The 136,125-nt window shown below is 42.8% G+C and overlaps 5 protein-coding genes across 12 annotated transcripts; 2 read left to right on the top strand and 3 right to left on the bottom strand.

Annotated features, from left to right (window-relative positions):
* Positions 1–4,229: 4,229 nt before the first annotated feature.
* On the top strand, positions 4,230–6,499 carry SNTN (sentan, cilia apical structure protein). The gene is made up of 4 exons (XM_015874844.3): positions 4,230–4,352; positions 4,685–4,719; positions 5,230–5,369; positions 6,229–6,499. Exons 1-4 carry the CDS (start codon positions 4,252–4,254, stop codon positions 6,385–6,387), a joined length of 435 nt encoding a protein of 144 aa, XP_015730330.2. The 5' UTR covers positions 4,230–4,251; the 3' UTR covers positions 6,388–6,499.
* Positions 6,500–28,724: 22,225 nt separating this feature from the next.
* THOC7 (THO complex subunit 7) lies at positions 28,725–36,610 on the bottom strand. Of its 2 annotated transcripts, XM_015875228.2 has the most exons (9): positions 36,573–36,610; positions 36,155–36,272; positions 35,115–35,242; positions 34,710–34,796; positions 33,385–33,442; positions 30,152–30,218; positions 29,961–30,030; positions 28,991–29,098; positions 28,725–28,881 (listed from the first exon to the last, which is right to left on the bottom strand). In XM_015875228.2, the coding sequence occupies exons 1-8, from the start codon at positions 36,589–36,591 to the stop codon at positions 29,031–29,033; spliced, it is 615 nt and encodes a 204-aa protein (XP_015730714.1). In that variant the 5' UTR covers positions 36,592–36,610; the 3' UTR covers positions 28,725–28,881; positions 28,991–29,030. The 2 variants fall into 2 exon arrangements, with proteins under 2 accessions (XP_015730714.1, XP_085372425.1); XM_085516299.1 differs by having other exon boundaries at positions 28,725–29,098.
* A 61-nt stretch (positions 36,611–36,671) lies between these two features.
* On the top strand, positions 36,672–114,879 carry ATXN7 (ataxin 7). 7 transcript variants are annotated; one of them, XM_085516294.1, is made up of 14 exons: positions 36,672–36,812; positions 52,282–52,374; positions 59,937–60,197; positions 60,519–60,587; positions 79,900–80,004; positions 103,597–103,861; positions 104,310–104,572; positions 105,338–105,420; positions 106,365–106,630; positions 106,872–106,904; positions 107,036–107,234; positions 107,722–107,843; positions 108,514–109,468; positions 110,721–114,879. In XM_085516294.1, the coding sequence occupies exons 3-14, from the start codon at positions 59,948–59,950 to the stop codon at positions 110,736–110,738; spliced, it is 2,628 nt and encodes an 875-aa protein (XP_085372420.1). In that variant the 5' UTR covers positions 36,672–36,812; positions 52,282–52,374; positions 59,937–59,947; the 3' UTR covers positions 110,739–114,879. The 7 variants fall into 7 exon arrangements, with proteins under 7 accessions (XP_085372420.1, XP_085372419.1, XP_085372422.1 ...); XM_085516293.1 differs by lacking the exons at positions 36,672–36,812; positions 52,282–52,374 and adding an exon at positions 59,552–59,778; XM_085516296.1 differs by lacking the exons at positions 36,672–36,812; positions 52,282–52,374; positions 79,900–80,004 and having other exon boundaries at positions 59,948–60,197.
* Positions 59,000–59,837, bottom strand: LOC146758351 (uncharacterized). The gene is made up of 2 exons (XM_085516300.1): positions 59,705–59,837; positions 59,000–59,590 (listed from the first exon to the last, which is right to left on the bottom strand). Exons 1-2 carry the CDS (start codon positions 59,733–59,735, stop codon positions 59,175–59,177), a joined length of 447 nt encoding a protein of 148 aa, XP_085372426.1. The 5' UTR covers positions 59,736–59,837; the 3' UTR covers positions 59,000–59,174.
* Positions 114,880–117,458: 2,579 nt separating the features above from the next.
* On the bottom strand, positions 117,459–122,714 carry PSMD6 (proteasome 26S subunit, non-ATPase 6). The gene is made up of 8 exons (XM_015875227.2): positions 122,521–122,714; positions 121,472–121,677; positions 120,423–120,568; positions 119,586–119,805; positions 119,375–119,483; positions 118,828–118,996; positions 117,906–117,983; positions 117,459–117,763 (listed from the first exon to the last, which is right to left on the bottom strand). Exons 1-8 carry the CDS (start codon positions 122,663–122,665, stop codon positions 117,667–117,669), a joined length of 1,170 nt encoding a protein of 389 aa, XP_015730713.1. The 5' UTR covers positions 122,666–122,714; the 3' UTR covers positions 117,459–117,666.
* Between the last annotated feature and the right edge of the window lie 13,411 nt (positions 122,715–136,125).

Genomic DNA, 136,125 nt, shown 5'->3' with positions numbered 1-136,125 from the left:
AGACAGGCTTGAACAGCTAAATGGGAGCAAAATCTAATTTTCTGGGTCAGTGAAAATTCTTATTTGGGCTTTCTGTTCTTTTGCTCCTTCATTTGTACATTTGGAAAAAGCTAAATGTGGGCAGGCCAGAAGAGAATGAAATCTGTGCTTGTGGGGAAGGATAGCTGTGTCATGACAACTCTTTGTGTCTGATTCTACTGTCCTCTCCTTCACTCACTCTCGTGTTGTGTTGTTGGTTTTTTTTTTTTCTTTAAATCTGCTTTGTATTAGTTGATCAGGAATGTCCTAAACTGTGTCCTCCAGGCTTCTCTCTGAGAAGTAGAGAGGCTTTTTTGGGTGATCCAACTTCATCAGATTTGCCATATGTGAGCAGGGTCGCATTTGCCAACTTCTCTATGCAGTGCTTAGGGTCAGAAACTTGAGTTTTGCTTAGGTTCATTCCCCATTTCAAACAAGCTGAAATGCTTGTAACCACATGAGCACAGAACTGTGGCTTTCCAGATCTCAAGGGTTACCCCTGAGAAAGGGCTCTTCCTGATACAAGACCAGGGTTGGAAGTAAGACATGACTTCTTATTTATGTAACACTTAATCTAAGCAAAGGTTGTCTCATAAAAGGCAGAGCTGGTGGAAAAGTTGAATAGTGACAGAGGCTCATGTTCTCATGGAAGACTTGTCCCTTTCCCTACTGGGTTGACCACAGGTAGTCTATGTCCCTGCTGCCACACAGAACAGATGAGCTGGTTGTTGTCCCATACATCCTCCAGGGATGTCTTTGCTGTGAATGAGCAGGGATGAAAAAGCTTTTCATCTACATCTTCTCAGATTAATGCACTACGGCTGCAGCAAAAGTGAAAACAAAAATGGTACGTGTGCTTGCCTGTGTTACATAAGAATATATTTCTGAGTGCTTCCCCTCTCTTTGTCTGGGTTCAAGGCTTATCACATCCTTTGGCAAGCGTTGAGGAACTGGAATTTATTTGAACTGAGAAGAGTGGCTGTGTAGCAGAATGTTGAGCAGCGAGAGAAAAGACTTTATCTGATGCTTCCTTTTTTTAAGGCAAACAGCTAAGTAAACTCTAGCATCCTCTGCTGCTGGCAGACTGAGTGCTTTCCTTCATCATTAGTGAGTATCTCTGCCAGTTAGTTAAATAACTAGGTCAGCCCGGGAAAAAAAACCATGGTCTTCTGTGCTGTCCCTCCTGCTTTCCCATGTGTTTCTCTTTTTAAACCATTTCTCAGCTACCTACCTAGACAGGAGCAAATTTGTACTTTCCTGATTGATAAAATCTCCTTCATTGCAGCCACTGAGCTGCCAATACCAGAGCCTCTGTGATGGCTGAGACTTGGGGAAAGTTCCTGCTCCTGTTGCATGGATTCATACTGCAATTGCCTGATGGGGTTAATTATTTCTAACCTGTAGGTGATCTCAATGCAGTCATGTCACATGCATTTAGTCTTCTGTCTACTAGCTTGGAGGCAGACTTGAATCTAAACCTCTGTACATGTGAATGGACAGTTTACGCTCTCCCTAACTTAGCCATTCTTTTTCAGGATTATTTTCTATTCTCCCCTGCTATTAACACCAAGAGCTTTTCCTCCTGGAATTTTCTAAGAGCAGCAATAATTTGCATTTCAGCATTAATAGGTGGTGCTGAGTGCCCCGTCATCCATCAATGCCATACATCTCTAGGTTAAACGTTATGATTTCGTGAGCGTTTTGGTATAAAGTTTTAATGTTTGAGGAAGTGGAGCATCCCTTTGGTTTCATTTAGCAACCAGTTTCTTTCCTCACATTTCTATTGTTGTGGCTTTCTTTAATAAAATTTTAGGGTTTGTTCTTTATTATTTTTTTTTAATGAGTATCATTACCTTTTTAAAGCCTAATCTTCCCATAATGAAACATGTCTCAGAGGGGAAATTATTTGGCAATAATATTTGCAGGCTTCGCTCTGAAAATGAATGCAGTGCCCAAACTGCAGGGATTGTCCCTTCTGTGTTAGATCTTAAAGGCAAGAGGGAGCAAGGTGCCTGTACCCAAGGAGCTCTGCAACCCTCTGCTTCTGGGCAGCTCTATTCTGACCAACATTACATGCCATATCTGAAGAGTGCCTGGATGTGCAATGACTAAGGATGTTTCCTTGCAGACAGCCTGTTTCTAGTATCTTTGCTTAAATGGTATTTCACCAGCAGTGGGATTATTTAATATTTTATTTATTCCTGACCCCAGAGCTCAAACTCAGGCTCAGTTGAGAGCTACACACTTGTTGAGGAGATGGGCTGAGGTGCTCATGCCTCCTCTTCAGCTGCTCTGAGGGTCAGGTTTGGCAGTGGCTCAAGGTTTAGTTTTCATGATGCTTAGCAGCAGGTGAGTTCAATGCCGGCAATCAGAAAGCCTCAGCAGGAGGCTGGTGTTGGCTTCACCCTCCTTCTATACAGCTCCTTTTTTTATTTGTGCCCCTGTTTCTAAGTAAAACATCCACTCTGAAATGTCCCCATGCAAGTCAGCGAGGAGCTACTGAGGGTTTACTGAAGGAGTGACAGCTAAGTGGATGATGGTGTGGGTGCACCTATGGCTTTAGGCACTCCCCTGTGCCCCCATCTCTTGCCTGACTCAGCACAGGCAAGTCCACACCTGCCTCTGTCTGCTGCCCCACTGAGTCATAATGTGTCATCTTGAATGGCAGAAAGCACATGGAAGGAAGGGGAAAACTCTGGCAAAGCACCAAGAAGGAAGTGAGGGCAATAATGCCTGTGAAAGCTGAACTGAACCGCACACGGCGCTCCCATAGAGGTAGGTATCAGGTTGCCTGTTTTACGCAGACAATATTGTTAACATGTGAAATGTGCTAAAAGTTGTCTGATGGGATCACCTGGATATCTCACACGTTGAGTGTATCGAGATAGATGCAGAACAGATGGCCCCGCTCCCTGCACACCTTGCTGACCATCAACACGTACAGCCCAAATCTCACTGTCTTCAAAGCTGATCATGTGCAAGGGCAAAGGTTAGCCTTGTGCTACCCAGTATCTGTAGTGCACTAACACACTTTGTACACTAACTAATATATCCTGGAGAGAGAGAGTGTAGCCCAGGCTTGCCTGAACTTGTTAATGCCCCAGCAAAGCGAATCACCTGTTGTAGAGCTCAGACTCTCGAAGTTGGTTAAATTACAGAGGAAAAAAAAAACAACTGAGCTGAAATCTGATTGACAGTGGAAAGAGCCCAAAACCCAGGAACTGGCTCTGCCTAGAGCTGATAAACATGCAACAGGGTCTGCTCCTCGCTCTCATTTCTACCTTGGATGCTGCTAAGCCCAAGCGTTTCTGTTCTATGGATTAACCAGGATTGTAAGGCTTTTCATGCCTTCTTGTAGGGTTCAACAGATGTAAAGGGGAATTATCACTTCAACATGATATCAGGGCTTTTTATTTTTTTTTAAAGCTGATGGCAGATTACTAAGGCTGTATTCTTGTTTAATTTTAGTGTGTTAATTGATGGGATAATGAGCATTGATTATATGTGTTTTGGCTGCATCATTGCAATTACAGGCTCTGTTTTATTCATGAGCCAGTCCTAAAGAATGCGCTAGAGATCTAAGACAGCTTAAACCTCTCAGAAAAAGGCCCCGAATTGTTTGAGTAATGACACTCTTAGATGGAAAATTAAAGGTTCTCTTTTCCCATGCTTTTTAAGATAATTAAAATCCACGAACAGTAAGGTGGTGAACATCCTTATTCATTAGCCTTTGGTAATTTAGCTTCTACTAAATGAGGAAAACATTTTAATTCTCTAGGCCATCTGTTGCAGTCTCCTTTATGTGTCCTGTTACATAAGGACTCATCCTGGGAAGTTTTGATATCACCCTGTATCCTTTCCCTAGAAGGATGTGCTGGATGAGATGGATGGTCCCTGCCTTTCACCAGCCACAGTGGGATAAAAGCAGCTGCTCAGTGCTTTAGGTCATTCCCTGCCCAGACACCTCTAGGAAAGGATCTGCAAGGAAGTAGGCAGTGTGTTTTCTAATAGCAAAATTTGTGCCAATAAATAAAATAAAACCGACCCCTTAGCCCCACCTTGCACTGGCTGCTTTAATCCTGAGGGTTTACTAGTCCTGTGATCACCAGGTAGTGCTTCCATTATTGATGGGGCACGGCTGTGGGCAGGCTGCTTGTACAGAGCCGAGCTTGCAACCACCTGTTTGCTGTTGCTGGAGTTGCTTAGAGATCACAAACGCTGATCACAAGCGCAATGTGCGGCTGCAGAGCCAGCGTCCCCAGCACCAAGCACTACTCTGTCAACCCTGCACCCACCACGAAGAGCCCTCCGGCTACAGCAGGCATGTCCAAGCGGTGAGTGATGGCTTTGCTTTTTGCATCTATGGTGATTTCTGCTAGGAAGTCATTATCTGGGTGTGTATTCCTGCAAGTAGCTTTCTGGGACTTAACAGAGGTTACCATGCCTCTCTCTGGTAATTCAATGAGCATCTGAACAGCCCCAGCTCTGTCAGCCTGTCCTTGCAGGGAAGGGGGTCCATCCATAAGCATCCCAAGGATGTTGGTCTCCCTTGGGAAATCTTGGGATTCTGGGGGATTAAATACAGTAAAAATGAGCTAGGTCATTTACAGAGAAAGTATATGTATGCATCAGGTGACAACTGTTCCTCTCTTCTCTCTCCCTTCAGCATACCTATTTCCAAGCAGCTGGCATCAATAAAAGGTAAGGGCCTCCACCCCCAGCATTTATACATTCTGACAGTAGCTGTGAGCAGGGAGCGTATGGTCTTCCAGTTGTGGTTTAGGAGCAAGGGGATGAACGCAGCCAAATATTTTAGCCAAAATTCCAAATACATCACAAAGCTTGTGTACAGCTCTGCTGCTGATGCTAACCAGTTGGGCTATGTTTTCCTACCAGAGGTCCTTGGGAGCCAAAGCCTGCCCAGGTCCCTTTGGAGTAACCAGACAGGCCTCACCCTAACTCCTATCCCTACCCGGCATATCTCAGCTGTGATAAAACCTGCACTCATGTGTGGGACAGGAGGTATGGAGCTGGCCCACTCCATATAAAATCTAGGCTAGGTCCTCTGTGGGTATAGACACTTTCAGGCTCATTAACTTTAATGAAATGACACTGATTCCTACCTACTCAGGATGCTTCTAACAGATTCCTTTCAATTATATCACAAACTCTGCTTTTTCTGATAGGCTGTTAACTTCTTTTTCCCCCTAGCTCTAGAAAAAGGCTCAGACCTTGAAAAAGCTTTTGCTACTGCTGCACTGGTGTATAACAACTCCGCTGACCCTGAGGGCAAACTCAGCAAAGCTGAAACCAAGAACCTGCTGCAAACCCAGTTCTCAAGATTCATACAGGTGAGTGAGTTTGAGCACCCTCGTCTCTGTTCCACTGCTGTGTGTGCATCCATCCATGGGGTAATCCCAGGTGAGATGTCACTAGGCTTGGTGAGAGCATTTTTAGTTGACTAGATGTTGTCTCAATATAAAGCAAGAAAACGGGGCTCACTGAGGAGTGACAACAATAAACCACTGTTGTTACACCTGCTTGAGCTCTTGCTAATAAACTACTGTGATTGCAAAAGCAATAAGGAAACAAGCCCTTGGATGATGACAAGTCTCTGTGCATGTATGGGATAAGAAACCAATTGCAATTGATTAAGTGGCTGGTAGTTTGCCAGAGCACTGACTGGATACCAGGAGGGTCATCCCCATGCTGCAGAATTACATATCCTACCAGTGAGCAGCAGGGCATGGAAAGCTCCTCCCATCCATCTCTAAAAAACAAAAAGAGCAGGAACTTTATAAAGTGGTAAAAATACACTTGTAAAACTAGTGCCTTTTTTGGTTTGGGTTGAGGGTTTGTGTGTGTGTTGGTTGTTTGTTTTTAACCAGTTAAGTGAGAGAGATGGTTAGGACTAAAAATATTCCTGATGATAACTTTCCTTCTAAGAATAACAAGATCATATCATTGGGTGTCTCCTAAAGGCTGTGTTCTGGATTCAGATGGTTGTTCAATATTTCTGGTGGAGTTTCTTGGGATATCTTCAGGCAAAAGTAGTGTGAGAGTGGACTTGAAAGTCTGAATAGGAAGATACAAAGGCATCTTACTTTGTTGTGGGGTTTTTGTTTTGCTGGTTGGTTTTTATAACAGGTGATGCAGTAAAAAAGGAGCTTTGTGCTTAATGTTGTTTTCCTCATTGATGATTCTCCACAGGGCCAGGAAGACAAACCGAAGTACCAGGAAATCATTTCTGCCCTGGATGAAGAACCAGAGAAAAAAATTGATTTTGAAGATTTCATGGTCTCACTGGTCAGCCTCGCTCTGCTGTCTGACCTGCTGCAGGAGATCAGAAACGTGAAATCCACAAAATGATGGGTGCTTTGTAAGGAAAGCAGGGGTGAAACGCACTCAGAGCTAACGCTGAGTGTTGCATCCCTTCTGCTGTTGCCTTTGAAATGGAATAAAGCGTTGCCCAAACCCGCTACCTGTAGGTGATGTGCTGGTTGGGGCTTGTGCTGCTCCGGGAGCTGCAGCCCTGAGTGCCAATAGGGCTTCTGGTTGGCAGCCGAGAAAAATCTGCTGCAGCTTTTGGTAAACATTGGCTTGAGTTCATTCTCTTGGCAACCCTCTGCTAAGCCTGAATGGAGCTTTGTTTATTGATGCATTTGGTTTTATTTCCTCCTCCAGGATGACCAGTTCAATGGGTGACCCCTATGGAAGTAATTTCAAGTCTGGTGTTTGCAGTGGTTTGCTTGTGTGACCAAGGGATGAGATAGGTCCATGTAACCCCATGTATCCACTGAGTCCATGGTTTCATGAAAATGTGAGGGAAAAAAGCAGATAAGGGCTGGTTAAGTGAAAGGATGATGGGCAAAGAGCACCTAGTGAAACATTGGTTTGTTAACAGAGCCAGCAACCCCTTTGATTTCCTTTTCTTCCTAGTTGGAAAAGAGGACAACAACAACTATTTAGCTTTGGTACATAATTCTTTAAACAGGAAGGGGTCAAATAGTTTGGTGCTAAAAGAGGAGAAATTAGTGACAGCTGAGTAACAGGTTTTAACTCCTTGACATGAAAAAGGGTCGTAATGTTCTCAGAGCTAAGAGGATGACTTGTAATAGATTTTGGTGTGAAGAAAGACAAGCTGCAGCAGGGAGCTGGCAGCCAGATGTTCTGAGAGGATGGGTCTGCTTCGTTGTGCAGTGTGGGATGGAGCTGAGAGGAGTGTTGAATGGGTTTCAGAAGGGAGCTCAGCAGGCAAGGGGGTGCTCCATGGGGCTGATCCCAGGGCTGGATGTCATCTGGAGGTGGAATATGCACAGGTTAAAGTGAGGATTTAATTTGGTAGCTCCACCTTCAGCAGTATTGTTGTTTCATGCTGGTAACATGCCCTCAGCCTCTTCCTCCAGCCCCTTGTTTTCAGCCCAAGCAGATTATCTGTGGAACTGTACAACATAAGCAGGTAGAAGGATGGATTGAAAGTGAGTTCCTAGAAGGCTTTTCTTATTACAGAAGTACAGAAAACATAACACAGCCCTGAAAAGCTTGTTTGAGAGCTACTGATGGCTTTGAAATGATGAATTTCTTAATACCCCTCAGTTACAACAAAAGGCAAAAGGAACAATACTGTGAAGCCAATTAAGAAAGTGTTCTTTGAAGTTGCTAGGGCCCTAACACAGTTTCTGTTATTGCTGAAATGTTTCTTAATCTTGCATGACTTGAGTTAATGACTTAAGAGCCTTTTATCAGATCAGTTCACTCTGTCATCTCATCACGTGCAAACCCTTCATATTCTAATGCAGCTGGTGTGATGCACGAGTGTTCAGGGTGCCTGGCTTCTATCAAAAGCCTTTGTGCAAAGCACAGCAGAAAACCAGAGTCGGAAACATAACTCAATATTGAAATGGTCAGAAGGGAATCAGAGGTGCAGAGAAACAGTGTGCGTGTAGCAGAGCTGGAGTTGGGTGCCAGAGCTTCACAGGAGGGTCTTGGTTGTTTCTGAACAGCATCAATGGGGTGTGCAAGGCTCGATCTACATTTGTCTTTGACAGCCCTGCCTGATGCTGTAAAGTGGGGGGATGCAGGAAGATATTAGATTGGGTATTAGAAGAAAGTTCTTTTTCAGAGAGTGGTGAGGCAGTGGCACAGGCTGCCCAGGGAAACAGTGGAGTCATCATTAACCCTGGAGGTATTCAAGACCATGGAGATGTGACACTAAGGGATGTGGTTGGAGAGCATGGTGGGGGTGGGTGATGGTTGAACCAGATGATCTTAGTGGTCTCTTCCAACCTTAATGATTCTAAGAGCCCCAGCATCTCCTTATAGACTGTGGCAGGCAGAAGTTCGCAGTTCGGCTGTGGAAGATGCTCTTTTATTAGCTCAGGCTATTTGTGGCTGCCCCGAGAACTCTCGGCTGACAGCTTTGAAGCTGATCTGGCACAGACAGCATGTCTGGCTGCATCCTTGGGGAGCTGGCTAAAAGCTTGCTTAAAAGGCTACCGTTGTGCTTTATTTTGTTCCTAGCTTGCTCCTATTGGAAGCGATGGGAGTTCATCATTGATTTCTCATAGCAGAGCCCACGCAAGTGCTAAGGAGTCGGCAGGCAGCTAAATTGATGAGATCTACAGTCTCCTCTGCAAGTGTGAACATCCCGTAGCTGATTTTCAATTGCTGATCCCCCCCCTTGAAGTGAAGGCAGCTTGAAGAGTAGCTAGTCAACACCTGACCTTTGTGGGCTTGGGCTTGGGAAGCTCTGCAGGCTTTGGATCTCAGTTTTAAGTTCTATTCTAAAAGCTCTGAATCATACTTGCAGGTCTGTGTGCTTCCAAATGACTGTCAGATGAGAAATAGGGGTCAGGGAGAGCTGGACTGAAAGCTTCGTCCTCAGATCTTTGGCTCAGGAGGGTAGAGTCATTCTCATACTCAAATTAGCATACCCAGGTCAATAGGTTTTTACTTCGTTTGACCTTAAATCTGCAGCCCACTAGACCTGGAAGGTTGGGACAGTCTGACTCAAGCCCAGTCTCTGCCAGGAACCCAAGGCCATGTGCACTGAGCTTGCAAACTTGCACAAAACTTTTAGTAAAGAGAAATGTGTTCCACAGCTGGCTCACTGCTCTTGTACCCCTCAGCAAGACCTGGCTGGGACTCTGGGGCTGAATCCTTACAGTCTGAGGGATATGTTGCTCCGTGCCTCCTCACCTCATGGTTTTTGTTAATTTCTTTGTGTTGAATAGAACTTCATAGTCCACCACAACAGGTAACTCCCCTCCAGCCCTGGGAGCTCGCTTCAGAGCAGATGACAAGCTCTGTCCCAGAATTATGTTCTCTCCAAAGTGCTGCAGTTTGTGAGCCACAAAGGAGTACTCTGACACGCTGATGGAAGAAAGAAAATCTCTTTGTTTTGAGCTCAGTCAGGGAAGCTAGATAAAGAAGTGGTGTTTTTTATGGCACTCTGAAGCGACAGCTTTTAATTCCTGTACTGACATTTACTGCAGACAGTAGTTTACATGGTTTCTGGTGGAGCTACATCTTCCCTCCTTGCTCGTCTGCTGCTCCCTCACCCCACAAGTGTTTATAGCTCTGAGACCTCCTCTAGCAAAGGCAAACAGTGCACTGCATTCAGCAGCAGATACATCAGGCTGTCTTTCTAATCCCCAACTGCACAAATCAACCATTAGACTTAGATAGATTCAGAGCCACAGGACTTATCTTTTATTCATTGTTATTGTAGGAGTGAGTTTATGTTATGCACATCCACAACAAGAGTCTGTCTCAATCTCTGACATGTAATAAGGAAGTGAAAATGTGATCCCCAAAATGAAAATAAAGCAATTAATGGGAGCAGCCCTAGGCCAGTGCTGGGTGTCTGCAGCAGAATCTCCCTGGAGGTGTCCAAGGAAAGGGCAGACATGGCACTGAGGGAAATGGTTTTGTGGGGATGGGTTGATGGCTGGGCTTTGTGATCATTTTGGTCTTTTCTAACCTCACTGATTCTGTGCTCATTGTGCACAATTGGTGCAGTGCCTCTTTCCTTGTTCCTCCCATTCAAAGGTATTTAAAAAGCCAACTTGGGCAGTGGCAATCACTTCTGAGCCAAAACACAAGCTGGGTTGAGCGCAACTTCTTCCTCCTTCCTCTTTCTCCATGATCTACTCTCCTCAGCTGCTGTTTTCTAGATTCATTTATTTTGTCTGGAGATGCACAAGGCACATTACGCGCTGCTGAAATCAATGAGGGGCCAGGATCCTCGGGCAGACTTGTTTCACGCCCTCCAGTGAAACCAGCAGCCTAAATGGATGTAGAAGCTCATCAGTGGGTGAAATCAAGCCCTGTTTGACCTGAGGTGATCAATAAATGACATGCAGGATCCCAGAAGCTTTTCTATCCTCACAACCTCCCAGCAGCAAGCAGCAGCTGCTCAGCTTCAGGGCACTTTGTGTCACCAGAGCAGAAGACAGCAAGTCACAGTGAGCGATCTTTGCACAAGCCTTTCCTTACTGCTCATGATTTCTGTAGGGCTCAGTAAGGGGTCAGTCAATGCTACCAAGCAGCGAGCTCGCTGGGAAGGCAGCTAAAGCCAACATAACTTTTGGCTTGGTTATTTCATGAATGTTTGCTCTCTGCTTCAGTCTGAAGAATGAAGCAGAGTACTGGAAATGAACCAAGTATTCCTACAGTGGAGACATGCAGGAAGATCTACAGCCCAGTAGCTGAGACCTTTCCTTCTCCAAAAGGAGTCCCAGAGCCCTCCATCTATTCCTCTGATTCTTTTTTCCAGGAATACATGCTGGTCTGCTTTGACTTCTGAGCTGTCAGAGGAAGTCTGTGTACAAATGCCAACTCATTTCCCACATCTTTTACTGGATGTTTCTTGACTTAATTCCATATATGTGTCCAGCTTCCACCTGATGCTCTTCTGGGGTTTGTTTGGAAGCAGCACGTTCTGATAGTCACTCAGGTTAAGCCTCATGTGGTGGGTTGCTCCTGATAAGGTGCAAATACTGCTGTGCTTGGCAGGTATGACTCTACGCCAAAGGAAGACCACTAACAGGTGGTCTCCTTTCTCAAGACACTGCAGATATTGCCACAGTTTGTTCGGGTTCATGACCCCACTCAGAGGGTTTTATAGGATTTTGCCTAATTAATTTAAGAAAACAAATTGCAGAATTACCTTCTTATTCAACTGCTCTCACTACAGAAATAAGGCTGATTACCTCCCTGACAAACTTTAATTAGGCAGCTACAATAAGCTGTAATAAAGACCACAAATTAAAAACAGATTGTATTAGAGGTGGCTTTGTCAAATCCTGTATTAACACTGGACAACATAGACAGTAGTTAAAAGATACAGAGAAGCCCTTCTTTTCTTCTCTGGTAAAAATCTCTCATTCTTAGAGGATGTTTCTGGATTTTGTTGGAAAACCTCATGTTAATACCCAACCCAACAAGAACGTTTAAATATCAGTTGTTTGTTTCTATCAGCAGCTCATAGCCTGTGTTTTTGGGAGACTCAGTCTTCACAACCTTCTTTATCTCTTCTCTGAATTCATGCTTGTACCATGCATGACCCAAAGTTACTGCAGAGTCTCTGAGAAACAGAAAAGCTTTATTACCTGCACATTCACTCTCCAATTTGTCATTCCTCTTCTAGTGTTTCAGTACTTGAATTCAACTCAGCTAAAAACAGAGCACGATTTGAGAGTAATTTTGTATGAGAATTTTAAGCAGAGGCCCATGCAAATTAGGCATTAATTAATGAGCACCTGAAGTCTTCAGCTGAATGTACCCTGAGGAGGAGCAATGCTGGCAGTGCTTAAGTGTATGCAACAGAATGGGTAGGTAAGCATATCAAATGAAAGACCAGCAATTAATTCTTCTCAAATATTTATTGTAGCCCTTGAAAGCATTGGGAAACTGTAGGGTTTTCTTTATCCTTGCCAGAGCAATGCAAGAGCTGCTCTTGTAGCAGAGCTAGGTTAGAGGGAAACTGTGTGTACAGCAGCTGGCATCATCCTTAGATGCTCTAACGAGGAGCTCTCAGCTGCAGAGTGTCTTGAATCAGCTTGAAAATGCTGATGGAAAGAACATGCTCTTCTTCCTCAGAGTCTCGGGAGAGTGGTGAGGTGTGCTGAGCAGGCTGCAGGGTTGGTGTCTGCTCCTTTACAGGTATGTGTATATACATGTATATGTACAGAAGATCATCTGCTATCCTGACCTGTCTTCCTTATAAATTCCTGCCATCAAATGACTTTTTAGATGATGACTATAGGGAGCAGCCTGGCTTTCTTCCTCCTCTGAAAGCTGGGGATTATTCCTACCCTTGATTTTTTTAATCCTTCTTGTTATTAATGCATTAAAGGATACTTACTCTTATCCTGTGACATTCTAGCAGCTTTAAGTGCCTTGGAGAGGGGCTTTGTCAAAAGCCTTTTGGAATTAAAATGTTGTTGAGTGGAGTTGTTCGTGATGTTCTTCTCGACAAAGCTTTCCTCTGGTTTGTTGGGTGTCAAAGGCCAAAAAGTATTCGTGCCCTTGCTCCCATCCCAGATTTCTCTCCTGAAGTTCAGTACTGTGTCAGTCTGTTCTCATCTCTGTAGTGCTGATCTCAATGAGAAAGGGGTTATCTGTTCTGGGCAGTTGTGGATTGCATTTTGGAACAATACTTGTTGTGAGCTGAGGGCAACTTACTGGTGGTATGAGTGTAAAGAACTCAAAACCACATTGTTACATTTTCTTTGTAACTTAATCTCTTCCCTTCTCCTCACTGTAGCCAGAATCCCAAACATCTCAAATATTTCATGAGAGTTGTGATTTTGTTGTTGTTATTATCCTGCCACGGTTCACTGCTTTGTTGTTCAGAAACTCCTACACTTTAACACAGCCCATTAATTTTTAGGGAGCCCTGATAATAGCAGAGACCTGCTGCTTTGCCATTTCTACTGTAATATGCCACTGTGTTGTAACTGCATCTTCCCAAAGGTAATTACCACAGAAGTCACCTTCCCTCAAGAGACCCTTTCACAGGTGTGTGTGGTGGGAGTCAAGCCCTGGTCCCATGTGATGTGTGCTCAAGGGAGCTCTGACATACTGATCTGAAATCACGTCTCTCAATTACTCATTAGTTAATGGCTCCTTGGGGAGGGATGGGCTGGGACTGGGGACCATGTCTAGAAATATAGGGCCCAAGATCCAGTTGGTTTCTGTGAGCTGCACTAACAGCATGCTGGCCATAGTGCTGCACCCAGTGCCTTGCTTGCAGGTGCTTGCTGCATTAATGGTGCTGCTAACAGCCACCAGTTGGAGCTAATGCTTTAACACCAAGTGTACCATTCCACCTGAAGCCCTCTCTGCTGAGGGCAGGAGCCCAGCTCCTGGCTGGCTGTGGCTGTGGTGCTGGGGAGCCCACCTGCTTAGTTCTTTCCCATCAGTGCCCATTTGTACCTGCTACCCTGTTGGTAAAGTATCCAACGTGAAGCTGCATGTGATCCTTAATTTCTTTTTCCAAGTTTTCTCTGGTTTCCCACAGGGTTCTTAATTTGATGAGTTAACATAAGACATGCTAATAGAGCAGCATCAGGAGGCAAAGATCTGTCTGCTGATACAACAGACTTCAGCTGCACTGCTGAGAGTAGCACATGCTGATTTCCTTAAAACAGCTATATTGAGAACAGCAGTGCTTGTGTTGGCCTACAAGTAAGATGTTTGTGGCTTCTCATTTCTCTTCACCCTCTGTGATGGGACTGGGTGTGTGATAGGAGCAGGCTGGGAGTCTGCACCCAGTGCTCAGGATAGATTTGTGTCCTATCCATAGTTATAGCTAAGTCCTGGCTGGTTGCATGGGGTGTTAAGATGTGCCTGTAGCTCAGCGCAATACAGCACTGCAGTGTATGTTATTAAAAGTGTAGCAAAAAAAAAAAAGGCTGAGACCACTTTTGACTCCACCATGAAATCCAAGTCAAAGGTGATGGATACAGACCAGTTTTGCTCTAACTAAAGTAAATCTAATTCCTTCTCTTTTTTCTGGTTGACTCTTACTAGTGTGTTATCAGCTCTTGAGTGGCTCTCGCATCCCACACATTACTTACAGAAATAGAGGTTTGTTTCTGGGATAGAGGAAACATTGATTACATTTCTAGGAGCAGCTCTCTGTGGTCTCCGCATGGTGATGTGTTGGTACTTTCACAGCACACGATAACGATGGCGGTTCGCATGTCGAGAAGCAATTTTATAGCTTTCCTGCTTGAAGTTGCCCACAGCACATCCTCAGGTTGCATAGATCAAAGCACTTTGGGATGCAGTACCTAGAGAGAGTGGCTCCAGACAGCCAGGTCAAGATTGCTCTGTTGCTATTTTGAAAGATAAATGACCTGACTGCAAATGGCTGCCTGCTCATCCAAGCAGCATTTAGTCATTTGGCATACAGAAGAATATTTAAACCATTAAGGTGTGTGGTTGTGCAGTGCATAAATAGGTTAGAAATTAGGGATTCTGTAGGGCTGCTTGCCCCTTGTGTGCAGCACTCCAAGTGATTACTGCTCTCTTCTTCGCCTAATCACAGATCCTCAGCTCGGAGCAGGTTTCTAATTTAAACACTTGAGTACAACGTATCTCGCTAAATTAAATAACCTTTACCCAGACAGATCACTGCAGGAATCTCAAACTTGGCCGATTTTGCACCTGCTCTGTGTATGAGTTCTTTGTTTCCCCCCAATTCCTGAAAAGAGAGCAGGACAGTCATTGCTGTTGTTCACAATTGCACTGTTTCTACTCTTTTAGTTCTTAACACAGACTTTTGGCTTGTGCTTGAAACTGTGCAGACATCTTCTTGGGCTGCCTTGAGTATGCTTGTGTCATAACACTCATCCAGAAGGTGGACTTTGTAAGTGGGGGTTATCGCTTAAAAAGCTTATCCCGAAAGGATTGTGAATCGGATTTTAATATATATGAAAATATTCAAATATATGGCTTAATATATGAATGAAATCGTGTCTCAATAGACATTTGTGGTGTGAAGTTAGTGCAGATGGGACCTTCTGTGGAAGAGGTCAGCTGCGTGGTTTTCTCGTGGAAGGTTTCTCTGCCTTTTCTAAATCAAGCCGTGCTGCCTGTGCTCCTCGGTGCAAAGAACTCAAAGGCTTTGGACAGCAGCAGCACGAGCGTTAATGGCTTTTCACACAGGACTGGGATGATGACAGCAGCACCATCCATCAGGAACCTGGTGGCAGCCCTCTACGGGAGCTGGCACAGCCAGGTGATAAGCTGCAAATTAGATCTCAATAAGCAGTCATTTACATGACACTTTTGTATTTATTTTTGTCTATGAGTGGTCAACAGCTCATTGCTTCTGGATGGGCGCCCTCCAGACAGGGGACAGTTTGCAGACAGTTCACTGGAATCATTCCTGCCTTCTGGCTTTGATCTAAACCATCCCACTGATGAAAGAGATAAATATTTTATGGACAAGAGAATGGTAGATGCCATATTTCTTGTGTAAACTTTAAATAAGGAGGTACACATTAAAGCTCAGACAGTTTGTGAGCATCTCTCAGAAATGCCAATCTTTCCACGGCATCTGAATAATACTTCAATTATTAATAAAGCTAATAATTCCCTAACACAAATGTGAGTCTATGGTTTGCCAAAGGAGCAGGTGTTAAGTTGCTTCCTGCTGTACAGAGAGGTTGTGGAGTCTCCTTCTATGGAGATACTTGAGACCCCTTTGGACACTTACCTGCGCACTCTAGCATAGGGTACCTGCTTTAGCAGGGGGTTGGACTTGATGATCTCTTGAGGTCCCCTCCAACCTCTGTGATTTGGACTCCAGCAATGGCTTCTCAGCAAAACTTTTGCTTTTCCACTGTGATCTTTCCAAGGGCTCTCAGCATCCTGCACCATGGAGGAATGGGTGTTTGTTCCCTCCTAAAGGATCTGTAAAAGATGTAGGAGTGCCCTGAGCAGCCACCTGGAGGCTGCTACACTGGGCTGTGATTTGCCCTTGCTGTTTCTAAGCCATTGCAATGCACCTGTTGGCATGGAAAGAGCTATGCATTTTTTAACCATGACGGCTTAGGTGAAATTAGCGCTGTTGATGGGCTCATTATCTGGTCCTTTTAATAAACTCTGCTTTCTAAATGTCATGGAGGACATGTCTGTGTTAGACATGGTAAAAGCTGATCCAGAAGAAATGGCTTATAGCTTGTCTGTAATTGTAGCGTGCTCAGGAGGATGCAAACCTGTTGCCAGGTGCTGTGTGAGCAGTGCTGCAGAGCAGCTCAGTCCCTGCCAAAACAGCTCAGCTGAAAACTGCTGAGCTTTGTCCCCTGGTAGCACTGCCAAAAACAGAACCTCGTACAGAGAGGTCCTGCAAAGTGGCTGCTTGTTGCTCTCCAATGTCATTGTGATCTCACAGGCCTTGAAATAAAACAAGCAGCCAGCACTTTTTTATGTTCCTTCTTGTGCATTCTGTAGACCACAGGTGTCTATGCAATCAATTTACCTGCAGTCCTGACATGGCTCAAAGACTGAAACTCCCCAGATTGTCACTGACCACCACCCAGGCAGACGCTGCTACCCATTGGGGTGATGGATTTACTTGGTACAGCCCGGGGCATTCCAACAGCTCACGTCTCATTTTGCTGTAGGAAATCTGGTATGTCAGCCAATTTTCTATTAGTTTAAACTCAATGGCCAAAGATGTCATAATGGGATTTGGATCCCAAATTTGCTATCAATTGATCGAGTGAGGGGAAAGTTCTCCTACAGGTGAATGTGACAACCCCCAGTGCAGTTGTCTGCATGGCTCCAGCTGCCAGGACTGGATCATTTGGAATGGCTGCGGCCATGGGAGGGAGCAGCCATCCCCATTAGGATTGACAAAGGAGTGGGAGCTGTGGCTCCAGGCTGGGGGTGTTCCTAGTGCAGGAGGAGATGGAGGCACCTGAGATGCAGGAAACCCACTGGCAATGACAGTAAATTGAGGCATCTCCCATTGGTTGTGTTGACTTCTGAAAACTCTGCATTCAAGTTCCCCTGTGTTCTCCACAGTGCAGCACCCTCAGCAGCTCTGCTTGCTGGAAGAAAAATGCTGCGGCCTCGGTGTTTCAGCTGGAAAACATGACAGCTTTGTGTGTGTCTGGGGAAGCATCGTAATCTGTTTGATTCATTTGTTGTGTTTTAAAGGATGGGTGCAGTTCCACATCTCCTAATAGATGAAATACTGCTCGCCGTGCATCCTTGTGCTTGATTCTGAATAGGTATTGTTCACTCAAGAAAGCGGGATGATAAAAAGGCAGTGATTATGCTTGAGAGAGAGAGCTATTAGAAGAGCATGGTGAGGCTGTATCAGAGAAGTTGTAGCAGGATGTGGGAGGCTGATGGCAAACAAGTCGCTGATTGTTCATGGGAACTTCTTTATCCAAGATTAATGACAGGAGGTTATGGCATCCTGCTCCGTACCCTTTTTTGGCGCTGGGACATTTGCCAAAGTTTAGACTCCAGCTCTGAGTGTTGACAGGCAGAGAGATCGCTTCAAAATGTGTTATGGACATAATTAGTTACTGTTATCACAGTTTTCTTAATTAGAATATCATAAAAAGGGGAAGTGTGATGATTTACACGGGGAAGATCGGAAGAGCAGTGATTCTAAAGGCCAGGGGCTGAATGTCAGATGGAAGCATAAAGGTTATCTGCCTTCTGATGAGCGATGGCGCTCACCTGGGATGTGCAGAGGGATGCCTGCAGGTGCTCTCACTGATGACTGAATTATTTTTTCCTACATTCTCAGCCAAATTGCACGAGCCTTTGTTCGGCAATTGCCCATCCATCTCCTGCAGAATGGCTCACCCCTGCCAGGATCCTCGCAGTGCTGATAACTTGCAAATGTTAAAAGGAAGCTTATTTTTCACAAAGGCAGGAGCTTCTTTCATAAGCTGTGTGGTTGTTTTTTTTTTTTTCTTCCTGCTGTTTCTAGACAAGGGCATCTCAGACAACCAAGTTATTTATTTTAATAATTATGGGGAGAAGCTACAAACTTGTTTAAAACAAGAAGGGGATCAGCTAAAGGAAGCTCAGTTGTTTTACTGGTGCCTCACCTCTCTGCATTGCATTCCAAATGTCGTGGAATCATAGAGTGGTTGGAAGGGACCTTAAAGATCATCCAGTTCTAGCCCTCTGCTGAGGGGCACGTCCAGCCTGGCCTTGGACACCTGAAGGGATGAGGCACCCGCAGCTCTCTGGGTGGCTGTGCCACTGCCTCAGATACTTCAGATGTCTCCCTCTTTAGAAATGCCTTTGGGCAGGGTGTTAGAGAACCTTATTAGGGCTCCTTTTTCTCATGAATTGTTGTACCTGGGGACACTTCGAGGTCCTTTCTGACCTGTGCTGTTCTATGATTATATAAGTAGTGATGAAATTGTAACCAATGAACCTGAAGGCAGCATCCCATAGATGTGCAACGTTCCTGGTAAAGCTATGGCTTGGTTCACTCCATGTGCTCCCAGTACCCCACAAGCCCAGGGAGATCACAGCAGCACTGGGGCTGCTCAGGGAGCACCATGCACTCACCCTGAGCCTTGCACTGAGCCGTGGCGCCAGGAATCACAGGGATTGCCCAGAGAGGTGGTGGATGCCCTGGTCCTGGGAATACTCAAGGTCAGGCTGGATGGGCTCTGAGCACCTGATGGAGCTGTAGGTGTCCCTGTTCATTGCAGGGAGTTGGATCAGTTGGCTTTTATAGGTCCCTGCCATCTCAAATGATTCTATGACAGTTACCCCCTGCCTCCCTCTCTTCCCTTGGCAAATGATTTCTGGTGAAATTGAATTTAAACTATTTAAACTCAGTGTGACTTTTTTCCCTGTAGAACTGATTCGTAGTTTTTTTGCAGGCAATATCAACGTGCTTTCCTAATGGCTTTACTTGTGCCCACAGCTGTATGAACTTCTTTCTCTTATACGCCCTATCCATAGGCACACACACACTTGTTGCCCAGTTATGTTTTCGGGAGTCATGAAGTGTCTGTGTCCATCAGGGATTGCTATTGCTACAAACACGAAGGATTGGGATTTTGGCTCTGAACTCGTCCCAGGGGAACGATACCCAGCAGCCACATCCCTTCAGCCCTATTCGTGAGCAATGGGGGCAGCCTCAAACACGGCTGTTCCTTCACTGGGAGGGAAAGAAAAGCAATATGGGATAGAAACCCACCAAACCTGCCGTGTTTGCATGAAGGGTCTGTAATTTTCGATTTAACACTCCGTTAGATCTAATGGAAAGCTGGTATTTTTCTGGAGGTGTGAAATTAACCTTTCAATAAAACTAAAAGCAATCTCGAGCGTTTTCAAGCTGGAGTTTAAAATAGAGCAATTATGAAACTCGCTGAAAGGCTGCCAAGTTTTCTTGTTGAAAACTGCTGCAAATGAATTATGTTTCCCTTGTGATTTACAGCAGCGTGAGGGACTTTGGTTTGTATTTAAATCTGTTTCTGTTGAAGACTATTTGTAGCTTCCAGAAATCTAATTTTTTTTGGACAAAGTTGTCAAACTCCATCAGAGAAAATTGCTTGCAGTGTCTAATACTACAGATCGCTAAGAAACTGCATTGTTTTCCCTAATGTCACTCAGAGCAATTTTATGTCTGTATGAAAGCAGATTGTCTTTCTTTTGCTCAGCAGAGCAGCTCGACTGCAGGCAGCAAGGAGAGGAGGGCTCTCCCTTCCTAAATCTTAGCAACAGGAGGTTTTAGAGCCAGCACCTCTGTGCCATGTACTGTTATTCCTGTTTGGGTAAAAAAAGAGAAGCAAAGCATAGGCAGGCTGTGTGCTCATGTGTTATACGTATATACTTGTATACTTCTGGCCTCCCCATAGAGAACAATGGGACTGATGTCGGACAGTGGATAAACACCGAGGCAGCATCCATTCTGGGAAATGGGATATGTTGGATGGGACATGTGGCAGTGTCACTGCTGCAGTGTCCAGAGTGCCCTGCCGTTAATGCTGGGTGGGCAATGAGATGCACGTGGATGGAGTCATAAATTAAAGCCCCTTCACAGCTTTATTGCCCTCCTTCAGACACCCTCCAGGGCCTCAATGTCTTGCAGTGAGGGGCCTTAAGGCATCATAGTTGTGCTTCAGCCTTGGTCCTGCTCAAAGGGTGGGCTGCTCTTTGGCAGAACAGAGCACCCCGGGGGTCTGTCCTGGTGATGGCACATCAGCTCATCATCTACCGTATTGTTTGCTATCACCTCTCTGCCTATGTATCTGATTAAAAAGACACCATTAACATGTCAAAGTAACTGATATTCCAGCAATCTCTGTAATTATCCTCTGTAAATGTCTGTCAGCTGTACGGGTTCATACATTGCCATCCATCCTAATGGGAAATGTGCTCCTGCAGATGGGCTTGGTGCTACCAGCATTAGCAAGGTGAGGATGATTTACTTCCCTGGAAATCTATTTTGATACATAGAATAGCTGGTAGGTAATTGATTTCTTGGTAAAATTCAGCTGAGTGTGTCATGATTCTTGAAAAACACGGCAAAGTGGCTCCTAAAAGTGATGAATCGTGTTTCTGCTCTCTCTTGTGTCAGCCTCACGTTGATGTAGCAGTGGGGTCTGGAGGGCAGGCTCAGATTCAACAGCACTGAGGTCAGCTTTGGTTTAAAGAATGCTGGATCTGGCTCTGCTGTCCCCAGGTCATCAGAACAGCATCCTGGAAAAGTGAAGGAGCTGTAACAGATGCTGAGTGTTTTGCTGCAGGTATTCTTGGAGAGTGAGCTGTATCTGGGCTTATATATATTGGGTTATAAACGCCAGCAGGAGCTCATCGTGAAGTGATGTCATGATGGTGTGACCTCACTGAGGGTAGCAGCAGCTGTGGTTGGGGCAGGTCCCACTTTGTGATGTGTCCCGGTGCCAGAGGAGGTTTAGTATATGAAAGCTCCCTTGTAGTTCTTCTGTCTCTGATTCTTCCCTTGCAGCCTCATCAGAACGATTGAATTAGCTCAGATCAGCTGCTAATGTTTTGTGCAGCTGCTTTGGCTGAGTAGTCAGATACAGTAAGATGCATAAGGGGAATATTTGTGCAGGGTTTCTGAAAGGATTCAGTGCTTGTGCGGCTGTTAACTTTGGGAGCTGATCAAAAAGGCAGAAAATTGCATTTCTTATTTCAGGGTATTACATGGTTATATGCAGTTAACAGCAAAAGAGGCCTCATTTTCATGGAAATCCCCAAATTTTTAGTGTTTTAGAAAGCGAGATTTTTCTTCAGCACATCTCCTCTGCCCAATGCCCCTCAGAACTTCTGTTTGAAAGGAAAACTTCACATTGCTCAGTGCTGCACAGCTGAGACATTTCAACCAGCTCCGTTACAGTCCAACAAGTCAGCAGAACTCTCTGCCTTGAAGAACAAAAGCTGCTTTGGTGGTGGGTTACCTGCTGGTGCCAAACCTTTCTGGTTTGGAATTGCATGGCAGTCAGTCGTGGCTACTTGGGTTGTGCTGCAGGTTGTGCTACTTGGGATTGTGATTTCCTATCCTCATCACCCTGTCCAGGTTATGAGTTGGTTATGAGAGGTGGGTTAGTGCAGAAGTTCCAGACACTGCAGCCAGAACAGAGGCAAAAGCATAACGTGCATAGAGCCTCTGAGGAGCTTGGGAATGTCACAAACTTTATGGAACTAGAAAAAAAGAAAGAAAGCCTGTTAACAATATATTAAAATAGAATAGATTTCTACACTTAACAAGGCCAGATAGTATGAATATGTAAGCGCAGAGAAACGGCTAATGAACAGGATTCATCCTTACTAAGGCATTCTATAACCTTTTTGAGAGCTACAAGTGGTGGGGAGGTCGTTGCTGAAGTGACTGGAATTAATGAGCTGTTTCAGGAATTTTATCAAGTTTTCTCTATAAGTCTTTTACTTGCTCCCGAGGAGATGGATACATTCAGAGAGAGGCAGAGAAAAGATTTCCTTTGTATCTGCTTAAAGGTTGAGTGATCGTGAAGAGCTCCCTAAGCTCGTGGGGTTTATAGCCTTCATGCTGAATTTTTATGGCAGCTTTGAACAGCATCAGTCCCATTAGTAAAGAAATACATTTAACGTCTTCAATCTACTGGTTTACCTCCTGTGGCTCCAATCCAACAGGATCCCCCTGTACAGGAGCGCATCTAAAATGTTGCAGTGGCACCAATAGCTGGGACTGGGTGTGGGCTCTGATGTTGGCTTTTAATACAAACCCTTATCTTCAGCTAGCACAGAACTGTTATTACGTAACTTCTTCCCAGGGCAAAGGTGGTTGAACCAGCTTATATTATGCCGATTAGCAATCGTAACAGTTTTCAAGGAAAAGATTGAAGGTCTTAGGTTCTGTGACAGTGACTGGATGGCACAGGAGGCTGCCACATTTCTCTACCTATCCTTAAGGTGGAGTAGAAGAAAAACCCTTTTCTTCCTTCCTATAGGTGATAGCTGAAGCTCACAATCAAAATGCCACTGCCTCATTAAGGTTGGAAAAGACCTCTAAGATCAGCTAGTCCAAACATAATGCACTACTTTTCATTACTGAAGGGTAAATATTATTCCAGAGTAGCTGTACTACCAAAGACAAGTTATTCATACATCTGTGTCATCTTATGACATGTCCTCTTGTACTGGGGCTCATGAGAAGTGCCTGGGTGTGCACTCACCCCATTCCTTGCTGCTGAGCTCTTGGTTGGAGCATGAACTGGCAGAGGGATGTTGCCCTTCTTTATTAGGGTTTCCTTCCAGAAATTGGAAGGCTTTGAGGAATCAGGATGTGTTTGAATGTGCGTGTATGCATGCATCTATTCATAATTTCCTGTGGCATCAGTTATCCTCTTTTTATTAGAAAGTTTCTCACATGTATCTATCTATATGCACACGTATAAATTTCATTTAGGAGTTGCTCTCATGCCCTGGGAAGAGCGCAGAATAAGAGAAAACATGGGGCAGAAATGTGCTTCCCTGACATTAATGTGTTGTGCCTGTGTATAAAACACTAAATATAAGACCGTACAAGCAGAGAACAGCAATTGTTCTCCTGCTTCTGCTTTTCTTTCCTACTCAGGAGCTCAGGGATGTGGGGACATGAGCTCTGCTCCAAGTGTCAGGCAGGGACGTTAGCAGGGAGAGTGCCATGTGCCAGGAAGATGAATTCTTCAGGTTTAGTCTTGATTAGGAAACTAAGTTGCTATTTCTATTCTTAGAATATGACACTGAAAGCCTGAGCAATGAGCTGGATGTAGGCAAATAAGAATCATGTGTCACCTGGAGAGCTGGATGTGCAGAGCAAGTGAATGGGATCGGAGTTTGCTATCAGTCTTCTAATGTGTGCAGCAACAAGGTTTGGTGGAGGGGCTTTCATCTAATCAGAAAAAAAAATGGAATAAGGTGTTTTCAATAGTTGATTTTATGGTTTTAAAAGCAAAATGCAGCCTGTTCAAGGAGGAGGAGTGAGAACTTGATGAGACTAGTTTAATATAAGGAGAGGTAGCCAAAACACATTGAGCTAGGGATAAAATAAATAAATAAAATAAAGATCTTGCTGAAATTTCCCCAGAGCATTAGGTAGGCAAGAAACATACCTTATTTTTTGTACTTCTTGCTAATTCTCCCTGAAACTTTAATTGCTGGTCTACGAGCATGGAACTGCCAATCTCATTTTAACGTGCCTGCTGTACAGCTGAACTGTCAGCTGCTGAAGTTACTGGTTTATAATTATAACGCTGTCTGTCCCTTAATCACAGGCACTGCCACAGCATTGTTCACCACTGTAACTGTTTACCTTCCCAACGACTCTTTGGGATCCTCAAACACAATGTTATTGGGTGGGATGCAGTTACTGTGTCACCTCTCTGCCAACAGCAGAAGTGCCTGGTGCTGGTGCGATGCTCTGACCAAGGAGTTGAACAGGAGGAGGGCTGGGTGCTCATTGCCCCTTGCAGCTGATGGCTAATTGCAGGCACAGCCACCAGCAGGCAGTGATTTAAGGATAATACAACCAGGAACTGTTCTTGTCTCATTTGCTGACGTATCCACGCAATCAGCTCATTTTGGTCGGTTGCTATTATTTCTTGGGAGAAATTGCTACTTCTTGCTCCCCTGAGAGATGAGTAATTGCAAAGCAAAGTTTGACAGTGGGTAATGATGGGACAATGTGAAATAGCGAGGTAGGCCAACCCTGCAACGCTTCCCTGAGTGTCAAGGCAAACAATAACAAGCACTTACTCCTCCATGTGGCTCCATTTCTGTATCACTGGTGGAAGCGTAGGGAAGTGCATGGAGCTGCAGCTTAGCAGTGCCTGGGCTGCTTCAGTAGAGGAGCAGCAGTTTGTGTGGGACTTTGAGCTCTGGCCAGAAAAAATGAGAGCCAAAAATGTGTGCATTTAATCCACTGGAGTTTCCAGAGGTGCTTTTGTACAGTGTGCCTGAGTGCCCACAGGTGATCCAGTCAGAGGGATGTGTGTGCACACCAGTGCATGTCAGTGCACATAGAGAGGTTAGAGGTCAAGTGGTGGAGAATGGGAATAAGGCAGAGACAACCAGCTCACAGTCAGTTACCTTTGTCTTTCTGTTTTTTCCTTTTTTTTCCCCCCTTTTTTCTTTCATTCTTTCAGCTCTTCCAAGCAAACAATCCTGCTGGCTGTGGCTTCTCAGGCTCTGTCCCTCCCTGCAGGCAGTGCTGTGGCTCAGCCACCTTTCAGAGCTCTGCACTGAGGATGTGCTGTAGTTTGGCTGTTTCTCCCCATGGAACAACATCCTGCAGCTTCTTTTTGTGCTCAGCCAGGCTCGGTTTGTAGCTCCCTGCATGCAGGTTAGAAGGTTTTTGAAGTCCTTTGCTTGAGACTCGCATTAGCAGCAGAAAGTAAATATTCCCACTGCTTTTCAGCAGTTCTCCTCCTTGGGAGCTGTTAGCAGTGTAAACCATCAGTTAGTTGGCAGCAGGCTGTGGGGGGAATCAGCACGCTTGAAAAACTCGTGGCATCAGATTAAAGAGCACCCAGGGGCCAAATGGGCACTGGCAGGGCCCCAATTCCACTGCTCCTGCAGAGGAGTGCTGCTGTCAGAAGGACCTTTTCCTTTCCTTGGGATTTTGCCCTCAAACCGTGCTCTGATTGGTGATGTTTTCATTCTTTCTGTCTTGCTTGTATTTTTTTTTCCTGAGTGGTTTTGCAGCTTCTCTGTGTAGTTTCCAGTACAGCCCCTCACTCAGCTCATGGGATCTGTATTGCTGCATCCTTAAGATTTGCCCCACACTATCCCTAAGCATTTGCTGTGTGCCAGCTGTTCTACAGCATGGAGAAAATCAGTGTCATGTGGCAAGCCTGAAAAAGAAGTGAGCTGTTTTGTTTTATTGCTCACCGCATCATTTGGTGTAGAATGGCACAGACAGGTCTGCATTAACCCATGTACTTGTAGATCTGCAGTCTGTGTTTAGCACTGTGAGGCTTGGGGGATGTCTCTGCATCCTGGCACTGAGAGACGATGCTCTGGAACACAAATCCCCTTTCAGTATCCATTTCTGTTCAGTAAACGTGCTGGTTGTTCACTGTGCTGGAGCAAGGAGATTACATACCTTTCCTTCTGTGTCTTGTGATCCTTTGTTGTTGCTCAGGGTGCTCAGTGACATTGGGTTGGCCAGTGAGGAGGAGGAAGGCAGAGAATTGAGCACGGTGTAAATACAAGTAAAGTCTCTGCCCATTCAAAGAGGGCTTTGCTCTCTTACAAAATCCTCCAGCTTCAGCGCTGTTTGGGAGCTCTGTTAGTTACAGAACAGTGCTTGAGGGAAAACACTGCGCTTGGCACAGGAGCTAAAGTACATGGAAACTGGGGCAGAAAGTTCAGCGCGAAGAGGAATTTCACTGAGGTTCCTATGAGGAGTGAAATGATGCATTATCTGAAAGGTGGCTGCAAAGCACTTCCTTGCTACCTCATAAACCCAACAAACCTGAGTGTTTACCAAAGCTTATGTCAGCTGTTGCCTTTCTTTTTTGGAGTACTCACACAGGACAGATAACACTTTCAACAACCTTTGTTGGGTTTCTCAGTAAGGTACTGCAAATCCTGTGCGTGGCAGTGTGAAATGATCCTCAAACAGCTCTTGCCATGGCCTCAGGCTGCTGGGGCAGGGTGTGCTCAGGCAGGAACACAGCAGCGTAGCCACAGGGCTGGGCTGCACTGCATGGTGGTGACTATGTTGAAAAATGGTGGTTTTGTAGCTAAGAATTCGCTCTATCAAACAGAGTTGTTGCACTTATTGTATCTGCTGTAGTAAATTGATGTAAATATAGGCTGCTCCAAAAGTAATGCCTTCTAACCTTGTTTGCAGGCTGCTCACTTTGTGCCAAGGGGTGCTGACTTTGGTGCAGGACCTTCTGACGCTTCGCAGTGTTTTATATACCTTAGTGTTTTAAGAGAGGCTTTAAAAATTGGGGTAGCTTAGGTGAGAGACTCTGAAAATCCCCCGTGCTGGGTAAGCATAGAAAACCCAGCGCGACTTTGCAGCCTAAAGGAAATATATATACACCCATCAGCTGCAAGGGGCAATGAGCACCATATATATATATTTAATTAACAATCCCCACTCTTTGCTCGCGGTTCGGGTCGAACCACCCGCGCTGCTCCCGTTCGCATCCAGCGCTGCCGTCTGCTGCCCTCTGCCGCTGCCGCAGGGCCCCGCAGCCCCCGGCCGGGTGTGTTCTATGGATGCGTTCAATGGTTCACACACCAGCACAGCACTGTTATGATGCATATATTCTATAGAATAAAAAGCATGCGGGTTCTTTGAGCAAAACTGATGCTCCTTGTCCCTCTTTCCCTTTTTCTTTCCCTTTTCTCCTTCACAAAGGAGCTTCATGTCAGCTTGTCACTTCAGCATCTCCCCTTCTGCCTGTAATTTTTCTGTATCCGTGTGGCAATGAAATTTAGCTGTTGCATTTAGAGGTGCAGCCATTTCTCAGCTGCTACGGGAAGAAGGTAAATCATAAAAGCAGGAAGGGTTTCTTATTTAAATGCCACGGTTGTCTCCACGTGTACTTTGGGAGTCAATGCAGGTACGAAATGTCATAAGAGGAGAACTTTCTAGGAAAGGATGAGCAGTGGCTTGAAGTGAGAGGTTTAAGTACCGAAAAAACAGGAGCTAAGATTTCTGAAGTCCCACGGAAGCTAAACTTGCAATGAATTGGTGTCATACGTGTCCTGGCTGCTCTCACAGGCAGTATGGTGACACCACCCTCTTACTTTGTCATTTATGGTCTTCATCATTCATAGATTTGTGACGGTGACTCCTCCCTGATGTAGCAATAATTTAGTATTGTTGCTTTGCAAAATACTTCACTGTTCACTGTTGTTAGGAGGGGGAAGGGAAACATAGAACAGTAGATACTTCTTGACAGTGTTATTTTTCATCTAAAATCCTTTTTGTTTGCTCCCTTCACCCTCAGTCTGCAATATTTTAAGTGCACAAGAAGAGCAAGTCTATGCAGGCTTTAACAGGCAAACCTGAGCTTCCCCTGTGTTCTGAGTTGACCAGCTGTGAACTGGAAGACTTTTGACAGCTTATTAGTCTACAGCTGCACTGTGCTACTGAAGTTGTATGACTTATCATTCAGCTGGCTTGCCTTCAGCAAACTTGGAATGCAAACAAAACAAGCTCAGATGCCTGTTCAGCTCAGTGCACGCAAATTCACTGTCACTGAGAATGGGAATTACGTGGCATTTAGACTACAGAAGCCCAAAGCTGCAACCCCAGAAATACCACTTAGCTGCCACCTTGTTTGAGGAGGAGGCTCCATTCTGTACTGTACTGTTATTTTAGTCCAACAGGGTATCACAGAATGGCTCAGATTGGAAGGGACTTCTGCCCAGAGCCCATCCAACCTGGCCTTAAACATCTCCAGAGATGGGGCATCCACAACTTCTCTGGACAACCTACTTATGTTGTAGTCTGACGTCTCCCTTTACCTAAACCACCAGCAGGGTTGTTTTAACAGGTACCGATATGTCCCACTACTGCTCCATGATCCTTGCCTGCTGCCTTACAAAAGCTTAGAGCACATTCAATTCTCTTGTCAGCAAGGTTGAAACTTGTATTTCTCACCTCCCATCAAACTGCAGGACAGCCCAAGGTAGATGCACTTTACACTCCCTATTAATAACCAAAGTATCTCGGATTCTTTAACATTAGCATTACAGTTGTTGTCCTACAGCTTACATTTGTTATGAGGAAGGAAGGGCTCCACAACCTACTTCCTAATACTCAGTTGACAAATAAAATCCAGAAGCAGGAAACAAAATAAGTTGTATCAGGACTAGAATCCTAGTTCTACAAGTACTTCAATTGCAGTCTGAATGCGTCACTTCAAAATGCAGTTTTGAAATGGGTGCACAGAACAGTGTGTTGTGAGGCTCAGATCACTGCAGTGTTTTGGATCAGCTTAAGAAATAAAACAAAGATGGTATAGTATGAGTTTTTGTTGGTTTACACTCCTTGAGAAATGCTGATAGAAAATACTTCTACAGAATTGGACTAGTGCATTCTAGTCTACTTTGAAAACTGAAGACCTGGGGTCTGTTTCAGGTCCTATCTGGACTAAGGCATTGAAACTGGGACTTGTACAAAGGTACATTGACACCAGTGTAATATCAAGTAAGAAGAGGCTTTACTATTTGGCTACCAAATAATAGAAAACTGTTTGTAAACGCTCTTTATTGACAGTGATTTGCAAACATCTTAGTTCACAGTTACTGTACAGAAGATTCACCTTTTATAAGCCAAAACGTACTTCTTGTCAAAGTTTATGGATTAACACAAAGGGTCCATCTGTACAGTTCTGGAACTGTTTGTGCCTGGAACAAAAGCAAAACAGGTACTTGTGTATTAAAATTCACAGAAGCAATAGAAAGTTTTCAGCTCCTGCTCTTTTTCTATTGGCTTGAAAACGAAGTGAAGACATACGTGTATTCTTCAAGTGTATCATCAGTAGTCTTCACAATATTTACTGTTTGGTCTCTGCTTCCATTTGAGTTTCTTGAGATTCTTCAGCTTCTGAAAGTTTTTCATCATCTAAAATAACATATTACTGTTATTTAAATGTGCTTAGATTATATTTACAAGCTACAGTGCAAAGCTGTGCCAGCTGAAGTATTGTATGTTGATTGCCTTAAATGTGTAGTTGAGTATCACTTCATACAAAAAAACAAGTTTAAGGCTGACTCTTCAACAGTTATTACAGGAAATATGGGGTAAATCTCACAGGATCAATTCAAACTTATAGTGCCAGACTGCTTCAAATTATATTGCCCCATCTTTGTTTATTGATGGTTTATTTCAGCTAAGGTTGTTCCTTCCAGTAAACTCTTACTTCCTTCATACAATTCCAGAAACTGAAAGGTGAACCTTATGGTCATACAAAAATGTATTTCAGAGACTAATACTTCAGCGACTGTTATTAACGCTTAATAACAATAACCTTCTGCTAAAGTGCATCTAGGATTAACAGTTCATTCTGCTTAAGAAGATCTAGAGGGCCTTAGAGAATGAAAGTCTGCTCTTATAGCCACATGTGTATGTTAATCAGGTCATGCTCCCAGACTATACCAATTATTCTGTCTCCAAAAGACATAGCAAGCATCCAGTAAACAATATTTAAAATAAAATTATCTGTATTAGAGCATGAAAAGTAAACACTGATTTTTAAATATGGTTGGTATGATAAAAGAATGTTTTGACTGCGTTCTTGAATTTAGTTCTTGTGTTTGACAGCTTTAGTCCCCATTCTATTATGGGCTCCCTACCTCACATTGTTTAGTCATTTAGCTTTTCTGTATTCAAATTTGCACGTAGCTAACCCACTGCTGGAAGCCATCTCATCCTCTGATCTGCTGAAACCCAACCCACGTATGTATTGCATAAGAATACCACTTACTTTCCAGTGTTTGCTGAAGCTCATGGATGGTGCTCAGGAGAACATGAAACTGCTTTCTTCTCAGCTCCAACTGGAATGTTCAAGAATATATTCAGAAAATTCAGAGCATATACAGCCAAACAGCTCATAGCAGATTCTTTTAATTATGTTCCTATTAAATAATTATGTAGTAAACTCTATGAAAAACCTACCTTATCTTCAACATTTTCTTTAATGTGAGAAAGGTGTTGAAGTTCTTTTCCCAGAGCTTCCAGCTGCCTGGAAAGGAATTGTCACAGTATTTTATTTCTAATGTTCTCTGAATGTACTGAAAAATAGCTTTAAATGAAGTAATAAGGGTAATAGTACTGCAAAGGTAAACAAAGCATAATAAAAGGAACGACATACCTGTAAGGCTACTTCACCTACACAGGCAATAAACACAACAATTGTCAGATAATTCACACAGTCAAGTACTTTATCTCTGACAGTAGCCTGACCACACAAAGTAGTGGCTATCATGAACTTTACAGTGGGTTTACACAGAGTAATCCATGCTTCTAATGATACATGCTTCAGCTTATTCCTTAGAAAGCAAGATTTTTTGTATTCTTGCAATCCATATAAATACTCAAATTTTCTTCTCCCATCCCGGTTATTATTCTAATTAGTTAAGAGATAAAGGAAGTATGCAACACATGTAATCTTGGTCATTATTTCTGACTTTATTGCATATGTAATCTGTCAATCCCTCTTCAGGACCCTTCTGCATGCATTTGATAGTTTTCTATTCTCATCTGGTCCACTACAATCCTTTCTGAGATACAGAATAGCATAGAATAATAGGTACCACGTTGCAGACTAGCTTACAAATGAGGATGAAGCAAGCGTCCAGTTTGGCCCTTCTCATTTTCCTGTAATGTCTCTTGTAATTTATGATCCATGTGATGAGAACAACCTCTTTTTTTTTTACAGGTCAGGTGGATTGAGGCTGATATTAGCAGGCAAAGCTACATACAGGTCAGCAAGGGAACAAAGTTGTTTTTTTCTGAAGCACTGAGAGCTATTGCAACTAGTCTGGGCAGGGAATCACAAAAGGGCTTCCAGTCATGATGGCTGGGAAAAAGCCCTGGTTTAATACAACCTGAGGGTGTTGTCTATTTCTGAGGTAGCACACTGGTATCTGGAGGGGAATGCCTTAAATATGGCTGGGTGTGGCATAGTAAACCTTCCTATTATGGAAACAGGCTGACAGCTTATAGGCTTGTGCAATGATTTCTCTAGTATCTGGCTTCCAGTTTCTGAAAGGCTTCTGTTTCACCAAACATTGTTTACGCATTGCTGTCAGCTATAAGCAAGCAGCAAGAAGACAAGCAATTTTCTAGTAACATCCAAGCTATACCCGATGTTTTACTTCTTTTACTTTCAGCTCTGGAAAATCTTTGCCTAATCTTCTCATTTTTCTGTCTCCTTTTCTAAGACTGGTGTCATTGCTTCGTGCTGTAACAGCTCTTCTGATAAGGCAGTTAATTACACTGGCACTGCCATTTAGAGGCTCAGCTCCAGTCACTTCCTGAATTGGCTACTATTCATTACTCATGACTAAGTCAATAACAACTTCTCCTCCTTTGTGCTGCAGGACTCGTTGTTCCAAGAAATAGTCCCTTAAAAGCATAAAAAAAAAAGTATTTTTCTGAACTTTGTCCTATTGTGCTGTATGACTCGCTAAAGCTATAAATGTAACTCTTGCAATTCGCCATGACGTTTCTCTTGACAAGAAGTTTTCTCTTGAGTTTTTAGTGATTAGGAGTTGTTAGTGAGTCTCCCTGCATCCTGACTTACTTAAGGGGTGGTTTCTCCTGATTCACAGTATGTGATTTTCTATATTTTTCTCTCAAACTAGAGATAGAAACTATGTAAAGTGTTTTAATTACAAGGCTTCCTTTGTTTAGTGTTCACGTAGAGAAGTCAGTTAAAGCTGGAATACCTATAAAAATGTTTTCAATGTCTGATTTCTCTATGTCTGATTTGTAAAATCAGTAAAATAAGAGACTCTGCCATAAGTTCAAGTCCATGTCTTGGACTACAGATATAAAGGACTTAAGGACACAAGGGGGTATGTTGTAGACACTCCTACAGTGCATGAGCAAAGGGGTATTTCTAACAATATACTCCTCTAAGGAGATAAGAAATTCTGTTTAAGAAAAGCCAAACTGCTAAATTCATTAGCTGAGCTTATTGCCATTTATAGCTCTGCTCAAGAAACTTACATTTGGATGTGTTGTGCAAAATTAAAGCAACCTCCCCTCCCAAATCTTAACAATCTGGCACCTTAAAAAAAACAACAAAAAACCCCTATCCATTAGTTGTTTCCATTCTTAATCAACTGACATATCTGAGAAGCTTCACTTTCAATAATAATTTTTTATGAACCCTTGATAAGTGGCATGTGTTGATTAGTGAATTAAGAAATAGCTACAAGAGAATGAACTGTGATAACCAAGACTGAGGTAATGAAATCCAAGAAAAATAAATGAGAAAGAATGAAATAGTGTCAGAAGTTTATAGCTAGACAAATTGCTAATATTAGGGTAAATAACATGATCAAAAATCTTTCTTCTGCTATAAAACAACATGGGACGTGAAATAATAGCTTCCCTCTACAATTTCATTGAACGCTGACAGCAGGATAGGAACAAGCTACATTTAAATGAGAAAGTAATCCGATGTCATGCCTTTAATCAGGTAAAGAAGAACAAACTTGTAGATGCCATGAATCCTGGAATGTTTCTGTGGCTTAATAGTATTCAAAAGATGATCTCCTTGTGATTGCTCAAAATGACTCAAAAGCACAGGTAGTGATCCAAACCCAGCTGTGACATGTAATACAGGAGGTTATATGCAGGACGAGTTGGACAACAGGTAGGTCTTACCTACGTGTCAGGGCAAGTTATATTGTGGTACACAAGGTAGTAATTTATAACCAGGCATGCAGGAACAACTACTAGAAGGAAAACACGGAACAACTCTACAAGCTTTCTCTTGCTTTCTCTAATTCTTATTCTATCTTACTTGCCTGTGTGATACACATTCTGCATGATTACTTGCTGCTGCACTTGACAGCACTGCCGCGCTATCTCTCTTTCCTGATCAACTTGTCACTGATAAACTGTCGTGCATTTACATCTGAGTTCATCCATTCACCTTAACAATGGAAAAACTTCAAATACAAAATTATTAGTAATGCTTCTGAACCCATACAGATAGAGATCAAAGGAAGAAAGCTGATAAGGGCACAATTCTAAAATGAAACACAAGTTTTTCTTGCATCAAAAGAAACTATGAAACAGGGAGGAAAAGGTCAAATAGTGAAACCAAGAAAATGTCAAATCTGCTGACTTTTAATTTGCTGGTTTATCATAATCTAATGCAGTCTTATACTTACTTCAGTGTTTCGTGTCTGTCTGGATGGTGCTGTATGACTTTGGCCAATGCATCGTATTCTGAAAGAAATTTAAGTATTACTAGTATAAGTTCTGAAGGTAGCGATATAAGAATACAAAATCTCCCATCAGCTCTTTCTACTTCTTAAAAAAGTGTTTTAATGTTTTCCAATCTCTACATAATATCTTGCATATAACAAAGGAACAGTCAAGCAAAAATGTATAATAATATAATAGAACATATCCAAGTAGATGACTAGTGTTGCTTTTATATATAATCTAATATATATATATAATGTATATATAGAAAAATCTGTGGATAGGATACTACACAGACATTTCAGATTTTTAGAGAAAAATAAAATGCTGCAAGAGAAACGGCTTTCTTCCACTTTGTTTTGTACACAAAGAACAACATGATGGTTATATAGACAGTTAAGGTGGACAGTTCTTGAAGGTACTATTTTATGTACACTAACCACCACATTCAGACGGAAAACGTGGGCAGAACATCTTCAAAAGCAAACACTTCAGATCCGTGCTTGTGAAGATTTAAGTACTCTACTTTCCTACTGCTTAAGGCTTTTTTCGGTCTCTAATAATAGAGTCTAACATTACACACAAAGCATACGTGGATGTGTTTTTAAAGGTTTTAAAACCTTTCACCTGTTACAGCTGGTCTTTCTTTCTTTCTTTCTTTCTTTCTTTTCAACTATTTTTACATTTCAATTTTTAGGAAGCAAAATTTTACCTTCCCAATTGCTAAATTTTGATAAGACTTACAGGGCAATGTTTTAAATTTCAACCAAAAATATCAGTATGTCTTTTAAGGATAAGGAACAGATGTCTCTAATACCTGGTTTAGAGGCATTTTGCAAGGCCATGTAAAGTGAGTATGCAACTGGCACAACTGTTCTTGTATTAGGTACTACTTTTCCTTCTAAAGAGCTGAAGGAATATACTTATATAACTTTCAGTGTTGGGTGTAAGCCTATTTAACTCTTTTGTCTTGCTGCTAATAATGTGCTTTAGTTCTTAAGCCAACTGAATTGTCAAAGGATTCTTGGGAGGGTTTCTTTGGCTTGAGAACACCTCTGAGCTACTCTCTAAGTTCTCCTCATGTTACATCACTAAGATTTACTGCCTTAACCTCAACAACCAAACTTTCAGCAGTCTGTATGGAACCTACCAGATAATGCTCTATGTAGCATCGATGGAGAGCATTTTCTTCTGAGTTTTCAAGAAATATGTCATCTATTTTCCAGTACAATGTATTTTAAAAGATAACACATTAATAAAACCACCCAGTGTAGATAATGCTGCTTACCCTGGCGATTCTTTCTAATTCTTTTTGCTTGCAGGATTTGTTTCTTGCATTCAGAAATCTTCTCGTGTGCTGCAGCTATACTATTTTCTTTAACAGAAAGACACAAATCAAACAACAAATGCCATCAATCCATTCAGCTAAATCATCACAAACAGCACTTTGTATTTTATACTGCCTGCTATCTCCACGGGCTTCAAAACCATCTATGCCTTGACAGACTAAAAACATATTTTACTTATACACATTTTACACACTGACAAAACACGAGGGCAAGTATGAGTGGTATTAAAATAGTTTTTCTGTCACCCATCTCATGTTTACATTTTGTTTATCAGAACTGACTTGAGTTTCTTTATGAAAGAGAAATTCAAATAAGCATAGAATATTTTTTTTCTCAACTTTTACCTATATCCTTGTAGATCTTTTCATAATTTTCCATCTCTCTCAGGTTCATGTCATACACCAGAAGAGTTTTTCCCATTGAAAATTCACACTGCGATAAAGTACTCAGCATTCGTTGGTACTGACTGTAACTGAAAGCAAACAAGACATTTATTCCTCAGCAGCATGAAAATACCTGCCTGTTTTTATATCACGAGGAAAATGAAGCCTCAGGTAATGTACGGAACAGTTAAAACAACAGCAATTACTAAAGCAATAAAGGACTTCAAAGATTCAGTGCACAACTGCAGAAAGTACAGTTAAAAATGAATGCTGCACCGATTAATTTTATCATCATAAAGGTATAAAGCAGCATTACAGCATGGGCAGATTGCTCTAGGGATGATACCCTTCCCAACTAGAGCCAGCTCTGTGCCCACCACGATTAATATTTTAACACTCCAGCGCTTCTCTGTGCACAGCATCATCACAGAGTGCCCTCCTGCACTCCAGCATCGGCACAGACCCTACTGCAGAACAACATGTTGTTGCTTAACCTTTAGTTCTTTGGCCTGTTTGTTTTCCTCTTTCTTTTCAGGGCAGTACAGCAGGAGCAGCACAGCCCCCACCTAACAGAACAAATGCAGAGCCACCAAATGGAACACTCAAGTCGTGATCCTGCTGTAATAACGGGACTGCTGAATTGTGAAGCAACGTGCCAATCTCCAGAGCCTTTGCTGTTAGATTTCAGGATGGTTTGCTCTGTAATTTTTGACCCATCTCCAGTGCATGTTTCTTGCCACAGCTCCTGGGCTTTGTCCAGAGAACCACACAGGGCTGAACATAGCAGAGATCATAGAATGGCTATGAATAGGACTGTAATGATCATCTAGTTTCAACCCCCTCCTGTGTGCAAGGTTGCCAACCACCGGAGCCCAGAGCCACATCCAGCCCAAATGGATGCATTTTAACACAGTTTACTTTCTTTGTCTAAACAGATGCTCAGTTTTATGCTCAACTGCAAAGCAATGAGGTTTCAAGACTTAAAAACAGCCAACAAATACCCTTCCTCCTGAGATCCAGAGTTACACCACTTGATGAAACTCTTCACCAGCAGATTGATCCGCCTGTCGTCCCCAGCTCCGTCTCCATCAATGAGAAGCCGTTTGCGGATAACTTCATCTGTGGGAAAAAAAACAACTCGTGTTTAGCGCTCCGTGCTGGAAGCGTGTGGCACGGCAGGAGCTCACCCAGCAGAATGTGGGTGAAATAAAACGCGTTCAATACGCGGGGCCTGGGATCGGCAGGGAGGCTGGGCCCGAGAGGCCCGACGGAGCCCCAGGCCCCGGCACTGAGCGCAGCGGAGCGGCCTGGAAGGCTCCATGCGGGGTGAGGCCGCGGCGCAGGGGTGCGTGGCTTCCCCGGGGTGAGAAACCCGGAGCGGGGACAGCGGGAGGGAGGGCAGGAGGGAGGAGGTCTCACCGTCGGTCACGGCCCCCATGGCGGCGAGCGGCGGAGCCGGCGGGGCGGCGGCAGCAGCGAGTGAGGTCAGCTTCCCACAATGCAGCCGGAGAGAGCGGCGGCCATGGAGGGGGAGGCGGCGGCGGCGGCTGGGGCCTGAGCCGGCTGGCGGCGAACGCGCGGCCCATCGGCGGGGAGGGCCGGCCGGGAGGCCCGCACCCCGCGCGGAACCGGCCCCCTGGCGAGGGGCGGCCCCGCCAGGTGAGAGGCCGACGGGGGAGGGAAGCGGAGGTCCCCGCGCCCGCAGCCAGGCTCCACCTCCCAACCACCGCGCCCACGACCCCGCCGCCCCCCTCCTGGGCCGCCCCGCCATGCCCTCGGCACATGGCCCTCGCCCTTCGACGCCTGGCATCGAGGCGTGGGGCCGGCACTGCGGGCTGAGGGGAGATGGGCTGAGCGCCTCGGGTCACGCTTGGGATGAGTCCCTGGTGTGTGGCTTGACACAAGAGGCTGAGCATTGGGGCAAGGGAAGGATGTGGAATGTTGTTCCTGAGGTGTTTCCTGGGGTGCTGTGCTGTGGGTGGTAACCAGAGCAGGTTGTTCCTATATGGAAAAGTGAACCGGTGATGGGGTGTGCCAGGATAAAAGAGGTATTAAGCTGTTGGATGAGATCAAGTGTTGGGTTTTCACCTTTTGGACCAAAATGTTGACACCTGTGCCGTGCTAAAGTTGATAATGTTACTGTAAGATACATTGGTACAATAATGATATGTGAGATGTATGTCCAGGCCCTGACATCTTGGCATTACCTTCTCCTCTTGGTTGGACACTAAGTACATGCAGACTCATTCTGCTTGATGCTATGTATTAAGAGAAAATGGGTGTAAGGAAGAAAGAACCGTGTCAGCATGTAGTGTCATCTCCATCTTCCTGGTTTTAGAGCCCTGAGTGACAATGAGTTCTTCTTTTGTTCTGGATAGAGGTGTATAACAGGGGTTTATATATTACTAGATTGTTGCAGGCTTGTGAAGTGGCACCTGGTAGGTTCTTTGTGAGGCGCTATTGGGAAGGGCTACAGAGAGTGGTCATTAAAGCTCCATCTGGATTTTCCAGAATGAAGAATTTCCAGTGTAGAAAAACTGGGTAAATATGCAGCTTTCTTGATATTTTTATGTATCTCTGCGTGATTTGTGAGTGATGTAATTTGATGTGAAAAGTGGCGCTTTCCTACCCTACTTAGATCTCCTGTCTTCAGCATCTTGGAGCATCCTGGTCTTATCAACACTTAATACTATTCATGCCATTCTCTTAGCTCTTTCCTTTTCTACTGTGATGAGAAGATGATCAGAACTGTTGGGTGTTGAGGGTGCGAACTGTCAGTTATTTGTTTAATAATGCAAGAATACGTCTGTGTCATTTTCTGCCATTTAATCTAATATTTTCCCACTTATTGTTTATCATTCCAGTGTTGGTCAGATAGCCTTATTTAGCTCTCCACAGTGACAAATTCCTGGAGTAATTAATTTAGAACACAACAGTCCGTATAATTAGTTAATAATTTTTAATGACTTTTACGCCTTTCTTGTCTTCATTGGTGTCACTGATTACAGCATTCTCATAAATGCTCTGTCCTGGGTTTTATGGTAAGAATTTAGCTGTTATTTTTTCATTCTAAGACAGAGCTTTCAGGTATCATCAGTGTTCATCAACTTTCCTGTTTCAAAATGGGAACTGGAACTTGCTAAACGCATCATGAAGAATCTCACTAAGGCTACATATTGATGTTAAATCCTGCTGTCTTTGCTCTTCTGTCTTGCCATGAGGTGTTTTGCCTAAGGAGCCAGTTCCAGCTTGCTGGATTTCTATACTCACTGAGTTTTCACTATGTCTTTGGAGTCTTCTTTCAGTTCGCTCCACTTCCAAGCAGAGTTCCTCATCTTGTAAGTATAAAACAACCTTTGTTATACGTGTATGGGGTGCATGTTGCACTAGGCTGTAGCCAAGGATGTTTTCTGCATTAATTCAGTGTTTGATGTAGGTCTCTGGAACGGGCTTGACTCGCTCTTATTTATCCTTCACCAGCTCTTGCATTCTGTGCAGATTCCATCAGCTACAGTCTTTTATATAAATCCTTCAATTAACAGGCAGAAATACTGCATAGCATTGAACCTTCCTTAAGAAATCAGTATTGCAGATCCATGTGGTAGGAAAAAATGTCTTGCGCAGGGCAAAGCATATTCCTCCATGCCAGGTAATTTGGAATAAGTACCTGTGCAAGCTTTCAACCAAGCTAAACATGATGTAGATTTTCCTCTTTCCTTGGATTCCTTTACATGTGCCACATGTTAATAATAATTTGTTACACACCTGTCCTTGTCTAACCAGTGAAATGATCCTCTGTAATGTTTCCAGGTGTCCCTGGATACAGTGTAAGCTGGGTACATTTAACATTGGGTTGTTACACATGTGTGGAAGTGGCTCAGATTTTCATCATTATCCTCTTTTTGTTCCTAAAAATGGCTTTGAAGTACACTTTATTATTTTCTTAATTGAAGAAATCTGTCAGTGTTGAGGTTTTCTCTCTTGAAAAGAAACTGAAATAATTTCACAGACTTTAAGTTCACTTTATACATCCTCCCCTTTAACTATGTGTGTATATATATATATACATACTTTCCAACTGCAGAAAGAATTAAAGGTGAAGAAGCTTTTCACAGTATTCAAGGGTATAATGAGCTATGATTTTTAGAGCTAAGAAAACGTCTTTAACTATTGATGAGGTGGATTTAAAATATTTTTCCTAAGCCGCCCTAATAATTCATGAGGTGGTTTTAGATTCCAGGTTTTCTTCGTGTTGAATAACTTCTAAATCAGACTGTTGTGTGGCATTAAATCTTACAGAGATCTAAGTATAGTAGGTCAGAAACTACAGGGTATTTTTATCCAGTCCAACCTATATTCTTGTCAGAAAGTCACACCAAATTTATTTAGTGAGACCTATTTTCTGTAAGCCTAAGTTTAGCATTACCGCCCTTTAGTTCTTTGTTGATTGTATTCTGTGATTTTCTGCAAGGCTGATATTGAGCTGACCTGCTGCTGTCACCCTGTTTTCTCTTGTAAATTACTGTTACGTTTTGTCTGCATTCTTCTTTGGCTTCTTTACCCTCAGTATTTACTGCAAATCAGCAGCAGTGTTTCAAGTGATTGCCATCTTATTCTGTACAAACTGCAGATGTTAAAATATTCACTCTTGGCAGATAGGACTGATTTTTTTTTTTTATTTTTTTCAAAAAATAGCTTTTTATTCATATATTTTTGTCTAAACAGTGTGATTGGTAGCCTTGTAAAAAGCTTTCCTAACACGGATCCATGTGTTTGCACAGAGCTAGCACGTTTTCATAGTGTTATATTATAACAAGAGAAGGGAGAGCAAGAATGCTCATTGGGACTGTAGGTTCCTGCTTGGTGAGAACATCAAGGTGTTCTAACATGCGTCTTGTAGAACTCAGTGTCATGAAACTGCAGCAGGCTGTATTAGGTAGTTTGATTTTCTCTTGGTGTAAAAATCATTAACCCCAGAAGTTCTATGCTATCTCTGATTTAAAATGGCTTTGGGGTAATTTTTGGGTGACACTTTGTATTTCATGCGTGTTATAATGAAGCAGCCGTTTATGTTTTTGGAACTGTTTTGAAAGAATTAGTCACTAATCTGGTAGTCTCTTTGTTGGCAGGATGTTTTCAGTATGTTATTACTATGTATTTATGTTTTCCTTCCTCAATGCATCAATTCACTGGTTTGGAAGCATTCGCGCTGTGCCCTGAAGATCACCAGTGGCATTCCAGAGTTTTCAGAGGAAGATATGGACACTGATTGAGATTCTAATAGGGACTAAGAAGAAAAGTTTGTCCTTGCTGGAGCTGAGCCAGGTGCTAAATGTTTGTGTTTAACCATGGCTTTAAGCGCTGGGTGAACAATCAGAGGGCTGCGAATACCTTATTTACTTGTGACATCTAAATAAATAGCTGGTAGTGTTCCTGAGGAGATTTTACAGAAGGTTCAGAGGGAAGCCAGGTGTTTCCTGCTTGTGCTGTCCTTGTAGTGGTGTTGGGAGAACCCCATGGCCCAGTGCTGGCCTCAGGAGAGCCTCACAGAGTCTGAGTCAGCCCTTCAAGCTTTATAACATTACAGAAGGTGGTTGGTTGGTTTTGGGGTTGGTTGCAATGTGTTTCATTTTACAAGCAGCTGTGGAAGAACATCTAGAATTTTTACATGGCTTTCTGAGCTTGGCAAAGTAAGATCCCGTACCATGGGAAGATGTTGGAGGCAACACTTCTGTCTTCAGAAGATGGAGAAAGGAAGTATGGGGTCTATATTGACAAACAGGTTCTGTTTAAAAGCAGTCTTTTATATTGCCATGGATCACTTCATGGCTTAAAAGTATGTTTTCTTTTAATAGAGTAACTCTTGTCAGTGGTAGTGTATAGGAACAGCTATGATTTGTGACACAATGCACTGAGGCACGTGCTCACACCCTGGTTTCTGGGTCTAAGCAGGGAAACAGAGGCGTGGTCACACGCTTTGGTGATGCCTGCTCATTTGTACATTCTTATGTTTTAATGCATCATGTCATGTTTCTGACCATTGTTACCCTACACCAGTGACTCAAGGCAGGGCAGAACCCCCAAAGAGAAGACATGTTTCCCTTGGGAAGAAGACATGCTCTCCTCCCTCTCATTTTCTTTTTCAAATGAGCCACACGTTGCTTCGAATGTATCGCTTCAGTCCTGTGAAAGCAAATGGTTTAAACAACTATTTCAGGAGATGCATGTGGAGAAGATAATCCATCTTTTCCAGCGGAGGCTGAGATCCAGATAAGGAGCTGCATGTTGTGGCCCTTCCTCAGTCTGCTCAGGCAGGTTGTAAAAAGGGAAGATTCGACCTACCTGAGGCCAGAGGGGTTTCCATGAAAAAGGAGAGGGCCAAATGCTTCAGGATTTGCAAGTGTTCCATTAGAATTACACCAGCTGAAGCAGCTGGAAGGAGATGATGAATATGCACATTTTCTACCCAGTAGCTAAGTAGGAATGTGCTTAAATCCTGTCTGTATCCAGGGCTAAGCACCTTTCTCCAGGGAGCGTTTTGGATTCACGCTCTCTTGAAATGAGGATCATAAGCTCTTTCTTTCAAAGGGAGAGTAAAGGTCAGTCTTTGCTTTCAAAACCCAGGAGGTGGTGATGGTTCTTGTTCCCTTTTTGTCATTAGCGGGGCTGTTATCCACTAGAACGCTCACCACGTGTGGGTGCCTTCAACCCAGCTATCCTCCATCCGGAGGAGATTAATGCTCATAATTCCTTCCATCAGAGTGAATTCTGTAATCAGCAGCAGGCTGTTGGCTGGCAATAAGGTGGTGGTTCTCTCAGAAGGACAGAATGAACTCAACTCTGTAGCCCAGCACACAGCTATTAGACAACTCAGAACTAAAGCATTTAAGGAAACAATGCATAAAATCAAAGCAGTCATTTCAGAAGTGCGAGAGAAATAACTGCAAGCATTGCAAAAATCACTTTCAGATTGAAGACCAGATTCCCTTCAAAGATATGTGTGAGTGCCTTTGTGGTAATTGCCAGATTTTATGTGCAGGCAGGAATAGAAGTTGGACTTGAAAAGTGTAGGCGGAAAAAAAAACACCTTGTGGAACCATAATAAAACAATCTGCCTGATAAACTGCTTTGGGGGAGGTGCAAGAAGCAGCTGGGACAATGGAGTTCAGACCTACTGACAAAGGAGAGAGTGGACACAGATGCGTTATGTATTTAGTTAGTGTACGTATATACATATGTGTTGTACATCTATGCAGATTTTAAGTTGAGATATGAAAGTGATTATATGTGTGGCTATGAAAGTAACCATGTATGCAGGTTAAGGTCAATCCATATAAAAATCTTTGCATTCGGGCCAAAATATTATTTCTGAGTAGGATTTACAAATCTCCCAGTCCAATCTGTGTTATAACAATGTTTTGGTGGGGACTCGGTATAAACAAACATTCTGTTTTGGTTTTGATTTTGAGAAGTGTTAGTGCAGAATGCCTGAAATCTGTAAGGGATTCTTTCTGGCCCTCTGTCTTTTGCCTTTATTTTAATGAAAATATAAATATTGAGTATATGTGGGTAAAAGTGCTCAAATAAAGGAGAAAAGGCAGAGAGATTGGATTTTATTGCTTAAATGAATAAAGATGGGCTTCTAAGAGTTGAGGGTAAAACAAAGCCGTGCTAATAATAACTACAACTGTGCACCTGTGATTTTGTGGTCGATTGTAAATGTTTTCACTTCAGTTTCATTCCAGTGTTGCTTTGGCAGTTACGCTTATTGAACGTTTTCTTCATTTCTGAGATCTGTTTGTGGTTTGTGGGGTGTGAGCATAAAGCTAGAATGGGGTTGAACAAGAAAATAGCCTCAAATGAAATCACACACATGTATGTTAGAACATATGGGAATTTTATTACATGATGTAATGAGTTTGAAATTGAAAAGAATACCTAAAGTGCACTTGAGCTGCAGCTACTTGGCCTGGATTGGAACAGGAGAGTATTTACAGTGCAGTTTTCTAGTAAAGCTTTTCTTCCCTCCTGTTACGTCAAAAAACTTGAACAAACAGCAACCACTGGCTGTAACTGTAGATCAAATGTCATCAAACAAATGGAAGGAAATAGCTCAAGAGCTGCTGTTTTCAAATGTTTATGTTAAAGAAATCTGTCCTGATCTTTCAAGCTCTTGAACGTATTTTGAGCTGTACTGGTGAAAGGCACTGAAGTGTTTTCAATGGGATTTCCCACAGCACTAAGGGAGGTGGCTGGTTTGAAAGGGAGCACTTTTAGCCTTAACTCTGGAATGAGTTGGGTTTGCTTGTTTGTTTGTTTTCCAGTTCTAAGATTGCACCTTTCTGTTGGATGAATTATTAAGATGGTGCTCTACATCCCCTGTGTTAGAATTTAAAATGGACTCGGGATGATCACAGTTCAGCACAGGGCAGTGCGGTGTTTGCATTTCAAAATAGACTTTATCTTTAAAAATGTCAACAATAAAATGTACGCACTGTATGTGATGTGTTTGGCTCCAGCTGTGTGGGATGTGGCTTATGTCCCTTGGGAGCAGATATGGGAAGCACAATAGGGATGTGTCTCAGCGAAGCAGGCATGTACCACCAGATCTCAGATGTTGGCGTAGGCTTTTAATGTGGTGATGACACAGGTAGTGAGTTTCCTGAGGACTGGCATATTCTCAATGAATCTTCTTTATTTGTAATTGCTTCTTAATAGAGCCAGTTCCCCATCCTGTCTTTCTAGGACTTGGCACAGAGATGGCAATTCTAAGACAGCCTTTTTGCAACCTGTGTTTTCTTCTCTTTCTGCTTGTATCAATGAGTGCAACTACTCTTCTGTATCTCTTCTCCTGGCGGTTGTTCTTGGTGCTCTTCTGCAGGCATTGCTCCCTCCCAGAGGCTTCCTGCATTAAGGAGCTGTTTGCTGCCTCCCGTGCAGGTGGGATCTTTTATTCAGCTGCAGCACTGTCATTGCTTGGGGAAAAGAGCAGCCTAACACAGGATGGCTGCTGGCAGGTACAGGCATTCTTTTGACTTCTATTAAGTTGCATTTTGTTATTTTCCTTCACATTTGACAAGCAATTTTCAATGTTTCTATTGCTTCACCAACTCTTCTTCATGCACCGGCTGTGATGTCAACAGGAACGTGCACAGTTTTGCTGCAGAGTGATGGGGCCAACCTCCTTTTTAATGTTTGTGCTCAGACCATAATAATGACATTTTATTATCTCGGGAACATTACTTGAGTTTTTAAAGTGGTAGGAATATCACGTGTACTTTTGCTAGGTTTATTTATAAGTAAAAAATGCTACGTACAGAAGGAGTATTGGCTGTGTTCCAGCTGTCTCCTTAACTTTGTTATGCAGGAAGATACATAAATTATCAAGAATCCTGAAAATCAGACTCTTTTACGTCCTTTAATTTGAGATAAAGTAATAATTAAGTACCCACATGCAGGACAGCAGGGCCTGTGCAAAATGAAATCAGGAGAGAGGAAGTGTGGAGATGCCTAAGAAATTGCCTAAAGAGGTGAAAAACGCAGCTGAGAAAATGTAATTCCTTAGCTTAAGTGAGAGGAGGCTGAGAGAGTGAGGAGACAAATTTGTTGGAGTGCATTGCAAAGCGAGGAGCTTATGGCAAATAAGGAAAGAACCGGATCAGATTGCAGCAAGGCAGATTCAGCATGGACAATTTTCTGGTGGAGTAAAGGTGGAATAATCTTTTGCGGGGACAATGGTGCTTCCATTGCCTGAGGGCTTAAAGAACAGGTTCGATTACCTGTATTGTTCCCAACAGATAGTCTAGCTTTGTGCCTTGGGGCTGTGTGATGGGCTGACCAACCTCTGGATGTTCCTGCTGCCCCTCCTTTGGTTAACAGACATCTAACTACAAACTTCACAGGTTCTAATAGGATCAGAGTATAAGACTGATATACACTGGAGCCTCTTTTCCACCGCTGTGGCCTGTTCAGCAGCTTTATTTCAACTGGAGTTTTTTGTATTTGTAAGGAAGGCTATGGCACTTGTTAGGTAAAAGTTTTGGTTATCGGTGGGTTTTGGTTTTTTTGGGAGGGTGTTAATTGCATGTAGGCCTCTAAGATGATGTTATAGTGTCTGTCCTCTTCCTCTTTGAATATTCTTTGCTCTGATGTTACATCCAGGCTAGTTATAGGACTGTTGTTCTTCCTGGAAAAGCTAAGAAATTTTGTGTACTGCTTCATGCATTGTGGCCCGAGTGTGGATCTGAAGGAGCAATTGTTGCAGGTCACTGCATGTATGCATGTAGAAATTGTTGCTTTTGATGAACTACAGTGTGACATTAGTTCATAGGTGCTGTGAGCTTTGTAATGGCATTTAATTTTGTCTGTGCGTATATACCTACTTAGGGAAAATATAGTAATTGGTGGGATGGGCAGGAAGAAAGGGGTGCAGTGTGTGACCTGGACATTATATGTCTGTTGTAATGATAAAGGTGAGAAGAAATCTTATACTTTTATAACACATCATTACTTCTTGACCATAAGAGGAGCAAGGAACTGATTTCTTCACAAGACATTAATAACTATAATTAATAAATGGGTTTCATAGCTGAATAGTTTGCTAGCAGATACACACCTGTGGCTTCTTATCCATCTATGGTTTGCAGAGAAAGTAACTGCTATGGGAAGTAAGTTAAAATGCAAGTTATTTGATTTCCAGGTAAATAATAGCAATGGCAACAAACCCTTCCTTTTATCTAGTTAATAAGCAGGCAGTGGTTGCTTAATTTATGAAAATTGAGTGCCCTGTTAATAGCTATGTGAGTAATGATGGAAAAAATAAGATTTTTTATACAGCATAATAAAGAGCCCTGAGTTAATATAGTTATAAGCATGTGACAAATGGATTGTGTGTAAGAAGTCCTGTTGGCTGAGTGGGCTTGTGTAGACATTTAAGCCATTGGTTTGTTGGTGTCAGTATAAATACAGGTTGACTTGCCAGCTAAGAATGGCATTTTGCACTCACTTCCTTAGCATGAGCACACGATGGGAAACACAGGACTCACTTGCAAAGCAGTGTAATGCTGTTTCATGTATATGTTCCCTTTGTGTACAGCTTCAGTGTTTATAACAAAGTGAAACTGCCTTTTCAATTTAGAAAGAAAATGTGGGAGACGCGGACCAAATGCTTGTTAGTCATTAAGAAGAGAAACCCAAATGATTTTTAAAGTAGCTGTAGCCTTTTAGAATATGAGTTGTTGTTTTTAAATGGTTGGGATCAACGTTTCTCTCCTTGCTCTGACATTTTTCTCTGCTCCATAGCACTGATGTGTGCAAGCCAGTGGCTCTGACTCTAGGTGGCAGTCAGCAGTAGGCAGAAGGGAAGGCTGCTGGGGTGCTTTGACTTGAACCCTGCTCTCTCTGCTCTGGCTGCCTTCTCCAGTTGAAGTTTTTGTGGTGTTGGGTGGCAGTAAGTGTCACTTCAGCTTCTCCCCCTTTCAGATGGAATCAGAGATGCTGTGAAGAAAGAAATAAGCAAAAAAGAAAGGCAAAAAATAAGACAAACTGAGAAAATGGTGCAGTGAGACGTTTGCAAAAGAGAGCTTTGGTGATGCTAAAAATAGAGAAGAGGCTTCTTTACAGATCAGCAAGACTCTTGTCACAGATTAGCAAAAACAAATTTCTGTTTATGATGGGAGGAATCCTCATTTCCTGCTAAATTCGGTTTCAATGGGCTGCAAAAGGTGCAATCAGGGATGGGAGGAGTGGAGGAGTAATACATTGTTGTATCCTGATTTTTAGCAATGAGGATTTCCTGACAGCCTCACAGCTGTGCGTCATTTAAGAAATACTAATTGCTTTAGATGTCATGTCTTCCACCTCTGCCCTGTCCCTCATCCTCCTTTTGCAGCATCTGCCCTTTGCTCTTCATTTCTAACCTCTCTCCTGTCCACTTATAGGCAATTCCTTTCCTTCATTCCTGTCAGCTCTCTGCCTCTTGACTCTCCACTCTTTCTTCATATTAAAAGTAGAGTAGGTTTCAGTTTTTCTCTCTCCTTTCCCTTGTTTGCCTGCCTGCCCAGTCACTGCTGAGTGGTTGGACGTAGCATTGCTTGTGTGCTGCTGCCTGTTGTAACTGCAGAGGAGCAGCAGTCTCTCAGTATTTGCTGCTCTGGGATGATTACATTTCAGGAGATGAATACTGTATGATAAGAAAGCTATTGTTATAATAAATACAGTTCAAAAACATGAATTAATCTATAAATTTTATTGATATATGGTTTTGAATTCAGTGCCAGATTACAGGCTTGTTTACCTCTGCGCAGATCTCAAGAAGCTCCTTGGAAAGCATTGGACTTTACAGAGTTTACAGCTCTGGGTTTACAGAGGTATATTTGAGATCAAATTTTGGCCTTCAGTCTCGGTAATAAGAAAATGATTTAATGTTATGTTGTATATCTGTATGTGTAACAGCATTTGTAAAGGGGCTGTGATGCTGTAAGCGCTTTGCACGTGTTCTGCAAGACAGGTCTTGTGCTACAAATCAGTAACTGATAAGCAGAGGATGTTGATTTTTGCTTAATATAGTCCTAGTGACATCCCTTCATTTTTTAAACACCACGGTTTGACAGTGGAAAAATACAAATTTCTGGAAAGTAAGATACTATGGCTGCAGGAAAAGGGACCCCACAAAAACTAAAGCTTGAATCGGGTGTTTATTTTTACATGTTTGTTGTGAAAAATACCATTGGCACACGATGTCAAGCTTTGCAGTTCACAGTGAAGTCCATTTCCAGAGACAGCTTGACAAATGTGGTCTATCATTTGCATGAGAAAGCTTTCTGAAGAGAGTTAGCAGTGATCTAGTGCAGTTTTCTGTGTGAAGCTCATATGCAACGAAGACGAGATAGAGATAATTCTGGAATTATGTCAAGATTATGTGTTAGTATGACAGGTATCATGGTGCCTAATAGATGGCGCAGCACTGAGATAATGAAGAGTGATGCTTTCTGTTCCCAGCCCTGCACTGGGCCTGGTAGGTAGCTGTGGGCAAATCACTCTTCCTCAATTTCTCTATAGAAATGATGATAATGATGTGTATTACTTTATGTTTCATTTTGAGATCTAAAGGGAATACATAAAAATGAAGTGGTACAAACAGGGTGGGAAATAAAAGGTAGTAAAATAAGCGTTTGTATTACAGGCAGCTTTTCTACTGGCAACTGACAACAAAATTATTGATTCTTCTGCTCTTCTTTCCCTTAGAGGGTATCAGTATGTGTTTGTTCACAGGACTACAGGAAAAAATCTTGCTATTTTTTATGATACTCTCAACACCTCCTGCAGAATTTACTGTAATGTTAATTCTGTTTTTATTCTTACCCATTGTCTCTGTGAGGGACAGTTACAGCTTCAGTTCGTGGAGGATAAGGGCAGAAAAGGTCTGTCTGTCTCCCTTTTCTCTGTCTCCTCCCTTTCTATTTCTCTGTCTCTCTTTGGCCATTGAAAATGTAGGTCATATTGCATCACCATAAAATGGAACAGTCAGAAAGGTGTTTGAAAAATGCTGACATCCTTAGCCTCGGGTGCATGCCAGTGTCCTTTGTTTACATTGAGAATAGTGTGGTACCCATGTAAGAGCCACCATCTCTGTTCAGGTTAGTGGTATGGGACCTAAATTATAAGCCAGATTTTAAGATGCCTTTCATCTGCCTGCAGTAATTTAAAATTAGACAGATAAAATGCAGCCACTCACAATAATGATATACATGAAGAGCTAATTTGTAATCTTTAATCTGCAATAACCGTGACTGTGTAGCTTGAATAACATTACATTTAACAGAGAAGCTTGGTAATAAATTTTGCAAATCATGTTAATCATGTATAGTCTGCATTGTCTTGATTAACTGTGCCTTTTTATCTTGAGAGGTGTCTGGGCTGATATTGCATGTTTGGGCACCCTTTGAAATGAGCCAAGTGGGATTTTATTTCTTTGTGGAAGGTTTGATATTCCTGATGTCCAACATCCTTTTGCTTGTTACCAGCCTTTTGTTGCCTGTTTTTCTGGTGCAATACGAGTGACCGGTGTGAAATATTCCTATCACATAAGAGACAGAACGTATCATTTTCTTCTCTACAGGTGCATACGAATACAGCTTTTAAAGAAATGTATAAATATAATTCCAACAGTCCTTACTTACCTTCGTTTGCAGTAACCTAATGTGCCTTTCAGACTGAACTTTCAAATGGTGGCATAAATCATGCAGCAAAACGTAGGTATTTTCAACTAGAAGACAAGATCCTGCTTAGAGAATATCTGTCATGATTGCTGAAACTGGGTAATTTTTTAGCCTGTCTCTTCTGTGCTTTATGTGGTTGTATTTAAACTGTTGAAGTGTGATATGCGAAGGCTTCTTATGGCTTTTTAAATTGGACTGCCAAAGGAGGCTTCTCAGTTGTGAGAAAAGATGTTGCAAAACAAATGTAAAATTAGCGACGAGATGATTTCCTGAGCAAAATGATGAATGAAGGTCTTTTTCTGTTGCAATTAGACAAAGGAAAATGACATGAATCGGAGTTAAGATACCTCAGGTACACCTTGCTGTGTGTAGTTAGTTGTGTTTTGTATCAGCTCAGTTAGGGTTATTCAAAAGGCTTTGTTGTAATGAGTTACACTTTTCACGTAAATATGTTTCTCCTAAATGGATTGTGTTCATTATTCATCATGACTGTGCCTTTATTACCTATGTCTATGCAGATACAATTTTCACCAGGATATAGCTTTTGCTCTGCCCAGTTGTGGTTTCCTGTATTGCGTGGTATTGAGCAGCACTTGCAACCGAGTTCCTTTGGTATTCAAGCACAAGGAGTGACATAATGCTCATTCTGGTTTGAAAATACAGCCTTTCTGCCATCTTCCTGGACTGCTGCTCTGAGAATCTTTGTCACCTTTCCACCCTGCAGCTCGCTCTCCCTTTTCCAGCACACTGAAGTGCTTTCCTTCTGCAGAGGGAGCTCCTCGTGGCTTATTCTCAATCATCGGATCCCTGCCTTACATTACTCTTTGCTGACAGTTGTGGTTGTAATTGACCTGCTGTAAATTCTCAGTAAGAATCGTTCCTGTTCTTTGCCACCTATTATCCAGAGAAAGACTCCTCTTTAAAGAGTCATTAAACTGTCACTTTATTCTTCTCAAATTTACTCTCTTGACTTCCTTCAAACTCAAATCCAGATGTAATCCCTACAGCAAAATTCACAGGTGGTAACATAGCGTGCTCTGATCTCTTCTACATAGGAAGAAAATGTTTACTGTTTTTTCATTCCCCCTCATCTGCTCCATTGTTTGTCCTTCCCGCTGATTGCCCTATTCCCAGATTTTTAAGCCTTCTGTTTTATGGGTGACTTTTTGGTTTCCATTTTTGCACGAAGCAGCGAAACCTGCCCTTTATCCAACTTGTAACATTTGGATCAGGATAAAAGGAAGGGCGTCCTGCATGCAGAGCTCCTGAATTCCCTGAAGAAATAGGGGTTGAGATTAAGCAGTAGAGTTACTTTCATGGCAGGAAGATCATACGCTTGGAGGGGCTGAGTCTGTGAGGCTGAGCTCTGAGTGATCTTCTGCAAAGGGGAGGGTCTGCATCAGTTCATGTCTTGAACGGGCAATGGGGAAATGAGAAGGTTTTTGATAAAACATTTCCTTTCCCAGTGAGCTGCAACAAGAATTGAAAAGGAAGCTTCATATTGTAGGATTTGATTCGATATTTCTGTGTAACATTTACTTATAATTTCTGAGACTTTCTACTAGTGTAGAAACTTAGTTACCTCGAGTCTGATCTGCAGTAAAGCAGAACAGTAACTGCAGAGGGGAGAGAAAATAGTACCGTACTTGTTCTCAAGTGTTGTCCACCGAGTACAAGAATTTGTATTTATTTATTTATTCTACCGAGCAATTAGAATATCATGAGACTCTGTTGTGCTTCTTAGGCTGAAGTATGTTACTGAGCAGAGTAAAGCTTAGAGAAGGGAAGAAACTGTAAATGTATTTGTAGGTCTTATCAGTCCAGACCACATCAGCTGGTAAGCTGCAATTCAAAAGGAGAAGAAAGGGGCTTGTCCTCAGTGCATAAAAAGAGTTTGAAGGCACAAAGTCAGAATGCAGGCAGCTTCCCAGAAGGCAGGAAGAGCTTCGTTCTGCACCTTCCGTCGGGCTGAGCCCTCCCACCCCGGCACAGCTCGGATGCCCTCTTGGACTGCATTCCTCTTGTCTGGACTTTAATCCTTGGAGGGGAAAAAATAATTCTTGCTGAAGTGTCATCCGTCCACAGCACTAGGTGCCTTATTTATATCCATCTTCATGGCTTCTTAGTAAAATGAAGAGAAAATGCTAGTTTAACTTCAGAACACTAATGCCAATAATTTTATCTTCAGTATAACCCATGCATGAGGATGGGTAAGAATCATTTTAAAGTTTTAACCAATTGGGCTTTAATTTATACTAAAATAAAACCAACTGTGCTGAAGTTGATGTAAACAGTAAGTATGTAAGCAGTAAATAAAAGGATTTTAAAATCTTAAGCTTGAGATCAGGGGGGTTCCTGTTGTGGGAAAGGCTTTGGTCTGTGTATCTTTCTAATTTCTATTAAATCCCTCATCAGCAATACAGTAATAGTCAGTAATGACTCTTACACCAGGGATCATTTTTAGCTATCCACGTTCTGTGACGCGGTGGTAAAAATGTCAATGACTGTGTACCGAGAGCTCCTGTTATTGGACTGGTGTTATATTCTAGAAGAATCCTGTGCAGAAAATACAGCGCTGTCATTTTACCGGCTGGCAAAACAGACACCAGTTTCTGCTTGGAAATCTGGTCAGTGGTTGGCGATGTAAGCGCAGTAACTGGGCTGAAGATTGAGATTTAAACCAATGCATACCTTTCTGGTAATGTCAGGCTGCCGTTTAAAGAGCTGTTCTGTGCAAAGAGGGCATAACAGTTCCGTGCTTACCTTTCAACTTTAAATTCATTGCAGAAACTGTGTTTGTAAAGTTGATTGATAGAATGTGTTGTATTAGGTTTTAAATAGATGTAATTGGAGTTATGAAACTGAGGGAAGGTTTCAGATGTCTTACTGTTGTACTCGTTTTGTTTCAGAATTAATCAGATACAAGTTAGAGAAAGCTTCCAGAATCTGAACAGATGAAGATCAATTGATAAATCAACCCAGCGATTCGCCACAATTTCAAGGTACTGTGTGACATGCTTACCAAAATATTTTCCTTAAGCATAATATTCACATACTTCAGATGTGAGGAGCGTGGAGAACAGGATATTAACAGGGTTGCAAAGCAAGCCTGAAGTGTTACCAGATGCAGCGTGGAGAGTTGTTTTTTGTGTGTTGTTTTTTTTTTTTTTAAATGCAGGTGTTTAATATATATTTCAGTGGGAAATAAAGTGACTTTACAATTGACCTAAAGGGACTTCAAGCTTGGAACAGTCAAACCAGAAAAAGATTGTAAGCTGTACCTCAGTCACTTAGATGAAGTGATTTGGACAAGGAAGGTTTGGGATACGTACCACGTAGCATTCTAAATTTATTTCTTACAGTTTAGAAGATATGAACTTCTTTTTTTCCAAGTAATTAATTTTATCTATTTATGAATGTCTGCCGTGTTTTAGCGTATTGGAAGGCTCTTATGCTCTGGAATATACCATAGCCTACCAGAAAGTAGAATTGTAGACTGAGGCAAGAATTATACAGTTACCCAACACAGTGAGGATCTTCTCCATAGCTGGCATTTGTGGCAGAACATTAGGAAAAAAGTAAGATTTATGATAATAAGTTGAAATTTGGCTGATTTTGCAGATTATAGGAACTTCCAATTCATTGGCACAGTATCCATTTCTTTCTCTGTTCCCCCTGCATGTCAGTATTCACTCTGTGTCATCACATGCATTTCACCATCTTATGTATTTTTTCTTGATATAATGAAAAAAGAAGATTTTGCTCAGAGTTTGCATTTTCCTTATACACAAACTTGGAAAATCCAGTCTGCTTCAGACAAACTAGTATTTGCTCTGCAAATCATCTTTTAATATCTTTTAAAGTAGATTGTAGCAGAAGGGGCCATTGCAGTGAACACAGAGCTGGTCTGCAGAATTTATTTAAGTGGCAGAATTAATCTGGGCTCAAGAAGAGTGCAGAATGTTTGTTGCAATGTCGCTCTTAAACTGCTGTCTTCTCTTGAACAGCTCAGCAAAATTCCTTTTTAACCCTCAATTCTGCATTTGAAAATTTATATTTTGGGAGTTTATGTGAAAGAAAGTGCTGCTTCAGGAAGAGAAATAGTGTAAAAGTTACCTATGGATTCCTTTGGCAAGACTGTACACTTTCAGGCCCACAGATTTGGGCAGGTTCATAGCTCAACAGTTATGGCTTCTACTATGGCACAAGTACAGAGAACTTGAAGCTTGCTGTGCTAGTTGGCAAAACTTAGGCACACCGGTTGTCATGCTTAATGAATCTTCTTTTGTGTGTTATACAGTGGAGGCCAAATAGGGTTTGGTGTAATACTGGTCTTCAAAGTCAGTGCTGTCTGGTATATTTTAGAAAGTTTTTTTCCATTAGATTAATTATAATAGGATTTTGGAATATTCCAGAAATCTGGACTTTTGTACATGAACCTAAAAATAGGACCATCAGAGAATGAACTCAAATTCCTTTTATTCCTGTCATCAAACATTGTGAGAATATGAAAATGTAGCTAACTAAAGAATTTGGTTTACTATGGAGACATGGGATGTATATCCCAGGTGATTATTTACATTAGAGCAGAATTTCTTTTTTCTTCTTCAGTATGTTTTCCAACCTTCTAATCACTATCACTATCCTCTGATAGATCTCATTCAGTTTTTTATCATCGTTCTTGAACTGGCTCAGGCTTTCAGCTTCCAATCTCTGCACAGTGACACTTTCTTCCAGTGTATCTACTTCTTATCCAAGATTCATGTGGCCTGCACCTCATGTGGTGAGGATGCATTTAGTTCCATTATCCAGATGGTCTATTGAGCAGGATTGGACTCACTATTGGTCCCCAAGGATCTCCACTTGTGACTGGCTTCCACTTTGACTGTGAGCACAGCAATTTAGCCAGTTTGCCACCAAATTTGTGGCCCATGTCCATGGCCTTTTGAGCTAATGCCAAGCACCTGTGGGTATGTCTCATATACCTGTCTGTGTCCAGCTGGTATGACTTTTTTGTTGCTAACTTGCTGCATGCATTGTCAGTTTGGGTAGCATCAGTGAGCAGAAATGAAATTTGTGAAGAATGGTATAAATTCAAATTTTCGTGTGCCAGTGTGCTCAGGCTCTTTGATGTGATGGTAATAAGCATGTCAAACTTCTAAGGGTATGAGGATTCAGGCATTCACATCAGTGGCAGACAACACCATTGTTGTCCCAGGGAGCTCTCAAGTTATATGGGCTGTGCGTGGACCCAGAGTCTCCTGCCTCAGTGGATTACCGCAGAGCCATAGACAAGCTGGCAAGAAAGCAGTCAGGGTTTTGAAACCTTGCCTAGTAGGTAGGTTCTGTCTGAAGATTGTTGATATCAAAATATTCTCCTTAAGTGCTTTGATTTCAACAAATGGAAATTCAGCCCAAATATTTTGTTACAATTAATCTGAATAGCTGTGTATTACAATCACTTTAGATTGTAATATCATATCAGCTATGTATAAGGTCATACCCATTTCTAATTCCTTTGATTATAATTATTCATCTATATATCCAGATTGCCAGGATTGTTTTAACATTTCCAAATTCAAAAGATGAATTCAATACCAAATCTAAAATAAATAAAGATTAGTTTGATTTCCAAATCATTCACTGGAAGCATAATGTGTAGTTTTACCTGCTCACGTTTAAAAAGTGGAAATGTTGTGTTACTACTCTGTATTTTCTCTGTTAAATTCTCTGCAAGAACAGAGAGTATTTTATAAGACAGATGCTGTGTATTTTATAAGGCCTGGCAGTGGAATACATTTATCATCTGACTATTAAAATATTACATTATTTTAATATAACAATGTGATCATTATGAAATTTAAGTAAATATACGAGGGTATCCATTGTGTTCTCATCCTAGTGCAGGATTCTCAGATGTTCTTACAGTTATTAGGCTCTATTCCCTGATTCATTCTTTTCAGAAAAAGATACTTCAAGTTATTCTAATTTTAACCATATAGGTTTTTTTCTTCCCTGGTCCAGGTGGCTTGTAGTAGGCATCCACAGTCATTTTACTTTTCAGTATTTAAAATAGCTCTATTCCAAAGCTTCTGAGCATCTTCAGCTCTCTTTGAAGTGTTACTCATAAATAAAATTATACTATTTCCAGAATCTGTGAGAAAAGAATAATAGATTGTCATGGTTTGATGTTTCACTTTTTATTGTGTGCTGCTTGTGGTTATTATTCCGAGGGATCACAGTTCTGTGTATGAAGGGAGAAGTTGCTTGATTTCACTGGAGGTGAGAGTAAACTCCAGATTGCTATAATGCATTTTAGTTGTGTTAATGTTTTCCTGTGGTGAAGCTTAAATGAAATGGTCTGTTTTGTTATTCTGGATAGTTCTCTCATCACCTGGACGTGCTGATTTATATGGACTTTTTATCTCTTGCCTTTCTACTTGCCCAATTATATTCTTCTGCTTCTCATAGCGCAGACATACTTTAAAATGCACAAAATCTACTCCCAGTTCTGCTGCTGTCAACAGGAGCTGATGTGAGGGTCGGGAATTCACTTCTGTGTGTCACCTCCTCCACTTGTTGTTTCAGTATGAATCTTATCTACAAATAAGTCTTTGCTAATAATATTTTCCTTAGCTTTTAAGCCCGTCTTGATTGCTTCAAACCCTTTGGTCACAGTTAACTTACTTGATTTCCTTCAGTGCACTGATGCCCCTCACTTCTTTTCCCCGAGAGGCTTTTTTGTGTACATGCTATTTTTCTTTCTTCTGAATACTGACAACATGGCACCTTCATAGGTTCTGTCTGTCTTCCCCTTCAACATTTTAATTCATGCATCCTTTCACATTTGTTGTGGAAAATCACCAACGAGTGTAACGTTGTACTTCTGCTCATAGGAGTTTAGCTGCAGATTCACCCTTCCTTTTCCATTCCAAATAAGAACGATCACATCTCAGTTCTTGTATGGAGGTTGTCTCATAGATTCTAACTGAACATCTGAGTGAAGTGTTCCCTGTTTGAACAGCTTTCCAGGACCACCTGGCAAAAGAATGAAACCTGTCAGTGCAGGTGGGGAAATGCCTGCAGTGTCATGACACGACGTGGCCTTCCTCTGCAGTTTCCAGCAGTTATTTGCTGTTGGTAGGCATGTATTTAGTTGTAGCATTACCAGCCGTGTTTAATGTTGTTGAATCTGTTCAGCGAGCTTTGAATCTGCATGATCCCCCTTTTTTGTGTTTTGTTTCCTCTTCCTGACTCCATTCTTTCTTTCCTTTTAACGATTATGTTGTAGTTTTGTTTGGTTGTTTATCTTCACTCCATTACTTGGCTGTCGTCTCTGCATGAGCTGCTGCTTTCTGCTGTTCTCCTGCCTCATGTTTCCTTTTCCACTTAATCTGTTTGAGCTGAACTTATTCCTCCATGTTTGTTTTCCCTCTCAGTTCTTCACTGTGTGTGTGGTTGTTCAGTCACAATCCCATTCCCAACATCACTTCCTGGGCTGTTTTGCTCCCTCAGTTAAGCCCTTTGAACTGGCAGTGTTTCTGGACAACTTACTGCTCTCTTAAAGGAGCATGGGCTTCTTGGCAGCTCTTACACTGGTGTGTTATGTCTGTTAGTGACCAGATTTATTGCTCTTAATTCTGGACCCCTCATAGAGGTACTTAGTTTAGGAGTATGGTCATCCTTGACTTCGTGGTTAGTAGGAAGAGAAGGGCTTCTTCAAAAGCTTTTTTTTTGGATCAGGAGGAACCAAACTGATCTCAAAAGCATCTTTGGCTCTCAACTGATCACAGGGAGCTGTGAATGACTCTACTCCCAACCTGGGTGTGTCAGATTCCTAATAGCCACCTCAGTTCAAAGCATACAGCTTATATACATGTTTTTAGCTCTGACCTTCTAACGTGATGAGTTTTCAGGGCTTTACCTATTTTCCTCTAAAATCATCAGCACAACCATGCACGGTGATTTGGAAATGGCTTAAGAGAATTGAACTTAGGTGCTTAAAAACAAAACCAAACAACCCGGTCGCATCTTCAGCATAGTGAGTTTGTGGGAAAGAATATCCCTGCTCTCTGACTAATCAGGCCTGTGCACTGAACCGATCAACCCATCTTTCTGCTGCCACTTTCCTCCCTCTGCTGGAACACTGATGTATTCATGGCGGAGTGGGAAAAACTGTTACTAGAGGAAGGAAGCTTACTAAGGGACAGCCTGAGGCCAGAGCACAGAATTAGATCTGTAGTGGGAATGTATAGAGAGAGGGAAAGAAGAGGCTTGAAAGAGGAAAAATACAGCAAGAAAGAGGTAGTGGGAAATGTATGAAGTAAAGGTAGTATATTTACCTGCTTGGCACTTTAAAAGCAAAAGCTACTTCTGAGTAACTTGGCGAGTGTTCATGCTAGAACCTGAAAGGCTGGCAATATATTAGCTCGTTAAGGTACTTAGCTGATCAAAAGCAACTTCATCAAATTAAGCCATTCTACTTTTATGTGACTTGACACACGTTCTGCAGTAACGTTTAAAGGAAAGAATTGTGGTGTATGAACAGTAATTCAGTGTGTCAGTGTAAAATCTGTTGCTGCTGAAAGGCAGGTGGTGGTGTGCTCTGTATGGCCACTCATCACTATTTGCTGTAGGATGAATGGAAAATAAATAATAGTAGCGAAATTCTTTGTGAATTTCATGGACCCTGCCATCAGTCTTTCACACTGCAGCAGGGACAGCTGGCTGGCAGCTTTCTCCAGGACAAAGCAGAGTCATATGAACACAGTTTGTAATAGAAATCGGAGCATTTGACACCGAGAATATAACTCTGTTTGTAACGCACCTTGTTCTATGGCTGGAGCCTGAGTTCAGCTCTGGGTGTTTGTGGAGCACTGATGAAATCAGCTTGAAAGATATCAGTAATTGATTCATCTCCTGTCTGGCTCTTACAGCGCAAAAGTAGTTGAATTTCTGTTTAGAAGTTCAGGATTGTTTTAGCACCTGACTGACATCTCCCACTGACGTGTTTAGCTTTCATTGTAAGTAGTTATTTATATTATAAAATACACTCTTAGATAATTAATAAAGGCATAACGTCCTCAGTTCATTAGTTATCTTTCAACTCTAGTCCCTTAAGTGCTTTGTACTCATATGCGAAAGGAGATTTAGATGTTCTGGGAAATGGCAGTTCAGTTAAAGGCATCTAACGGATCGATCAGGGATCCGGGGCCCAGGTCCAGAGACTGATGGGTTACTACACCTGGCTGTGGTGCTAGTCACTGGGGCTCTCTTTATCTGAATTTTATGGTGTTTGCCTTTTAAGTTGCCTTTTCTTAGGGAGCCAGTGATCATCGGGGAGAAAAATCTCCCTTGTAACATTGTAATACAGATCAGCGTGCGTTTGATAGGCATGAACGCTGAAACTGTGCTTTGGAAAGGGGCACCTATAGCCTCTGAGCACCTATAGCCAGCCTTTAAGCTCGGTGCTTTTGGGGCTGTATATTCAGAAGACAGTGGAGCAGGGCCGGGCCGGAGCAGCTTTGTTCTGCATTGAGATTTACTGCGAGGGCACGGAGCGGGCGGTTCGGGGGCTACCGCGGCTGAGACAGCGGATGGTCGGAAAGACAACCTCGTAGTGAGAAGTGTAGCGTTGGAATTAGTTTATTAGAGGGCTCCATAGCTTTGTTATTAGCAGCTCGGGGGCGTGAAAGCGTCTTTCAAATACTTTCAGTTTCATGGAACTTGCGGAGCTCTCATCACTTGTAGCGCCGAGCTTTGGGCACGGGCCGCTCGGGCAGCGGCTCCGAGAGCCGGAACATCAGCGCTTCGGTGCGGAAATCAGCCAGAAAAACCAAAGCGGGGCAAGGAACGGGAAATCGCTGCGTTCAAACGGCCCGCGCCGGCAGCGCCCGTAACGGCCGCGCGGATCCCGCTGCCCGGTCCCGTGCCGGAACCGCTGAGCGCCCCTCGCTGCTCTCCGGCCCCGAAGCGCTGCCCCGGCTCGGAGCCGCCCCCAGCACAACGCAGCGCAGGTCCCGGGGTGGGGGGCGCGTTTCCTGCTCGCCGTTCTCCGTTGCCCTGCCGCTCGCCGACGGGCTTTAAGGAGGCCCGGCGGGGCGGGGTTGGGGAGCCCGGCCCAGCCCCGTGCCCGCCCCTCGGCCCGGGACGGCAGCGGGAGGGAGGCCGGGCGGGGTTGTGATGCGGCCGTTGTTTTTGTAGGGTCGCGGGTCGTGCCTGAGGAGAAGGGAAAGGCGGCCCATGGAGCCGGGGAGCGCCTGGCGGGCGGCGTAGCCCGGCCCCTGCCGCTTTGTTAGAGCAAACACACAAACACGCCCAAACGCGCCTCACCTGGGCGGTGAAGAGGAGGGAGCGCTCCCATACATAATGGGTACTCGGCTCCTGCCCCCCGGGCCGCCGCAGAGGTGAGTCGAAGCCGCCCCCTGGGCTCGCAGGCTCCCGAGAGGAAAGGCAGAGCCGGCGGGGATGGAGGGGGGTGGGCAGCGGGGCTGACAGCGGAGCGGCGCCACCTTAAGGCCGGCGCCACCTTAAGCGCCCGCTGACTTTTCTCGTTACATTGTAGCAGCGGAAAGAATGTCGGCGCGGGCCGCGGGTGACGTCAGAAGGGAGCAGCGCAGAGCGGCGGCGGCCAGGCAGCGGCAGCGGCGGCCCCGGCACGGAGAGGGAGGCGCAGGCGGAGGAGGCGGGAGCGGAGCCGGCCCCGCCGCCACCGCAGCGGCAATGGCGGCCGTCGGGGAGCGCAGGTCCCTGCCCAGCCCCGAGGCGATGCTGGGGCAGCCCTGGAGCCACTGGGTCGACGCTGCTAAACTTCACGGGAACGACGGTGAGCGGCCGGCCGGCCCCCCCCCGTGAGCCGCCCTTCTACCGGTGGGAGGGCCGGGGAGGAGGTGTCCCCCTCCCCCCACCCGCCCCCATTATCCCCCGCTCCCTAATCCGGGGCCCGATCTCTGGGGGAGCCCGAGTGCAGCCTGGGCCGGGGGCAGCAGGTGGGCAGCCCCCTCCTCCCCGCTCCCCCTGCCGGGCACGGTGCTGCCGAGCATCCCCGAGCGACGCTGCCCCCCACCCCCCCCCGGGAGGGTCCGTGTCCGGAGCCGGGGCTGTGCCGGGTGGGCGTGCGCTGAGCTCCGGGCGATTTCTGTTTCAGGAACTGCACTAGAAGAAAGTTTCAAGGAATACGGGAAAAATCGAGAAGCGATGAGACTCTGCCGAGAAGGTGAGTGATGGTGGCTCGTAGGGAAAAGTACCCGGAGAAGTTTCCCTGCTTGGAAGTAGGTATCGAAGGACTCACATGGGAAGGAGATGGGAAACTCCGCTTCCATCCAACCGCTTTGCTTTGGGTCCTGTGGCCTGTCAGCAGGCGATGCCATCAGCATTGTCATTAAATAATATCTAATCACAGCTGCAAGGTTAAGTACAGGTTACTTATTGTATTGTCTTTACCGTGTTTCTAGTGGGATTTTCTCTGGTCCTGATGGGTCTTTAGGAAGCTGTGTGACCAGCACCCTTCTGATTTAGGGCATTTGGATCATAACCTGTGTTGGTGCTCGGACGCTGCTCGCCCTGTCATGTCAGCGAGTTGTGTTTATTTCTCAGTGCTCAGTGAGAGTGACCTTTCACCTGTGATTAGCAGAAGCTCAGGAAGGGCCCTGTTGGTTTCTAAAGCAGCAGCCCTGCTTGGAGTTGTAACCAAATGACAGATGACACCTATGGGTTACCAGTAACTTTGTGACAGGCAGTGGGAGAACAGTAACAAGTCTGAATACTGACATTCAGTTCCGTCCCTTGTTAGTTTTTTTTCTCCCAGACTTCCAAACTTGCTTTGTAACATAGAAACATTCTCAAACTTTATGATTGTTAGTGCAAATTCACTTTGTCAGACTTAATGAGAAGTATAGCCGTGGAATAAATTGCAGATCAGTTGCACGTGAGTCACTTATTTGACGTTGTTAGGAATGGAAGGCTAAGTTTGTAAACTTTGTTTACAGTCAGAAAAGGCAGAGCATGTAGGGAGCTCAGGAGATGATCTGATTCAGCACTTCTGCTTGGGAGCTGCAAACACTAAAGGAGAACTGAAGCACATTGGCATAGACTTAATAAAGTTGGTAGGGAGTGATCTATACTGAGGATGAGTCAAAATATCTATTTATTGTCCAATTCCTCTGTTGCTAAAATTTAGAAAGAAAAAAGGAAGATTTCAAACTGAACCTTAGTTGCTATATCAGACTTCTAAATGTCTTTTTATTTTGATGCTATCGTGACGTGCCAACTCATTGTCTCATTGACTTACACGTATAGCTGGTCTGCAGGGAACTCTGCCTACAAAGCAGTGCAAAAGATGAAGTTGTACTAATTAGATTTGCACTGAAAGGACACGAGGATCAGCAAAACACACCAACATGTGTGTGTATTGTGTTAATCAAATCAGGTTTTGAGAACACTGTAAATGATTCCTTTACCCAGAAGGAATTTTGTATTGAAAATTGAGAAGCAAGTGTTTATTAAGCAATTGGAACTGCCTGAACCATGGGCTTCAACCTGGAAAATATTAAACAAATTAAGAATTCTGTCAAACCCAATTCTAACCCCAAGATTTTTGTCACACCACACAGTGTTTAAATAAGGCTAAACACACAATTTGTTGTGTAGAGAAAGTTCTTCCATCTCAGATTGGGATTTGAGTCAGAGGCCCAACTTGACAAAGGATTTCAAGGTTATTTAGGTTAATTTAACCTTGTATTGCAACTCTTCCAGTTTGCATAAAGGAACTAAATATTCATGGCCTGGAGAGAGAGAGAGAGAAGAAGGGACATGACTTTACAGTCCACTTATTCAAACTGGTTTCAAAGCCAAGAGCTGTTTATTTTATTTAATAATTGTCAACTTTCAGGTTGGGCTCCAACCAGCCTGTGGACCCACTGAGTTATAGTTGCTTCTTTTTCCATATGCTCTTTCTTTGCTCTTATTGGGAATTAGCTTCAGCATCGCTCTGCCTGATAGTGAGAAATAAGTATCAGGCTTTTAGACAGCAGAGTTTGGATCTCCTGAATGAAGAGCGTTCTCATTGTTGTAACTCTGTATTAAAGAGAGGGTTAATGTTACCAGCTTCTCCTTTTGTTATGCCTTAGAGGAAAAGAATGATGCCTGTTACTCTTTTAAAGAAATAAAGGACATAACAGTGCAATTCCAGAACAACATCTGCAAGCTTTGAAGAGATGCAGGATTTTAGGAGGACATTTGTTACTGGAATTTCCTATTTGCTGATCAGGCAGCTCCTCTCTCAGCATGCTGGTTGTTGCGAAGCCTGATGAGTCCTTAATACCTGTCAGGGATGCCAGTTCTATGCAGGGATCAGGAAACTAAAATTAGTTCTTAGTCTCAAATATTTTTTCTGCATCTAACCCTCCTTGACATACCCGATCTCTCAGCAAAGCAACAACTAGAAATTATGGCAACCCAAACTGTCGGTGTTCCTCTTGTGTTTTCCTGTTTCTTTTTCTCTGCTCTTATATGCTTTCTGTTCTGCTGATCCATAATATACAGTCTTTCCTGCTGGGATCCTCGAAGACCTTCACCAAAGTGAGAATCTCGCTGGTTGCTTTCCTGCATGTTGCTTTCTGAGGCAGTAAGAGTCCATGCTGAGCTTTGATGTAGAAATTAGAACCACAGGAATATGTTATGAGCCCAAAGCACTTGGCTTGCCTTGGTTATGGAAAATCTCCAACAGGTGAAAATGAGAAACGGGCATCCTTCATCATGGGGAAAAGTCTTATTTTAAAGAACTCTTTAAATCTTTCTTTGTACACCAAGATCTTTTTATGACAAATGGTACTATCCTTCTAAGTGCACATTAGAAGCAATTGTACTGCAGTTTTTTTTGTAAGTAGTTCATACAACAGAATCATAGCTCATCCGGTCACTTAATTACTTACTATTTGTGAACTAGCTGAAGGTGTGACTCCTCTGCCACACGTTTGCTGTGATGAAGAAACTTCAGCATGTTGCATTATAATCTGCAAAAGCATTCTACAATAGTGAAGCAAAAAACCTAGTTGTCTTCTATTATATTCTTATAGTCTTCTTACATTTTAAAATGAGACTGATGATATATCGTTCAAACTTGTTTGTGTGATACTTGCATAATGAGTGGATAAATAAAGCCTGGAAGAGCAGGGGAGAGATTCGGTTGGACAACTTGATGGGACCTGTGGAAATAAATAGTTTCAAACTAAAAGAGGAGAAATTTAGATTGGACATAAGAAGTTCTTTACACTAAGGGCGGTGAAGCAGTGGCACAAGGTGCCCGGAGAGGTCATAGAGGCTCGATGCTGGAAGAGACCCAAGGTCAGGCTGGATGGTTCTCTGAGCGCCTGACTGAGCTATAGATGTTCCTGTTCATTGCAGATGAGTTGGACCCAATGACTTTGAAGCATCTCTTCCAACTCAAAAGACTTTATGATTCAATTCTACAATTCTTATTAAAAATTGAGTGTTTCTGTTTTTAGTAGCGCATCTAGTGCATTCTGAAGTCTTGGGGTGTCTTGCTAGACCTTGAGCATCTTATTCTTTCTGTTAAGCGTATAGCCTTGTTTCTTAATTTATTTTTAACATTATTTGAGTTGTGAATCCCTTGATGCTGCATACATCAAGTGCTTTACTAGTTAACCCACCAATTTATAGATAACTGTCAACAAACTAGAGGAGGAAGAGAGAGCATTTGTGACTGAGGTGATGATCTGGATTTGATCAGTTGTCAATGAAAGACTGTTCAATCTTCACTAAAAAGAGGTCTTTGTCACCCTTATAGCATCTATAAAGTCTGGGAGTGCTTTAACTGTGTGTACTCAGAGGCTATAAGGTTCTTGGGGAAGTCTTGATTGCTCTGTGCGTATGGCTGAGCTATTTCAGGTGACATAGTCCAGTCAGTCATTATGGAAAGAAATGCCAAGAAGACAATTCATCACAGGCTGGGGTTTGTTCAGCAATGATCCCTGATGTGCTGGGAGGTGTCACAGATAAGAATTTATGTTGGCTGAGTAGCCTGAGTCTTATTGTATGGTATCACTTTTCTAGGTTTTTAGACTCTACTGGTCTTAATAAGGCAAGTTCTGAATTTTATGTGAGAATGTAGATTGTCAGATTTTGGTAGGTCTGGAAGAATTTGTTACCATAGGGATCTATCAGGAGAGCAGGTGGGGACAAATTCTGCTCAGCGTTGTGTCACTTGATAGCAGTTGAACTTCTGGTCTTGAACAGTTAATGTGTCCTGGAGGGGAATAAAAGAGGGGGAGAAAGAAAATAAATAAATAAAATAAATAAATAAATAAATAAATAAAAGACGCCATGAACCTCTCGAGTATTTAGCAGATAGCAGAAGCTTTGGGATTTGATTACATTAATTGTTATTAATGGGAGTTACCAGAGCTGTGAGAGTACTGAGAGTTCCTGAGAGCTCTGCCATAAGCTGGTGTTCTTCTTGAGCCTCTGCTGGGAAGGGTTGAGCAGTGAAATCCAGGGCTGGGCTGGAAGGAATCACTAGAAGCATCTTTATCCCATAGACCCAAGGTCTGGAATTTTCCCCAGTGGTGGGTTTAATAAATAATTAAAGCATGGATAAACTTTTCTTCCAATATTAAGTTGTAAATACAAGTGAGAGACAGCATCTTATTTTTGAATTTAAATTTGTTTTTATTCAGCCTCGGGAGGCACTTTATTGAGTTGGTTTTTTGTTGTGTTAGATCACGTCAAAGATGCTCACAGTGTTCTGTGGTCGCCGACTGCCTGAAAATACGCTGGGAATTTTTAATAGACTGAAATAAATATTTTAAGGTAGCAGCACAATGTGTGATGCTTCTTTTTGGACGTTCTGCGTAGCGATGCACAGACTGTAATCAGATAAATCTCCTCTTCGTTTCATTGCATTTTAATTGACTATTTACAGAAAGCATTTTAAGGATTTGTGGAGTGGTTGCTGTAAAACAATTACTGGGAATCTTTGAAAGTGCACTGAACTGTTGAAGAATTGTAGAGATTTTATGAGAGAAGTGGAGAAATAGGGTGTCTGAGAAGTAGTTGATTCTGTTGTTATCTGCAATGTCTGGCCCAGGTTTTCTTTCTCCTTGTTATTTTTTGTTTTCCACTTAAATTCAAGTTCTGTTTACAATATTTGATTATTTCTGGTGAGATGAGTCACATGTTATAAATAGAATGCTGTGAAGATACTTTGCAGGTTTTAGCTATTACCATAGTATTAGTCTGTTATTGCAGGGCCTGGGAGACTTTCACTGGAATTACAGCTCCAAAACTACCTAAATCTATCTGGTAATATGTGAAGAAACAAGATTTTTTTTTTGAAAAGAACCTTTGAAATAGGTATTTAATGCACGTACGTAACTGTCCAGGAATCCCCTGTTATCTAACACTTGTTTAGGGAGGTATATGTGAGTAGGTAGGTTGATGTGAGGTGATGTCTTAATAATTGAACGTTGCTTTTTCTATAGTTTTTGCTCTATACTTAACAACAGGCATTCAGTAAGAGAAGATGGATGCAGTAAGTATCGCACAGAAATATGGTTTTCCCTTGAGCTGGTAACACAGCACTATAGTCCAAGTAGATCAGGGAAGACACAAAGGCTTAGTGAAGGCTACTTCTAAATAAATGGGGTTAAGAGGATGGAAGATGCTTTCTCTGAAGTAACAGTTTTAAAAGCTGTTTCTCTCATTGCAGTGGATCCGGAAAAGGAAATACCTACAGTTCTTGTACCTCTTTGCACTATGCCTAGCTGATGGCAGTAATGGCCAATTGCCAGCTGGTGTTACGTGTGATCTCACCACTTATGACACAGGAAACATTTTGTCTTTCACAAATCCTAATAGTATTTAGTTTGTAATCAAGTGTTCTAAGTTGCCTGTAAGATGCTTAAAAGTTGCTTATCTCTTTCAATGAAGAAAATCACCACTGTGGAAATATGCGTGGTATTCAACATTATTTCCTAGATACGGTTGGAGTGCATTACTGAGATGAATACAACTTTGCATTTATACTTTGGTTTTAGCAGCATTGAAGCCTAGTAAAGAGAATTCAAAGTCTAACGGAGTTGTCATGGAAGGAGAGGTATTTATTGTAGTCAGTGTTCCTGTTGCTAGAAAGCCTTCTACAATCAAAAGGTACCCCTGCTTGTGGTGTTGTGAACTAGGGCAGGTGACACAGTGTCTCTCAAACTGTTTCTGATTGCAAGTTTTGGAAGCAGTTGCTTTGATGGTAAATATTCTAAGTTGTTTGACTTGAGTAGATGGTACTCAAAGACTTGCTTGTATTTGTATGTAAACTGCTTGTCAGCCTCTGTGGAATAAGCTGTTCTGTGGTAACCTGTTTTCCCATGAGAAAGATAATTTATTTACAAGCTCACTCCCGCCCTGATTTGGACTGTTGATAGCTTCAGACTAACTAATAGACAAACTTCACTGATAATAGGAGGTGAAAGGGATAATTCATAATGCCTCTCTCCCCTTCTGCTGGGATTATAACAGTCAGAAAACGTACGCAGTACTCTTGATCTGCTTTTCTCTGGATAAGCAGGACTTTACGTGTACCTCTTGTCAGCTATGTTTGTAGTGTAATAGGAAATACAGTGTTCCTAAGTGGCAGCATAGGAAAAAAATGTATAGAAAACAGCTGAACTGCTCAAATCCCATAGGGAGCAACTGTGAGGTTGTAAGACTGTCATGTGAACTTCTTCTTACTTCCAGATCTCGTACAGCTTTATTTCCAGAAATTTTGTTGGCCTGTTTGACATTGATATGGCTGCCTGAAAGTCTTACAGCAGCTTTCATTATAGTGAAGTTTAGAAGCTTTAATGCATTAAATTTGGAAATTAAATAGCATACTGAATACGCAGCAAATTGGCTGTTTTCCTTTCGTGACAAATTCTATTATACTTTACCCTTCATAAATTCAGTTTTATGTGTAGAGGGTTTTTTTCACTGATTGTATGAACTACACGGTATTTGTTGTCAGTGTGGAAACTGGAGTTGTGCCTGTTGATGAAGTGGTATCTGGGAGTATGAGTTCTTGTTGTGAGCCACTGAAGTTAACAAGGCTTTTGCTTGTGACTGCAGCCTGCACGCAGGATTGGGTTATTGGGCTCCATGGGCGAGATGGTTTGCATTTGTAAGATAGCCACATTCACTAGAACTTTGTGATCAAACAACCAGCAGAGAAGTACTTTGCTATGCAAACATTTTAATTGTCAGTCCCTAGATATTGTAGCCATTGCTTTGTCAAGGTGCATATAGCCTAAATGCTACCCTCTGGCTATTGTTTCAGGCTAAAATACAGAACAAAATCTATATCACTTTACACCCGGGGTGTGGTTTGTAATCTTTTATTTCCTCTCAGCAATGCTGAATTAAGCAGCCCCTCCATCTTTGCTGAGTAAACCATTTGTCGTATTCCAACTTAGTTGTTTTCCAAAACAAGATGATGCCTGCTAAAATGAAACAAATCTTTTCCAGCACATATTTTGTCTGGTACTTCTAAAATCCATTGGGACATACTTGATTATGTATCTTGTCAGAGTGAATCTGATCTACATTTTTTCCTTGTCTACCTACATGGTTTTATCACACAGTAGATCTTGTATCTTGTTTATCTTCGAGAGTGTTAGAGATATTATATCAGCGAATAACTGCAGTAGAAAGCAGGATTTGTTATAGTATGTAAGTGTATTGTTAAATGTAAACAGCAAGTAATGGTTTGTTATACTTCACGTCATGGTCAGTATTACCTCTTTTATAATTGATTTTCAGTAATTAGCTATGACAGAAAACTAGGTGCTAGAATTGAAAAGCTCTGCCTGGAATTCCTGAGGAGGTTCCCAGTGATACTCTGAACTGGAGGAAAAACCACGTGTATCTGTGTTACCCTGCTGAGCTGGAGTTGTCACCTACGTTTCTCTTAGTGGAAAGGTGTTGCAAACGGTGCCAAAAGGAAAAAGAGACATTCTCTGTGTCAGTATACATTAATGTGAGCCATACCAAACAGTACTTCTAAAAGCCTCACATTCTGCAAAGATTTTAAGTGCCTTTATTTTGGATGGATTTGTCAGTGCAGTGAAGATTGTTTCCAATTATCAGGCACAATGTGTGGTGGTTTAGCAGACTTTGTTGGCCTTTGGTTTGTGAGGAATTCTGGTTTTTAGGGTGCTTTCTTAGCGAATTTGTTTTCTGTAATATATGATCTGTGTGTGTTCAGCTCTGCTAAGGGAGACAGCAGTCATCCTGTTTTCCCTGACACTCGGGTACTGGGAAATATCCCTCCAGTTCTGCAGGGCTGTTTATGCCCCCAAAAAGCAGGGGTACGGCCCTCTGTGTTGTTTGCTGGAACAAAGCTCGTGAGTCTCTTCAGTAGTTCTTGAGGCCTGAGCATAATGATCTGAAGTGTTGCCTTGATAGCCTTGGAGATAAGAGAGCTATTTTTATCCACGGTGTAGGTAGAGCACAGGAGACAAGAGTAAAATCTAGACAGCGTGCTGTGGCTGTGCTCCTCTGGGGCTGAGAAGGAGCAGTGAGAGCCATGCTGCCCTCATTGGCACAGCCATGCAAAGACTGAGTGCTGCGAGGTGGGCCTGGGCTGCAGCAGGGCTGGCTGGTGCTCCTGTGTGTGAAGTGGGAAGGCCTGATGGGAAGATGCATGACTATGAGCTTTGCTTGTTGTTTAATGGCAAAGTTTTGTGTTGTGCTTGTGCTCCCAGCGCTGTGAGGTGACGGACTGGGCCGTGCCATGCTATGCACCATCTTGAGGCTGTGGGTGCCCATGGTGGCTCTGCAGCAGTGCCCTGCCTTGGGCTCCTGTGGCATCTCCCCCAAGTGCTGCACATGGCTGCTGGAAGCAGAAGCTGTTGAGCGATTTCCAAGCGCGTTGTGGGCTGGCTCTGGGCAGACTGGCTGAACAAGTTCGGCGGCTGCGGCTTTGGCTCCCTGCCTGCCCTGGCTAACCCGGGGCAGCTGGGTGCTGCAGCTGGGACCTCAGCCCCAGCCCTGTGCTGCACGCGTGTGAGTGCTGTGCCAGGCAGAGAACCTGCTGCTGTCGGAAAGCAAGGTTTCCTTGACCCAAAGACGTTTGCAGCAGTTCGTTAGGAAGGTGGCTGAATATGTGTTCAGTGTGGTGGAGGCTTGTAAACTACAAATTTGTTATGCTATCAAAGAATCCTGTTCACCTCTCAATTTTCTGTTATCATTTTCCTGTTATTAGCTGTTGTCATTCTATGTCATCCGTTTGGCAGTTAACCAGGGCTCTGCAGCATTCTTTCCTGCGTCTTTTTTTCAGTACAGATTCTGTATGTTCTGTGCTGTGCCTCTCAGTGCTGACTCCACATGTCCCCATGCCTCCTCTGCTGTGCCTTTGCAGATGGGTTCTGTACCACGAGGTGCCCAGATGCTCATGCTCAGCGGGTGATGGGGTTTGCGGGGCACCGCTTGCCTGCCTCCACTCAGCGTGTCTGATCTGCTACATCTGCACAGCGATGACTTTCTCTGGCTTACTGCTTGTGTAATCAGGCTTATTCTTCTTATGGCCTTCTTAACAAGAGATGTCCAAATATTAAACTTGGTGCCCTGTTTAGTCCTTTATTTTTCCCCCCTCTATAGAAGAACACTTTTGCTTTTTGACCTACAAAAGGAAGAACTGTTCCTTTCTTCTTCCCCCTGTGTATTTGGGCCCCTTCATACGTGTACCCATCCCCCTTCTTCCTGGAGGACTGACTGCAGGCTGCAGTAGAACCAAAGGACAAAAGTAGCCTTCGAAGTGTCCATCAAAAGCATGAGCTGAATGAAAGCCACCAGATCTATATGTTACATAGTTGAGTAAATTCTTTTTCTGATACACCAGCTACGTGTAGCAAGGGCTTGAGGTTTACTGGCTGCTCAGCTGAGTTACTGAGGTATTCAGTCGTCTTTATTTAGAAGCATGCAATATCCAAGTTTCAAATAAGTGTCACTACCTGTGAGCCCAGATCTCTGAGAAGTAGGTTAGGTCTCTTTACTATAACAACAAAAACATTGTTTTATTTTCCACTTTATCTTTTAATCCTATTAAATGTCAAAGTACTGTGAGCTGTTTGTTTTTTGCTATGGAACATTTATATGCCTGTTGCATATCAATATGCATAAATATGCAACTTGCATATATATTTTTTAACATCGTATCAAATTAACTGTTAGGAAATTTGTGGAGCGAAGGAAGCACATTTTAATGAAGAACCAATAGTGCTTGCCAAGCTGGGAGGGATGCAGAAATGTAGACTGGCATTCCAAAAACGACAGGCATCAGTTTCCTTATAGCTATATGATTGAAACAGTCTTATTTTTGAAGTGGATGTACAAGTGTATGAAGAATGGGAGTGGCAGGGTGGGGTAGTTTTAGGTAATTAGGTTGCCTAATAAAAGAAAATACTGAAGTAGAATTTAGCTGACGGGTCATCAGTATTATTTTTCTTAATTTTTGTTTTGTATCTGCTGATTTGTTGCCTCACATATTGAGTGCACCATGCGAAACAGAGTGCCCTGTGGAAAGCAGCATTGCCTTAGCACAGCTCAGGAGCAGTGCTGTATTGCTGTCACACAGCAAGTCGGGCCGGCTGTGGTCAGCAGGGAACGGAGCGAGAACAGGTTCACTTGTGCCGTGTGGCAGGGAAAATAATGTCTCAACTGCTTTGTTTTTAATGTGAAGGTAGGGCCGTCATTGCTTTGGTTTGATGGGGGACATTGCAACATTGCAAAAACTTCTACTGAGCCACGCATGCTTATTTATTTCTTCAAAAGCATGACTAAATTAGAGATAGGAGACGGTGAGGAACTTGGGTTCGTTCACAGTTTGCAGTGATAATGCATCAAAATACTGCTGCTGCAGAGAGCAGTTTAATGTAAACTGTACGTTTAGATTTAAATAAAGACAAACTTCCTTTTTCTTACTACAAGAGTGCAGCTGCTGTGAAGTACACGGGGTGCTGTATATAAAAGAGGAGGAAAAAAATGTTGATGTAAAAACAGTTAATAACAGTAGCGTGCTTTGAGGTACGTGACTTAAGATGTAATTTAGACTATTCTCTCTATGATATAGTTAATTTTAATTGGGACTGGGCTTGTGGCTAATTGTTTGGCCAGAGCTCTTTTTTCCACATAAAAGACCCTGCTTTTCTGCATAGTAAGTGAAGTGCCTCTGTGTGCCCTTTCATATGAAATTACACCTGCTATTAGTATCACTGTGTAAACTTTCTGTATTTCCTGAATTCTGTTCGAGTTTGGTGTCGCAATTGCAGAATTAAACTCAGTTCTGAGAGTCCCTCGAGTTATTTTGGGATGAGATTTGTAACTATTTATTTATTATTCTTTTGCCACGGAAGCATACCTAATAATTTGTTGGCTTCCCTAAAATATACCAATGACACGGTGAGCTCATGTCACCTAAAAGTAATGTGAGACTTTCAGTGAACGTTTGCTCTATGGAGAGTGATGACAAATTTATATATAAAGCATTTATGTGATATACAAATCGACTGGAGTAATTTAAAATATCCTCCGCTCTGAAAACTAGTTAATGAGTAAATGGGATAGTTTTTACCAATGACAGTAGTTTTTACAAATGGGAACCTAATGCAACAATGCGGTGTATGTGGAGAGTGTTCTGCTGAAAAGCTTCAAATATGGGACTTGTATTTTGCTGCAGATATTGTTAATTGATGGTTTTGAACACAACCTTCTTGTCAACTTGGAAAGAACTGTGTAGTAGTTTGAAGTTCGGAGTGAACCATTTGACATGTGTTTTGTGTTAGGCTTTTAGAAGATTGCGGGTAGCTGAATTCATATACAAAGAATTTAACTAAATACTTGGATGTCTGCTTTAATATGTGTTTTATATGTAATTTCAGGAACTTTCAAATCTTGGCAGTCTAAAATTAGATCCCCCAGCTGCATGCGAGGCTGCAGGTGCATGTGTGCATGACACGCTGTTGGTGATTGCTGCTCTGTTTTTTATCAGCGAGCACGCTATAGAAATTCCCCAAGACCATTCGATCTCAGAGGAGACAACAACTGTCAGTGCTGTGTTGTGCGTCCTCAGCGAGAGGAAAGACTGCAGGGAGAATTGCAGTGGTCGGGTGTTGATACCCTTGCAGAAGGGCTGGCTGGTGTTTGGACTTGCTGATTGATTCTGTGCGGACGAGTTGTGCTGCCCATGGGATGCAGCAAAGGCTTTTTGCTGGAGGTGGAGGGTTGGTCCAGGACATGGACCTTTGGCAGCGTGGTGTGGCTGAGTGCATGGAAAGCGAGAGCGGGCGAAGGTAGGTTGTCTGTTACCATTCAGGTTTCATGGTGCAAAACTCTGCCTGATATTTGAGGAAGCAGTATAAAAAACCATATGGTAATTTCTCCTTGCAGGATGGTAGCATGTATTCCTTGGGAAAAACAGACTATCTTGTGTTCAAAAAGGAGACTAGAGAGAGAGAGCTGTGCTTTTAGAGATAAAATGTTGTTATCCTGGTGAAGATCTGCAGCTGATCAAATCTAGTAATGCAACTGCTGTGCGTGGTTAAACTAGATTGTGGGTTGTTTTGGTCCTGAAGTGAAATCACTTCCCTGTGCCAAAACTTTGAGGTTCGAGTATTCTTTAATGAAATTATACGTGATTGTTCCATTTGCCAAAGTGGTAAATGCAGTAAAAACATTTAATCAAGGCTTCAGCTGTTCCTTCCTTCATCCTATCAATCAGTAACTGCGTGGTGAAACAAAGTTCATGCACTTGTGCTCAGAGCCCAAGTAGAGCGATGTCTGTCAAACGTCTCCTCAAATAGCTGCGCTTTAAAAGCTGTGTGTGCAAAAAATGTAAGCTACTTAAGAATGTACAGAGCACAGTTGGCAGGGAATTTCAGAGATAGGTTACCTTGCAGAAAGTACTGTGGTAGCAGCACTTCCCTTTGAGCTTAAATGAAACAGCTTGAAAGTCTTCTGGCTTTTAACTTTGGCAGCGTAGAGTGGGAATATCCATTTGTTGAGCCTCGCTTTGTATTAAAACCTTCTTTTGTATCTGAGGCAATGCGTATGAATTGTGCAGGGTATGGTTTTGTTTTCAAAGGTGTTTCTATAAATGTGATGGTTCTGTGTTGTTTGGTTATGCGTATCTTCTTTGCAAGCACAAATTTGTTGTGCCTGCACACGTAGTTCATGAAATATTTGTGTTCTGTGAGTGTGTATTGGAATGCTGCAAAAAGCCTCGAAAATGCTGCTAGAATCCCTTATCTTGTTTGAAGCTTTGTGCTCATTAAGCACTCTGAATATTATGCTGTCTTATTTATTGTGATCATGATAGCTCCTTAGGAATATTCTTCTTTTAATTATTATCTGGCACTTTAAAAAAAAAAAAAATTGCCAGTAGTTAGATTTCATTTTAACATTGGTAAATATAGAAAAGGATGCGTGTTTAGGATTGATAAGCAGTTCGATTTGTTTCTAGAAACAATTTGGTAAAATGTTGTTTAGAAACTAATATTGGCTTTGTGGAAAATTAAATGTGATCATGAAAGGTGTGTTTTGAGAAGCTCACTTAAATAAAAACAAAAAACGTGATCTAACGTTCATATCTGTTAGAATAAGGGGGCTATGTGACTTGCGAATAGATGGGAGCTTTAGATTAAGACAACTCACTGTGCTCCTGCTGTTTGTGGGCACAGCTCCTGGTCTGGATGGCGATCTGTCATAGCGCTATTGGAGCACGAAGCTCATTGCCCAACAGCTTTACATCCAGCATCCTCTTCCTACCTGGAAATTACTCATTATTCACAACTGATGTCAGCAACAGAACCTGCTGGACTCCTGCTGTGAGGATTTTTAGGCAGAATATTGGCTTTTGGGATAGATTACAGGCTGCTAGTCAGGTTTTAACTGAGCTCAGCCTCATTCAGTGCTTCCATTTGGTGTGATCCTAAATGCTGAGTGAGTCGCCTGCCTTCTCCCTCCTCAAGCCTCATTCCTGAAGTCATAAGCTTATCAGAGCAGCTATTTGGGGAGTTTTGTTTGCTTTCAAGTATTAATATGACATTCATGTTCTGCATGACTGTAAAGAATAAAAGAATAGGAAGATCTTGTTGCTCAAATGTGAGAATATAGCAATGGAGCAAGAGTCGTAGGAAGATTTAGGGAGGTGACACTGTAACTTTCTTCCTTTGAGATGGCAACTACTGCCAAGGTACTGCACCTGTGTCTGAATCACCCTACCAAAAGGTTATTTTACTATTATTTTTCTTTCCTTTTTGACCTTCTTTCAGACTTTAGAGAAGGATTGTGTTATCCTACAGAAAAGTTCTAATAAAAGCCCTTAGAGAAGGAGATCTACTGTTCCTGTGAGTTTAAAACAAGGTGTGCTAACATCATTTTTACCACAGTGTGCTCAAGACTAATTCTATCCTAACAAGAAGGGAAAACACAACTTGCGTGGAGTGATTGTACTCCAGATAGCTTTTGTGTACATTATTTGAACTTAAAAGTTTTTATCCATGAAGTCAGTGGTTCAAATAACTCAGATTTGGCAACATTTCAAAATAAATGGGATATATTTGCCATTTCTGTACATTATAGCTCTGAAACAATTTCCTGACATCTTACTGGAAGCCCTGGTGGTTTGGGGAGAGTTGGTACATTTGCTCAGGGTGGATTTGGCTCCAGCCCCGGTACAGAGAAAGCAAATTCTGTGGTTGGGGAGTTGTGAAGATAATGGGAAGTTACGCCTGCTATGAGTGCAGAGTAAGTAATCGAGCACAGTGCGTTTTAATGAGGATATATCTAATATTAACTGTAGCTGATTAAAAACTTTTTGGAAGTATAACTGGGTTGGAACACATTATGCTGTGCTGTGGAGGTCCTTGTAGTCGAAAGGTTCTGCTGTTCCCATTGGGCATCAACGTGGGAAGTGTCCACTGCCAAGATGCGCTGCATTGGAAGCAATACGTATGTACTTGTGATAAATAGACACAGACTTCTGAAAAATAATATTGCTAAGCAGATGTTCATGCTGGGAATGGGAAGGGAAGAATTGAGATTTAGTAGTGTTCTGTCTGGAAAATACTTATGCAGTATTTTTATGGTTTCTTGTAGCTTTTGTTTTTCCATCGAGCTTTCTGTTCTTTGACCATATCTCTAGTAGAGTTTATTCTTTGCCCTTTCATTTCTGTCCTTGCTGCTTTTACTTTCAATTCCTCTGTTTCATTTTTCACTCCTTGTTTTCTCGACTGTGGTGAGCAGACTTCTGCAAAAGGTCTCTGACAACAGCCAGGATCTGGGCTCCCTGTGCTGCGCCCTTGTAAAGGTTTTACAACTTCACCTTTTTGTGATGCTTTGCAAGAATTCTAGAAAGGATGTTTCTTCTTAGATTATGGGATAGTTACGTGACATGACAGTCCCAGACTACAAAGGATTTATAGGAAATTGGGTAAATTTGGGAGGTTAAAAAAAAGGAAAAAGCAATAAAAGAATATGCAGTGGAGCTGTGCTAGTCACTGAATTCACCAATTCTAATCACTCCATAATTGCAGACTGATGACCTGTTACCTCACTGCGTGTTTGTAGGCTGTTTTATTTGTTCTGTTGACTGTGACGTTCAGTAGCAGAACTGAAAGCACAGAGACACTTCCAGTGACTGTGAGTGTGACTGTCCCAAAGGGAAATGCTGAAAGCACCAAGAAGTTACCTGCTGACAACTTACTGCGTGCCTTGCTGGAAGAGGAAATGGCAGCTCAGAGCAGACATGTCCCTGGTGGTAGGGTATGTCAGGTCCTATGTTATTGTAATCTTTCCTTTTTTTTCAGTATTAGAAATATGCTGAGTTGGCCTTTTCCATGTGAAAAGCATTTTCCTTATTATGTAGCCAGCAAGTAATGCAGTTCAGGTATCTCAGAAGTATCTGTGACATGTGCTTGTGCTGTTCTTGGGGAAGTATACAGGAATATATCATTAGAATTTGCTTCTTTTAAAAGTGGAGCTGAGTTTCATTTGAAAGAAATGAATTCTGAAGGTTGCAATGTTCAGAGGTTTAATATGGAAGTAAATGAAATCATTTTTCTTCACAGTGTTAATAGAATTAATGTAACTAGCAGCTCGTGTGACAGTGTTTGTATGTAGTCACCATATAAATACTGTGTTTATCAAAAACAAATTGAAAGTTTGAGGTCTTGGTTTAAATTTCTTGTTTGACCTTGAAAAACATTCCCAGATGGAGAGAGTTAAATCAGCCCAGCTCTGAAAGAGGAACATATGAATCACGGTTGCTAGGCTCTTCCATGAGAGGCATGGGCTTTACATCCACGGCTAAGTATTTCAGAAGTCATCTTTAAACTCGGAGGAACGGAGTGTTTGAAATGATACTGGTGGAATACTGTAAACTTCATTAGACTTTTAAATGGAGAATTTGCATGTCATTAAGTGAAATAGGTATAAAGTATTAGACAGTGGAATATCAGTGGCAAGACTTCTGAATTGTGATCAGGGGCTGGGGAGGGGGGTGAGCAGAGAATTTGAACATCCATCAACTTTGCTTTGTTATGTGCATTTTGTTGAACTATTCTGTATATTCTCTAATACTTGCACAGTATATTTTGTGTCATTCTCATAACAGTTTCACGTTGGTGTTTGTCCTTTTGGGACACAGGAACAGAAATGAGAGTTCCCTGAAGCCTCCTCTTGCTCTTGCTTCACAGTCTCTGAAGTCAGACCCATTGTAAAGCTCATTTTGGATGTCTGGAGGGTGTTGGTGCTGCTTATTGCCCACTGGCACATGCACTGTTATTCTGTGGGCTGTTCTTGTGTCCGTGCAGCCTCTCAGCATCATCCCGTGCTGGTTGTATTTGGAGCCCTACAGCTACAGCAACAAAAGGATTTTATTGCACCAATTTAAAATAAATGCTGTGATAATTAGAAGCTCAAAGTTAATGTTATCATGTAGGAGAAAACAAAGTATTCCCGTTTAGGACTCCAACCTCTTAGTACTCACTCACCATCTGCATGTAGGTGCTGCTCTGTATCAGTGGCTGTAGTGTATTGGGGGCAGAAGTTCTTTGTGTGATCCAGCTGCAGTCTGGTCTGCGACTTCCTTTGAAATCACAGTTGTGATTTGGCGTGTGCAGCAAATCCTTTTTTCTGCATCAACCGTGTTTACTCCTAGGATGGGTTTGGTGAGTTTGTGTGTTTCGTAGTGCTTTGCTATTGCTTTCTGTCACCTGGAACTTTGATTTTCAAATTGTAAAGGAGCACTTCCCTGTATGTAGGGCTGCTCCTAAATTATTCCAATTTCTGGGGATCCCGAAACTGAAACAGGAAAGCACTTGTGTTTAAGTCGACTTCTGCTGATTTGTTTCACTTGTAGTGTAAAATTACTGCTCCCTATTTCCAGCAAATATTCATAAGGTGATACTTGAATTGAGTGACTGTGACTAATGCCAAGGAGCGCTTTATCTTGCAAGACAGATATAAGCAGGAAATCCTATTCTCATCTTTGGGGGGTCGTTTCCCCCTGCAATTTTGTACAGGCTGTTGTTTTTGTGAATTTGGTGTCAGAAAAGGTTTGGATCTGAGAAAAGGTTACAGGGTGTGGGTTTACAGTTCGTTAGGCATTATACAGTAGTAGCCAGTCTATGTGCTATTAACAGTGTAAATAGCAGGCAGTGTACGCTGTTATTGTCCCATTCATCACGGTGTATTAGTAGTCAGATGGAAGTGACCATGGACTATTTGTGGAAACTATTTCATGCAGGCCTACCCAAAGAACTCCTGCATGGAGCATTAACCAATGACCGTTAAGTTTATATATTTATATGGAATATAAATATTTGTTTGTATTTCTTTTCCTTAACCAGCATAAAGTTAAATCACATGAAGTAAACACTGAAAAATAGAAATGTATTATTCCTATCTGGCTTTCATCTAGGGTATGTTTACAGGATTTTGCCTAATCTGTGGTACATTAGATGTACCCGGAGGTCTCCAAACATTTTCCTTTTCTAAAATACCATGCAACTAAAATTATTTACAAAGCGCCACTCAGTACTTAATGAAGCACGAATCGGTGTGGAATTATTCTGTATGGCAACTGCTGCCTGCAATGTAGATAAGTGTAGCTGTGACCTGTCACAGCCACTTGAGTCATCGTGTTTGGGTCCATAGGCACAATCTGGTTGCAGCTGCCCTTGTACTGTACTGTATTCGGTTTCAATATAGCGCTATTAGTGTTTTTGAGAGCCTGGGATGTGCACCTCCTTTTATAAAGAAAAATAATGACATTTCTGGAGTAAAACCCTTATTCCGCAGGAGCCCTTCGCTCTGGGAGCTGCTCGGTGTGGATGCGTTCTTTTGTCTGCGAGAGGCAGCGGGGATGGCAGCGCTGCGGCCCCTGGTTGCCTTGGGTTATGTCAGCAGCGTTCTGAAAGTGCAGCGACTCCATTTACTCCACACCCGGTGTTCTGTTCATCAACGAGAATATCTTTCTAGTTCAACGCAGTGTGTGGTTACAAATATACGTCTAGGCACAGGAATAGCTTTAACACAAAACACTTCTAGAACAGGGGTAAATAACACCCTTAATTTCTAATTTACTACTAATATATAAATCTATCACTTGAGTATTCTTAGAAGAAAATAAGTTTTCTTATATCAGTCTTAATCCTTTAAATAGTGCAGTAAATCCCTCAGCCATGCTCTCTGGCAGTGATGAATGAACACGCCGTTATGTGTGCAGTTTCCTCTTTTTTGTCTTCTAATGAGTAACATTTTTTGTTGTACCAATGCAATAAACCTTTCAGTTGGGTTTTAAACATGAAACTATATTCTTAAAAAACAACGTTGGGGTGACTAATTTTATTAGTAAAAGTCTGCAAGTATGTATGTTATCTCCCAAATCCACACGTGCTCTGACATACTGTTATCTCTCTATTTCTCTCTCTCATGTAGCAGTTACGCAGATCTCTGGCAGCAGATGGCTGAACTATAATGCACTGCTAAACGAGTAAAACCATTAGGCACGTAATGCTACCTGCTCAACAATAGTGCTCTAAAATGGTTTAAAACAAAATGCAGTAAACTTCATTTTAGAACTCATTTAATGAAATAACCTTAGAATATATAGAAAATCCAGACCTGTTTCAGAATACGTAAAATATCCCTTTATGTTGTGTCTGTTATTTGACGTCGGTTTCCTATTATGTTCTTGCATCTGGTATAAGATGGTCAGTCCTAAATCAGATTTCTAATAGATGCTTTCTAGAAATAATCACTTGTTTTACATTTATCTTTGCAGGGAGATTTTTGCGTATGTAGTACTCCAGCACTGAAGTATCCGTTGCATTATATGCTCTTCTTTTCCCTCATTGTCAGATTTTATACACATGTATTGAAATAATGATTCAGCACTAGTGTCGTGGCTCTGTAATTAAACTGTTTTTCAATCATTGTAAGCAGCTGAGAGATATGCCGTTTTGTCTTTTTGTTTTTAGATATGCCAATATTTGGTCTTTGCCCGGCTCATGATGATTTCTATTTGGTGATGTGTAACCACTGTAATCAGGTCGTAAAACCACAGGCATTTCAATCACATTATGGTAAGTGCTTAACTATTTTTAATAATTAAGTGAGGTTAAATCAGGATTAAGCCTGGCAATTTTTATTTTTTTTTAATTGATGGTACATAGAGCATTAAATTATAAATAATGTCAAAGAACATAACCTGTGTTTAATCATTTCATATACATAACAATGCAGTTACATGAAGATCTTGTTCCTTTCAATTTTTAATGTCTTCCTGAAGCACTGCACACGTGCAGTTCAGTGTTGAAATGACATGTATACCGTATTTCCCAGGCAGGATGTGCAGTGTGTTTGTATGTGTCATTTCTCTGTGTGTATTTACATTGATTATTTTTTTACACAAGGTTCCGTTGCAGTTTGAACTGTGAGCTTAACCAAAAGCTAAACTTACAAGTTCTGCTCTAAAACATAATATGCTTCCAAAGGAGCAGAAAGCTTATTTATTTTCAGTAGTGTCAGCCTGTATTTATTTTAATGGTCCAATGGTTTTGTATATAAACTGTGCTAGGAAGCTCTTGTTACACTGACTGGTGCTAGCCAACATTTATAGAGGTCTGAGAAAATACAGAGTGCTCTGCAAGTTCAAGTGTTCTTTTGCTACCTACAGAAATAGCTGAGAGGCAGGCAAACCTTCTTTTCCGTACATGTCTTGAGATTAGAAATTGATATCAAGCATTTTCATGTGAATGCATAAATAGGAGGTTTTTGGTGTTCAGCTGTTTGTTTCTTGAGAAATCGAGGAGTTGTGTTAGTGCTTGATTAGGAAAAAAAATAAACATCCGAACTACTCCTTCTTCCCTGTGTCTGCCTGTCTGTATGTGTTCCTTCTTTTTCTAGCCCAGTATATGACTGCTTGCTTTGCTGCTTAAAAGGATAGAAAATCTTGGATATGGGTGGGGAGTCTCTTCCAGACCTGAGAGCAAGCTTTCCTTGCTTCTTAAATCCTCCAGCAAGAAAAGACACATTTGCTTCTGCAGCTTCCTTGGTACTGGGGAATGGTCTTCCTGTGCAATGCAGAGGGTGCACTTCTTGTCCTTTCTCACTTGGTTTTTGTGTTAGAATGCTATGCAGAATATATCCCAACCCGTGCTGTTGGATTTCTGCAGTCGCTCAGTGAAGAATCTGATAGGTGTTGTGACATAATTCTTACTAGTTTGTTTGCTCATCTGTGGATGGCAGTAGTAATAAAATAGAAAGCAAACCCAGCTTACGTCTCCGGGGCTATAGGGAGCCAGAAGAGCAGAGGGGATTATGCTTCTCTTACTCCAGTTGATGTAAGCCTTTGTATATGTTGAAAGCAATTCCACCCCTTGCCAGTGTGATTCCTCACCTGTCACTGAGTATCAGTTTGGGGTGTTCAAGAAGTCCTTCTGAAATATCATATTAAATGGATTCTGCCAGTTAAAAATAAATTTATGGGGGAAAACTGGAAGGTACCCAATTCTGAGTGTTGGCATCGTGATTCTTGCCTCAAAGCCAGGAGTGTAGAGCTGGCTCAGGTTGGTAGTGACGGAGGAGAGCTGCTGGCCTCTGCACATGATTTGGACTGATGTTCTGCACTGAGTTGGTGACTCCCAGCTACTTTCTTGTAAGTGGAGATCCATGCTGTAGGGACAGTGTTGTAGTTGTTGGCATGACAGCCTGTGGGGCAGATTGAAAATAGGTTTCAGGAGCTGTATTGCTTCTTGACTGTGGACATAAAATTATTGGGTTTTGTAATGCTGCTTGTATCAATGTTGAACTCATTCTGAGAAGCCTAGTATATTCTAAGGTTATTCATTTAAACTCTCCTGTAAGCAGTATTTGTAATTTGAAAGGAACAGAGCAAAGAGGGAATTAGAAAATGTAGGTATGGAAAATATATTCTAAAGATTAAAGAAGAAAAACTAATGCAGCGTTCCTGTTCCGTATATGTTGTAGGAGTGTAAGCCTACAAATGTTAGATTGGTTCTCCGTGAGAAATGGAGAAGAAAGGGATGGAAATGACAAGGCTTTTCTCGGTATTTCTTAAACCTATTCTGAACAATGAAGACGCTAAACAAGTGCTGCAGCTTGCAGAGGAAATGGGAGGAGTCAATCTGATGAGAAAAACAGGGTTGGGTGGGGTGAAAATTGTTATCAGACCTTGGTTTGCCAAATAGTCTCAGAAAGGTAAGAAGGCTGACTTTGATTCTGCATCCAGCTAGCAACCTTGTCTCCTACTTTTAAGTTTCAAGATCTATACGTGATTGTCCCTTGTTTTAGCAAATTGAATGTGAAAGCTGATAAATACGGGAGATGATTGATGACTCCAGCAGTGTACTACTCGCTCTGTGTACTTGGAGAAGGAAATAGCTGGAGTCCTCATATGGTACTTCTAAAACAAGAAGTAGGCTAAGAAAATAAAAAAGGTTGGATTCATCTCAGCCAGTTTTCCATGAATTGGGTCTTTTCTTCGTGCCTTTATTTCAGGGATTTTGAAAGGAGCGATTACTTTAATACGGTCAACAATTACAGCATGTCCCTGAAGCTGTACCTTTTTAGTAATGATCTTAAGCTTTTTACAGTTATTTTTAATTGTTACCAGAGAAAGTGATCTCTTCAAGTATTCCTAAACTTATGGTGCTGTGTGTTGCTTGTACTTGGAGTTCTTTAACGTGTCACATGGGAGTTTGTTTTCTGAATTAGAATGTGCCCTTTTAAAATGTCACTTTTGTCAAAGGAAGGATAAACAAACTATTAACTAGGCCTAATGAGCTAATTAATTTCTTCTAAAGCATATTTGTAATAAACTACTTAGGTAGGCTGAAAGTGCATTGCGGGACAAATGATAGGTGTTTTTTCCTCCCTTGTAGTCAGTAACAATTTGAACATAATCTTAAGTATGTCATATATTAATATATATGACATACTTCAATATTTCATGGCTTTTGATGTGACTAGAAGAGATACTAATTCAAAATTAAATATATTTGCAGGCAATCTAGGCATGTATTTGGAGTGTGAAGTGCCCTTCTAACAACTTTGGTAAATTGGTACTATAGATAGTACTATTGTTTTATGTACATATATATATACACACACACACGCAGTCATTGTCTTAAAATTCTGTGACATTTGCTGTGTATATATGACACTATATATGTATGGCAGGGGTCAAAATCTGTTGGCATTTTTGGGATGTAATCTGATTATTTTTTCCTAAAGCACATTGATCTAGATTTCCTGTGCCCATCAGCTGATTTCAGTCTGTTCAGTCAGTGGCTTCTCCCTCTGGGTGTGGGGCAGCCCAGGGGCTGGCCTGCTATTCAGAACAAATCTTCCTTCTGTCACACCTCAGCTGCTTCTCCTTCAGGTCTGAACAGATGATTTAAGTGTTTTATTGCCAGCGTTCTTGCTGCTGCTTTTGGAATGGTTGTGTTTTTGTGGCATCAGCATCTTCCTTGGAGCCGAGATCAATCAGTGGTGAAGGAGTGAAAAAGCTGTGACACCCAGGCACTCATCCTATGAGCAGAGCACCTGTGATCTCTTATCTTGGTGACCTCTTCTGAGAAAACACAGTATTTTTCTCCAGTTGCAGTTGACAGTCTGGTTGATCATGTGCCAGCCTCTTCAGCTTCCATGTAATATATAGGTGCCTTCGCTTTTACTATTTGGGTGTGTTTCTTAAGTCCTGCACAGTTTCCTTTCTACCTATATTAGTTCTTACAGTAAAACTGATTTTGTCTGTCAAATGGAGAAATATCACCCTTGTCAGGAATAATTCCTGGGCAGCTAGCATGTGTTAGGGCTGAAAACATTCCCTTAATTTCCTCCTCCTTTTTCCCCATTAATAAATGTGCTAAATGAATAGATGCTTGGCTGTACTACAGCAGAAAGCTGCTCTTTGCAGAAGCTGTAGCTGCACTTATTTCAGGTACTTTGTGGCAGCCCTGAAGTGTGGTGTTTTTGGGGCCATGTGACCTTTTGCTGGTATTTCAGCCATTCCACATGGTTACTTCATCTCCTTGTGGTGATCAGCCTTCTGTCTGCCCTTCCCCGTGTGCTTTGTAGTGGCTCACAGAGAGGACATAGCTCACTATTGTAGAAGCAGCACCAGTTTGGAGATGTGGATTTTCTTCCCTCTACTTTTTTTTTCTTCACCTATTCTTTCTTCTTTTTTCCAACAGATTTTCTTGTTTCCATAAATACCAAGTGGGGTTATAACTCCTAACAGTAGGTATAGCATTAGGAATGCTACCTGTAAAACTTAACCGATAGCATCTGTGAGTCATGCAGTGATTGTGGAAACCATTAATACAGTAAGTATTGGAAAGAGACCATTACAGTGTGTCAGGTTGTTGAGTCATTATAGAGGTATGTGCCATGTTTTGATTAACTTCCATAGGTTTGGCATGCAGTAACTGCTCTGAGCTTTGCTTTCTGCTGCTCTGTGAACCAAGGGGAAATACCCAAGCATCTGTATTTCTGCACAGGACATGTTTAAAGTATAGGATTCAGGAAAGGATCAGTATTATAGATTTGTACACTTGAACTTTCCAGGAGGCTGTGAAATCAAAATGAAGATTATCACACAATCTTTTACTCAACCTGCAGAGGCCAAGGAGGACAGATCCTGGCTGCAGAGAAAGGTGTTCACATGTGTTACTTGCTTGGGTCCATCCAGCAAGTCACTGTGAAATCTCACCTGAATCTCCTTTGTACATCCATTTATATGACCTTATTCTTTTCTCCTTCACCCAGTTCTCACACCCACCTTTAGCTATCAGGTTTATTGCTTTGGCTGGTCATAGTGGTGTTCTGTTGTTGTTCTTAATTCATTTGTTTGCTTTTGGTGTTAAGCACCTGGATTCAGAGAGTACAAATAACAGTCATTGTAGTTTTAATTGGGATGAGTGATCCATTAACCATCTCTGATAACATGCTCTTGTATTTTGGATATTGTATCATGAGTGATTCAGGTATTATCACAGAATCATAGAGGGTTTGCAAGCAGTGTAATATTCTTGGTTTCTTTTGACTCTATGTGAGTTGAATATCAATTTGCCCTGCCATTTCTGTGTTATCTCGTGCTTGGCAGCAGCAAATTCTGGAAATCTAACAGCAATGTTTAATATTTTAAAAGTTTTTTTGAAGTTCTGCAGATGTTTTATTTTTGTTTAGAGTGTTTAGCAAGGATTACAAAGTCAGAGATAAAGTGTCTGTGCAAAGCAGCATTTGAGGCAGATATGAAAAGAAAGGAATGTACCGAATCTTGTTCCAAAGCCATTGGACCTGAAGAGGGGGTTTTGTTTGCTGAGTTTTGTTTTATTATTTTTTTTTTCTTGCAGGAGATTGCATGAGCTCATCTGTGTTTTGGAGGGATAAGTTTTCTTTACGGCTTGCATGCTTTTGGCAGCAAGTAATTTGTTTTGGTAATGAAGTGTCCACTGTTCGCTAATGACTTCTAAAACAGTCTGAAAATATTTTCTATAAATCACGGGGATTTTTCCTGGGTATCAGTAATCTTCTGTAGGAGTCTAATAACCAAGATAAAACTTGAATATTATCTGGTGTGTCACAGATGTGCTGGAGTAATCTGCCAAGCGTATTGCCAAACATGCACAGGTGGCATTTGGCATATTATAGCCTGAGTTAATGTATATGATTTAACAAATTATCATTGGCAGCTTCAGCAACTTCTGTTTAAACACGGAGTCCTCTTGCAGTAGTTCATGCAGTCTGTGTTCCAGCAGTTGGGTCTCCATTCCAGTCTCTGGATCCAGCAGCAACAAGCTGAATTTCTCCTTGGCAGAGAGATGTGAAATTCTGCAACTTTTTAAAGAATCATCTTGGCATATTCCCAGAAAGGAATGGGCTCAGAGGTCAGCACAGGATTCGTTTCAGAAACCATTGCAACTGATCGTTTACTTATTTAAAAACAACGCATCCTTAAATAAGGAACTGCTACCACCTGGAAAGAAGCTCTGTTCTCATATTTGGGGTTTGAAATGTGCACCCCAAAGCCTTTAGCTTGTGTGAGTTGGGATTTAAAGTCTGAAACAGTTCTGCCATGGAGGATTTAAGGAGTAATGAAAGTGTGTGCTGTGGTTACACAGGCAGTTCATGTGCAGAAAGCTATTTTTGTAAGCATAATGGCTGTGGTCTTTGTTTATTACATGGAAACGCAGGGAGTCTGTTTGAGAAGTCGGTGTTGGTTTCCTAGTATAGTAGAGCTTCCCTTTTTTTGTGGGTACATGGATTTGTCAAGCTCTGGTTGAAGATAGAAGGCAATAAGAAGCATCAACAAACAAAAATTGTTACGTTCAGCTTCAGATGTACAGCAAACTGGCATACGGCTTAGGATGTAAGTCGTGTTTTTCTGCCTACATACAGCACCATGTGTGCTGAAATAATACGAGCTCAAAAACGCTCTGGTTTGCTTTTGGCTTTTCTTACCTCTGGTGAACAGGAATCAAATTTCATGCTGTTCAGTCCTAGCAGCAGGCCTACATGAGGAAATCCTTGTTTTATTGCTTGCTGGATAGGGAATATCTTTTTATTCTGTTCTACTGAAGTTAAAGTGTTTTAAAACAAGGCTAATATAGATAATTATACAAATGTTATGTGGAAACCCTGTTACTTTATAATGATCCCCTTGTGAAGTATTCAAAGACTGGGGCAGACCGCTCCCTTTTCAAGGTAGACATCGGCACGGGGAGAACAAGTAGAAAGAAAGAAAACAAGGATATTTATCTTTGTGGGAAAAGAGGAAGTTGTGCCATGTCCACTGTGGCTTACAGAAATACTTGTTCAGCAAGAGGCAGAAAGTTAGTGGGCTGATAATAGATTTGAGTATGATCTGAAGAAGGAAGGTAAAGCATTCTGATATAAGGAGCTGCTGAGTATAATTGTCTACAGCTTCACTTTGGAAAAAGCCAGTGGGAATAGTTGTCAGGTCTCCTATTAAAGAGATCCAAAAGGAGAGAGTTAACTCATCTAAAAGTCGATGCAGTGTTTCACCATTGAAGATTCATTCGGTGCTTGGAGCACAGTGCAGCTCTCAGAATTATTTCAGGTTTTCAGCAGATGCAGCGAAGGCAGTTCTGCATCGGTTTCCATGCTCCACATCCTTGGAAGGCTTCCTTCTAACTAAAAGGGCTCTTTCTAATGCCTAAGCCACTCCTTTGAGCTGGAGCTCCGCCAGAGGAGGTGGCACGCATTGCGAGGGCAGGCCATGGGCACACAGCCTTTGGCAGAGAGCCCTAAATGGAGCACAGCAGAATGAAACTGCAACCTGTTTAAAAGCTAAGGAGCTAGAAGGAGGCTGGATCAGTTGTTAAAAGAGCAGCAGGATTTCTGCTGTCATGAAGGGGAACTTGGGACTGGATCGTAGCCATCGAGATGTGAACATGCTGTTGGGGAGCCCACCACGTGTAAATCAATCAAATATTTATAAGGACTTCCGCATTTATTTTGAAGGCCCGAATGTGTGTTCTCATGCAGTGAGTAAATTATTCCAAGAACTGCAGACCTCAGATGAGCACCACTATAATTCCAGGGAGAAGAATTCTGGGAAGCATTTAAAACAACGCCGAGTACTGAACTGTCATGAAGAAACCTGTTTCTTTTTTTTTTCTTGTCAGCACGTAGTTTCAAGTGGCACAGGCTGCACCCTCTCATCCCACCAGCCATCCCTTGAAAAAAATGCCACATTTGGAAGAGGAAGGATTTACACGTAGCCCCGTTTTCCTCTGCGTGTGCATCTATGAATGGGAGATGGGAAATCTCAGCAGTACCATTCAGTCGGGTACCTTTGGCCAAGGTACGGCTGCTCCCAGCCATTTTGCTGCAGGAGGGCTGGGAGCTGTGCAACACCTGGAAGGGTGGAAGGGATGGGATGGCAGAGGCCAGCTAGCAAGGGCAGGAGACTGGAGGCTTTGGCAGAGATTGCAGTGCAGCCAGAAGTGGTTTGCAGTCTGGGTGCGTGTCCAAGAAGGAGAGGAGGGGAGAGAGGACACAGGGGAATAGCTAAAAAGGGAAATGTAAAACAAAGAACTGAAGTAAAACGTGTGGAAAAGAAATAGATGAAGACAATAAGGAGGAAACTAAATGAGGAAAGCAGGGGAAAATGACCTCACAGAAGGGAGAATGAAGGAGGTAGATTATTGCCTTTATTACTCTGTACTGGAGGGGGAGTGGAAGAAGAAATGAGAGATTTAATTAGACAAAAAAACAAAACCGAAACCAAAAGTTTTTTCAGTAGTGTTTCCCTTTCTTAATGTTTTGGCAGCAGTGTGTGTAAGTGTGATTTGTATAATTTCGTGGCATTCTCAGACTCAGGAAGTTTTTTTTTTGGGGGGGGGGGGGAAATGCTTTTTAATTGGGACGCTTCTCCCAGCTTCATGGGGCATTGACCATATAGAAAGGAGATGGATAAATGCATTTGTGTGCACCTACCTGTCTGTCATCATCACTTTCTTCTGCAGTTATTTTGCTTTTCTTTTTTTGGCTGATTTTCTTAATTGTGCTTAAAAATTCTCCAAGTAATTATTTGTAGAGAATAAGAAGTCCACAGGATGCGTGTAGCTTTCTCACTGCTGTTGCAGTAGAGCAGGAAGAGGAAACTGTGCCCAGTTCTATGAGCAGAGAGGAGACAGGCAGTGTGCTAAATGGAGGTAAGGTATCCCTGCAGGGCCCATGTGAAGGCAGTGTTTTGGAAGAGCTTCATCTGCTGCCTCAGGAGGTGTAGGGGGCATTTTGAAAGCTATAGTCTCTCACATACCTGCAGGGCACAAAAACTGTCATCAGATGTGTACATGAATATCACACTTGTGGGATAACTTAAGACAATGAAATTCCTACTAATTTAAAAGAAATCAATAGCAATTTGGTTTGGGGCACAGCCGCAGTGTATACAGGCTGCTTGTACATAGCTTTCGCTTAGGCATTGCATCAAGTAACTTTCACTTGTTATTTATTTGCTTATTTTCCGTCAACAGTTGGCTGTGTTTGACTTCTAAAGTAACTTGCAGTTATTGACATCATCCCTTTGATTTTTTATTTTTTTTTACCCAGGCAATGTGATACATTTTAAATCTCACATTTGATACAGTAGGTTTAGAAACAAGCTCTTTTAAGAGATTACCAGAAGAGGGAGCATGTATCACTTCGTCCACAGTGAAAGCTCTACATTTGTTGATGAATATCCAAGTGTAATCACAGTGAGTTTTAACAGAGTAGTAATATAAACTGCAGGCTGATGCTCACTTTCAAAAAAGTACAGTTAATGCCAGCTTTAAGCTTTTTATCAAGTTAAGTTTAACAGTTTAACGCTGAATAGCTGTATCCAAGTAATATAAGTGGTTTTGAAGTCTCTTCAGATTACTGTATGTTTAGTCGTGTCCAGATGCACCAAAGCTTCAAGTTGCTTTTCAGTAACAGTCCTGGGCCAGCTCTTGTTTTACCCATCTCTGGCAGAGCTCTGTAACAACGGGACACTTGGAAACAATGGCAACTATTTTTCTTTTTTTAATGCAGGAAATAGAAACAGATAAATATGTTATGAAAATTGGCATTAGTCTGTGGTACTGTTGTTGACTCTGTTGTATTTATTAGATATTTCAGCAGTAGCAACCAAAATACTTAAAAACCCTATTATCTGTAATTGATGAAAAAATACACAGTAGTTATTGAATAGAAAATTAAGGTTTTTACCCTATATCTTTTAGTACGTGCATCCTAATACGATTACCTGTTCTGCAATGTATGAGAAAGCTGCTGGCCATAGAGGTTGCAATTACATTCAAACTAGTTTCTCCAGGTTGTATTAGAGAAAGAAGGGCTATCATCAAGAGACTCTTGTCTTCTTTTCTGTTCCCTGTTCCACAAATGATGAGTTGCCCATGTTGGTATGAAACTCTCACTCTTCACAGTGGTTTCTAAAAGATGCAATTAGACAAGGTTCCTGGAGTGTTAAAGCAGATTCTACGTAACTGAGTTTTTCCTGTTTGGCAAGATTGTCAGAAAATCTCAAAACTCCATACATAGTACTTTCCAAAGGCAGTCTTCCCCTGTAGCCAGATGATCTTTTAATGCTTTTACCCCATAGGGTTTTGTTCCTCCTCTGGGTAGAAGTTGTATTGTGCTGTCTCCTCTGTGTTTCCCTGCAGGCTGCCAAGAACCTGTTTGTCTCTCTGGCAGTCAGAAACCCTGGCTTCTGCAGTATGTTGCAGTTCATTCTGTTAGGTAGGAGATGCAACACTTTCCTTGTGCTCTTGCATCTTGGATTCTGAAGCTTTCAGATGTTAGTGGATTTATTAACAGGGCTGGGTTTGAGCTGATCAGTAATTTTGTGTGGTATAATGTTGGTGGTTTTAAAAGCTGTTAGTTAGCATTCGTAGATACTCACATGGAATTCATGGCTCTTCTCCTTGCAGAGAGGGAAATTGGCTCTGTCTGCTTTGTTACTACATGGCTGAAGTCTTTGCTTGAGTCAGTAGACTAAGCATGTTGGATGTCCTTACAACTGTCAACTGTAGTAAGATGAGCTTAGTGAAGTAGTTGTTTTCCATTCCTTTCACATTTCTAGGTCATAGAGGGAAACCTTACAGTCCCATTCTGGCCCTCCTCATTGTTGACAGTGAACTTGCTAGTCCTCGTTCTCTTCAGTTTTGCTTTTGCTTTCAATCTATGACAAGCCACATGTAACCAACATTGGTGGTTCCATGATTCTATGATGACTAAATGCATTCCTGGAAATGTATCACGTTGGCCCTTTCCTGGACTATAAAGTTTTAAACCAATAGCTTTCAGTCCCCTCCCATAGTGCCATGTTACTCCTTGACCAAAGGTCATTGTGTGGGACACAGAGCTATCCACCATTCAGCTTCTGAAAATACCTGTGATGGCCTCAATAGCTACGGAGATGCTGTAACTCTATATGTGTATATAATGTTGCAAGGGTTGATGCTTCCATGTCAGTTGTCACCGAATGAGGATGACAGATTGTGTCGCTTAGTAACTGTCCCCTATCAAAATTTCCTCTATCCTACCTGCTTTAAAAGCTGCTCCAAATAAAAACCCACTGATTTTAAAATCCATAGTCCCATGGTTCTAGAGGGCAGGAATTTCATTCATAGTGATGTTTCAGAGCACTTCTTTCCAGATCTGGAGAAACAAATCAGATTTCAGAGACACATCAGAAGCACTGCGTTATTTTTTATATAGTTCTACTGCTGTATATGGTAAGGTTGGTTTTGTGGTGCTGCATCTTACGGTGGGATTCTTTCACTGCAAAGTGGTTTTTCCAAATAACCATGATGAAGTTCTCAATGGATCAGCTGTAAGAAGTTCAGTGTTGACTCAAGGCCTGTCATTCCCTTCCTTCCAGGAAGAATAATAATAGTAACCCGTAACCAAACAATCTCTTTGAAGCAAAATATTTACAACAAAATCATTTTAGAGGGTACTAAATGTAAACCTAAGCAGGCTGCAGTGTAAGCAAGCCTGCCTTATGCAGTGTTTATATCAATCAGATGAAATTCCTTGCAAATCTAAAGCTTAGGTATCCCTCGCAACTTTCAGGATCTGGGCAAAATGGCCGTTATCAGAGCTCACAACACAGCTCTTTGTCACGGCCAGTTGTTTAGGAGATGCTTCAGCCCCCTTTCCCTGTGATCAAGGCACTTCTTGCTGCTGGTCGCTCTGCTAATTGCAGGCTTTGGCACAATGAGGCGTGCAGTTTGGGAGGCTGTCAGGTCTCTGAGCTGATCATTTTGTCTTTGTTAGGGAGGGAGCAGATGGTGTGAAGGTTCGAGCAGAGCAGTCAGGACTGGGGGAGAGGGCAGGAACGCTTCTTGCTGCGGCACTGCTGGTTTGCACCAGCCAGCTTCAAGTGTTGTGCAATTGGTGCCTGAGATTGCTGAATTTCTAGAGAGGATAAATGAGCTGTTTCATGTGCAGGGGAGGTAATGGAACCGTGTCTGTGGCTTTGTGCTGCGTGTTTTGCCATTGCTCACCCTCCCGTTGCAACACCTCCTGCCCAGTGCGCGCACAGCTTCAGATTGCGGGTTGTGTTTTGTTTTGTTTTTTGCCTCCCAGTTTAATAGGATACACACATGCCACTTCCATACTGAATGTGTGTGTGCTTAGTGTCAGCAACACACATGGTATAAATACCTTCTTATGTTTGTGTGCTCAGTGAGTAAATGTAGAAAGGAGGGCACCAATGCCGCTCTGTTATCCTGAGACACAGGAAACAAACTTTATTCCCCTGCAATGGTTGACACTATTCCAATTGTCCTTCTATTGGCTGCTTTCTCACCAGCCAGGCCCTGGATGTCAGGCTCTGCAGCACAGCAGTGCTGCCTCCCCCCACATCCTGCACTAATTTCATCATCCCAGTGCTATGTATAACAGGTTGCTTTTATGAAGTCAGATTACTTTTCAGCTTATCAGAATGCCCATTCAGATTCCCCATTTAACTATAGCACATCCATCCATCAGTTTCAAGGTGAAACCCCCTAAATGCTGGCTGAAGTTGCTCAGAAGCCCTCATTCATTAGAAAATAGTAAATTAAAAAAAATCAAATGCTGTGTTATAATGTAGATGTCAACGATCTCAGTCTTTGCAAGGCATGAAACCCAGTGCATTCCCAGCAGCCGTGTGCTGTCAGCCGGCCGTTCCCTTTCTCACCATGTGAATGTGCCGTCATGCCTCTCGCTTCCATTCCAGCCCCAGCTCTGACACCCAGCTGCTGGGCTCCTACTGATTGGACTCTTTGTCCTCGTTCTCACTCAGAAGGAAGACAACTTACTATATTGTTCCAGGCTGGAATTGAATGGCTCGATCTCAGTCAGTTTATTTGTGGAACAAGAAACAAAATAAGTTACTCACCCTCTTGGTCCTAAAATGAGAATAGACCAAATCAAAGACTAAGGAAGGAAAATTCTAGTTGGTAAGAAAACAAACACATCGGTGCTGGCTCCCCACATGGTAGTTTAAAGTCAAGAGCTTTGTGAACCACTGAAATCTGTTGGAGTCTTACCCAGTTTTAATGATAGGTGTCAAACAGAACAGCATACAGCAGCAACAAGGCCTCCAAAAACATGCACTGCTGCTCTGCTACACAGGGGCTCAAATCCCGGGGGTTGGACTCGATGATCTCTAAGGTCCCTTCCAACCCACACGAGACTGTGATACTGTGATACTGATTTTGGCAAAGGAGAAAGATGGCTTTTTAAAAGAGCTCAGTGCAGGGAATTGTGTGTATGGCCGAGTTGCCTTTAATGAACAGGATCGGTGCTGGAGCTGTCAGCTGCTGGAGGAGCTGATTGCTGTGTGCCTTCCTGCAGAGATGTGGGAAAGCTGGTGTTCCAGAAATGGGTTTGAGGATGTCGTATTTCTTTCTGAGCTTGTTAATTGGAGGAGGAGTCTCCGGGGTTTTGTTGGTCTTTGTAGAAACAAAAACCAAAAAGGCAAAACCAGCCCTCCTGAAATGATGCTTCCTGCATCCGTTTGACTGCTGGTCAAGAGAAAGTAATACAGTGAGCAGATGCACAAGTGTATCTGCATGAGTGCGTGCATACTTGCCTTTCTCTTAGCAAACTTTAAGAGGAAAAGTCACTTTTTTGCCTTAAAAATGAATTTGAATGGCTCTTGATAAGAGAGGAAAGGCCAGAAACTTCAGCTTAAGGCGATGTGCATTTAAAACAAGAGCAGAAGCCACAAGTGATATATTTCTTCCTATTCTTTCTTTTTTTGTCATCAAGTACCACTGTGCTTTCTTTTCTCTTTTCTTTCCCCCCTTCCCTTCATTCCCTTCTGCTTTCTTTTCATTTCCCCTTCATTTTCCCCTTTTTTGCTCCTTTTCTTTCCTCCTTTACTCTCCTCCACTTTATTTGTTTGATCTTCCATCCCCTCCCTTTCTTTTCCCGTGCCCTTCCTTTCCTTCCTTTCCTTCCTTTCCTTCCTTTCCTTCCTTTCCTTCCTTTCCTTCCTTTCCTTCCTTTCCTTCCTTTCCTTCCTTTCCTTCCTTTCCTTCCTTTCCTTCCTTTCCTTCCTTTCCTTCCTTTCCTTCCTTTCCTTCCTTTCCTTCCTTTCCTTCCTTTCCTTCCTTTCCTTCCTTTCCTTCCTTTCCTTCCTTTCCTTCCTTTCCTCCTTTTTTTTTTTTTTCTTTCCTCCTCCCCTCCTTTATTTTTTTCCTCTCATAATTACTTAAGAGACGCCCCAGCAAACAGTAATAGCAAGGAGAAAAAAAAGAAAAGCAGTCCATCCTGCAGTGGGCGGCCCCGTGGCGCTGGGGGCCGCAGCCCGGAGCTCCGGGCGCCTGCTGGTGCCGCTGCCGTCCTGCCCGCTCGCTGTGCGAATGGGAGAGCGGCTTAACCTCCGGCCCCGCCGCGATGGCCATCTTCGATCGCCGCCGGCTCCACCTCCCCGCCCCGCTGGGCTGCCGCCAGCGCCGCCGCGACTCCAGCGCTGCCGGAGGTAAAGCTGCGGCCCGGGGCAGCCCCGGGAGGGGGGAGGGAATAGGGGGGAGGGGGGGGGAACGGGCGGGGACGGCCCGGCACCGACGGAGGTGGAGCGGGGCCGTGCCGTCGGTGGCCTCGGCGGATCGCAGCGGATAAGCTGAAAATGAGGATTAAACGCGAGCGGCCCGCGGGAGCCCTCCTGAAATGTCATCGGGGCGATTTGGCCAAAGTTCAATAAGCGGATGGGGGGAGAGGGGCTGTGCCCGAGGGGAGGGGGAGCGATCCGGCCACCACCATGGGGGGTTTCGTGCGGATATTTGGAATCCCACCCCGTTCAAATCTAGAAGAAAACAGAGGGGCAAATTGCAGCAATAAAACCGCAGGCTGATTGCAATCTTGTCAGGCCTCTAGATAAATGGGTGGCTTTTAATCAAAGCGTTAATTAAAGAAAGAAACTATTAAGGGCTTGTTCACTTGAGCTTGTTTTCCTGAGCTCGTTCATCCATGTAATTCCCAAACCAAGGGGCAAATCCGTCCCTCGGTGCTGCGGGAGGAAACGGGAAGCGCGTTGGGGCGAGCGCAGCTGCAGGCTCGCTGCAAACGCTCATGCAAAGGGCGCCGGGGCTGCACAGGCAGCGTCCAGCACTGCCGGGCGCCTTCACAGCACGATGGGAAAAGGCTGCTCTGTTTCTGTTTGAAAGGCATTGTTGTGCAAGCGTGCTCGGTTCGTGCCCTCGTTTGGCTGCATTAGCGATTGCTGGAAGACTTTGCTGTGCTAATGCTGTTGTACAATTTTAATTGGTGTATGGCCAGCGTGTTCAGTGCTTTTAAACATGGGAACAGTTGGTTCGTGCCAGTAATGATTGACCATGAATTAAGCTGCAGCGATCCTTTCTTATAATTAAAAAAAATGACCGGTGTGTGGGTGTAAAATAACGTAAGGATCTGACTTCAAAAACAGCAACAAAAAACTCTACAATTCAATTTATTCCCTTTTCCACTGAGGTTGCAGTTTAGGTATTAAGTTGCAAGAGATTTCACATTTCAGAAAGGCATTGGATTTAGAAACGTCTATTTGAAAATCATTCCACTTTGCCTTACCACCACTTCATTTCCCTTTTTCATCTCTCAAAGCTGTCGTCTTTAGTTCAGAACCTGTGCTGAGAAGCTGGTGCAGGGCAGGCAGGTCCCCTGGATCCTCAGTGCCACCCTGGTTCCTCTGCATCGTGTTGTCAGGTGTTTCTTCCTGCACTTTGGTGACAGTCCTGTCCCCGTTGGTGTGTCCTGAAGCTCCCAGCTCATCGCATCCCTGCAGCAAAAGGCATCAGCCAGCGTTCTCTATGTCTGTGCTGTGGATGGTGATGCCTGGATGTTCTCTGTTTTGATTCGCTAATGGCTTTTAAGTAGTTCTCACTCAGCATGTTTATTTTGTAGAAGAGCCGAGTCTGACAGTCAGCGTGCAAGGATTGAAGTTTACTACAGGTAAAGAAATAGCTGCAGGAAAAACTTCGAAATGCTCGATGTGGTGTGAAGAGAAGCATTAGGAGGATGAAAGGCAGGCAGGTGTTTACTACTACATTACGTTATAAGGGCTGGTGAGCAGCCTTGGTGGTGCTGGATGGGAAGAGTGCAGTGGGAAAGGCACATCCTGATCTCTGGGTTGGCACTGACTGCCCAGAGAGTGGCAGAGTCATCGTCCCAAGAGCCATGGAGATGAGGCACTGAGCAATGTGGTCAGTGGGCACTATGCAGTACCTCCATTAGACGGTGCTTTAGTTTGTCACTGTAGCTTCTCCTACGTGAGTTTCAAACAACACGTTTGTTAATAGTAAAAATACGGCTTGTTCAGTGCCTGTCCTTAATCAGATGATGCAGGTAGTGTCATGTCGTCAGCAGGCTGCCCAGAGATTAGTGCTCATAATGTGAATGTTATAATCTCTGCATGGCCCGGTTACCATCTAAGACACTTGTCTGTCTTTCTGCAGTAACTTCTGTGATATTTCTCTTCCCATACCTGACAGATTTACAGACCGGCTCCCACCCCAAAGGGTTGTATGGCAAGAAATGCATCCTTCCCCTGCCTCTGCTTGAGTCACTCTAACAGTGCACCATGGGTGTCCTGGAGCCCCCTGTTCCAACCTCTGCATTCAGGTCTGATGTATCCAGAAGACCTTGTTTTGTCTCTCAGTTTTCCCACATCATTCCTGGGAGCCCTCCTGCTCCCCACAAGGGTCTTAGCAGCTGAAGTGGACCCAATGGGAGCATCAGTAATTAGATTTTGCCCCTGCAGCACAGAGCAAAACATTGCCTGGGCTTAGAGCTGGCAGAGCTGTATCAGTGGGGGCTGCAGGGCTATTTCCCATCGCTCAGGGGCAACACATGCGTGTTAGGAAGAGTAATCCTACACCCTGCGGCATCTGATTGCAGAAGTACTTGTGTGCTCTGCGTGCAGGGCTTTGGGAGGGATTAGTAACAAATAGGGAAAAACTGAAAAATTAGCATTAGTAATATGCAGTGCCCTGTGGGAAGGAAGCAGTGGCAGAAAGGGTGCACCTGAAGGTTATTTATTTAAATATGTTTTAGTCTTGCTGGGTTCTTTTTGCTGCATTCTTAATAATTCTACTTGCAGTCTGCTCCCTCTCCTCTCTTTTCTGCAGTGTTGGTCTCTGGGGGGCAGTTGTGCTGCAGTTTTCCTAATGGGGAAAACCAAAGCCATTCCTGCTGAGTTAGGATCGTCTGGTTGGAGAATCACAGCGTCATCCTGGCTGTGCTGTAGCTGTGAGGTTTAAAATCCATCATTTAAATAATCCAAATTACGCTTGCAGGATTGTTTCCTTTTTGACAGCTGGTTTTAAAGGTTCGAAATTAGCGCTGAGAATCTTGTAAGGAAAATGAGCTCACAGTGAGACTGGGGAAGGATACATTAAAGTCCTGCTACTAATATATTGTATGAGAGATTGGGATTCTGAATGGTGCATTTGTCACCAAAGCGCATCTTGAACAACCCCCTTGTTCTTTGTAATTTTAAATTTCCATAATGAATTGGTGGATGCTAATTAAAGCAGAGGCAGATTTTTTTGTGCTCTTTAGGGAGATTCCAAGATGCGCGTTTCTAAGATGATTGACAGAGGAATTGCTTTAGGAATTCCCATCTGGAACAATGAGACCTTTGCTCTGGTTAGGACTGCAGGACCACCAGAGCAGGAAATGCACACCAGTGCTTCTCATAAACAAAGATACAGAAAATATATGAGAGGTGAGACTTGGTGATTTGGTGCCCTACAAACTTAGAAATGGCCCTGGAGCATCCACACTCAGTTCTTGGTGTATTTGTTCTATTTGTCTGTTGGCTTCAGGTTTTCAAAGAGGAAAGTGATTTTCTGTGTGTGGGAAGTTGCAGAAGCGACCCCTGGGTTTTACAACATGCTCTTCAGAATTGGTTAGATATTGCCCCTCCGTGGGTTTTTGATACATTTTTTAAGTAGGGTTTTATCATTGTGGCTTAATTGCCTTCTTATGGCATGGTGTTGCTCACAGGCAGAGGAAACGCAGTCTGTATATCTAATGTCCTGAATATTTTTTGAGCGAGGAACTGTTGAGATATGAGCTGGCATCAGTGTGGCTAATTTTGGCATAGTCTATATAAAAGATGTTACATAAACCTGTTTCTTAGATAAGCAGTTTATACCTACTACTACATATTTACAGGGAAGACAGTTGTGCTGATCAATGGGAACATGTACATGCTGTGTTACCCCATGTGTGTACTGCCCTGCATTGCAGTATCATTTCTAGGCCTCCTTAGAGGCGTTAGTGTTTTTGCCTCTCCTGTTCAGTTATTTCTTTTCTGTGAATGGAGTGACATCAGCATACATGGCTATCAGTCAGCCTTTCTCTGTGGTTTTACTAACACGGAGCATCAAACAATAATATCAGCTGCTGGTTGCAAGCAGCGCTTTTTTATGAAACAAGGAGTCCCTCTAGAGACATGACTGATAGTGCTGCTGCCAGTCAACCCTTGGCGGTCTGTCATGCTGATGGCTTGGGCTCTGTGAGTATTCTCTTCTGTTACTTTCTTGCTGGAGTGAAAAATCAAACTTAGTGTAGATGCTGCCTGCTCTGCTCCGTGTTGGTTTAACACCACCCAACTGAACGCGGAGTGACCTCGTCCTGACTGCGGTGCAAACAGAACCGATCAGATGATTAAAGGGACATCAGTGGAAGATTAAGGCGGAATCCTTGGTATCTGGGCCCTGTGATTAGTGCGGGATAATGAAGCAGCAATAAGTGAATGAGCAGCAGATGAAGGCCCCGTGCAGGCGATTGCTCCCAGCCAGCTGCATGCAGCCAGGAAGGCATCAAAGGAGAGGAGCATTTTGTCTCATGGGCCTTGATTTTAGCTCCTGGGTTTCTCTTGCAGCTTCTTCATTGATCTGTTTTTTGGGTTTATTTATAATTTTTTTTTTTTGTCATGGTGAGGTCAGTGCGGGTCATTGCTCAACACAGGCACTCAGGTTGAATCTACAGGCCAGTCTTTGGATGGTTGCTGCAGTTATATCTGTAGCTGCAATGAGATGCTCTTCCAGAGCAATTCACAACTGAGTGCAGTTTGGTGACTGAAGGCTCAAGCTGGCAGACAGTGCAGGAAAGGGTTGTGTCTTAAAGAAAACCCTTTTCAGAACACAGGACTTTGGGTAGTTCTGGTCAAATCAGGATTTACTGCTCAAAATGCTTTTCTGAAGTTGTGGACTTCATTCGTTTATTGAAGAAGTGGAGTAAGATTGGCTCCTCTGCCTTCATGTACATCACCTGTGATTGTGTCTTCTGTTAAATTCTTCAGTATTAAGATGGTATGGGGGAGGCGTCTGTCCCCAGGCCCTCAGCTTTCATCTACCAATTTTAGTCTGTGCTACAGAGACACAATGCCTGTATCTCATGTTAAAATGTGTCCTGGTGTGAGGATCCTTGAAGTACCCACAGGTAGAGAATCCTCTGGCTGCCAGCTGTATTGGATGGAAGCTGTTCTGAACACACATGAAAACAGAATCATAGGCACATGGGAACTTTTAGTGCTGCAAATTACAGCAGCCACAGAGCTCTAGGAAGCCACCTCATCTGACTCATGCTGGGCTTTCTCCAGGCCCAGTCTGTGTCCTCATGGCATGCACTGCATCCCATCTTTCTGGAGCAATTAGAAAATTAGTTCTCCAAAATGACTGTAGAAATGCGCACTGAAGAAAATTTCACCTCAGGTGAATGATGCTTGTTTTAATATGACTGTGCTAATTCATCTCTGGAGCGATAAGCCATGTGGATGAGTGTGATGAAAAAAAGATAAGCTTGTTTCAGGTAGCACTTAACGTGCTTTTAGTTTAGGCTGGACATGTCAGATAATAGTTATAGAAATGTAAGCTTATGCTTTGTTTCAGTAAACTTATTTAGCTCTGTACTCTGAATAATACTCTTACAGCTCAGCTAACCTGTGCTAAAACTGAATTGTTGTCTGAAGTCACATTTTTCATTGGGTTAGACTGGCCTGTGGGTTTGAATGGGTGTTCTTCAGTTTTAGTGATGGCTCTGCCAGGGCTGACACAGGTCAGTTTGACTTCTTGCCCGGTACATATGTAAGCAGTCAGTATTAAAAAAAATGGGTTTATGAAACTCGATCTGTACATCGTGTTTGCTGCCCATAGCTATTAATTGATGCACATGGAGAGTGAGCACCACTGAACACTTCCTGAAGTTTGGGGACGAAGCGTAGGCATGGGAAGAAAATTTGGAAGACTTTTACTCTGATTACATACTTATTTTTGTTAGGTATACAGCAAATTAGTATCTTAGGAAAATGATTTTCTCTTACATTGGTGTGGAAATAAGGTTATAAATCAAAATAGATCTGAGTGAAGCAGTAACCAAATATGATGGGAGACTTTGTTTTCTTTCTTCCTCCTCTCCTTTCCTTTCTGGGTTAACTAAACCTGATAAATTGAGGCTGTACGTAATACTAAACATTAAGTCATGCTCTGCAGAGCGCTGTGAGTTGGATTTGCACCTCATCACTGATTACACTGGGGACAAAATGGTGTCATTCAACTTGCTTTAATGTTTGTGAATCTTCTGTGCGTCTGCTACAAGTCTGAATGGGATCAAGGGGAACTTCCCAATTGTTTATCCAAAGCAAAAGCTCCTTCTGCTTTAAAAACAAACAGAAACCTTCCCTTGAGGTTTTAGAGATGAGAACCACGTTGGACAGGCTCAGTATTTGAAATACCACTTTGAAGTTTTGCAGGAGCAATCATAATATTAAAAAATACCATTTTGCTTTCGAGAGTTTTGTGAAGGGAAGGTGCACATGTGTTGACTTTTAATAGACTGAAAACTGAACACCTGGAGGTGATTCTATTTTTTAAGTATTTTCAAGTCAAGTCAGAATTAATGGCATATGGGAACTACATTAGGTTGGCAAATGATTGGTGGAATTAATCATCGATGTGCTGGCATAACATGCATAGTGGTCTTGGTTATTCGGTGACAGTCTGTGTAGTAATTTGTCCGTGAAGAGAATATGTCAGTCTGTCAGGAAATACATTGGAAATGAGTGAAGGTTTCACAGTTTTAATTTTCCCTCTTCCCCTTAGTGCATCCTAACATGCTTTGGAGGTTTTTGTAACACTGTTGCATCTCCTGGTCTAACAGGACTGTCAGATCACCTCTCTTTGCAAGCTGTTTTATATCATTCTTGGGATGGAAAAGTCATAGATCTGGAGGCTTTTCCATGCCCTGCGATGTGATGTACTGTGATGTGTAAAGGCAGTGAAAACCTGGTCTTGAAGCTCAGACCACTTATTTAAGCACCCACATGAAGATTTAAGGCTTCGTTTTGGTACTGGTTTCCCTCAAAGCTATTGATTTTTGCTGTGGCAGATTTTCCTGTAACAGATAACTGAGGACACGACCAGACTTGTATAGCAGGGAGCTCTGCCTCCTCCTGTGTCTTACACTGCAGTGAGAACAGTTTCCCCAATAATAAGCAATAGGTAATGGATTGAATCAGACAGTGTGTCCTGTCACTGAGAAGTCTGCTAACATCCCAAGGATAGCTGTGCTTACTTGTGCTGTGGCTGCCTGTGTTTAGCTAAATTAAGACACTTCAGCAGCAGTTCTGGCAGAGGAAACATCTTTGTAGTGTCTCTGGCAGACCGTAGTCTTGCGTTTTGATCAGCCCATTAGCCTCAGCTCTCCTAGGTCAATGTTTTTGATTATCAGCAGTAACAGATTTGCCTCTTTCATTAACTCACGTGTATTGAGACTGGTGCTATTAAACATTCATACAGGTAGCAGTCAGTAATGGCTCTGTCTGGAGCTAATTGAATGGTACCAGCTGAAGCTGCCAGGAGAGAAGTGTTTGTATCATTGAATCAATAACAAACATTAATATTTTGCCCAGTTTATTCCTAAGGCTGTGAGACAAGGAGGTACTCAGTGTTATCCTAGGCTTATTTTCTTCTCGCCTGCCAAGTTGTTTCCAAGAAAGCAACACTCTTCTTTCCAAAAGGAAAAAAATAAAACAAACTCCCAGAGATTACATTAGTGGGCCACTAGATTATTAGAGATTATTTGTGACTCTATTAAGTGCTCAGACTTTGGATTTTCTAAATACACAGAAGGTGGCAGAGTATTGAGTAATTTTTCTCATTATCTCACGGAGTAATCTCATAGGGTGTAGCATCGCTGAACTAATGGCCCTCAAATAGTAACTTATCAAAGCTGCTCAGGGATTCTTGCCATTGCTATAAAAAGACTTTTGGCAATAAGCAGCATGTCATATTAGAAGCACGGCCATTGGCTAGAATATGTTAGCATACATGAGAACTATTCAATGGCGTACGGTCCTAGAAAACTAAGCAGATCATACTGAATGAACATCACAGCTTCCAGCTCTGAGTGGGGTTCTTATCAGCCATCGACCCCCTATCATGTGATTGCTGTACTTAGGAGGGGAGGGAAAAACAAATCCCATAGGCAGAACGTGGATATATTACTTTGTATTTTTCACATGAGTAGCCTGCTTCCTTGGCAGCTTAAGTAAATTTAAGCCAAAGTGCATAAAGGATCCAGTGGTGCACATGGGCACCATTAGTAGTAACAGCTGGGAAGGAGGTGTTACCCACAGATGGATCTGTTCATTCTCAGTTCTTAGATCCACGGTTTGCATATACTAGATTGCCAGAGGGACATCTCTAAGCAGGTGTTGATTACGTGCAGGGATCATTTAGGAATCACAGGTGTCCAAAGATCAGCTGAGCAAATGCTCCCTTAGTGTGTCTGTGTAGGCAGAGCTGGGAGCTCTGTGCAGCTGTTGAGTATTCCATGTCTGAGAATTCATTATCCCCCCCCAAAAAACACTTGTGAATTATAGACTATTTTAACCAGAGTGGTTCTGGAAACATATTAATGGCTAATATTTAATGCTAACACTTTAATGTTAATTAAATATTTTCCTGCATGTCTACTGATAAAACCTGACTCTTCAAGTGTTTGGATATCCTTTCTCAAAGAAGAATATATGTTGCTCCTTTTCCTGCTAAATAGGATTCTTCTTTAGGTTGGTCATATTTTGAAAGGATTGATAGAATGAATAAGAAAACCAGCAGGCATGTAACTCCTTGCTTCAGCCCGTGTTCTCAGGGGTATTCCACATTGAAGGTCTAATAGAACACACTGAAAGATCATCAGAAAGTGGAATTTTGTTTTTGCTCCAGTATCAATTTGATTATTAGGAGACATGCTAACAGAGAGTAGTTACTGCTTGAGGAAGTCTGATATTTAAGCTTGCTTGGCCTGGGAAATAGAGCTCTCTGTTTTGTGTTTCTGAGGTCTGCATTTGAGTCTCACTTTCTTGCCCTGTAAGATGGAGAGTGGGGAGTGCATAGTAAAAGCTAAGCTGTAGTGATTAAGCAATGTAGCTCACCAGCAATGAATGGAACCTCGTGGCTTACAGTGAGGATTGAATCCTCAGTGAGTGCTCCATGTATAGCAGAGAACCTCCCAAGCCAGTAAAGGAAAAATGTTAATGGAATAACTGACAATATGAAGTATTTAAGAATTGTTTCTGTATGGCCCTTGCGAGTTTAACCCTTCTCCCACACCTTCTTTTTCTTTATTCTCCTCTCCAGAAAGAAGACACAGCTCCTCCAGCAAGCCGCCTTTGACTCCTCCCTCCTCTTCAGTATTTTCCCTCATTTCATCTTTCCCTTCAAAAAACAAAGGTAGCGGCGGAAGTGGGAGCAATCGTTCATCCAGTGGAGGTACTAGTGCATCATCATCATCATCATCATCAAGTTCCAAGTTGTTGAAATCACCCAAAGACAAGCTGCAGATCAGCGGAAACAACAGGTTAATGCATCCGGTACAGCATAGCAAAGTTCCCCATGATAAAATGTGAGTATATGTTTTGAGAAAGCATGGAGCATTAACACGTGCATAGAAACTGCTCTGTCAGGAGAATTTCTTGTTGTTGCAGAGGGTTTTCGCTTTGAGAGATCACTTTAAACTCCGCCAGATCTCTTTAAGCAGCCTAGTCTAAGCTGATAGGTCAACTAATGGAATTGTTGAATACAATGCTGGCAAAGGTGCATCTTGAGTCGTTGTAAATAAAGGCTGTGCTACTGGGGGGTCTTTGTTCTTTGATCTAGTCTCTATACCTCCGTTGTAGGGAAGTTTCTGAAGTCAGTGAGAATTAAAACTGAGAATTAAGGATGAGCATCTAAATTTGCGTTACTAATAGATCTGAGTATTGAGTAATACAGTATTTTAAGTACTTTTTGTAATTTATGTCACATTAATCTACCATTTGCAATTTTTTCTGTTTATTTTTCATAAACAATAGTATGACTCCATCTGTCAAAGTGGAAAAGATTCATCCAAAGATAGATGGTGCCCAACTGAAAGCTGCTGTTGGTCCAACTTGTTCTACTACTGTGAGTTCCTCAATAAAGACTGGCCTTAATTGTCCCTCAATACCAAAGCCACCCTTGCCTTCCCCTGGACAGATACTGAATGGTAAAGGTCTTCTCTCTGTGCCTCCATTTTTGGAAAAGAAACCTGAAGAAAATACAAATAATAGGAAATTTTTACATAAAAGATTGTCAGGTAATTGCTTTTAAATATTATTTGCTATATTTTTCTTTATTAGTGTACGTGTAGAAAAGACGTATATAGAAATGACCTTTGGAAGTATTAATATTTATTCTTAGAGCACTTAAGTTATAACAAGGTTTGCTTACCTATTAAAATTTAAGTTTATGACAGACACGTTCATAAGGGATGCAGACGACTTGAAATGTGGCTGTTGCTTTCAGAAACCACCAGAAGTTACAGATATCAGTTTGTCTTTTAAAGTTTCTCTCTTCCACTGTCTTTAAAGGGGTTTAATTTTCCTTTTTTCCTATCTGAAAACAGTGTTACAGTGCAGTAATTTCGGTTGTGGGGTAGAATTGTAGCAAAGTTATTAAAACCACCAAACACAACAGCAAAAAATCACCATGTGTTCATCATTACAGTGACATCTTAAACACGTTTTTTGTTTTGCGAGATCATTTGTGTACTTAAAAAAAAAAAAAAGAAGTATCTCCTAATGCAGCTGATAAACTCCTGCTTTCCGGTCTCTTTCAGCTGTGAATTTCTCACTTCTGTTTGCAGATTTGAGAACTGGGTCAGCACGCGGTTAATTTGCTGAGAGTAAAATATACATATATATTTGTATAGTATTATTGTACATATCTTTGCGCACGTTTGCATGTGTCCTACGCAAGAATATTGGCAGTATGATTAAATTCTGTAAAGAAAGTGTTAGTATTTCAGAATGTCTTTATTGTAACTGTTTTCAATGATGGGATATTTGTGCATCTTTGACAGAGAGAGAATTTGATCCTGATATATACTGTGGTGTCATTGATGTGGAAACCAAGAAACCCTGTACTAGGTCTTTGACATGCAAGGTAGGATGTCTTAACCAGGGTAAGATTTTGCAAGGTTTATGTTTGAATATAATGGAACACAAGTACAAGTCTTTGCAGTCAGTAATTACCTCTGTAAATGGTTCCTCTCAAAGCACATTGCCAGCAACCAAAAAGGAGCTGTTTTCAAAATCCAGTTAATTATTTATCCAAAAACATATTTCTTAAAGTAACCTGCAGTTCTTCATTCTTGTGTAAACCTTTTAAACACGGATGCTGGCACTGGAATACTTCTAACTCCATGTGTACATAGCACAGCCGAGCTGTACCCTTCCCATTCTCCCAGCAAAACCTGCAGCAAATACTTAGCAGGTGTTTGTGTAGATGCCAGTGCCACTGGATGGACCCCTGCAGCTTACTGAGAAATGAGTCTGCTGAGGATGCTGTGAGGTACACCTGGGTGTCAAACCAAAATAAAGCAATCTTTAAGAACTTTCCATCAGATAAAAAGCGTTCTTTGGCTCAAAAGTCTTTGGGGGAGAAGTGGATATCAATCAGACCCAAAGAACTGAAAATCCCAGTCCCCTGCAATTGTGTAGCGTTTAGCCACTCTTATGGGAAGCAGCTAAACTGTTAGAAAGGGAACGATCAGTTAAATAAGCTCTATGCAGAACAAAGGTAGATGAAGCTGTCGCTAACCCACAGTCACTGAACTTGGGTGATGTCTTGTTTTGGAAAGACGTTTGGAAGACCTTTGAAACAAATTTTAACTCAGTTGCTGTTTTTTGTTATTTTGTATCAAGCAATATAATCACATCCAGAACTGTCCAAGTTTGTTCTATAAGTCATTCTTCTGTTTTGTTTTTTTTCACTAAGCCACAAACAGGGTGATTGTCTGTATTCTAGAGCTCTAGACATGTGTCTTGAGTGTTTAATTTCCACAGATCTAATGGCCTGGGATTAATGATTTATTCATGGCTTTGCAGACACATTCCTTAACACAGCGGAGGGCTGTACAGGGTCGAAGAAAACGATTTGATGTGTTGTTAGCTGAGCACAAAAGCAAAACCAGGGAAAAGGAACTTCTTCGACATTCGGATCATCATCAGCAGATGCCCCCTCTCAGGGAACCACATCCCTCACCTACTAAAACTTCCCAGGAGCTGCACCAAAATTCTCATGGAGTTACTCTTACAGAATCAAAGCCTTTATTACCTAACAAACCCAAAACTCACCCCCCCAGTCTTCCAAGGTAAGAAGAATCTGCATATCCAATAGTATGAAATTAATACTGATTGCTTCATCGTGTGGATAAAGAAAGAGAGAATTATCTTTGGGACAGGGTAGCATTTTTTCTCTAGCCCTGGTGACTGTTTGCAGTTCACAGTTACACACTGAGTTGTAACTCATAGCAAAAAGGGTTTGTAGTTCTAAACAGTAGAAGCTGACTTGCATCAATTTAAACATTTTTCCAACTATTGCTGCTTTTCCAGGGGTACAACACCTCCTGTCCTTCCCCTAAGTAGGTATGTTGTGTGACTCTGGATCGTATCAAACAACTGTTAATGTATATTTCCTTCTGTCGGTACTAAAATATCCATAAGTGCTTATTGCCAGGCCTTGCCTTAATAATACCTTTGCTGCTTCCCTTGCCCAGGCCTCCAGGCTGCCCAGCCCAGCACAGTGGAAATGCCCCTAGCGATTCTCCTTCTGTCCACGAGTCCCCTCACCCTCCCTTGCCTGCAGCTGAGCCAGCATCTCGGTTATCCAGTGATGAGGGAGAATGTGATGAAAAAGAAGAGCCTGTTGAAAAACTGGATTGTCATTATTCAGGTCATCATCCTCAACCAGCCGCTGTATGTTTTAAGTCAAAGTTAACCTTGGTCTCTCACTGGCTCTGAACTTGTAAAGTGGGTTGTAATGTAACTTGGGGATTTTAAGGGTGGATTTCTATTGTGTATATATCTTTTTCAGGTTTTAAGGTTCTTATTTTCTTACTAATTGATAGTGCAAGTTGATTTATTATTACTGTTTTTGACTAAATGTTGACTGCTTAGTTGAAGAAGCAAGTTGAAACTTAAGGTACAATCTTAGCAGTAGATGAGTCTCTCCTCCAATTTCTGCCTGTTAAACCACTTAGTTTATATTAAATCACAAACTTCATTGCCTGGTTAGGCTATACAGGCTATAAGCAGGTAAGCTAACAGCTACTCAGAAGTGATGGTTGCATGTACAAAATTCTTGCTTTAGACATCTAGAAATGATAAAACTTTCCATGTATGTATAAACAAATGTTTTGTTACTGAAAGTAGAAAACGTTAATTAAAAAATCTGTCTTTTCAGTTTTGCACATTTGGTAGTCGGCAGATTGGAAGAGGTTATTACGTGTTTGATAAGCGGTGGAACCATATTCGATGTGCACTTAACTTCATGGTGGAGAAGCATCTTAATTCGCAGATGTGGAAGTGAGTACAAGTGGAGGAGTTCATATTCTTGCTGGTATTTGTAGAAGTAAACAAAACCTGTAACTCCAGTTACAGATAAATAATCCTGTCTTTAGATTAGTGAGGCCTAAGGTGGATGGCACATGCTTTCCGTCTTCATAGAACCATAGAATGGCCTGGGTTGAAAAGGACCACAGTGCTCATCTTGTTTCAAACCCCTGTTATGTGCAGGGTTGCCAGCCACCAGCCCAGGCTGCTCAGAGCCACATCCAGCCTGGCCTTGAATGCCTTCAATGATGGGGCATCCACAGCCTCCTTGGGCAACCTGTTCCAGTGCGTCACCACCCTCTGAGTGAAAAGCTTCCTCCTAATATCCAACCTAAACCTCCACGGTCTCAGTTTAAAACCATTCCCCCTTGTCCTGTGACTACCCACCCTCGTAAACAGCCGTTCACCCTCCTGTTCATATGCTTCCCTCGTGTACTGGAAGGCCGTGATGAGGTCTCTCTGGAGCCTTCTCAGTGCTAAACAAACCCACTTCCCTCAAACTTTCTTCATCGTTTTCTTGCAACTATTGAGTGCTAGGAAAATAGTCACTGGAGTGACTGTGTCTCGAGATTGATTAATGATGCTAAATATTATCCCAAAGAAGGGGAGCTACTTGTTTCTTTGTTTTCCTGTTTACCCACAGGAAAATTCCACCAGCATCTAGTAGCACAGCAGCAGTTCGTGCACCACACCGGACAAATGCGATACCTGCTTCTCAGTATGGGGTGAGCACGACAGGTTTCCTCCTCCCCACCACCGTTATGTCCTCTCCAGCTCTGGTGTCTCCTTCCTGTACGTCTCTGAACAATAAATCGGTACCATCACATGGAACTACACTAAATGCAAATCCTGCTACCTTGGGTGCAGTGGATCCTGTCTGCAGTATGCAATCAAGACAAGTGTCTTCGTCCCCTTCAACACCTACAGTGCTTTCCTCTGTACCTTCACCTATGCCCAGCAAACCTCAGAAGTTGAAATCCAGCAAATCTTTTAAACCTAAGGAATCTTCTGCTGGCAGTGGCACCTGTAACAGCACCGGCAGCGTCAGCAGCGGCGGCGGCTCAGGAAAGAAGCGTAAAAACAGTTCGGCACTGCTAGCACCTTCTCATTCCACAGAGTCCTTTAGAAAAAACTGTGTGGTTAACTCTGGAAACTCTGGGACCTCCTATCATCCGTCGGTGACATCTTCGTCCCACAGCGTTGGCCTCAATTGTATGACTAGCAAAGCTAACTCCGTTAGCCTCAAACATGACCAATCAGGGAGGGGTCCTCCTACTGGAAGCCCTGCAGAATCAATAAAAAGAATGAGTGTGATGATGAACAGCAGCGATTCCACTCTTTCCTTAGGGCCATTTGTTCATCAGTCCAGCGAGCTGACTGTGAACTCGCACAGCGGTTTTTCACATTCTCATCCTTCCCTAGACAAACTAATAGGGAAGAAAAGAAAGTGCCCACCTGGTTCAAGCAGCATAAACAGCAGCAGCAGCAGCAAGTCAAACAAAGTTGCCAAATTGCCATCGGTGAATAACGTTCATGCAAAACACACTGGTGCAATCCCAGGGACACAAGGACTGATGAACAATTCCCTTCTTCATCAGGTAGGAACTTTTGTCTCCAAGTAACCCAGTACAAACGCGTCTCTTCACGTGCTGATATTTAGATGTGCTCTCTTAATTATTAGTAGCCAATTTCAGATGCTTCAAGGAAAAGACAGCTCTCTTACTTGGTCATACTCTTTGAGTCTTTTTTATAGTACATTTGTGCAGGATTTTTATAAACTGTGTAGTATAAAGCGTGAGTTTATTTATGTACTTTTGAAGCCACCTTAAACACAACATCCCGGGTTCCCACAGGTGTTCTCCCTGTGAATCGCTCTCAGATGAAATTCAATTCTTGCATTTAAAAACAAATAATAACGATTATAAAATCTCGCAGCCAGCCGTGGGACTGAACTGAATGTGTCAGCCTAAATTCCTCTTTTTGTGTCAGTAGTAAACACTCTACAAAGTGAAACATAATGGTGCTGATAACAGAACTGTGATAAAATAAGCCTATTATCCCAAGGTGTCATTGACTAACTTAGTATTAACGAGATTAAATTTTCTAAGTAAGACAGAAACCTTTGTAGTTTATAAAACAAATATTTACTATAACTATAAAAAAGAAAAAGTTAGTTTGGAGTTTTACTCTTTTAAACAGATGGCACTGGAATAGTATTGGGAAAGAAGTTCCTTGATAAATTAAAATGAGCTTAAACTTCATTGCACTTCAGATTGGTCTGAAAGATCATTTGGAGGGCTAAAATGATTTCATATGCAATTAAAAGAGTATAGAAAACGGAATTTTAGAGGGCAGATTTGGAACTAGATTTTTCCAGATGAAAACTCAAGGCTCTTTTTGTTTCCCCTGGTGCTAAAAAGCCTGAAATCTGAGCATGCCAAGAGGTAGGAGGTCAGCGAGATCTTTTTCAGATCAGCTGCTGAATTTTGAGTTTCAGCTGTAAAGGCGGCTTTCACCACTTGTGTTTAAGATAACAAACAATCATTTATTTGACTGAACCTTCTTTTTGAGCTTAGCTGACAGTTGTTACTCCAACTGTGTGATAAAAAATAAAGGAAAAATGCAATTTGAAGGAAGGAAGTTGTGTCCAAAAGCGCTATAACTTGAAAAAGCGCTAGCTTGAGAATTGTGAAGTTTCAGATGAGCCAACTGTTTATGAGTGGTGTGTCAGGTTATTCCTGCTGGTTCTCCCCAAAATATGCTCTCAAATGTCCAGAAAATGTCTTTTAGGAGCTCCTGCTAAAACAGCCTGGCTCACTCATACTTCTCTTCCATTTATTTGCTCAAAAGCCAAAGGCCCGTCCCTGATAGCTGAATATACCATGGTGAGAAAAGAACTGGACAGTTTTCACTACAAGCAAAACCTCCATCTGGAATTCTGGACTCCAAGATGCCTTGAGTTTTCCCAGCTTCCCATGGTCCTCAGGTGTGGAAATCTACTGGACTGTCACTCAAACAAGGAATTTCCCTGAAGCCATGTCTGTAGCAGTGAAATTACTAGAAATGGACACTGGATGAAGTTCAGCCACATAATTGCTCTTATCAGTGTTAACGGTGGTCTGGACTGGTTTGCTACAAATCTGTGAGATTTTACTTACAGGAGTACATCATCTTGCCACTCTTTGACATAGATTGGCTGGGCAAAGGAATGTTTTCTGGGGGGGGGGAGGGGAAATAAACATTACTGTGGACTTATTTTTATACTGATGGTGTCTTTTGTAGGTGATAGCTGCCAGGTGGACACTGTCAGCACAGGGGAGCCCGCAACAAGGGGCAAAAATGCGTGAGGCACAATGGAAAGAAGCCCTGGAGAAGGGAAGATGGCTTTAGTGTTTTTATAGCAATGTTCCTTTAATGGGATATAGAAATAGCACAATTCAAACAAGCAGTCTGTGTTTTGCCCAGCCTTTTGCAAGTGATTTGGGATAAGGAGGTATCAAGAGTTTAATAACAAACAAATGTTAAAACAGCGATCGGAACAGTAAACACCAACAACTTGTTTAAGGCCGTGGCTCAGAAAAAAACAAGCATAAAAACGTTACGCTTGGGTGATACAGGAATTGTTTTTAATTCTTTTGGATGAGATCTGATTGCAGAAGGAAATGAAAAGTGAATTGTTTTTGAAGCAGTCCAAAAATATGAAGCAAAGGCAAATAACCTCTAGAACTATGTGCCCAAAGAACGTATTTCTTGACCTTTACTGTATGCCGTCAACCTTTGTTATTTGTGAAATAACAACCGTGTTGGTTACGTTAGGCTGGGTTGGCCTTCCAGCCTGTAAAAAAAAAAAAAAAGAAATAGCCCTTTTAAAGTGAAGTATTTAAACTATTTAAATATTTTCTAAAAAAATAGTAATAATTAATAATAATAATAATAATAATAAAAAGTCCCTTATTTTATGCCTTCTTTGTAGAACTGAAGCATTCGTGCTTTCAACCACTCAGATTTCGTTTTATTTCCCCAGAGCTGGGGAGTGGATGATGGCTGAGTTCCGGATCAGGTGCAGCTGTGCACGTTGCAGCCCTTGTGCTCCCACCTGGCACTGTGAGTCAGGGGGCTCTGCACGGTGCTGTGCACCCACTCAGCCTGTAGGCAATGTTTTGCGTTGCTTCAGAACACCTCAGAAGTGAATTCTGCTCAAGGGCTCATTGTTGTGTTGCGGTTTGGTTCGTCGGGGTCCTTTTGTTAAGTTTTTAGGTAAAGTCTCAAAAACGGACTGAAATTTTCTGAAGGGGCAAAGCCAAGGCAAACAGAGTATTGACCAAGAAGACATTTTTCTGCCTTAAAGGGGCACCAGCCGTCGCTGAGAACAGACAATCTGAGCCTGTCACGTTGTTCCTGTTGCCCAGCCTTCCCCATTCCGGTGGCAAGTTGTACATCAGGGAATCCAAAGCCACTACCAGTAGCAGTCGCTGAGTTGTTTACCTGACGATGCTTTCAGTTCCACCTGAACTTGCTACAAAAGTGGTGTCGTATGGCAAACCTCTATGCAGACACCTGAGCTTTTGAATTGATATAAAAGATCATTCTTAGGAAGCGACATGTTATAGACTCTTTATTATGCAAACTTTGATTTTAAAATAAACAGAATCCCACACAACTGTTCAGGAACAGGAGGATCCGTAATTAATAAGGCGCCCTACTGAGAGGATTGTTGGAACTGTGATTGGTTTGATGTGAAAGGAACCAAAGTATTACGCCACAAAGAGGAATCAAAATGTATTGTTAAGTCTCAACGTGTGTGGAGTGAAACCCGTGCTGTGATGAAATCTCTGGGGCAGAAATGTCACTTTGGGACGGTGTCAGTCACAAGTGCAATTCGACTCTTAAATACAACAGAGACAGCGATTTGGCAAGAATGGAATCTCGTGAGTTTGTGCCCAAACTCGCCCCGCTAGTGAGGTTCTGTTGATCTAAAAGCATAATGGCAAACTCGTGCCCCTCCGGCAGAGCTTCAAGTGAGAGCAGAGCCAGGCTGGAAGCTGCTGGAGTAGCGGGCTGCAGCACTGCGCGTCCACCTACTGTGGGCATAAATCTGCTACCACGGTATGTTTTAGATCTCGGTTCCAAGCAGTGCGTTGTCTCACGTCCCCCGGTTCTGACTGTAAATAACGAAGGAAGCTGAAAATCCATTTTCCTTGCAAAAAGGAATCAGCAGTGGCTGGGTTGTTTCTAGACAGATTTTGGTATTAATTTAAGAGAGACACTTTTTATAGTCTTTCCGACTTCTCGTTATGACTCCTGCAGTTTTCTTAACCTAAAAATAAATTGCTGCAATGATGAACAAAGAATTATACAAGAAAAAGAAAAAACATACTTTTGTATCTTTATTTTGGAATTTCTTGTTCTATTATAAATATTGAAGTATCCCTATTTCAGAAGACGTATTTTGTTAATTGATTGTACATATTTAAATATGTATTTTTGCACAGGTCTTTTTTTCTGATATCCAGTTTTGGTACAATTGAGATCATCTAGTATTTATTTATTGATTAATTATAAAAAAATAAAAAATAAAAAAAAAGAAAGAAATAGAAGGAAAAGCAAATACCTTTTCTTATATATATATATATATATATATAATATGTGTGTATTATATATATATATATAATATATGTATAATTTTAAGTGGTTCACTGCCAAGCCAATAGCAACATGCCTACTTTGCAACTCAAGGGATGCCTCCATGTGCCTGGAGCTGCACCCCTGGCCACGTCCCTCACTCCGGCGTTGCTTCTCAGTTGCCTGATTCCCAGAGGACTCCATTTAGTGACACACTGCTTCTCTTTCCTTCGCGTTGTTGTGAGCGCGTCCGTGTGGGTCTCAATGTGGTTTCAAACTAAAGGAAAAAATGAAAGTGCCTGATATAACTCGATCTGAGCTCGGACTGTTGAGACAGCTCCTCCTTAAATGACTTGAATGTTCAGTTGAAATCTTGGAGCTTTTTCCACCTATATATAACAACGTGTGTGTATATATGTGTGCACATATATATATGTACGCGTTTATACATATATATATATAAGGTTGTTGAGATCAATCGACAAAAGGAAAGCAAACGATGCTGGTAACCTTTGTGTGATGTTTTTATTGGAGTACCTTGTGTTGGAATGATCCCGTTTTAATGCAGAGTTGGGGTAACGCCAAGAGTTTGGTACGTGGGCTTAGTTTAACCAGCAGTCAGTGTAACTGTGTCATTTGGGGCAGGAAGGGGATGGGGGATTATTCATCCAGAAGTGAAACCATTTAGGAAATGTTCAAAATAGTCCATAAGGAAAACAAAAACCCAGGAAGTACCTCTCGACACCACTCGGAAACAGAGATGCGATTTCCAAATGACATTTCTAAGGCAGTTTGTCTTCCCATAAGAGTTCTCTTGCCAAGGAATCTCTCATCTCTCACTCATTCTGGCCTGGAGGTGGGAATTGGGCTTGGAAAGATACTTCACGTTTCGCTGTTCAGCAGAAAATAATCATATATTTCTTTTCCGTTCTGTGCGGGGTGTTTTACGTTGTAAAGATGGTCATATTAAAAACGAGCACTACGTGATGTCAATGTGAATGTAGGCCTCGAAAGCATCTTTTGCTCGGTGTTGAGCCTGGTTCTAAAAGCAATCTCCTGTGTACAATGTGTGAATAGTTTGGATCATTTGTATACATAATCAAGAGCATCCGATCAGCTGAACTCCGCGTTGGCTGCTGTACAGAACATGAACAAATGTCATGGGATAGAAAAATTACTTTGGATATTTAAAAGAAAAAAAAACAAATAAATATATAGTCTATTTGTTTTGTAACAAGTTTCTGTAAATAAAATAATTTATACTATTTATAAGAAAAAAGTTGTGCTTTGCTTCATGACGAAGATTAGTTTGTTGAACAAACATGTTACTAAACAAGGCAATAAAATTAGGACTTTTCAATAAATGAGGTTGGTTGCATGGAACGCATCCGATGTTTCTGCTTCATTTTATGATCCCTCGGAGGAACCCAAGGGCTGTGATGGGACGGCTGAGCTGTACAGAGCTCTACACAACCAGTCTGACTCCACAGCCCAGGCATTGCTCCTCTTTTGGTTTATTTATTTCTCCTTTTTTTCCTTCTTATTTTATTTTAGCATCAAGTACAAAGGAGTTTTTTTCATTTCATTTCATTTCAGGCCATTTCCAATACCAGTTTCAATACCTACATCACTGTAGTGTTGGCTGAATGTTTTTATCCATCTATCTCACCTTCCTGCAAATATCCATCTACCTTCTGCTATTTATTTTCCCCCTTTTTCTTCCTAACTCCTGCTCCCTGCTCTCAGCTGCTGACACTGGAGTTGTGCTGGGCTCTGCCAGAGATGTACATCAGATCCATCCGAACTGAAGGTGCAACTGTTGTCAGCTGCATTTAAAGTAGCGTCTGTATCCCCTAAGACTGACAAGGTAAAGAAATACAGCTCAGTTTATCCCTGTAACTGAGCTCTGTGAGGTGTCCTGGAGCTCTGCATGTGCTGTCTCTCCTTTTGCTGCACTGGGCACTGCAACTCTGCATTGGAGTGAGCAGAGACTGCCACTGGCTGCTGCTTCTCCCAGCAAAGCAAGTTCATCTACTCAGTAGCAGAGGTTTGCCATGGAAAATGCCTTTTGATCGCAGCTGGAGCGTAGCCCAGCCATTGCTTAAGTCCTGGAGTTTGTGGACAGAAAGTAGTGCCTCTGCTGCCACGCTCATAGGAAGATGCCTGTACCCAGGACAAGGCATTGGCTCCGTGCCTTCACCACACATGCAGTGAGCACAGCAGAGCCCTATGAGCCCTGGCACACCACAGCCTGCCCTCACTTAAGCCAGCTACTGAAGCAGCTGATAGAAGAGCTTTGCCATTGGCTTTATTTAAATGCAAATTTGGGTTCCTTTATTATCATCACATTCTGCTGCAACAAATAATCAAACACACGTGGCTTGTATGATCTGCTGTGAGGCTCTTAATTTGACTGAATGCTTTTCTCAGTGCTTTGGCTCAATACTGCATTAACTATTGGATTGGTTCCTAACAAGCAGCATGGGACCTTTGTTGCAGAAAAGCAGCATGTGCTCGATTTGCTTTTGTTCTTCTGGAGCACCAAACTTCAGGAGACACTCATAAACCTTTCCTGAAGTTGTTCAAATGAACCTGGATTTAAACTTCATTGCAAGGAGGGAAAAGCAGCCTGAGACATGCAAACAGCAGGCAGTGTCCAAGCCAGTGAGGTACAGTTGTCATTGTGACAGCTGTCGTCCAATCCATACAAAGCAGCAGGGCACAGCACTGCTGCTTGGTTCTGCTGCTCTCTAACAGTGCTGGAAGTTTCCTCCATGCTCTGCTTTATAGATGAGCTCCATTCACTTACCTGTATCCACTTCTGTCCACAACAGGTTGTTTCAAAAGCAAGTAAGTGAGTTTGGAGCCTGTATAATAAGCTCAAGCTCTGAGTCCCATCTTCAGTGAGAGAGGAAATGGAGCCTTTGGCAAACCAGCAGACACAGGTGAACCAAAGGACAGACACACACAAATTAGATTTCAACTACTTTGTAGAAGAGCTTTACCCACAGACCATGATGTTCCCACAGCTTAACGTAGGGTCGTAGGGCTGCAGCTTGGAAGCAGCATCTGAGTGTGACTACCTCGGTGCCAGAGCTAAGTTGGCCTCCCAGGGGGAAATTGGAGAATGGCAGTAGTTCAAGGAACTGCACAGGATTAAATTACAAGAGAGCATGTACAACTTTGGCATGCAGACTATAAATCTATGGATAGGTGTCAGGACCAACGTACAAATTAGGTCAGCCTGACACAATCAGAACTAAATTGAAATCACGAGCTGAAACAAGCCAAAGGAAAATGCACCATTATCACCAGGCACTGAGAGATAACAAAGTTACTTCACGGTGCTTGAAGGAAGCAGAAATCCCATCACTTCTGCTTGATATGGAAACTGAAGTGCTACATTCAGATCTGAAAACAAACTGAGGCAAATCGAAGGGTCTTTAAGAACCATCCGGTGCAATTCCTGTTGTTCCACACAGTGCTGCTGGCTCGAGAAATACAAAGATTTTGGAAGGAAAATTCAGTTCTGCACCAGAAAGGAAATCCCTCAGTTCATTGAGCCCTGTGGCTCACACTGTTTGTAGTACTGCCATCTAATATCCTTAACATCTGTATCTGTGGACAGTGGAAAAGATGTTACCAAAAGGCAGCCAGAACTGAAGCCTTCCTGCTCTGGTCTACATTAGGTCTAGAAAATGCCTCTTATTCTGCCTTACACTGCAATTCCCTCATGGTAAGAACTCATCCTGTTTAAATAGTGCTCAAAAACCAGCACATCTTTGGCTATTTCCTTATTATTCAGTTATTTCTTTTCACCTTTGATTCAAATATAAAGGTCTTAGAAAAAAAAGGATCGCTGTGTTCTTTCTGTACTGATCCTGCTTTGCTAGGAAGCGCTGAACTTATGTTCAGTGAATGTATGTTCACACATTCAAGCGAAGAAATAAAATACATTACAAGAGCTCAATTGTACCATACATTTAATAAATGAACTGGGATCCATACACCAAAACAAAACAGCGTGTACATAATGAAGTGGAAAGTAAAAACGTGAGCGTTCTCGCTACTGGTTTTGTTTTACCTACAGTATAACAAGTTATACAATATATTTATAGGTTATTTCCAAAATGGTTGAAACATCTACATTTTGCATTCCCTTGTATTAGAAAAATTACATATTAATTACTCTGGAAAGCTTCTGAACTCTGTTTAGCAGCAAATCTCCTTTCTTGATGGTTTCCTGGTACTGCCAATTCTTGCTGTCCGGCCTAGAAAGTGTAAATGGGAGGGAGAAAAAAAGCAGTCAGAGCTGAGATCTTTTACCTCATGAAAACTTACTACATAAACGTGATTAAAATATACAGAACTCCACAGGGCTGTAAATGTAACTCCCAGGGATCGATGTCTTACCTGTTGGTTTCTACAATCTCATTTACTTTGTCTATTTTGCAGTGCAATCGCCCAGCTGCAATAAATCTTGACAGCTCCCTAAATAAAGAGGAAAAAAACCCATCAATAAATGACTGTTCAACACCTCTTCACAAAGGAACTGCAGGCCGACAAGCACCGAATCTGCTGTTACAAAACATCACAGTCACCTATTTCTGAAGTACATGCAATATATTCCCATGAGGTATCTTATACACTCTCATCTTTTTAAAGCTTGGACATGAAACAAGTGCAATCGTTCCAACAATCCCAACACAAGTTGTCTTTGTATTTTCTTCTGAGGCCAAAATCTCCCTTCAAGTTAATTGAGGCTCATCTTCATGCTCAGCCGTTCAGATTCGGAGGTGGCACTCAGCAAAAATCCAGAATTATTATATTACATCCTGCTGTAAATATTGCCAGTCCATTTAAAGAGTCTCTGAGCAGCTCCTTATTTCTTAGCAGTTCTAAACACTTTGTTTGCTGTACTTCATCAGCTGCTGTTCCATGTGACGCTACTGATGTTTTAATATCTAAAGCTGATCTGATTTCTTACAGCAGAAAATGAATTGCAAATGAGATGCGCAGGGCAGGTAATGTGTGTGAATGTGAATATTTACCTTGCTGTATTTGTGAACTATGTTGTCTTCTAGAATGTTAAAGGTTGTGGCTTATTAAGGTGCATAGAAACAGCAGGATAAAGAACAAAATTAGGCACAAAGGAATAAGTTTTACACAGAACCCTCAGAGTTAAAGCAGAACTGGAATCGTTTTCATGACAAACTACACTCCAATTATTTTCTTTCCTGAAACCTTACATTCAAATGCAGCCAATCTCCTCCACGAAAGCATAACTTATGTAGGTTCAAAACAAACATTTGACTTAAAGAGCTTAACAACTTACTGATCTATGAATTCTACACTGACTCCAAAAGCTTCTGCCATGTATCCTAATGTCAAGGAGCGGTAGGACTCAAGGAGCTGGCTGTATGCATGGATCCTCATCTCCCGTACGTAGTATCGATAATGAGGTGCAAACAACCAATCCTTCTTCATCTCTTGCTCTACAATAGCTGAAACAAGAGAAAGAAATCTAATGAGTAAGAAATGTGAGTTACCATCTAGGTAAGTCAAACTGTTAATACTTAATCAATGTGAACACAACTACATTATACTATTGCATAGTTCTGGATATGAAAGGTATTCTATGCTGTACAAAAATCAGCTTGTAAAAACTATTATAGTTCTAGAACCAGAAGTAGTAATTAAATGCCATCGATATTATGGCAAAGCCAGTGACCCTACAGCATCAAACTCTACATCACTGTCTAAATCGCTTTTTGTTTCCTGCTCTATTTGTGCACTGTAGCTACTCCACAGAAGCTGTAAATGATATGAAACAAGCCACTATAGCACCTGAAATGCTCTTACTAGAAACAAAATAGCTTTACCTAATGACTGGAAAAAGGCTGAGTATCTGCATTCGTACAGAGAAAAGAGGTACTGTCGTACAGCCGGCAAACTGTGTAACACCTCCAGAATCTCTGCTCCTTTAATAACCTGAAAACAAACAAAAAACACATTCAAAGACTATCCCTTTTAGCCTGGAGATAAGCAGGTTAAAGAAAGGCTGGGTCTGCAGCTCTCACTTGCTTTCCTTACCTTCTCCCTAAGGTCAGGTCTGTCTAACGCGATCATGCTGACGTAGACAGTGTAGGTTACAAATGTTTTGTAATCCATAAGTTCATAGGATGTAAACGTTGAAACTGTGTCAAGGAAGAGCTCTGCTGCCTGTTTGAAATCTCGAATAGCCACACAGTACAGACCCTGGTACACCTTTAGACGATTTCTCCTATCCCAGTCTCCTCCTTCTTCTATTAGACTTAAAATAGAACAAAATTACTTATTTAAAATCATTATAAGTCATACGAAACAAGTACAGTAAATCATATATGATACCACATGATTACAGAAGGCAAAATCTCTTATATGCTACAGCTTGTAGGTACAGTCCAGGTTTCATGTATCTCCCAGGGGTAACAATGAGACCTTCCTTGAGATACGTACATAAATATCACCATCAACCTCAGCTACGACAATAGACCTCCACTTCTTTTGCTGCTAAAATCAAAGCTGCCCAACCAACAGCATAGAAAAGTTACCAATGGAACAGCCAAACTTTCAACAACCACAGCAGTCTCATCAACTTTATGTTATAAGATTATAACAGTGATGTATTAAATGCTGACAGCACAGAGCTGTGGATATGAGGGATTACCATCCTGGCACCGGGCTCTTACTTCTAGAAGAGAAACTGGCACTTTATCAAGCCAGCTGGATGTGCTGGGTTCAGGTGGCATCCCTGCACTGCTCTTTATTATACAGCATCATTACATCCAAACTTGTCTTCTAACAGCTACAGAAGAGAAAGTGGGGTGGGCTACAAAGCCCCACTTGTCTGACAAGTGCTTCATTGTCCCCTGCCAACCCAAACGGTACCTTTTGGCCTTCTCAATGTTCCGTGTGATGAGGTCGTTGTCCATGTAGAACAAACCGATCCGTAGGAGATAGAACACAATATCCAGGCGATGTCCCAGGGCCACGGTCTTGTCGTAAGTCTTGCGGAACGCGGTCAGAGCTCCCTCCTAAGCAAACAACCATTTGCCTTATAACAAAGCTCAATGCAATCAGAGCATTTGAAATACATCTGCCGTGGGTGCATTTATTGCATTCCATCAACTACAGACACAAAATAAGTGAAAATCAACATCTACAAATAGAAAATAGCTTTCTCCCTTTTCAGGAAGTGTTTCCTTTTACAGCCTACTTGCTTCTTCACTGCTTCATTTTAACTTCAGTAACACCCTACCCCCATCTGCTGCCCCTGTATGTGCTGTGCCATAGGAAAAAAACACTGCAAGGCAGCCAGTTTCCATTCAGCACTCTGGATTCTGAGCGGTGTTTCTATATGAATTCATAAAACTCGTGCTATTGCCTTATTTTCAGCTGGGATGGAGCTGTTTTCCTTCAGGGTCTATTATGAGGCTATGATTTGGTTTTAGAAAGAATCACAGAATTGTAGGGCTTGGAAGGGACCTCTAGAGATCATCGAGTCCAACCCCCCTGCCAAAGCAGGTTCAAAACAACGCTGATAACACACTGATGTTTCCACTTGTTGCCAAGCAGTGTTGCACAGATCCAAAGCCATTCCAGTTCCTCAGCTCCTATTAGGGAAGGGCTGAGGAGGAGGAGGGATTCCAAAGAGCTGGGAGGGGACAGAATTAGGCCAGCAGCCAAGGGACAACCCCATCCCATATGACATCATGCAGGAGGAGAGTTTTGAAGGGGGTGGGAGTTCATCCCACACACATGTTTACATCTAATCATAATCATAATTTAGTGAATAGTTTTATCTTAACCCACCAGTTCTACTCCCTCCCAGTTCTCTCCCCCATATCCCAGCAGTTCTACCCCCTCCCTTTTCCCTTTTCAGTTCTCTCCCCCATTCCCACTGGGAAGATGAGGCACCACAACAGCCCTGAACCCACCTTATCCCCAATCCTACACAGGTACTCAGCTTTAGCCATCATCGCATCACGGATTTCACTCTCCCCCAAGATCTTTTCAGCATCTTCCAGCTCATTATCCAGCCGTTTTAGTTCCTCTTCGTTGGCTTTCTTCATCTTGTTCAGCAGCTCCGTGTCTACCTGCCACTCCAACGCCTTGCACAGCGCTTCGTAATACGGAGCCATGTCTAAAAGAGAACCCGCAGTGCTTTGGTTACAGCCCCACACTCACTGTGTATATATATATATATATTCCTATATACCCCTATAGGGTATATATCATCCCATACACCCCTATAGCCCGATCCACTCATACACCCCTATATATCATCTCATATACCTATATACCCCTATATATCATATACCCCTCATACACCCCTATAGCCCGATCCACTCATACACCCCTACATATCATCTCATATACCTATATACCCCTATATATCATATACCCCTCATATACCCCTATATATCATCTCATATACCCCTATATATCATCCCATACACCCCTATAGCCCAATCCACTCATATACCCCTATATATCATCTCATACACCCCTATAGCCCGATCCACTCAAACACCCCTATATATAATCTCATATACCTTATACCCCCATATATCATATATCCCTATATATCATCTCATACACCCCTATATATAATCTCATATACCTATATACCCCTATATATCATATACTCCTCATATACCCCTATATATAATCTCATACACCCCTATAGCCCGATCCACTCATATCATATACCCCTATATATCATCCCACACACCCCTATATATCATCCCATACACCCCTATAGCCCGATCCACTCATACACCCCTATATATCATCTCATATACCTATATACCCCTATATGTCACATACCCCTATATATCATCTCATACACCCCTATATATCATCTCATATACCTATATACCCCTATATATCATATACTCCTCATACACCCCTATATATCATCTCATACACCCCTATATATCATCTCATATACCTATATACCCCTATATGCTCCGCCCGCACTCACTGTGAAGCCTCACAGCCGCCATCAACTCATCCCGAGCGGCCGGGTCTGGTGTACGGGGCCTGAGGCTGAGGAGGAACCGGAGCTGGGCGATCCGAAGGTCGGGGTTCTTGGGCAGCCCCTCTTCTTCCAGGTTTTCCAGCGGCATCGCGGCGGACCTCGGGACGGATCGGGACGGCGGCGCGGCGCAGTGACTCAGCCGCGACGGGAGGAAATGGCGACCTCACTTCCGCAATGCAGCGCCCCCTGGCGGCTCGGAGGTGTCGGTGCACAGAGAGAGGGGGGTGTGTGATGGGGGGGTTATGGCCACGCGTGGTCTATAGGGGGTGCACACAGTGCGTGTGTGAGTGCAGCGGGATATAGGGGGGTATGAGGTGATATATAGGGGTATATGAGGGGTATATGATATATAGGGGTATATAGGTATATGAGATGATATATAGGGGTGTATGAGTGGTATATGATATATAGGGGTATAGGGGTGTAAGAGATGATATATAGGGGTGTATGAGATGATATATAGGGGTATATGAGGGGTATATGATATATAGGGGTATAGGGGTGTATGAGATGATATATAGGGGTGTATGAGATGATATATAGGGGTATATGGTATATAGGGGTATATAGGTATATGAGATGATATATAGGGATATATAGGGGCATATGAGGGGTATATGATATATAGGGGTATATGGGTATATGAGATGATATATAGGGGTGTATGAGATGATATATAGGGGTATATGATATATAGGGGTATATAGGTATATGAGATGATATATAGGGGTGTATGAGGGGTATATGATATATAGGGGTATATAGGTATTTGAGATGATATATAGGGGTGTATGAGGGGTATATGATATATAGGGGTATATGGGTATATGAGATGATATATAGGGGTATATGAGTGGATCGGGCTATGGGGGTGTATGAGATGATATAGGGGTATATGATATGAGTGGATCGGGTTATAGGGGTGTATGAGATGATATATAGGGGTATATGAGGGGTAGATGATATATAGGGGTATATAGGTATATGAGATGATATATAGGGGTGTATGAGTGGATCGGGCTATTGGGGTGTATGAGTGGATCGGGCTATTGGGGTGTATGCAGTGGATCAGGCTATAGGGGTGTATGAGATGATATATAGGGGTATATGATATATAGGGGTATATAGATATATGAGATGATATATAGGGGCGTATGAGTGGATCGGGCTATAGAGGTGTATGCAGTGTCTATGGAGTGCACCGTGCTGGCTTCGTGCTCACATACAGGATTGTAATATACACACATGCAAACGATCAGCACTCAAACCTTAAAGGCTGCCTTTGATTTCAGGTGTTATGTTCCTCCCATGTCACAATGCACAGACCAACACCTCCTTCATATGTTTGGTGGGACACATCATACACAGCAGGGTCTGCTTCCTGTTCTTCCTATTGCTCATAGAACCTCACGAGCCATCATTAAGGTTTGTCTCTCCAGCTGTCTCTATCTGTGTCTATGTAGCTAATTTGTGCTGTACACTTACACTAAATGATCGCTTTATTACATGTGATTCCTTCCATTGGGTACTTCTCAGTTGACTATGATTACTACCACGCCAAGTAGAAACGCTCCTTTACCGTATAATTAACTTTATCTGCTTTGCTCCGATGCCTCTCACTGGTAATTGCGTGCACTTCAACTCTTCCTTTGCATTTCTAAGACTTGAAGAAGCTCTGATTCTTCTTGCCCCCATCTTTGTCCAGACTGGATGGTTTTCACACGTCTACAATTATATCTGTTTCCATGTACTCTGGATATTGATTTCAGTACTATCACGTGATCTTTCAATAAGCCATCTGTTTGGAATCCATGGTGCTTTACATGTGCTGGTAGCAAAAAGCTCACTTAAACCCTTTGGTGTTATATAAGGTCTCCTGGATGCTTTATCACTGCAGACTTTCAAGGTGAGGTTGGATCAGGCCTTGGGCAACGTGATCCAGCTATGGATGTCCCTGTTCATTGTAAAGGATTTGGACTAGATGACCTTTAAAGGTCCCTTCCAACTCCAAGGATTCAGTGATTCTGTGATCCTATAGTTGGGCCTTTTTTACTGGGATAATTTGAAACAGAGAGTGAGAATGTTAAGATCTTCCCATGTTTCTGCTGCTTTGGGAGTTGCTCCATTTCCCCCCTCCTGTCAGCCCTTTTTTGAGGTAACTTTTGTCCTATGTGGATTTTTAAGGCTTCTTTTGTCAAAGGAAATAGCCTCACACAATCATACCGCCTGCCTGTCAGTCTGTGTGTCTGTTCTCAAATGCATTTTAAACCCCAGGGTCAACCTGAACCAGATTTGTCAGCTGTCGCAGGTTCTCAATGATGGCCAATTGCTTGAACTCAGGTGCAAGCCAGGTAGGGCTGAGATGAGCTGGGAATGAGAAGCAGTTGTAGTTAACCCATGCCTGCATCTCAACACCAATGCCAATAGCTCTGGCACAGACTGCTCTTAGGGAAGGAGATCAGCAGTGGGGTTGGCTGTATGGCCATCCCAGGATGAAGGCAGGGAAGGGAAACGCAATGGGTATTGATGAGGCACGTGGGAGCAAGATGGGAGAAAGAATAGCTGATCTATGGGAAACCAGCCCTCAGTGGTGTGTGCACACAGAGCAGCACCTGCCACTGTAATTACAAATATTGATGTGCTTTGGCAGGTCTTTTGCACAGCTTCTTTTCAAACACACAGCCTCGTTTTATTTTTCACTCTTGGTAATGACAGGTCATTTTCACATCATGCAAAGAAAAGCGCTTGGGGCTGAGAAGCGTCGTGTAACTTCTATTCAGATCTCATAGCAAATCAGGCAAACATGTATTAATCAAGGCATGCAGTGTTTGATGCAAACATGAGTGCAGTCTAACATTAGGCTGTCTTTTAAAATAAACTCCATGTTGGATGGATGCAGTCTGAGCAGACTGCTGGATTCACAGAGCAAGATGCTCAAAAACTGATGGGAGTTTGGCTCTGACTTCTGCTTTTTAAGTGGAGGTCATCTACCTAAAGCCCATTGATTTGGGTATCAAATTAGCTGGAGAAGCCACTGATGCTCCTTGTCCTGAGTGCACTAAGTCCAAAGGTGGGGATGTGAGCTGCACCAGCATGGCAGTGCTGTGATATCTTCCTTTCCTCTTCCTTTCAGCCATGCCTTTCCCTTTCCCATCTCTTCTGCTCCAGACCTTTCCTTACCCCATGTGCTTTTTGCATTTGGGGGATGGCAATTCACTTTGCCTGGTAAATGAGACAGTTCTCCTGCTGTCACCTCCTTTCAGTTTGAGTTTATACTGCAGTATATCAGATGCTGTGTTTTACGTGGTGTGATTTAGAACTCCCTGTAACTCATGTGAGCAGGGTACAACGCCTGTGCACTTTGCAGATACTCACCCTCTGAATCAACCTCTGTTTGCCTTGTCCTGACACACACAGACTGACACCTATATATATATATGTATATAATACTGCTATATATATACTGTATATACTATACATACTACATATATAGTTACACATATAACTATACATATACTGTATATGTAACATATAAGTATATCATGCTGTATATAAGCAAACACACACAAGTGTGACTGTATCCATCTATGTGTATCCGCCTATGTAACAAACATTGCAGGATGCTTATTTTCATTCATTCTTTTTCCTTCCAGAGCATTTTCATTTTGCTGAGACCTTTACACTATTTTTCTTTATCCCCTTTAAAAACTATTTTTTTTTCAAAGAACATCTGAAATTACCAAACAATTTATTCAATTGACTTCTAAGGTCTAGAAGCCCTGCAAGGAGACTTTCCTGCAGCTGCTATTTCCAGTGCCTTTTTTCCTGCCTACCTTCCCTGGCACTACGTGCTACTTTCCTTGTAGTTTCCATGACAATTCTCAGAGTTGCAGGCAGCCTTGTCCTTGGTTGCTGTTTTGCAAAGCTGTCCTTGCTCTTGCCCATCTGAAGAGCTGACTGCAGCCATGCATGCACAATTAAACCCCTGATTTTCCTATCTCAGGTGTAGCGCATTTCGTACCCATCACTGTAACAGAGTGATGAGAGCAAGGGATGGGGGGTGGAGGGGGAAGGTGCTGTGTGCTCTGTTAACCTGCTTAGAATGATACAAATAACTCTAACTTTCTCCTTTAGCAGCTCTCACCCCGAAGCCCTTTGCCATTTCTCTGCCTGCCTCTGCTTTGTCTTCATTTGACCATTTCCTTCCATTATCCCGTGCGCTGCCTCCATCCACGCTCACCTCCCTGCCATCCCCCGGCTTCCTCTTGTGAATCCACTTCAGTGTAATCTAAAACACACTGCATGGATGTGGGAGCCCAGAGAAATATTTGCTCTGGCTCTGGCTCTCACCTAGTGATGCCAATGAGCTCGGAGACGGCAGACTCTCAGCCCAGCAGTAAAATGAGCCTTTCCCGTAAGTTTAGAATTGGAGTCTTTCTCACACGCTGCAGTCAAAATGATTGTCAGCTCAAACAGCTCCTTTTAACTCAATTCAAAAGAAAGCATTCAGAGTGGATTCTGAATTTGCACCGTGATAAAACTAATTGCAGTTACCTGCCCGTCACTGAAACAGATCATCCCGAGTGCCACAATATTTGAAACACTGTTCTAAGGCACAAACACACCGAATCAGAAAGAAAAGCTTTAAAGGCCAAAGCGATCATCTTCTAAGCGTTCTTAATTTCCCTTCAGGTAAATGGAAATGGGTGTTCTGGAGGACAGAGAGAGCAGCACATGGTCCACTTCAATTGTCTGCGTGATTAATAGAGCATCCATAGACCTCCCAGCCTGTGCAGTGAGGTGAGCTCTGGAGCTGCCCAAGGGGTGGCAGGAGAAATGGAGTAATGAGAAGGATGGGGAGGAATGAGTAGGAAAGGGAGAAAGGAGAAGGAAAGTGAACTGTGCAACCAGCCCCATACTCAGAACCCCAGGCCCAGGGCTGGAGGTGGGACCTCAAAACCTGGGCTGGGGTAGCAGCAGGGAGCAAGTAATGGAATGAGCCTGAGAATCACAGCTGGGGCTCTCAGACAGCAACATTCTGCCTGTGGTTGGTCTTGGTGACCCGGGGATATGGGCAGTTGAAGGGTCTGGGCTTGTTTCCCCATTGAGCACAGGGGTTTTATGACTGGCTGTGGTTTGGTACCTGCTTCTTGTTTTGGCTTCACCCCAGCTGTGCGGTCTGTACATGACAATCCCCTGCAGCACATGGGTTTGCCCTGAGATCCAGGAGCTGAGAACACTTTATCATTAATGGATTCACCCTTTGGGGATTGACGGAGTTGAAGTGTGGCTGCTCTGCAGTCCCCCACCATCATTACAGGGCAGCCGGTGTCTACCTCTAAGTTGGATGACCACGAGAACACAGTGGGCACTGGGTACACAAAGGCACTGACACTCCTGAGAATAGGGATTTTTCCCTTGGCACAACGATCCACATGGAGAGCGCTCTTGTTTTTAATAAGCTCACAAAGCTTTCTTCTTTTTTTCTGTCCTGAACACGAGGTATTTTCATTCCATAATGACTGTGTGTTATGTCCAACTTCCAGAAAGCCTTTTGCCTGAGAAAATAGCAAAAGCTTTTTCAGCTGCTGCAGTGAACACAGTGGAAGTAATCATGGAGCAAAATGCTGAGATATTTGCTCTGTGCTCAGAGGTTGTGTGGCATCTTGTATTGTCTGAAACAGAGCACCAGAGAGTAATCACATCTGCAAATCTCTCAGACTGGGGCAGCGGGGAGAGGAGCCAATCTCTGCGACTCTGCAGAGCTGGAAGAAATCTCAGATATTTCTGTTTGTCTGCAGAACAGCTGGGGACTTCTCAGGCATGAATCTAATTAAGCATATTCCTTGCCACAAACACTTCAAGTCCCATTTCTGAGATCTGGATATCTGACCAAAATGAATCCTTAGCAATATTGCTTTCATGCATCATGCTTTTTCTTTTCTTCTTCTTCCTTTTTTTTTTTTCCCCTTTCCTTCGATCTGGGTGAAATTAAATTACATTTATAAGCTCAGCTCGAAATTCACTGAAGTCGATACTATCGATTGATATCTGGCTATCAGCAGAATGCCATGCATTAATTATAGCTGTGTTTAATACATGAGCCCGGAGAGGCTCCTCTGTGAGTGATAGCAAGCAAGGAGCATCCTCCCTGCTGTGGCACCAGAGCCTTTGTGCCCTGGGCTTGCGGTGCCCAGGAGAGCCCCATAGCACCAGGTCTTGCATAGTACAGCTGTGGCAAGGCGTGTTGGCAGAGCTATGAACCCTAAAACCATTAACTGTAAAAAAACTTCCTTGAGTCTCTTATATGCAAAGTTATTTGCCTGTGCTCCTCAGTTTGATTTGTGTTCATTTGCATATACAATGCATGGGCTTCAGACAGAGAATTCTCCTGATACGTTTTCACTTCTGTAAGAAACATGATGGGAAGTAGAAGATATGATCATCTCCCTCCCTGGTGGCATCAGTAAATATCACACATATCAGATTAAACCCTTGACATTTTTCCAACAGTGTGAAATTTGCTTGAAGATGTTGGAAAATGAGTTATAGATGTGAAAGCAAGGCTTGGAATATGAATACAAACCCATTAACCCTAAAACCAACGTAATTGGTTCTTCCCTGCATCCTGGAGCACAGCACTGGACTGGGAGAGAGGGAGAATCTGGGGGTGCATGGGGTGAGCTGTGAGACAGACAGGGACCCTGAGCAGCAGTAAAGGGCTGAGCTTCCCCTGAAGGGAAGAGCTCGGGAATGGATGCCAGCAGTGACACAGACATCACCCATTGCAGCAGCACATGCAGGGCTTCAGTGTGCAGCATCAGCAGAGCAATCCCCGAGAGATGGGAGAGATTTTGTGCATCTTAAGGAAAAGGCTGATTTTAATCCAGCAGAATCATGGTGGTAATTACAGTATTTAAAGCAGTTTGCTGCCTCTCATTAATTCCCTGAGCATTACTCCAGGGCCCCCTTAGAGATGACCAAGACAGAACATGATGACATCTGCTTGTTGTGTGCACGCTCGGAGAGCTGAGGTTACGTGCAGTGACTGTGAGCATCCCTGATGTTGCCATGGAGATGCCAGGGCTGGCTGTGAGACACATCGACCACAGCTATACCCACAGCAGAGCCCCTTACATCCCTCCCAGGGACACAGGCTGCATGTGGGAGGAGGCAGAAGTTCAGGATGCTGCTGCTTGGAGAGGTGTTGGGGACACCAGGGCATGTATCAAGGGCTGGGTGGGCTCAGAGGGATCAGAGTGACATGGCTGAGCCTGAGACCTGTGTCTGTAAAAGCAATAGGGGAGGAGTTCTCTGTGCTAGTTGTCACAGCCAGATGTTCATGCTGAATGCTCTTTGCATCCAGGGGGGCCTTGTTGACCTGGCTGAGGGTTGTTGTGCTCCCCTCAGAGGCTGCTTAGTGCTGGGAGTTGGCATTAGGTGGTGGAATCACCATCCTTGGAGGTGTTTAAGGAAAGGGAATATGTTGTACTTAGGGATATGGTTTAGTGGACAATATGGGTGGTAGGTGGTGGATGGTCAGACAGGATGATCTTAGAGGTCTTTTCCAACCTTAATGAATGTATGATTCTGTGTGCTCAGTTAGCTGAGAACATGCTATGGCACAGCAAAGGTTGCCATTCAGTGGCAGGTGGCTGGCTTTCATGCAACAGATATTCTGCCTTTACAAAATATACATCTACCAGACAAGAAGGTGACGTGGCTGACACACGGCTCATCTATTCTTAGATTTGGCATTTGGGAACACAGTTTCACCACTTCTATCTGGCTGGCAGCAGGTACCGTTTCACGGGCAGGAAGGTTATCACTGTTAATTAATCTCGACTCTCATTTGGAGGCAGGATGATTGCATCCTCTCTGCATGCCCTGCACAAGCTTCCCTGAGGGCTCAGCCACAGCCTGTGTATCGCTGCTCTGGGTTTGCCAAAAAGATCAGAATTCTGCAGGCAGTGCCACCAGCAATGAGAAAATGCCTCTCATCTCAACGCCAGGTCTGGGGACAGCCATTGGATGGGCTGGTGGCACTGCATGGCATTGTCCATCTCCCATTGCCCACCCTGCCAAGTCCTGCTCCACGGCAGCAATTATCCCTTCCTAAAAGTTAGTGCAGTTCCTGTAGATCTCGGTCACCTGAGGTCAAGAATACTGTTTTCATTATCAGATATAGAAACAGGGTCAGAAAGCCATGGATAAATAGGGCAGAGCATCTAAAGAAATGACGGGAGACCTAATTGTGGGATTGGGATGCAGCAGATTTTTGTGTCTCTTTGTATTTCTGCAGGAACACGAAATGCTCTTTCTTCTTGCTTCAGCCCGTCAGCAATCAGTGCATTTTTAGCTGAAGGCTGGAGATGGGGACCAAATGGCCTTGGAATTAAGCAGCAGATTTCAGCTGTCTAGGAACAGCTGGAGAAGTGTTAGCATTTCCTTCTCTGTGTACAGGACAGAATGGCTGACCTTGAAAATGGAGCAAACAGTTGGGCTTTTTTTCCCACTTTTTCAAATTGGAGTTTGCAGTCACCACCACCACATGTCCAACAGTACGTTCTACCATCTACCCACTCCATATGCTTTATTTAGAAGGACGGAGTTATGCTATACCAAGCTATTACAGTATTATTACAGCAGTAAATTCATCCTCACTGCTTGCCCTGCTGGAATGGCATGGGCCGCATTTGCTAAATTTGCAATGAATAAATAATGCAGGATGAAAATGAAGCCAGCGTGGTTATCGGGGCTGTTGGATGAAAGCACATTGGGAACCAGTGTGGATTTGGATATTCTGACTGCAGGGTGATGGAGTGGGTATTGGAGAAATCCCTGCTCTGGAGGAGCACACGTGCTGATGGGAAGGGGTACCCCGCAGCTCTGGGGCTGGCTTATCTCTGGGACAGAGATAACAAAGCAGCTCGCTCTGCGGTGGTGAAACTTGATTACTGCCTTATCAGCCAGAGCTCAAGGGGTGTGTGCATGCTGGTATTAAAACGTGTTATTTCCTCACGGTGCTTCATGGAGATGATAGGGGCTGTGATGCAGAACTCTGTGTGTGTGAGAGCGCATTGTGCTTGCCACTGTCAATGAAAATCCATCTGCTTTCAGAGCTCACTGCAGAGCAATGTCTGCTTCTTTTGTCTTTTGCAGTGTTCTATGAAGGTGTAAAAGTTGCACGCAGCAGAAATGGGAAACTTGCAGTAACTGGCTCAGGACAGGTAAGCAGCTGCTCTGACAATGGAGGTTAATGAACAGGCTTTCAGCTTTCTCCCAGAAGATCCCCTGGATCCCAAACCTGCCCAGTTTAGCAGCTCAGAGTCCTCCGGAGAGTTCTTTCATCCTGCAATGCTGCTTCTGGCTCCTGTGCAGAAGGGACAGAGATGAGGACAAACCAGCCCAGTGCTGGGGTGCTCCCATAGCAGCCCAGTCCCAGCACCTGCTGGGGAACGCCACCCCCAGGCTGATCCCTGACACCAACTCACTTACCCCAGCAAATTCAGGGGCTCGGTCCCCACTTTAATGCAAGCAGGAGAAACCTGCTGGAGATGCTGGGGAGATCCCAGGCAGTGGCTGTGCATCTCAAAGTAATAATTTCATTGAAAAGGATAATGCTTTAAACCGTTCTCATTTTGCTCGTCATGTCTTCAAACTGCCTGAATATTCTGTCAAGAGTTTTGGGTTGTTATGACCTGAAAGAATCAAACCATCTCTGTTCTGACAAGACTGATACACTTTGACTGACGCTAACTAAAATCAGCTCGTTCAGCCTACGAAATGTTACAGCATCATTTGCATACAAACTGGGAACTAGACAAGCACCTGGAAATCTCTTGCACTTGCAAATCCTGACTCTTGAGAAGAATAAAAGGAATTTTACGCCCTGAGCCCAGTGGATGCTCTGCAATAATGATGTCCTCACAACCTTTGGTTTGATATTCCAAATTATGGAGGCGATTCTGGGAGCATTCCACCTTTCTTTCCCCCAGTCAGGCTCTCCAGCACTCTCATGGCTGTTAACAAGCAAGCATTATTAAAGCTTCAGATCTCTGGGGCTGCCATAAAGCCTCCATGGGGAGCAGTGCTTGTTTTCTCCAGTTCTCTGTGCATCCCAAATCAACTTCCTCTCTGCATCTTTCACCATGAGTGACTGTGTTCATACATATATGCAAAGCATTGTTCCCCTGAGCAGAGCCCTCAGCCGTCATGGCTGGGCCAGGTGGTGAAGCAGGCATTGCTGACTCTCAGCACTAAAAAACCTGAAATACAAGCTGTTGGAGATGGATTTTGTAGGGAAGAAGGCTGTTCAATAATGCAGGCTGATGGGCACAGGTCTCCAGCGCCAAATGGGCTCCTTCCCTTCCCTTCCCTTCCCTTCCCTTCCCTTCCCTTCCCTTCCCTTCCCTTCCCTTCCCTTCCCTTCCCTTCCCTTCCCTTCCCTTCCCTTCCCTTCCCTTCCCTTCCCTTCCCTTCCCTTCCCTTCCCTTCCCTTCCCTTCCCTTCCCTTCCCTTCCCTTCCCTTCCCTTCCCTTCCCTTCCCTTCCCTTCCCTTCCCTTCCCTTCCCTTCCCTTCCCTTCCCTTCCCTTCCCTTCCCTTCCCTTCCCTTCCCTTCCCTTCCCTTCCCTTCCCTTTCCCTTCCCTTCCCTTCCCTCCCCATCCCCATCCCCATCCCCACCCCATCCCCATCCCCATCCCCATCCCCATCCCCATCCCCATCCCCATCCCCATCCCCATCCCCATCCCCATCCCCATCCCCATCCTCATTCCTATCTCCACCTCCATCAAACCCACATCAATCTGACCCCAAATGTCCCCAGAAACTTGGCACGGAGAAGTTCTGCTCCACCCATGTTCCACCCAAGTGTGAGGGTGCAGGAGGGGTGAGTCGTAGGGGTGCTCATAGCTGGGTGCCAGATGAACATGTGCACATTTGGGCATATGGGCACATTTGATTTGTAACATCACTCACTGGTTCCCATTTTCTGCCCCTGAAAGCTGAAAAACATGATATGCAAATATTTCACTCGATATTTTTAAACTGTTTTTTACAAGGTTCTATTAATTGAGTAAAAGTTCTTGAATATTCATAAACTGTTCACCAGGCGCATCATCTGACGAAGGATGGAGTGGACCGGGGGTGGGATTTACTATTTTGAAAAGTCATGCCATGAATTATTCGACAGCTCTGGTTTGACCAGCTGTATTTACTATCGATGGCCAAGAGCTCCAAAGGCTGCTGCCTCCAGACTCCAACCAGAAACGTCACTGCTTCATCTCTTGGCTCAGAGTCCAGGAACAGCCAAACCCATGTGGGATGGGAGGACACTGGGGGCTTCTTCTGGGTCCTTTCATCCTGATGGCAAAGCATCTTGTTGGTTCAGCATCCCCTCCCCTACCATGTGCTGGTGGGCATGTGCTCCTCTGATCCCAAAAACAAATTATGGGAGAGAAAAAAAATAGATGATTCCATTCATTTTTTTTTCCATAATAAATGGAAGATGATGTAATTACATTTCATCAGTTTCCCAGCTTATGAGAATCATAATTGAGCACCTCCAGCACCACAGGGTACCACAGATGGGGAGCTCCTCGCTGGACACACCGCAGCAAAAACCTCCATTTAGCCAAAACACTGCTGTCCTTTCTAACAGGCAGATGGGCTCTGTCACGTGCTCCATGGAGCCCTTGTGCATTGCAAACAATCAGTAATAATTACAGCACCTCCAGATGTTTTGTATATGCTTCACTCTTTATTTATTTGTTTTCTGTGCCGAGTTACTTGGGATACTGGAAATGTAAATAATGAATATGTGATGAGCAGCAAGAATGGATATTGCCCTGCTTTGCTGTTCCAAAAAAGCTAATTAAGCCAAGCACGAAAATAAAAGCTTCTTGAGCCTGCTCCAGCATCAGCCATAAAAGAGCACTCACAAGCAAATAGTTAGGGCCAATTAGATACCGGCACACAGAAAAGAGCCTGAGATTCTTACAGATAAAACATTATTACAGTGGAGCTTTGGAGATGGGGAAACTGAGGCACCAAGCCTGGGCAGAGGCAGCAGCTGGGTTGGGCTGGAGCTGCTATAAATCCCTGCACACACTGATGTGGGCATGGCTTGGTGTCCCCTGGGGCTGAAGCTGCTGTGGGTTCACAGCCTGGGGGCTGTGGGTTTGATTGTATGAATTATGTGTGTGTATAGAGACGTGTATATAGCTGTGTGCATGTATATGTATGCGTGTATATGCGTATGCTGTGATGTGATGTGTGCTCTTCAGAGTTTAATGCTTTATTTAGACCGAATTAACTTGCTTCGCAGCACTTTGTTTATCCATTTTAATAAATCAGTTCTTTCAGCTAAATCTCACTTTAAGAGTTGATCATATCCAGAGCCTCGAAGAGAGCAGCAGATATAAATATTTGCTTTTACAACGGGAAAACTCTCCTGAGGATGCTTTAGCAAACGGCTGCGGCCGTGCTTAGCACAGGGGCACCAGTAATTTTCTGTGTTATTAATCAGAAGCATAGCAGCACAAAGGTGGGGCTGCAGATAACAGGTCCCAGAGCAGAGGGGTGGAGGTGCACTGTGTGGCTGTGAGCTCCCATGCTCCCAGGTGGAGACCAAGCATGGATGTGGTGTCTAAGCAAAGATATCTTCTTAATATTGTCAAATAGAATAGTGGAAAATGGGAAGGCCTTTTGTAGGGTGCACATGGGCAGATGCTCGCAGAACTCTCTAAAGCAAAAGCATGTATGGAAATATGGAGAACCCTTTGGTTGCAAAGCCCAGCCTGGCTAATGGGGCTCCCGTGGTGCAGAACTGAAATATTCCATCTGGTTCTTGAGGGAAAAATGTTATTATCAGGTAATGCTGTGAGTGCACTGATACTGCAGTGTGATGGCTTGCAGATGCTTTTGGAAATAGCCCCAGCTCTTTTGTGACATGTTTGTGGCCCTCAGCATCCCTGGCCACCAACTCCCCTTGTACTCTAATGGGACTTGAATTCCTAAATAGTTGGAAAGATCTGGGTTGCAAATGTGCTGCTCTTCACTGTCATGTCAGGAGGTGCAAGAAAATGGGACACACACAGCACACAAACAAAGTCAGGGCACTTGAGCTTTCCAACGAAGTAGTCTGAAATTGCTCTTAGCTAATGAGCTTCCCCTGGCCACAAAGGATGGCAGTCTAATAGGTGGTAATCTGCAGGAGAATGAGGGCAGCCTAGATTTCATAAATAGCACGATTGTATGTAAATGCAAAGAATGGGGAGCTTGCTTCTTTTTCTCATCCTGAAAGAGCAAAGTTTGCCAGCTCAGGTGGCAGCTCCCTGTGCCAACATGGCAGGATGACAGCTCGTGTCTGGCTGGGTTTGGCTAAGGATGGCAGAAGGTGGCTGCAGGGTGGCACCTTGCATCGCCAGAGCTGTGTGTGCTGTTTGCAAATACGGGCTGAGCTGTGTGCTACAGAGCTCCTGACTTTGTCCTTCCCATAGCTATGTCTCTTTGCAGAGCCTCTGCTCATCTGGTTGTAATTTATCTG

The sequence above is a fragment of the Coturnix japonica genome, chromosome 15 (assembly GCF_054131305.1).
Source record: "Coturnix japonica strain WE chromosome 15, WE-NBRP24, whole genome shotgun sequence".
In the NCBI taxonomy this organism is placed as follows: domain Eukaryota; kingdom Metazoa; phylum Chordata; class Aves; order Galliformes; family Phasianidae; genus Coturnix; species Coturnix japonica.
The sequence above is the reverse complement of the archived record's forward strand: the minus strand, read 5'-3'. Positions and strand labels throughout refer to the sequence as shown.

What these genes read in the sequence shown, in the direction of transcription:
- SNTN (XM_015874844.3), top strand. Translation starts at nt 4,252, where the DNA reads ATGTGCGGCTGCAGAGCCAGCGTCCCCAGCACCAAGCACTACTCTGTC. An exon ending in GCAGCTGGCATCAATAAAAG is followed by an intron (nt 4,720 to 5,229) that starts GTAAGGGCCTCC and finishes TTTTCCCCCTAG; the next exon opens with CTCTAGAAAAAGGCTCAGAC. An exon ending in AGTTCTCAAGATTCATACAG is followed by an intron (nt 5,370 to 6,228) that starts GTGAGTGAGTTT and finishes GATTCTCCACAG; the next exon opens with GGCCAGGAAGACAAACCGAA.
- THOC7 (XM_085516299.1), bottom strand. An exon ending in AAGAAAATGTTGAAGATAAG is followed by an intron (nt 30,031 to 30,151) that starts GTAGGTTTTTCA and finishes TGAACATTCCAG; the next exon opens with TTGGAGCTGAGAAGAAAGCA. An exon ending in GCTTCAGCAAACACTGGAAA is followed by an intron (nt 29,099 to 29,960) that starts GTAAGTGGTATT and finishes ATGTTATTTTAG; the next exon opens with ATGATGAAAAACTTTCAGAA.
- LOC146758351 (XM_085516300.1), bottom strand. Translation starts at nt 59,735, where the DNA reads ATGGGAGCGCTCCCTCCTCTTCACCGCCCAG. An exon ending in CCCTCCTCTTCACCGCCCAG is followed by an intron (nt 59,591 to 59,704) that starts GTGAGGCGCGTT and finishes CCTTCTCCTCAG; the next exon opens with GCACGACCCGCGACCCTACA.
- ATXN7 (XM_085516294.1), top strand. Translation starts at nt 59,948, where the DNA reads ATGTCGGCGCGGGCCGCGGGTGACGTCAGAAGGGAGCAGCGCAGAGCG. An exon ending in TAAACTTCACGGGAACGACG is followed by an intron (nt 60,198 to 60,518) that starts GTGAGCGGCCGG and finishes TTTCTGTTTCAG; the next exon opens with GAACTGCACTAGAAGAAAGT. An exon ending in CACCCCCCCAGTCTTCCAAG is followed by an intron (nt 106,631 to 106,871) that starts GTAAGAAGAATC and finishes CTGCTTTTCCAG; the next exon opens with GGGTACAACACCTCCTGTCC.
- PSMD6 (XM_015875227.2), bottom strand. Translation starts at nt 122,665, where the DNA reads ATGCCGCTGGAAAACCTGGAAGAAGAGGGGCTGCCCAAGAACCCCGAC. An exon ending in TGTGTAGGATTGGGGATAAG is followed by an intron (nt 120,569 to 121,471) that starts GTGGGTTCAGGG and finishes TTGTTTGCTTAG; the next exon opens with GAGGGAGCTCTGACCGCGTT. An exon ending in AGCCTTTTTCCAGTCATTAG is followed by an intron (nt 118,997 to 119,374) that starts GTAAAGCTATTT and finishes CTCTTGTTTCAG; the next exon opens with CTATTGTAGAGCAAGAGATG.